The sequence below is a fragment of the Poromitra crassiceps genome (genome assembly GCF_964638095.1).
Source record: "Poromitra crassiceps genome assembly, chromosome: 10".
NCBI classification, from domain to species: Eukaryota; Metazoa; Chordata; class Actinopteri; order Beryciformes; family Melamphaidae; genus Poromitra; species Poromitra crassiceps.
In genome coordinates, this window is record NC_139631.1 from 38,352,821 (window position 1) to 38,474,716 (window position 121,896).

General features: G+C 44.1%; 2 protein-coding genes and 2 pseudogenes across 5 annotated transcripts; 3 read left to right on the forward strand and 1 right to left on the reverse strand.

Annotated features, from left to right (window-relative positions):
- The first annotated feature begins 76,159 nt into the window (after positions 1-76,159).
- On the forward strand, positions 76,160-76,717 carry LOC310784425 (clathrin light chain B pseudogene; annotated as a pseudogene). Its single transcript has one exon. The product of its transcript is annotated as a clathrin light chain B pseudogene (transcript).
- A 2,293-nt stretch (positions 76,718-79,010) lies between these two features.
- On the forward strand, positions 79,011-80,249 carry LOC310784426 (testis-expressed protein 9 pseudogene; annotated as a pseudogene). The gene has a single exon. The product of its transcript is annotated as a testis-expressed protein 9 pseudogene (transcript).
- Positions 80,250-84,159: 3,910 nt separating this feature from the next.
- On the reverse strand, positions 84,160-98,900 carry LOC310783421 (TNF receptor-associated factor 2-like; the record flags this gene model as incomplete). Its single annotated transcript, XM_083644282.1, has 11 exons — positions 84,160-84,378; positions 85,665-85,813; positions 86,536-86,713; positions 87,643-87,918; positions 88,338-88,547; positions 88,762-88,836; positions 88,987-89,061; positions 90,214-90,375; positions 92,149-92,247; positions 93,115-93,193; positions 98,713-98,900. 11 exons carry the CDS (start codon positions 98,898-98,900, stop codon positions 84,160-84,162), a joined length of 1,710 nt encoding a protein of 569 aa, XP_083500408.1.
- A 1,615-nt stretch (positions 98,901-100,515) lies between these two features.
- On the forward strand, positions 100,516-121,437 carry rabl6b (RAB, member RAS oncogene family-like 6b; the record flags this gene model as incomplete). Of its 2 annotated transcripts, XM_083644890.1 has the most annotated exons (17): positions 100,516-100,636; positions 101,136-101,572; positions 104,284-104,418; positions 105,405-105,452; positions 105,627-105,656; positions 106,104-106,156; positions 106,343-106,431; positions 109,855-109,995; positions 110,210-110,315; positions 111,699-111,802; positions 113,012-113,415; positions 114,953-115,112; positions 116,979-117,182; positions 117,713-117,965; positions 118,091-118,274; positions 121,088-121,146; positions 121,237-121,437. In XM_083644890.1, exons 2-17 carry the CDS (start codon positions 101,443-101,445, stop codon positions 121,435-121,437), a joined length of 2,301 nt encoding a protein of 766 aa, XP_083501016.1. In that variant the 5' UTR covers positions 100,516-100,636; positions 101,136-101,442. The 2 variants fall into 2 exon arrangements, with proteins under 2 accessions (XP_083501016.1, XP_083501017.1); XM_083644891.1 differs by lacking the exon at positions 105,627-105,656.
- Between the last annotated feature and the right edge of the window lie 459 nt (positions 121,438-121,896).

Consider the following 121,896-nt stretch of genomic DNA (forward strand, 5'->3'; position numbering starts at 1 on the left):
ATCTTCCGTATGTACGATCTTTTTGTGCAACACGCAACCATGCACGTGACATAGGAGAACACCAGGATTGGAGGGGGGGGGTTCCGTTTTCCCTCGTCTTGGGCGTGGCTTCTCAATGATGACGCGTTACGCAGTGTCTCTATGGCCTCTTTTCCCTCACAGCCCCCCCACCCCCACCACCACACATATCCCTCGAACCCCTCGAACCCTAACTCTCTATGACCTTCCTACCCTGAGCTACCATCATTTACCTACTAAAACTCACTAAACGTCCATGAGTGACTGGGTGACTGACTGACTGACTGACTGACTGACTGACTGACTGACTGAGTGAGTGACAGACTGAGTGACTGTACTGACTTTCCCATCTCATGATCCCCCCGCCGGGGCCGCTGCCCAGTGTTTCTCAACCTTTCTACACCAAGTACCACCTCCGAAATCGAAATGACACCCCGCGTACCACCAGTGGTACCCGCACCACAGGTTGAGAACCACACTGTTGTCGGCTATTCTTCATATATTCCACTATGAAGCCTGATAAGTTATTGAATCATTTCTAACAGAAACCAGAACAGTCTAAATGATGTGATTGTGAACGACAACACAATTCGCTATTGGAAATGACAGCGTGCGTCGACCTTCAAGTGATTTCAGTTACACTTTATTGTGGAACGAGAAGGAAAAAGAGTGTGACTTTGAAAACTTCAACCGGATCTATTTCCTTTTATCTATATACAGTGTCACAGCCTGTGGCTTTAACACAGTGTATCTGCACCATCTGTGAGAGCAGGTGTGCCCTGAATATAAAACTTCAGAGGAGCCGTACAAATCAACTCATCCTATCTGCACAGTAACAGTCCTTACACTTATCTCAAGAAGACAAGACAATCACCGCCACCATCAAATCAAAACCAAGCAGAACCAATTAAAGTTAAATTTGTAGCCTATGCGATTTTTAAGTTTTTTTTTTTTTTTTTTTTTTTTTTATAGATTGCAGACAGCGAATCTCTTTCCGTTGAATCCTAAGATGAATATAATACTAATAATAACATGGTCATACTTGTGTTGATTGCGATTTCAAATATGCCGCATTATAATCATTCAGTCTTAAGGGGCGTCCGATTCCTAATGATATACTGGTCTAACCCTGTATCACCATCATGCATATAGCCCCTATCATCATCATAATGCAGGGGAAGGATGCAAATATCTGAAGCACTCTCTCTGCTCTCATGTATTAGGAGCAATTACATGACACTGATACTTCTCTATAAACAGTCTTTTCAGCAATCCCATTTATATCTTGCCTAGCGTCAGCATTTTCTGCAAAAGACCCCTCTCCCCCATCGCTATAAGAACCTGTCGTTGAGCCCCCGGGGGGGTTGAGCCCCCGGGCGGGATTCTGCTAGCTAGAGGAGTCCAGCTTGTATTACCGCCAGAGGTTCTATTTCTCCTTCCACCATAAACTCAGCCTTTCTTCAACTTTTGCCATCTGAGATTGATAAAGCATCCCCTCCGATGGGAGGCTTATACTGACGTTCAAGACAACTCGGACGGCCGGAGAAAATGGGTTCCGACCTGTAAAAAGTGAATTGAACGGGTCGTCCAGGCCGGAATTACAGCTCGGAAATTCGGGTATCATCCTCCGCTTTGTCTGAGTTGACGTCACAGCCACAAAAAAATGGTGACTTGTATCGTTAATGGTAATCACAGAATTATTATAAAGACGTTTGTTAACGTTTTAACACACAATTTGATGTCTTAATTATGTTAACATTTAATATGTGTTTGTGTCATCTGTGTTTCGCTCTGTGTGAAATTCAGCATGTTCAGTTAGCATTGTTAGCTAGTAGGTAGCTACAATGCTAACACGGGTTGCTATAGCAACCGTTTGGTCCCCCCTTTTCCCCGAGCGGGGAGGTGCCAGCGTGAACGCAAATCTGTCCGGGCGGTCCGAGTTTTCTTGAATGCGATATTATTTTTGTAACAATCGTGAGATATTAAATATTACCAGGGGACCAGAGCCACCGCATCCGCTCCGTGCTCCGGAAAGGTGGAGAGGATGGTTTGCTTGTGGGATGTGACGGAGGAGCATCAAACTCACTTGCTCCCCACTTGTAATGGCGGCCCGGCCTATCAGAGCGGCAGACAGAAAACATGGCCGAACAAACCCGCCATGAATGCGATTGCTTTTCGCATCGCCTCCCAGATGAGACGAAATTGAACGGCGCTCACTGCCGAACAAGGAGGCTGTGCCGGAAAAGAGAAACGAGCGCTGACAGATGCTCGTAAGAGGAGTATCACTTCAGAAACTCATTAAAATGAATGAGGAGCACCAGATTGGGTCAAATGTGTTTTATCTGCAGCCAATGGGAGTTTCAAATGGATTGAACATGCTGAAAGAGTGGGGGAGTTCCAAATGGAAATGATTGGCGTTTTGGTGTCTTTGATAGACACCTCACGAAATTTCATTTCCATTCACAGATATTAAAGCCTTTGTTGTGCGCCTTATACACCTCAAGTGAACCCGAAAGGGCAGAATTGAATCATGGTCGAGTGAAAGACGCCTGATTTATAGAAGTTGTTCTATTCCTCCGCGCCCCAGAGGGCAAGTGGGCTAGAGAAGAGCCACATGAGGCTGATGACTAACAAAATAGGTTCCGCATTATCCCTCTATTGTCCACCTCTGTCGGACCACCTGGCCTTTACGAGCCGTGTCCTCGTTATTTATGGGCACGCGTGATCGTTCGAGTTAACTAATGCTCAGTGATCCCAGAACACAACGTATGTATCTGTCTGCTAAGTGGCTTCAATATGAATTTATAGCCTGTAGACTTGAATCACGCTGCTCCATACTGATGTCCTGCTTTTTCCTGGAGCCGAAAAGAGCGGTGGGCCTCAAACTCTTTGGACTTCAGTACCCCCTTTCCCTGATTTCTGAATCCAAGTACCCCCTTTCCCTGATTTCTGAATCCAAGTACCCCCTTTACCTGATTTCTGAATCCAAGTACCCCCTTTACCTGATTTCTGAATCCATTTTGCTGAGAAAACTGCAAGAGAAAACTACAGCATGATAACCCACATTCTGAAGAATGTGACATTACAAAATAAGAAATGGAGTGAACGAGTTACAATTATTGACTGAGCAGATTTGTTTTCATTTGTGTTAGTATACCCCAGGGGTGCCCACACTTTTTCAGCTTGGGAGCTACTTTTAAAATGACCAAGTCAAAGTGATCTACCAAACATTGAGTTGAAAACATATATGCCTTAACTAACAGTTCATAAACTTATTAACACGTTCACTGCCGTTGGCGAGTCAACTCGTCAAGCAGAAACCAACGGTTGACTGCCAATGGCGAGTCAACTCGTCAAAAAAAAAAAAAAAAAAATTGACGGTGGGACGTGGATCAAACCCTTTTACGTCTCCTATAAAAATATGGGAGCCACCGAACGTGTACAACCCATTCCACCGACCCACTAAGTGGCGACAGTGCTCTCCAGAGTAGAGAAAGCGAGCCAAAACTGCAGGGAAAAGCGTGAGGAAACCATTCTCATACTGTAGAATGGTTTGGCGAAAACGTTTTCGCGCTGGCGCACAACGGTGGCGCACAACGGTGGGGGGTTCCAAAAATAGACTGGGTGGAACACACTTTGAAACACGCAGCATAAAGCCCAGAATCGCAAAAGCTTCATCAAAGCTCTCAACCGAAACCCCAAGAAACGAGCGAGCCCATCCAGACTCGCCCGACGAGGGGCAGCCAGGCAGCACAGACAGCTTGTGACACGCCCGCTGCAGCCACGGAGGGAGGAGGAGAACACACACGGAGGGAGGAGTTTGAAGGAGAGGGGGGTTTCCTGCTGTTATGGAGGAAATTACTGTTCAAAACTATTGTTTAGATGTCTGACGTCTTACTGATGCCAAAAATAAATGGTTAAAGTGACTGTTCTATCGAATTTCACAAAAAGGCATTTTTCTCACCTTTCCTTTTCAGACGCTGAAACCATGCTGTATTCAACTGCTAATGCCTACATAACTACTAACTCTACAAACTAACTATTTTAGACAGAGAAAGCACACATTCTATTAGTTCTTTTGAGATATTTTGTGTTCACAAAATCCTAACAGAAAAGAATCCTCGGCTCTTGAAAGATGAGCCAGAATCCTCAAAAAAAAACTTGGCAGAAGCTACCTACAGTAAAAAAAAAACTGTTGGCAGTGAATGTGTTAAAGTGCTGAAAAACATTACTTATCCGTAATTAACCATTTATTAATGCTCTGTGTGACCCTTATTGTAAAGTTGAAAACATCCCTTGAATAAAAACAAGCGTAAGAGTGCTGAATAAGCATTACTTAACTGTAATAAACCATTTATTAATGTTCTTTGTGACCCTTGTAAAGTTCAAAACAACTGTAACTATCATCCATCCTCACTACGGCACTATGTAAAAAAAAAAAAAAATCCCCCCCCCCCCCCCCCTCAATGCCATGCGATCTACCACACTACCTCGATCGCGATCGACCGGTCGATCGCGATCGACGTATTGGGCACCCCTGGTATACCCCCTGTACCTCCACTTACCCCTATGTGTACGCATACCTCTACACTGCTGGAGAGGAATGTTTTGGCACCCCCCAAAGAGGTTTTAACCATCCTCAAAGGCCAAAAGAATCCTGACAATGACTGATATATTTGAGTTCAGGACAACCCCCTCCCCTTACCCTACTCTCTTCCTACCTCTCTCCCTCACCACCTCCTCCCTTACCCTACTCTCTTCCTACCTCTCCACCTCCTCCCTTTCCCTGCTCTCTCCTCCCCCACTTTCTCCCCTTCCCTCTGTCTCGCTGTAACATAACATTGTCCAACCATGTTATTATTACTATTACTGTTATTGTTGTACTCTGCTAGATTTAGCTAGACATATTCTCTGTGAAGCCCTCTGAAACATGCTTGTGAATTAGGGCTATACAAATGAACTTGACTCGACTGCATACTAAGTCAAAATCAAGCCTTTTTACTGTATCATTTTCAGAGAATTTCAAAGTTAAAGTCCCACATTTGTACATTGAAATAACTTTGGGGGCATATCTTCCGTATTGTGGTGCAGCAGTGACGCAATTAACGCCAGCCATGTGTCACGTACGTGTCCAAGTCGCTTCCTAATTTGACGGCACAGATTTGGCCTTTTGCGCCACGTGCAACTCTGAAATGGGCTGGCTTTAGTGGGAGAATTATTCAGAGGTGTGTTTTGGGCATAACACAAACTCAACCAATCAGAGTGTCCCCTCCCATTCCCTTTAACCAATCAGAGTGTCCCCTCCCATTCCCTTTAAGGAACTTGACACATTGTTATTAACGGTGGATCATCAGCAGACAAAGTGCTTTTTAGACAAATATAATTTTGTGTCTTGTGTATTTCTAGACCTCAGAAGAGCATTTGATACTGTTAACCATGAAGCCCTTCTAGCTAAACTTTCCCACGACATCTTGTGGATGAAATCCTATCTCTCAGATAGATAACAGTGTGTAATGGTAAAGGGTGTTAAATCTCCCTATATAGAATGTACTACAGGACTGCCTCAGGGTTCCATTTTTGCACCTATATTATTTTCACTTTATATTAATGATTTACCAGATGTATGCCCTAGTATGAACACCTTAATGTACGCAGATGACGCAGTAATCTTCACTCCATCCAAAACTATGGAAGAAGCCTCAAACACCCTCTCTGTAGCCATGACTCAGGTCTGGCTCGAAAAATCTTATCTTGCATTAAACACCAAGAAAACAGTGGCTATGGTTTTCTCGAACCCACATCTTAACATCCTTGTGGGAGGGGTGGAGATAGAAACTGTGGGTGAGTTTAAGTATCTAGGGCTCACTTTGGACTCCACACTCTTTCAAGAGTCATATAAAAAAGGTATCGAACACTCTAAAATTCAATCTCTGCAATTTTAGGCAGATTTGAGCATCTCTGACTGACAGTGCAGCTCTAACCTTTCTTCATTCAATGATTTTTGCACATATAGACTACTGCCTCACGAGCTGGTCCTTCACAGGAGTAACCACCTTGAAGTCCATCGAGTCTCTATATAAAAAGGCCCTGAAAATTTTACATCTTACCATCATTGCATTATACTTCTAAAGTACAAGCTCCTTAGCTTTGACAATTATAAAAAATTTAAAATAGCTTGTATGATTTATAAAATTCTTCATGGGCTAGCACCACCTCCTTTAGAATGCTTTATCAAACGGAGAGCTACCCAGAACATCACGCGAAGCTCGTCGAGAGGCGACTGTGAACTATCTCTGAGACGGTCCTCTATCGGACAAAATGTTTTGTCCTATAGGGGTAGCAAACTATGGAATAGCCTACCACTGTCAGTCAGAGAGAGTAGCAGTTTTCACACCTTTAAGGGGCTGTTAAAGTCATGGCTCAGATCAAATCAAATCTGCGACCACATTTAAACCCTTTTGTTTCATGTGTTGTTTTTGTATGTCCTTGAAAGTCCTATGTCCACCTTGGTCAATGTCCCTAATGTTTCCTGTTTTTGTTTCATTTGTGTTGCATACCGGAACTGAAGGTCTGTATGTGCCCACTTGAATTGCAAAGTTGAATGCCTCCTTCGTGTATATGTATGTCTCCTCTCCTTTCTACCTTATGTGTATGTATGTGTCACTTACATTGCTGTATGTATATGTATGCCCTATGTATGCACTAATTTTTGTATTTCTTCTTTTAAACTTTTTTGTACCTCACCTGTCGAGGGACTACGGATGGAAATTAGCTAAGGCTATAATCCGGCACATTTACATGCAAATGTTCATTAATGTTGCACTGTCCCTGAAATAAATAAATAAATAAATAAATAAATAAATAAGCTTTTGTCTGTACTAATTGTTTGCAACGAAGCGAAGAACAGACCGCATCAACCTAATATACAGCCTATATATATATATATATATATATATATATATATATATATGTACAGTATATGTATATGTATATATATATATATATATATATACATTATGGACAGCGCTCATTATAGATATCTACCCCAGGAAGACTAGTCTGTCCTCATTATAGATATCTACCCCAGGAAGACTAGTCTGTGTCCTCATTATAGATATCTACCCCAGGAAGACTAGTCTGTCCTCATTATAGATATCTACCCCAGGAAGACTAGTCTGTCCTCATTATAGAGATCTACCCCAGGAAGACTAGTCTGTCCTCATTATAGATATCTACCCCAGGAAGACTAGTCTGTCCTCATTATAGATATCTACCCCAGGAAGACTAGTCTGTCCTCATTATAGATATCTACCTCAGGAAGATCTGTCCTCAGATATCTACCCCAGGAAGACTAGTCTGTCCTCATTATAGATATCTACCACAGGAAGACTAGTCTGTCCTCATTATAGATATCTACCCCAGGAAGACTAGTCTGTCCTCATTATAGATATCTACCCCAGGAAGACTAGTCTGTGTCCTCATTATAGAGATCTACCCCAGGAAGACTAGTCTGTCCTCATTATAGATATCTACCTCAGGAAGATCTGTCCTCAGATATCTACCCCAGGAAGACTAGTCTGTCCTCATTATAGATATCTACCCCAGGAAGACTAGTCTGTCCTCATTATAGATATCTACCCCAGGAAGACTAGTCTGTCCTCATTATAGATATCTACCCCAGGAAGACTAGTCTGTGTCCTCATTATAGAGATCTACCCCAGGAAGACTAGTCTGTCCTCATTATAGATATCTACCTCAGGAAGATCTGTCCTCAGATATCTACCCCAGGAAGACTAGTCTGTCCTCATTATAGATATCTACCCCAGGAAGACTAGTCTGTCCTCATTATAGATATCTACCCCAGGAAGACTAGTCTGTCCTCATATCTACCCCAGGAAGACTAGTCTGTCCTCATTATACAGTAGATATCTACCCCAGGAAGATCTGTCCTCAGATATCTACCCCAGGAAGACCTGTCCTCAGATATCTACCCCAGGAAGACTAGTCTGTCCTCATTATAGATATCTACCCCAGGAAGACTAGTCTGTTAAACCAACAATAAACCAATAACACATTCAAAAAGTGTTAACATACTGCTTATTTCTACTCCGTATACCAGTTACATTCTACACAACACACACTGGTTTATTGAAATCATTGTATTCCCTTGAAGCCTCTATCCCCCTGGCCTGCACACAGAGACAACAGCACTCTATCCCCCTGGCCTGCACACAGAGACAACAGCACCACGAAAGCAGTGTTGTGGCTGTAGGTCAGTTCATTAATGATGCAAGTAAAAGTGAATAGTCTGTTGAAGTCGATTTGTCTCCAAATTGAAGTTACTGGGACACAGAAATTGTCTTGTCTTTATGTCTAGCCCCTTTGGTGATTTTTAACATCAAAGCACTGTAGTTAGAAGCTGAGAAGAATCAGCTCAGCGAAACAGCAGTTTTTTTTTGTTGCTAACTAGCCAGCAGGCTAATTTAGCAAAGCAGCCAATTAATATACAACTAGCTTCCAATTGATTGGTTAATTAGGGTGCAATTCAGATGTGTTTGTTTACAACAAGACAGTGATTGTTAGCTGACCAGACAATCAAATCAAATCAACATTTCTATAGCACCTTTCATAGCTACATAAAATGCATTGGTTGGCTAGCTAGAATGCTGACATGTTAACAAAACACAAAATCACTCAAATGTATCAGTGGTGAAAGGATCAGAACCACAGCGAAATTGTCTGTTGAAAACTCAACTCAACTCAACTCAACTCACTCATTCCAAATTTCACTTAGAAACACTGTCACCGTAAAGCCCGTCTCTAAAGACATGCTTTTAGATGTTTCACTGTACAAAGCTATGAAGATGAGGACTATTATTCGCAATGGAGAAAAAAAACTGACAGCTATGAATTGTCTTGTGAACAATAAAATATAAAGTACATCAAAACAGAGGAAAACAAAAGTGCCATTGTCAAGGAGACGATGTAGCACTGGGAATTAGTCCAACTTTGAAATGATGAATCCATCTGTTACCTCAGTCTTTCAACAGGTAACATGACGCTACAGCTTCCTGTGTTGCATGGTAAACCCCGCCCCCCCCCACCACCTCAACAGCTTTGGAGCGTTCCAGGTCTTCAGACCGCCTGATTCATGTATGATGACCGCATAGTCTGAGTCACACTCAGCAGACATGTCCAACCACAGCTCATATCTCAAAGTCCTCCGCTCTTATTCCAGCAGAGACCGTGGCGTGCACATTGACATCTTTCTCCTGGAAGAATAGCTATAGTACGCATAACAACGACGCTATAATACGCACAGCAGCGAGACCGATAAAACATATATTCATGCACTTGTGAAGGAGAGGTCGATTTTCTCCCACAGCAGCTAGAACAATAAAATATTTCCATCTTTCCATCAGAGGATTGTCCCCAGTAAAAACCTACCGGACACCGGCTGTTTAAAACAGCAAATGTATTATGCGTTCATGAAGTGAAAAGTTGAACCACTATTGCGTTATATTAATCCGTGATAGATTGTAGCAAATATTGATATGGGAATGATGTGGATCTGAAGTCATCTGATATAAAAGTGCTGCATCAGAATGAATTCAAGTTAGGGGCTTCCCAGAGAGCAGTGTAGTATTGATCATTGATCAATTATGTAATAAAACAAACTCAATCATCAGCCATAACAGCAGCTGGAGGCTCATATCTGACGTTCAATAAAGGGCCCAATAATGGCCAAATATATGAAACTAGCCTCACAGTATAGAGGCTATATAGAGCAGTGGTTCTCAACCTGGGGTCCGGGGACCACCAGGAGTCCTTGCGGGGGTTCAAGCAAATGGATGAATTTTCTGTTAAAATTCATTTGAATTGTTAAACTTCACAATTATTGAATTCACACTAAGTTAAGAAGAATGTAGAATAATGACGGTTTTGATTAAAGATTAAAGCCGAGCGGACAAACCGGTCTTTATTTCGTCACATGACACCACATGCATGCATGCAGCAACACACACACACATACACACACACACACACGCACGCAAACACACACACACACACGCGCGCACGCACACACACACACACACACACATGCACACACACGCTCACACACACACACGCACACACACATGCACACACACATGCACACACACGCGCACACGCACACACACACACACACACACACACACACACACACGCACGCACGCACGCATGCGCACACACACACACACACACACATGCTAATGTTGGCTGGTGAAATTCAGTCTGTGCTTGTTTAACCCAGACAAAGCACGTCCTTCCTCTGAGGGGCAGCCAGGAGCAGTGGGCAGCGTTGAGCTGTAATTACATCGCCCCGAGGACCATCATCTTCATCATCTTCATCATCACCGCGGTCAGGCGGCGCTCCTCTCGCATGTTTTTAGCGGGCGTTCACATTGGTCATGGTTTCACTGTTATCTTTCTACAATACAGATGATCAAGATCGAGGAATTCTGGATAGATTTAAATTTCAGATTTAGGTTTGAGATTTTTTTTTAAATCATTAAATGGGGGGTCTGTGGCCCCAATGTGGACTAAATTGGGGGTCCTTGATATGAAAAAGGTCGAGAAGCACTGATATAGAGCATCTGGTAAAAGTGTTATTTTGTCGAGCGCCGACATAATCTATTACCCTTTAAAAAAGAAAAAATCCCCTTGTTTGTTTTAGTTTTGCGCGATCACTCATTTTAAGTAGGTGTCACTTTTTTTCCAAATGCACTTCGGGAAGAAACTTCTGACTTTTCTCGATTGACCAGAGAAGCTGTGTGACCCCGCTGTCTCTCCCCCCTCTCTGTGCTTCAGTCCCTTGTCAGTGTTCTGGCTGCCCACCTATACTCCCTGTCTCCCACGTCAGCTGGCTTTCTCATTAACTGCCCACCTGCTAGAGAGAGTGCAAAAGGGAGGACTTCACCCGGCAAACCCTGAGCGGAAGCGCCTGAGGAAGGAGCAGCGAGGCCCCAGGGGAGGAGGCCGTCATCCTCAGGTTACCGGGCTGAACAGAACTCTTGGAGTTTGGACCCGCAGAGACTGATTAAAGCCAGAGGAGACACAGGAAGACGGAGACAGGCAGAGAGCGAGACAGAGACACACAAAACTGACAGGGACAAGAAAAAAGCTGCAGGTATACAACTGTGAATATAGCAGCAATGTTTGTCACTATACATGTCACCTGATATGGAAGAAACGGAAATGTTGAAGAAGAAAAAAAGAGTGCGATATTAACAAAATGTAGAAACGACGCTGGCAAAAGCAGGTTACGGTGGATCGAACATAGCTAGTACTAATACTAAGTACTAATAGGCGGTATAAGAAAAACGTCACCAGGAATTGAATTGTTAAGGAACACAGAAGTCCAGCTGTATTTAGTAAAGTAGATAAAAAGAAATATGTTTTTCTGGATTTAAGACGATTTCAATACGATTGGAGGCCTCAAATGTAGATAACTTAAGACTTTGCCAATAAGAAATACAAATTTGAATTGAACTGAAAGTGAGTGAAAGAGTTTTCTCAAGTTACTGAATGTCGTTTCATAGGACAAAGAGAGAGAGAGAGCACATTTGCATATGCCTCTCTCACGAAACAGAGAAATGTGCTGATCCACTGTTTGCTAGTGTTTTTTCCCCTCTCAAACGAAGCTTCTCCTCTGAGTCGACTCCTGCACTTTTCCTGGAGCGTGTGTGGAGAAGGCGTAAAGAGGGCTTTCCATTCATCCACAGCAGAAGCTCTGAGGCTGGTAATCCTGAGCCGCCATCTCCGGAGACACGGCATTTTTTACGCTTTGTGTCTCACCTGCCCCTCGCTATTCATCTAACACGTGTGACTGCACACATTTTCGCCCTTCAGACGTTTCCAAAATTGAGAGGGGATGTAGAGGAGTTAACTCCTGCCTGGAGAAGGTGTTTCTCCACGGTGTGATAAACGACGGGAGTCGTCTTAAAACATCTGGCGGGAGGACAAGGAAACCCGGGGGAGACCTGGGCAGGAAGTGGGTCAAATAGTAGCCGCAAATCACGCGTTGTGGTGGTCGTTCCAATCTGCGCTGACCACCAGATGGCCGGGGTTTACTGCAGTGCAGACCAGTGGTAGGTCAAGTTGTCAATCACGGGAAAGTGTACTCAACTGACTTCCAGGTACTTTCAAGCCATTCACTGACCATCCAGGCACTTACAGTACAGTATGTCCCACTGTGTGGCAAATGCCTCAACATACAGTACGTAGAAAATCAAATCAAAAGAAAGTCAAAGTACTCGCAAATGCTATTTTTTACAATGATGTGACTCTGGCATCTGCTGAAACATCTGATGTTGTCTCCTCAGCCATGATGGTGGAACAACTGTTTGGTCTAAGTCTATAGATCAGGGGTGCCCAAATTCTTTCCCATGAAGGGCCAAAACTCAATCTGGATGGAGGGCCGAGGGCCAAAAATAAACGTTGTGGAATTACATTAAAATGTATTGTGTTTTATAGAAAATTAACATTCTAAATCTAAAATAACATTTCAATATAATAACTTTTTATCTGTTTGGTAATTGTAATAATTTGCAATTGGTTATATATATTAAAAAAAACATCTGCATTTATGGGGAGCTTAAACATTTAATCAGTAAACACCCAGTTAAAAACAGTTGTATTTTCCACCTTTGTAATCAAGAGAGAAATTTGACTTAATTCACAACTTGAAAAATCCTCAAGGTACTTTGAAAATCAGTTTTGTAGTGGCGACGTATATTGTACTCTTTCAAAACAGCCACTCTGTCTGCAAATGAGACAAACCGCTGTTGAATTTACTTTGGTAAAAAAATACTCGTCTTGCCACTCCGTCCTAAACTTTCTTTTGTCAGTGTGCCACTGCCGTGATGATGATCTGTCCATCTTGCTGAGCTGGTGTAAAGCCAGTGACTGGGGAGGGATCAAATATCAGAGCTCACCCCCCAACCAGGTGATTCAGCCAACCAATCAGGAGCGATCAATCCTCAGACAGCAATGCCTCACACCCGTGTGATAGAGTTGGGGAGAGAGAATACCAGCTGCACAAAATTAACTCATTGAGTGCCATGGACGAACATGTTCGTCAATTGGTTTAGTAACGTAGAGTGCCAAGGATGAACATGTTCGTCAATTGCGTTTTGTGACGGTGGGACGTTGATCAAAGCCTTCTGTATCTCCTGTACAAATATTGTAGCTATTGGGTGTGTATAACCTATTTTACAGACCCATACTGTAGGTGGCGACAGTGCTCTCCAGATTAGAGAAATGTCCGAAATATAGCCTGAAAAAGCCCCCTGATCAAAGAGAAAGCGCTCATGCTGCAGCCCAGAGCCATGTAGATTGCTCTGGCTGCAACTGACGGTGCCTGGCAACAGCAGTCAATCCGCGCACACAACTGAGCTCCTCTGCCTCTGTCTGTCTGTCTGCATAGTTTCTTCACACGATTAGCCGCCAGAAAGGCAGCACCCGACGCCGAAGTGCCAACGCTTTCCCTGCAGTCCGGCTTGGCATTTCGTTGTCGCGCTGCCTGGGAGGCGGCGCACAAAAAGCACTCCGAAAATAGACGCTGGGTGCGTGAGGCTGTGTGTTACTAGTGTCGGGAGGAGTTTGTAGCTGAGGGGAGGAGAGGGGGGTGGGGCACCCAGGGCAGCACACAACTACACCACGTCACTACATCAGAAAATATTAGCTAGAGTCAGTGAATGTGCTTGAAATGCTGCATTTCACAAAAGGCTGAATATCTCAGCTTCTAGATAGAAATGCCTGTATTTGCTGTTTTTGACCTATCTTCTCCGGCTGATAACTAAAGAACGGAAAATGGTATCAATAAACTTTTTTTTGCTGATGATGATACAATAGAGTCTCCTTGTTCTTTTTGCGTGTTCGGTGTTTACATAGTAATATCACACAATATTCTGTGGGCCTCGAGAAATCACTGAAAACGCTCTGAAACTCTGGCACTGAAACTGAAACTCTGAAACTCTGAACTCTGAACTCTGAAACTCTGGTCCGTTCTCCAAAAGTGGCTGGCACTCAATGAGTTAACGGTAATATATATATATATTTTTTCCCCCAAATCCGTGGTGGGCCAAAAGGGCCCCAAATTGGTCAGCACTGCTATAGAGGATGGTGGCAGAAAGAGAGCTGGCTTTGTGGGATGTCTTACAATCATCATGTTCTTCAGTCAGACATTCTTCCAGTGGGGTTGACATAGTTCCACTTGATTCCAAGGCCAATATTCTTCACTTGACTTGTCTATAGAGGTGGATCACTGCACCAGCATCAAGACAATTAGTTGAAATAAGATGATTTGCTTCAGAAACAGGTGAAGTGACTGGAGTTGTTTTGTTTCCAGAGTATAGGCCATAATGAAATGTATCATGTCAAATGACATGGTCAACACCTAAGGTCTTGTACATGCACGAGGCATGTATGTACACCTTATAAGGCCTTGTACATACACAAAAAGAACCAGACATAAGAACAGTTTAGTCCCACAGGCCATCACTCTGATGAACACTTAAACCAGTCACTTGATCACGTCATTCGAACACTTTGCTGTACACTTGAATCACTTGACCTACTCGACCTCATGCACATAACCCCCACCCCCGACACACACACACACACACACACACACACACACACAGACACAGAGTGTAATAACGCTGTAATAACTGTAATACTGGCTCAAAGCTTTGCTTATATAGGTCTATAAACAACGCTGCAATATCTGACTTGTAGCCTTGTTTACAATGTAAACCACACTGAAATGTAAACAAGGCTACAAGGCTATGTAAGGCTATGTAAACTTTACACATACTTAGACTGTACATAGGCATACAATTGTTTTCCCTTATATACATATTTATAATGGTCACTCTACATCACACTTACTGTATATAATGTAAATAGCAGTTAACTTGCTTTATGTACCTTTGATCACTGTTTCTTTGTTTTAGCTTGGATGCATACCTTTTCTTGTTCCTGTCTAAGTACATTGAGAGCAACGTATACCAGAGTCAAAGTCCTTTGTATGTCTACATACTTAGCCAATAAAGCTGATTCTGATTCTACAGCAACAAAAAAACGTGCCTGGCAGTTGGATAAGATAGGAAAAACACCTTGAATGTCATTGCACACAGGCCTATTTTTAGTTGTGTGGGATTTGATCCAGCAGTGTGTAATCAGACTGTCTCGCAGAGGGAGAGGGGAAGGAACCACAATGTGATAACTGTGAGTTTGAGACAGAGCTAAACTTCTTCTTCTTCTGCATTTTCGGCACATTATGGGCATGTAGGAGATCCCCTGGGACAGCACTTCCAGTTTCCATGCTCTCTAGCGGGGGGAGGCAGGGGGAGCAAACTTAAACGCTCTCTCCGCGTCTCTCCACAGGTCTCGTCTCCTTCCGACTCCGGCTTTGACCACCATGGAAGTGCTGCTAGTCATTAAGAGGAAACCATCAGAGGGACTCTCTCTATGTACTGTATGTGCCGACAAAGTCATCAAAACAACACGTCCACCCCCACGTTCCCCCACCCCCCCCCCCCACACACCTTTCAACTTGTTCATTCATTTCCCCCCCGGCGTCTGTTTTTATATAATATTCCTTACGAGACGAAGATGATATCCACGTTGGTGGATACCGCACACCCCCCAACCCGCGCTCGAAACGTCGTTTTTTTCTCTCAAAGTCTTCTAATCCGTCAGATTTGTGAATTTCAAAGCTTTGTCGTCAAACTAAGCTTTCATTTCTCATTCTGATGACACTGTCGAAGGGATGGATTAACGTAACCCGATTAGCCACTTGTCCTGCATCTGTGGAGACGGGCTTCTTTTAAATGTGCATAAGACAAAGTTTCTAATTAGTATGCCTTTCCATAGAGGTCGTTATGCTTTTGGTTAACAGTGCTCTGCTGTCATCAGTACTGGAATGAGCTAATTAATATGCAATGGCCAAGTTCTTATCACATTCTCTCTACTGTTCATTCACTTGCAAAATGATCTTGAACCAACATGACAAAGAATCGTGATAAGTTTGTGGATCGGGATCCTGCCTGGAAGGAAAGAAATCGTGATTTGATATTTTCGCCATATCGCCAACCCCTACTTCGAGCATTATTACCTGGCAGATACAGATGCAAACGTAAGCCATGAACTACAGTGTACTAAGAAACTACCACACGATACAGACGCCCATAATACATAACACACTACATGCTGTGTATTGAAAGAAATTACAAGAATGCTTTGTGGCTTTTGGCCCAGGCTGCAGAATGTGCTTGCCATGCGTAATGTTTTTTATGAGGTTTCCATGGAAAATCCATCGCGGCACAAGGTCAGCGTGTGAAGAGGAGAGAGGGCCATGATCGTTCTGATCCTCAGACAGCATGGAGGGAGAGAGGGGGCCATGATCATTCTGATCCTCAGACAGCATGGAGGGAGAGAGGGGGCCATGATGTTCTGATCCTCACACAGCATGGAGGGAGAGAGAGGGCCATGATGTTCTGATCCTCACACAGCATGGAGGGAGAGAGAGGGCCATGATGTTCTGATCCTCACACAGCATGGAGGGAGAGAGAGGGCCATGATGTTCTGATCCTCACACAGTATGGAGGGAGAGAGAGGGCCATGATGTTCTGATCCTCACACAGCATGGAGGGAGAGAGGGGGCCATGATGTTCTGATCCTCAGACAGCATGGAGGGAGAGAGGGGGCCATGATGTTCTGATCCTCAGACAGCATGGAGGGAGAGAGGGGGCCATGATCATTCTGATCCTCACACAGCATAGAGGGAGAGAGAGGGCCATGATGTTCTGATCCTCAGACAGCATGGAGGGAGAGAGAGGGCCATGATGTTCTGATCCTCAGACAGCATGGAGGGAGAGAGGGGGCCATGATGTTCTGATCCTCAGACAGCATGGAGGGAGAGAGGGGGCCATGATGTTCTGATCCTCAGACAGCATGGAGGGAGAGAGGGGGCCATGATGTTCTGATCCTCACACAGCATGGAGGGAGAGAGGGGGCCATGATGTTCTGATCCTCAGACAGCATGGAGGGAGAGAGGGGGCCATGATGTTCTGATCCTCAGACAGCATGGAGGGAGAGAGGGGGCCATGATGTTCTGATCCTCACACAGCATGGAGGGAGAGAGGGGGCCATGATGTTCTGATCCTCAGACAGCATGGAGGGAGAGAGGGGGCCATGATGTTCTGATCCTCAGACAGCATGGAGGGAGAGAGGGGGCCATGATGTTCTGATCCTCACACAGCATGGAGGGAGAGAGGGGGCCATGATGTTCTGATCCTCAGACAGCATGGAGGGAGAGAGGGGGCCATGATGTTCTGATCCTCAGACAGCATGGAGGGAGAGAGGGGGCCATGATGTTCTGATCCTCACACAGCATGGAGGGAGAGAGGGGGCCATGATGTTCTGATCCTCAGACAGCATGGAGGGAGAGAGAGAGGGCCATGATGTTCTGATCCTCACACAGCATGGAGGGAGAGAGGGGGCCATGATGTTCTGATCCTCAGACAGCATGGAGGGAGAGAGAGAGGGCCATGATGTTCTGATCCTCAGACAGCATGGAGGGAGAGAGAGGGCCATGATGTTCTGATCCTCACACAGCATGGAGGGAGAGAGAGGGCCATGATGTTCTGATCCTCAGACAGCATGGAGGGAGAGAGAGGGCCATGATGTTCTGATCCTCAGACAGCATGGAGAGAGAGAGGGGGCCATGATGTTCTGATCCTCAGACAGCATGGAGGGAGAGAGGGGGCCATGATGTTCTGATCCTCACACAGCATGGAGGGAGAGAGGGGGCCATGATGTTCTGATCCTCAGACAGCATGGAGGGAGAGAGGGGGCCATGATGTTCTGATCCTCAGACAGCATGGAGGGAGAGAGAGAGGGCCATGATGTTCTGATCCTCACACAGCATGGAGGGAGAGAGGGGGCCATGATGTTCTGATCCTCAGACAGCATGGAGGGAGAGAGGGGGCCATGATCATTCTGATCCTCAGACAGCATGGAGGGAGAGAGAGGGCCATGATCGTTCTGATCCTCAGACAGCATGGAGGGAGAGAGGGGGCCATGATGTTCTGATCCTCAGACAGCATGGAGGGAGAGAGGGGGCCATGATGTTCTGATCCTCACACAGCATGGAGGGAGAGAGGGGGCCATGATCATTCTGATCCTCAGACAGCATGGAGGGAGAGAGGGGGCCATGCGCAGAATCGATCTGATCCTCAGACAGCATGGAGGGAGAGAGGGGGCCATGATCGTTCTGATCCTCAGACAGCATGGAGGGAGAGAGGGGGCCATGATCATTCTGATCATCAGACAGCATGGAGGGAGAGAGGGGGCCATGCGCAGAATCGATCTGATCCTCAGACAGCATGGAGGGAGAGAGGGGGCCATGCGCAGAATCGATCTGATCCTCAGACAGCATGGAGGGAGAGAGGGGGCCATGATCGTTCTGATCCTCAGACAGCATGGAGGGAGAGAGAGAGGGCCATGATCATTCGGATCCTCAGACAGCATGGAGGGAGAGAGGGGGCCATGCGCAGAATCGATCTGATCCTCAGACAGCATGGAGGGAGAGAGGGGGCCATGCGCAGAATCGATCTGATCCTCAGACAGCATGGAGGGAGAGAGGGGGCCATGCGCAGAATCGATCTGATCCTCAGACAGCATGGAGGGAGAGAGGGGGCCATGATCATTCTGATCCTCAGACAGCATGGAGGGAGAGAGAGGGCCATGATGTTCTGATCCTCAGACAGCATGGAGGGAGAGAGGGGGCCATGCGCAGTATCTTTCTGATCCTCAGACAGTAATGGAGGGAGAGAGAGGAAGCGCTTGGTATGCTGTGCTCCTTACGAGCAGCCTTCTCCTCACAGGGTCAAGAGATACATAGAGCAGATGTTGTGCAACACGGGGGCCATGTGGAGAATCAATCGGCGTGTCTTTCCACACTCAATTAACGGGGGCCAAGGCCGCGAGGACGAGGACTCATTCATCAGGGACGAGGACGAGGACGAGGACGAGGAGGACGGCATCGCGACACGGCTCTCGCTGCTCGTTAAGCGGCAGCACAGTGTGTCGATCTGGTGGGAAAAAAGGCGGCGGTCGATATATTCTCCCCACGGCTTAGCAAACCCACATAGTCAACTTCCCGGAATGACTGAATGAGAGAGACACTGTTGCTATGGCAACAAGCCCGCGGATGTGTTTTTTTTATCCCTTCTTCTTTTCTTTTCTTGACTCACGATGAGTTGAAGGAGTTCAGACTGAAAGTGAAGTGAAGGCCAGCCGTGATGTACGGAGCAAAGTGAAGTGAAGGCCAGCCGTGATGTACGGAGCAACCCAAGGTCTGTCGTTTCCTCTGGGGGCCTCTGACCAGGTATAGAGTCGTCTCAAAGAACAAAAGAAAATTATTCCAATGAAAATCGCTGAGTAGAATGTGGAGGAGAGCCTTTAACAATAAAGGAATCGGGAGTAATTGGCCCAAGGTAGCATGGGAAGCATTGTCTCCTGTGAGTTCACAGCAGTGGCGTCAGGAGACCGGGGGGGGCGGGGCCAGATTGTGGCGTTTCTTTCTAATCATTTATTGAACCGGCCCCAGGGAATGACCTAATTCCCATTGAGGGTCCCAGTGTGGCACTGTTGTGTTTGCATCTCCAGCCACTAGCCTCTCCTCCTTCCCTTCATCATCACGCCATTCACACAGCTCACAAAAGCCCGGCGTGGAGCACAGATGATGCGAGGGGACGGACGGATAGGAAACCCATCAGATCCATCAGCGTCATAAAAGGCAGCGTGACAAGACTCACGTGTGTGAGAGAGAGAGAGAGAGGGGTCAGTCCGCTCCTCAACCCTCACTCACGCATGGCCTCACCATCACAGATGTGCCTATGGGGCATCGGGGGGAAGGGGGGGGGGTGGGGGTGCTGAGGAAATCAAGTCCAGTAGGGCAAAAGGCATGACCCCTCCTCCTCTAGTGTCTAGCGGCAGTGGCTCGCAACCTTTTTAAACCGGCGCAAGCGGGGCCCTCTATCTGGCTTTGTCCGGTCCAATTTGCGTGCCGATTTGAGTGCCGATGCTTGTGAACGCTGGCCATATGCTAGGTTCCCAATCTAGCCTTGTTTGTCTTATGTACCCCCTTGGCTGTTGAACCTTTAGTTTAATATGTGGACATACAAGTAAATCCATACAAAAGATATGTTTCACTTAACCGCCGGTGTTTGGGCTTGTCCTCCTTTTGCTACCAACCTGAATCTGGAGCGACACCATGCGGGCATCTTTCAGCCATTTATCCATGTTTGCTCGCTACTAGCGAGCAAAGTAGTAGTATGCATGATAGTAGTACTAGTTACATGATACATGATAGTTACATGATAGTAGTACTAGTTACATGATACATGATAGTTACATGATAGTAGTACTAGTTACATGATAGTTACATGATAGTAGTATTAGTTACATGATACATGACAGTTGCATGATAGTAGTACTAGTTACATGATACATGATAGTTACATGATAGTAGTACTAGTTACATGATACATGATAGTTGCATGATAGTAGTACTAGTTACATGATACATGATAGTTGCATGATAGTAGTACTAGTTACATGATACATGATAGTTACATGATAGTAGTACTAGTTACATGATACATGATAGTTGCATGATAGTAGTACTAGTTACATGATAGTTACATGATAGTAGTACTAGTTACATGATACATGATAGTTGCATGATAGTAGTACTAGTTACATGATACATGATAGTTGCATGATAGTAGTACTAGTTACATGATAGTTGCATGATAGTAGTACTAGTTACATGATAGTTACATGATAGTAGTATTAGTTACATGATACATGACAGTTGCATGATAGTAGTACTAGTTACATGATAGTTACATGATAGTAGTATTAGTTACATGATACATGACAGTTGCATGATAGTAGTACTAGTTACATGATAGTTACATGATAGTAGTACTAGTTACATGATACATGATAGTTGCATGATAGTAGTACTAGTTACATGATACATGATAGTTGCATGATAGTACCGTAAATTCCGGACTATAAGCCGCACCGGTGTATAAGCCGCACCTTCAAAGTTGACTATTTTTTTCTTATATAAGCCGCACCGGACTATAAGCCGCGGGTGTTTTAATGGTATTTTTTGTTTTTTTTACAGTGCACACAGTGTCCGCGGTGTGGTGAAAAGAGGGCAAGAGAGGAAATTAAAACAGAAGTGGATTTATAGTTAGAAAGAGTGCTAAAGAAGAGAGAATTCCGTTTTTTATTTTAGTTACTCACAGTACTATTGACCAGTCCAACTCAAAAGATATTCGGCAGTTTCACTTTGAGCTCTTGTTCCGCCGCTGTCCATCAATGGTTATGACGAGTCTCGCTGGGTACAGTACGCCAAAGCGATATCCATTGACTTTAACCTTTTCGATGATGCTGTTGTATGTTGCGCGTTTCTGTTGCACCAACGCGGAGAGGTCCTGCCGGACGAAAAAGCGCGTACCCTCCCAGGTGAGGGGCTTCTTCCCCGCAGCCTGGAGGATGAGTTGACGGTCGGGCCAGCGGAGTAGGCAGATGAAGATGGCCCTCGGTGGCAGGCCGGGGTCTGGACGTGGCCGGGGTGTGCCCTGTCCACCTCTGGTGGTTTCTCGCCTTCCTTCAGGTCCAGGATGTAACACAGGATTTTGCCACGAAAGCGTCCATGTCACCAATCTCAGCTCCCTCTTTTACATTGATCAGGCGAATGTTATTTCTTTTACTCCTGCTGATTAAGTCATCAACCTGCGTGTGCAGCGTTTCGATGTTTTTGCATTTTATCCACTTTCGGACTCACTGTGTTGTTTTTGTCCTCCAGTGCGCTGATGCGCTTTTCCGCATTAGAAACTCTGTTCACGGTTGCATTATTTTCTTTAGTGAGTGAGTGGATGGACTTCTGCACGTTTTCAAACTTGTTTTCAAGCTGCTCAAACCTCTGAGCGATGTCGGACTTAATCGATAGTGTTTCACGGAGTAAAAGTTTAGCCCAAGCCGTGTATCTCCAGCCTCCAGCAGGTGAGTCATTTCCTCATTCATGGCGGTGATTGCTTCTTTCTTTCTTTCGTCTTTTTCTTTCTGCTTACCTGTGTTGTGTTATGTTATGTTATGTTATGTTGTTAAAAGAGGGCAAGAGAGGAAATTAAAACAGAAGTGGATTTATAGTTAGAAAGAGTGCTAAAAAAGAGAGATTTTTTTTTTTTGGGGAAAAAATCCATAGATAAGCCGCAGGGGCCAAAAAAGGCCAAAAAACGGGAAAAAAGCCGCGGCTTATAGTCCGGAATTTACGGTAGTACTAGTTACATGATACATGACAGTTGCATGATAGTAGTACTAGTTACATGATACATGATAGTTACATGATAGTAGTACTAGTTACATGATACATGATAGTTGCATGATAGTAGTACTAGTTACATGATACATGATAGTTGCATGATAGTAGTACTAGTTACATGATACATGATAGTTACATGATAGTAGTACTAGTTACATGATACATGATAGTTACATGATAGTAGTACTAGTTACATGATACATGATAGTTACATGATAGTAGTACTAGTTACATGATACATGATAGTTGCATGATAGTAGTACTAGTTACATGATAGTTACATGATAGTAGTATTAGTTACATGATACATGACAGTTGCATGATAGTAGTACTAGTTACATGATAGTTACATGATAGTAGTACTAGTTACATGATACATGATAGTTGCATGATAGTAGTACTAGTTACATGATACATGATAGTTGCATGATAGTAGTACTAGTTACATGATACATGATAGTTACATGATAGTAGTACTAGTTACATGATACATGATAGTTACATGACAGTAGTACTAGTTACATGATACATGATAGTTACATGATAGTAGTACTAGTTACATGATACATGATAGTTACATGATAGTAGTACTATCTAGTTAGTACTAGATACTTATAGACTATGAAACTGTAAGATCTACAGCATATTGGGAGCAACAATGCCATGCTACCTTGTCGGGAAGGAAGGGGGCGAAATAATTAATTTTGAAAAACCAGCATGGTCAAATTTCAAAGGGGACCCCTGACCGCTCTCACCTCAAGATATCTCAATGAGAATGGATTATATGAGTAGGCTACAAATGAGTCTCCCCTTTACAGACGTCACTGGCCAACCACTCAATCAGGAAGGTTGCGGGAGGCTTACGGGCAGTTAAAAGCATATAAAAGCATCACATGTCTATGTAGCCTGTTGATCCAGACATCCAACAAGCGCACATGCTGCTTCCTGCTGGTCCAGGAAATCTTGAACAATGAAAAAGCACTCAGGACGACACCGAAAATACCTTTTGAGATTTGAGGCTTTTCATAAAACATTCGGCACTGTAGGATCGGACAGTCACAGCCAGGCCTCATGCTGCTGGAGAACACTTTGACATTTTGTAAAGGGTCACAGTGAATGAAGTGTGTATGTGTGTGTGTGTGTGTGTGTGTGTGTGTGTGTGTGTGTGTGTGGGGGGGGGGGGGGGGGGGGAGGGGGGGGGGGGGCTGGGGCACCAGGGGCCTCTTTGTGAAGCCGACACTGTTTATTAATTTATTAATAAATGAAACGGGAATCATCCCCCTTTTCTATTTCATGGGTAATAACATCGGATATTTTAATGATATATTGATTGACTGTCCCCGATTTTCATTTGAGAAATCTGGTCACCTTAAGTTACATGATACATGACAGTTACATGATAGTAGTACTAGTTACATGATACATGATAGTTACATGATAGTAATACTAGTTACATGATACATGATAGTAGTAGTAGTACTACTACTACTACTACACCTGCCGGGGGCGAACTATAGTGCGGCACACACCCATACCATTTTAGCAATGGGCTTATGAAATTACTCTGAGTACATATATATACAGTCTTTTTTTCTTATAATTCAGGAAATAAATTGTAATCCCCAATCCTTCAACGTGCCCCTCGGTTGGGAATCACCGACTTACGGGATGCTGCGTGATGGAGCGGTTACTAATCTCCACACGAGTGCATCTTTGACACTCACGAATAGGCTCACATCTAACAGCAGCCTGTCAAGACCTGCAGTCACTCGTGGATGGAAATGACTCCGACGTACGTCCGAGTGAACCTCGAGAGCTCCTCTCCTCATTTGAGAGCATCGACGTGCAAACGCCGCCGCTAATGTTCATGATGAAGCAGCCCGCCGTTTCTCTTCCACCCCGAGACGCGATGTGGGTAATGGAGAAATAAATTGGCCAGACTCGTGGCACCCCTCTGTCGTGGCACCCCTCTGCCTCTTCCTACTATCGCTGCCGTTTGCACCAATCCCCCTGTCATCGTCGGGGGGGAAAGTGTAATGGATGACGATCCTCCCAAGCGTGTCTCAAAGTAATATTCTCGGCGACGAGACTATCTTCAAAGACGAGAAGAAACTCTCGACACCTCAAACCCCCCCCCCCCACTTTTCTCACCATTAATCATACACTCGCTCTGCTGTAGTTTGGATTTACAGGGAGGCGGTGTGTGTGTGTGTGTGTGTGTGTGTGTGCGTGTGTGTGTGTGACGCGTGTGTGTGTGGGGGCACAATTATGGAGTGCGGCTGACGAAGTGCGTGTCAAATTGATAAAGAATGTACGTATAATGGCAGAGCCCCGTGTACAAAGGGAGCCAGATCATCATAATCCTCTGATAGCTGGAATCCCATTAGCTATGGGTCTGTGACTTACAATAAGAGGGCTGAGGGTTATTGCTGCGATGCGACATTAGGAAGCCGTCGACGCCGCTCCGCTGCACGTCCTGCTGCCCTCTGCTGCACGGCGCGTGCAGTGGCAATCTCAAAATCACACCGCGCGTGCAATCATTCATGATGGAGGTAGTGAAGAATCACAGTGGAGACGGTGAAGACTCACAGCGCGCGGCCTTCATGCCTTGAGAAAACAATCGTTCCGCACGAGAAAGTCCACTAGGGGGCAATGCGGGTGCTGCAGTGCAGCGGTAGACTGAGCTGCACTACCAACACGACGAGGGTCGCAGGTTCGAGCCCCCCCGTGTCGCCTCCGGCTTGGTCGGGTCTCCAATACGGGCACAATTGGCCGTGTCTGCGGGTGGAAAAAACTGGAAGGGTATTGTGTCCTGTTCACTGCACTAGCGCCTCCTCTGGTCGGTTGGGGCGGGAGCGGGGAGGGGAATATAGCGTGATCCTCCCACGCGCTACGTCGTGCCGTGAAACTCCTCACTGTCAGGTGAAAAGAAGCGGCTGGCAACTGCACATGTATCAGAGGAAGCATGTGCTAAGTCTACAACTCTCCCCAGATCAGCAGGGGGGTGGGGGGGGGGGGGGGTGGAGCAACGACCAAGTACAATTGTGAGAAAATGGGGAGAAAAACCTTGAAAAAACTCTATAAAAGAAAGTAGAATAGAGACAAAAGCCAAAGCAAGACAATAAAGCCGTTTCCACGATGAACGTGAAAGGCAGAAACAACAATCCATCCTATTCCTCCATTGCTTTTCAAAGTAGTTGAGAAACATCGAGCAGCCAGGTAGTTAACAACTTTATAACATTTCTTTGTCACTTGCACTCTTAGACAAGAGCAGAAATCCCTCTGTGGAGCTCATAAATGGATGCAAAGATAGACCGCACACAGCTGCACAATTAAATGTCTGAAATGACATTTCTAATTGCATCATTGCGCTACACTTTGCCATCTGTTCCGCGCGGCTTCTCGCCAAGATTGTAGGTCCGAGGTGCGTACATGCCTGTTCCACTTGGATCCACAATTGTCTTGAAGTCAGCGCACTATAAGACTGCCTCTTACATAACAGGCTGTCACACTCTCACAAAGGAAGGCTTCTTATTCACGGGCGGCGAATTCCCTGGACGGCCGGCCCACGCGCTCGCTCTCTTCCGCACGCAGCCCAGACAGACAGACAGACATGACATGCAGGACTGTGTGTTCGGTAGCAGCAGAAGAAGAGAAGGCTGTCTGGAGGCGAGGCATGGAGAAGTGATTTACAGCTCTCTGTTCGCTCGGCTGGGATAATAACAGGAACAGACTTCGGGCGGGACACGAGCCAGCAAACTTCCCCCACTAGGAAGGACCCATGCCAGACCGGTGGAACCTCTGCCGCACACTGGTTATATAGCGAGCCAAAGTGAACGCCACTTCCTGCTTTCCCGCTTCAGCATGTGTACCAAGGGATTTCATCATGCCATTTGATTTTACATTGACTTTTCGTCAAATGCTTATAAAAAAAAATAGTTTTACTTGGTCAAACCAAGCGATTCAGCTAGATTTAGAATCCGGAGAGACCATAGAACATTTCACTCAGACAAAAAAAAAAAAACATTGAAAAAATATTTTCTTTAAATCCGTTTTTGTCCGAGTGAAATGTTCTGTGGTCTCTCCTGTTTCTAAGCTGAACTGTTTGGTTTGAACAAGTAAAACTATTTTTATAAGCATTTTACGAAATGTCTATGGGAAAATAAATGGCGGATGAAAATCTCTGGTACGTATGCTGAAGCAGGAAGTGACGTTCACTTTGGCTCTCTATGGCATCTACTGTAAGCAGTGTTGCTTCACCCATACTGATGCAGAGCTTAGGGCCCATTATCAGGCCGCAGCACTCCTATGGGATGGGTGAATTTCAACAGATTCCAAGACGAAGCGAGTAGTAATCCGTGCAATATATCATCTTTGGATGCTAAAATCAGGTTTAAAGCTGCAACATAGTAATTTTGCCCGTTCTGCGACTCCAACTGGAAATTTTGAATTTCAGCACTGTAAACGTGGCGTCAGTTAACGTTTGTGATCGCTTTGCACCAAAGGATAGCAAAGAGTTTTCATATTTTGTTCTTAAGTTTCGACCAACCACATATATTTCCCACCGGTGACCATACAGAAAGCGTAATTTAATTTGTTGAAATAATAGGGTAAATCTACGCGGTCTCAAGTAACGGGGAGGGGGCGCTCTTCTCTACAGACTGCTGTTTCACTTTGTGATTTAGGCTGATATTAGTTGGCACAAACTCTGGTGGTGAAACAAACTCTCAGTACTTTCCTTTGACCGAGTTCAATACAATGTGTATATTTACTGTCCATAGTATTTCATATAATATTTAACACAGTATCAAGATAATCTATTATCTCATAATCCCAAACCTCTGTGCTCTTCTGCAAATCCCCACACAATATACCTTTAATCCCATGCTGATTGGTCTCAAGAGGGACACAGGGACTATGGAGGAGGGTTGCTCACAAGTCTATTTTTTGCAAGTCCAAGTCAAGTCTCAAGTCTTTGAGGAGCAAATCAACTCTCAAATCTCTGACGAATGATCGTTCCATCATCTGCTAGATGCCATCCACTCTGCCAACGCTGCATAGTGCATAGCTAAAACGAAGGAATTCAAAGCATGTACTGTATTATCCTCACTCCTTTATCTAGTAGCATACAGTAACAGCTTTGATTGGTTGAAATGATTAGGAGACATTTCCTTAATGTTAATGCAGCAACAAAAAAAGTAAAAATAAAAATGATATGGGACCACATCTCATGGTGGCTGAGTGAATGTCTCTTGCTGGAGAGGGTTACAGAGGACACCGTGATGGTGGCCCTGGAAGCTCAGAGGCAGGCCGAGCGTGTGGTAATCCTGCTCAGTGCTGCTGAGATGAGGGGAGTTGAAACCAGGTCTCGGTACAGTGACACGGGGACAATAGTGGCTCTGTCAGGCAGACAGCTGGGCTTCCACCAACCCCCACCCCCCTCCCACCCACCCACCAGCATGGCTTTGTTCCACCAGCTTAGACTGCAGCAGACCCAGGGCAGCGAGGGCTTCCCCCGGTCCTCTGACATCACTGCCCAGCTGATAGGAAGGCACAAAGGGCCCCTGCTAAAAAAAAAAAAAAGAGTGCCTTCTATTTATAAACCATGAATGAGTGCTGCGACTCCGCTGCCTCCATCATTTGCACTAGACCTGCAGGCCAAAAAGTGTATTGCAAAAAAAAAAAAAAAAAGTGGGGAGAAAAATGCCAAAATGGGCTTAGCTGATTTTTCCAAGGGAGAGTGTCATGCCAGAAACAGCCTGAAGGAACACCATGCTTTGCAACAGAGACAAAGTCACTCACATGCACATCAGTCCATAAGTCCAAAGAGTACCAATTAAGTATTTTACTGAAGTAGAAGTACTGCTTTCTTCTTCTGCTTTGTACTCATAACAGACAAAAGTCGTTAAGAAGTTTTGCAGGAATCCTCCCTCAGAGAAGATCATAGTGGATTACAGATGTAACGAGAGGTGAAGACCATATCTCATGGTACTCAAATCACATGTCTAAAAAGGATGACGCTACTACTGTTAGTGGATGTGTGGGCACCCGGGACAGTCACCAGGGCCCAGTTGCACAAAGCACCTTAGGTTAAGATTTCCCCTCAGAGTTAAAGTGTCCATAAAATAGAATCGGCTGCACAAAACAAGGCCGTTGAGGAATCCTTCCTTAACCTCCATCTCCGTCTTAACACTAAAAAGACCAAGTGCATGCTCTTCACTCGGGAAGAATGACCCCCCTCAGCCCCCCCAAGATCAGCTGCGCCGATGGCGTGGCCTTGGAATTTGTAAACTCCTACAAATACTTGGGCATCTGTCGGTGGCAGGTAGGCCCCGCTTCAGCTCATTCAGAACGCTGCAGCCCGTCTGGTATTCAACCAACCCAAATTCTCTCATGTCACTCCCCTCTTCCGGGACCTCCACTGGCTTCCCATCTCGGCTCGCATCAAATTCAAGACACTGGTACTGGCCTACAGGGCAGTACACCAGTCAGCTCCCCTGTACCTGCAATCTATGGTCATCTATGGCAATCTCCTCCACCAGTGCAGGACACCTCGCCCCTCCTTCGCTACGGGGGCTCAAAAGTCGCTCATCCCTTCTTCTCGTCCCTGGCACCTCAATGGTGGAACGAGCTTCCACCTTCGGTCAGGACGGCCGAATCACTGCCGATCTTTCGGAAAAGACTAAAGACTCACCTTTTCAGGCTCCATCTGGGCCCTTCTTGATCTAACTTCTTTCTCTCTCTTTCTACAAAAAAACAAAAAAACAAAACTACTAACCTAAACTAAACTTGTACCACTGTTCCTTCAGAAGTTGTAGTTGTCATAGACTGTGTTGCATAGTTGATTGCTCTATTGTTGACAAAAATGTGTTATTGTAAGTCGCTTTGGATAAAAGCATCTGCCAAATGACGTAATGTAATGTAATGTAATGTAATGTAATGCATCTGGCTGGACGCATATCTTTCTTTCAACACACACATCAACAACCTTCAGAGCAAAATCAAAGCCAGAAGCCTTCCTCTTTCACTCACGCTGCCAAACACACCCTTGTCAAAATGACAGAACTCCCAATTCTTGACTACGGCGACGTCATCTACAGAACGGCTTCAGAAACGGCCCTCAAGAAACTGGACACTCTCCCATCATTCGGCCATCCGCTTTGCCACCAACGCACCCTTCCACACTCACCACTGTAAACTTTATGATCTGGTAGACTGGCCCTCCCTCAAAACCACTGGCATCACTTTATATACAGTACAAGACAAAAGTAGGCAAGACACCACACTACCTCACCTCTCTCCTCCATATAGCCTGCAATGCATACAACACTAGGTCAAGTGAGCACATCAAGCTCACCGTCCCCAGCTCAGTCAGATACAGATCTGATTTCGGCCGCACCTCCTTCCGCTTTGCAGCAGCAAACGATTGGAACGCACTCCAAAGCACCCTCAAACTCACAACCCTGACATCACTTTCCATCTTTAAACAGAAACTCAATCAACTCTTTGTTGACCGCTGTACCTGCTGATTAGCTCCGGATCTCTCTCTCTCTCTCTCTCTCTCTCTCACACACACACACACACAGACACACACACACACACACACACACACACACACACACACACACACAACCACCCCCCCTTCAGTTTAGTAGTAGTGTAGCACTTCAATTCTGTCTATATTTGTTCATATGCTGTTACTTGGCTATACTTTTACATGTTTATTTGTACACTCTGTCTATATTTGTACATATGCTGTTACTTGTCTATATGTTTATATATTTATTTGTCTTTCTGTTACTAGACTTTGACAATGTAGCTATTCCTACTGGGCCCTCTTGGCCAGGTCATGTTTGCAAATGAGAACTGGTTCTCAAACAATTCACCTGGTTAAATAAAGGTCAAATAAATAATAAAAAAAACACCCTTAAATGTTCTCCTTAAGGTTAAACATTTTAAGGAAAACATAAGCACAAGATTTAAGGGTGTTTTGTGCAGCCGATTCTATGTTATGGACACTTGAACTCTGACCCTAAGGGAAATCCAGCTCAGTGGCCTTGTGGTCTGAGTGTCCGCCCTGAGACTGGGAGGTTGTGAGTTCGATCCCCGGCCGAGTCATACCAAAGACTATAAAAATGGGACCCATTTGCCTCCCTGCTTGGCACTCAGCATCAAAGGGTTGGAATTGGGGGGTTAACTCACCATGTGATTCCCGAGCGCGGCGCTGCTGCCGCTCACCGCTCCCCCAGGGGATGGGTCAAATGCGGAGAACAAATTTCACACATTGTGTGACAATCAGTGGGACTTTACCTTTATCTTAACCTAAGGTGCTTTGTGCAACTGGGCCCCGGTGACTCAGCCACTTACTACAGACTTTTAAAAAAAGCAGAGAAATGTAACATTGCTCTAATAATCCAAGAACACCAAGTGACTTTCCCTCTCTGATGAAGCCCACATGACATCAGCTTGATCACAAGTATTCAAATTCATCTTGCTGAAGCAAAATAAGTATTTACTTGCACGGAGAAGCCGAGGACATTTTTCATCGTTTCCTCTCTGGGAAGTCAGGATGACAGCTCACCATCCGTGTGTCTGTATTTCCCATCACTCCACTCCAAGCAGTCTGCCTCCCTCCCCCCCCCCCCCCCCCCGCCCCCGGTGCTCCCTAACCTCAGGCAGGAACACGCTCATTCTTCTGCCCCCCCCCCCCCCCCCTAAAAAAAAGGCTCAATGTTTTACGGGCCATTTTTTTTGCGACTAGTACCGTCCGCACGGCTCATGTGACACAGTTTGGTGGTTTTTGACAGAGCCAAGATGACTACAATAAACGGAGGCAGCTGGAGAGCTGCATGCTCCAGATTTGAGCGCTTGTAAAAAAATAAAGAAAAAAAAAGTGAGCCCGGAGCTATCCACCATTCCATTCCCAAATATACAGCAGAGGAGGGGGGGGGGGGGGGGTGTTAAGTACAGGAGCGCGGCCTGTTCATCTTCAATCACCTCGCCACACAGAGAGAGGGGAGGTGAGGCTCAATCGATACGGCTCATATGTATATATATTATACCTGCACGGCGCGCAGGTCTAATGATCTATCCTGGGATTTCCACCAACTTAATTCAGTCAGACGAGTCAATAGTTTTTCCTCTTTGTTTCCCAACATTGACAGAATGCATATAGAAAGCAAATCCATAGATGTGCTCAATGCAAAACCGCCGCGAGGCTGGAAGATCCCACCCGACTTGAGGGCTTCTGAAGAGGCTGTCTTCACGCTCATCTTTTAGTGTTTGCTTCCACCGCAGGAGGGTGGTGGCTGCTGGAGGAGACACTGTGGAGCTGAGAACATGTGGCAGTGATTGTGCTTAAATGTCATCCATTTCAGGACAAGCCGGACAATCTTTTCCCAGCATCCTCCTCCACGCTAATTGGGCTCATTTGTCCAAAAGCAGGAATGGGAAATGAGATAAGGAATACGCATGTCATTTCCAGATGGACGTCCAAATGAGTCAACTATTTACCCAAACGAGGGGGAAAGAAAAAAATCGAAGGAAAATCTCTTTTGTCCAGTCTTGAAAAGCGTATGGCATTTGGAAAAGCATGATTTTACTTTATCTTAAGAATTTCTTGGAGACAAATGATTGAACTCAAATCACTGAATTGATCTGGTTGATTCAGAGTGTGGTTTTTGATGACTCATGCTTGTGTGACATGACCGCATTGTAAATGAGACATCAATCTTGTGTCTGATCATAATACATAATCACACGTCACATTATACAATCAACACAGTTCACACAAGCCTATATTTTGGTACAATATGCTTACTTCCACATTACACTGGAGACTAGACCTTTGAGAAAATAAATTCTATCCAACTGTACATAATTGTGTTAAAAACCTGTTTGTAGCGGGATGTGATGATCTTACGTTCAATCAATTGTAGTGGTCAGACAGCCTCCACTGTATCACTTTGTCTCAATTACTCTTTGAGAGAGAGACTTTCCATGGCGACCTCCATATAATTATTAAAGAAAACATTCATAAGCAGATGTGTCAGGTACCATACATCATATAACCTGGCCTGCGTCTGACACATTTCGCTAAGAGGCTCCGAGACGATAACCGACACACTTTTAACCGCTTATTCCAGTCTTGCCTCTCGGCATTATTACTTTTCAAGAGTTTCGAGCGTTCCCAGCGGACTTTGAAGAAAATCCACTTTGTGCTCGTGAGCAGCCGGCTGTAAATTTATCTCAATTTCACAAGACTCTAAAATTCAATGGCGGGACGGGGACGGGGACGGGGACGGGGGGGGAGGGAGACAGAAGGGCAGGCGGATTGGATTGCAGAGCCCAGACGGGACAGGCTTGACCTCTGGAGAGCCGAGCAAACACATGACTTCATCCTCCGCGGGGCGCTACCGCAGCCACGTTCACGCACTTATCTGATCATTAGCCACTCCTGCTCAATCCGATGGGGAACAATTATGGGCCAAAGTCGAGTAGAAAAGGGAAGGGTCGGCCGCTGTAGGTGTGGTTGTACAGTGGATGTTAAGAGATCACCGCTACAGCCGTGGAGGAGGGAGTGGGGGAAGGGGGGAGGGAGTGGGGGAAGGGGGGGGTGTTTTAATTTTGATTAATGGTGGCAATTAAACAGATGAAAAGAAGGGGACGCGTAATGAATCTATCAGCCTTTGGGTTTAGACTGTAGAGGGCGGCGCTGAGGCCGGTCCCAGTGCCTGACGCTCCTAATTTGATAGCATAAATCAGCGCAAAGGCTAAAGTGAGGCTTTAGCCCTGTTAAAGCCCCATTCAGCACTAATGGTCAGTGCAGCATGCCATCAAACCTCCCCAATTAGCCCCTCTAACCGGGAGATAGTGCTCCATAATGATTGGCATATGCTCGCTTAATTGTGGCTGAGAACTCAATTTGTACACGCCAATTTAATAGGAGTATGTAAAGGGGAAAAAACCCATTCAACGGGGTAATGACAGAATCTATTATCATTCATATCAGGGTGAGCACACAATAGATTCATACAATGTAGTAGGGGCTGCGTGAGCAGAAATCAAATCTTGGTATTTTTAGGATGTATGTGTGTGTGGGCTAAAATCTGTTCAGCTGTAACTTGGTGCTTTCACAAATTATTTACAAAATCACATTTTTGATAAATAATCATCAGTATTACACATATATTATATGTAATGACTAAGTGGGTAAAGGCAAATAATAAAACAGCTAGAACAGTCTGTTCTGTTCAGAAAATGACATCTCTCTACTGTAATGCAGGCTTTAAAAGCAGGAAACACGTATGCCACATCACGACACCATATCCAAAATCTAAGGCGATATAGTCTCACATCACGAATATCGATATAATATCGATATATTGCCCAGCACCGATACAAATAGTCAACGGAAGGGCACTGACAATATGACCCGCTGGCTCTCTGATTCAAACAGCAGAGGGAACAGGAGGATCTAAGGGATCTTTAGAGAAAACTTGGTCATATTAATCTTCAAACCAGGATGATTAATCTCTGCGGGGGCTTTTGATGTCATGGGAAAAGCATCCTGAACGTGAAGAGAAAGAAGCGCATGGCAGATAGAGATCAATCATGTTGGCTCTGCATGTCTGCTTTTACAGCATGATGTGCTCCCTCCTGAAGCAGACCGTGGTGGCGGCTACAGGTCACTGCACACAGGCCTCTGTTGGAAGAAGCGAGGGTGCCCGGAAGCTACCTCAGCTGAGCTCCTTCTGGACGAGCCCGTCGGGACCGGCCTCGTCTCAACCATCTGCATAGTCAGACGGTGATGTCGGCCGGCCGCACGGGAATTGAACTACACAGCGATGAGATACAGTCTGAAACAACCGACCGACAGCACATTTTCACACCTCAGCACAGCAGCCGTATCAAAATGCAGTGTTCTCATCACTGGGATGTATGAATTAACGTTGCATTCTGCAGCCGTTTCATGCCTAAATAAGTTGTGCTGCTCTCTATCACCGAAACCGATATGACACAGTAAGTAGTGATTCAACCATTACTCAGTTCATGAGCGCTTTCTACATTTTGCTGTTGGGAATACCCGCTCGCTGTCTGGTAGCTCTTTCCTGTGACGATGATCACCAGAACGGTGAAGTCGTCAACGGTGAAGCCGCTTCTATAACTGACTGTGTCCGTCCTTCCACTCGATGATTGTGGGGCATGACATCATCAGTGGGTATGACATCATCAGTCGGGCCGTTTTGCATTTGCAGTTGATGGATTGTGTTTATTTTGCTAATGACATCGTCAGTCACCAACTGGCCACCACTCGACAATGAGGACAATAACATCATCGCTCTGGAGGACACACACAGTCACTTATAGAAGCACTGCTTTAAGCTGCACTGCTTCAAAACCCTGTGGAGTCTAATAACGCCGTGGCTTCGACACCGTCAAGTTTTGAGGACGTGGCCACTAGGGACCGATGACATCATCGCCGCTGACATCTCAATTGCTCGAGTGACATCTCTGATGACATCATCACTGATGACATCATCACCGATGAGATCGCAATTGATCGAGTGACATGCTGCGTTCAATGGAGCTCGTGTTTACCGTGAATACGACATAAATCCACTTGAACGGCCCGGCCCCCTCATGTGGTGTTGAGTATGTGGAATCTTTCTGAACGCTTCAAAGCTCACAACTTGTGACGTGTCTGTGACGTTTTCACAAAATGGCGGACGCCAGGACGTGGATGGAAAGTAAATATATTGACATTTTAGCTGTATAGAGCTTTTCATCTTATGATATGTTATGAGGAACATGTTGATATTCTCAACAGTCTCATCTTGTTTCCTCTGTCATTATGCATCTGCATTTCCTGCAGTAGTTAGCCACTCACTAGCTAGTGTTAGCTACATTGTTATCCTCGGTGGCTTCTAGTCAACTGCGCATGTTCGCGACGTGAGCAGTTGAATTAGCCTGGGTAAACCCATCCCCCACGTGACCTGCTCTCAGACCTGTTCTCAGTCACTATGGTCTGGATTCCCACCATTGTTAAACGATTTCCTGCGGTTGTTGCCCCCCCCCCGATAGACCGCTCCATTACGCAACCATCATCCAACCAGTTTAGTGCACAGAGCACATGCGCAGTGCAGCAGATGGCGTCATCACTCTGCGACCTTTGTTGTTAGCGCATTAGCTAACACTTTTCATTTCAGTACTGCTAACACGCAAATGGTTACAACCAGCTACAACCAACCAAGCCCCCCTCCGCCCGAAATGTAAACAGACTCAGAGCTGGCCTACGGATCGATGTGTGATTTCCAGGTAAGAATATGTTATTCACAGGTATATGCCACACTATATATTATCTCAGAAACTAGCGTAATTGTGTTTGGTAAGAAAGACATTCGATAAATGACTGACTTTTCCTCATCGGCTGTGTGGGGGTTAGCTAGATTACGGGAGCATTTAACGATCTAATGAATTCTAGAAAAACATGTCAGAAGCTAGCTAACGTTAGCCACGTGTAACATACAGTAACTGCTACGTTTGATATTATTAGAGCTTCCAAGAAGAGAGAACATCGCCTCTGCCAATGACTCCTGTGACGGTGGTCAGGGAATGAACAGGACAACTGTCTACACGGACCCAAACCTCGATCCCTGCTGCAGATGGCCGCAGATCTGGAGAGATATTTGTGGCTGTGAAGAACAGTCATCATCTATACAGTTATCAGGGACACGCTGTCTTATCTGCATAAATCATATTGAATAGTACCAGACAAAACCTTCAAAACAAATCAAGCTCATGCAGGGTGTCGGGCAGCAGCAGTGCATCGCGCACCCCTCTGGAGCTCGCAGAGCTCCAGGCTGCCTCCGGGGCTCGACTCTGCTGCAGCCCGAGGTCGGGTGCAGGGATGTCGGGCAGGCAGCAGTGTATCGCGCACCCCCTCTGGAGCTCACAGAGCTCCAGGCTGCCTCCGGGGCTCGACTCTGCTGCAGCCCGGAAATGATCGTGGACTTAATGTTAATCAAAAACGGCCACACTCATAACGGTAAGGTGTGTTTGACCTAGCTAGAAATAACGTTAATGCACTCGCATTTCAGCGTGGTTACAGATGTAGCTGACGCTAGCTAGCTACAGTAGATTTTTGGAGGCTATAGCGTTAACGTGAATGTCATGATAGTGAGCGTAGTGTTATACTGTATATTATACATAATCCAGATCATATTCCAGATGCAACCTAGCTAGATGTTAAGCTCCACACTGCTGTATGAGTACAATCAAATCTATCAAGCCTTGATATCATATTCCAACGTGAATTCAGCTGAGGGGTTCGCTCCAGAACGAGACTGTTGCATTCAATATTTGTACACGTGTTTCTGACTTGGATTGATTAATCAAAATTTTCAAAATCTTTACTACTGTACTGTCCATTAATAATGACATCAGGTGACAAGCTGAAATGTCAATTCGTATAGCAAATCTAGGTAAATTTCAGACTTTAACGTAGTGTCTTGTCTGAAGTGAATACAAGTGACCTATATTTTTCAATCCTGTCTTTGAATAAAAGTTGTACATTGTTATACTTGAAAACCATGTCTTTGCTCCCTTTGTGTTCACAATTACAACAAATCTGTATGGTTTATCTGTTGGCATTAAACCGTGGTATTTCCTTGGGTGATATTCCATATTTGTCATTAAACCTAGCTGTTCACATCTGCATTTTATACAAATTGGGCTAAATTTGCAATGATGAATCAAAGCCACGTGAGATATTAAGTAGCCTACTTTTATTAAAAAACAAAATAAAATGCAAAGAGAGGTTTCCTTCTCTAACTATTGGTGCGTTCACAAAATATTTACACAATGAGATTTTTTTATAAATAATCTTTAATAACGTGGATAATGATGACATCTGCAGCTGCTGGACGAGAGACAGAAGAAACTACGAAACCGAAGATTGGAGCAGAGGACATGACTACAGAGAAACTTAACCGACCAGCACTCTGCTTCAATCAATGAATGCTTATAAATAAACCATACACATGAGAATTACCGTTAACGTTACAGCATTTAATAACATAAATATGGTGATATCTGGTGGTCTGAAATTACTCTATCTACAGTAGGGTAACTGGCTCCTATTGTGTCTTATTATTGTAACGTTTGAATCAGCGTTTCATAGCTATAATAGCCTAATGTTACAGTAGCCTGGATGACGTTAGATAATGCTACCCAGCCTTCCAGCATTTATCTTCCATAATGCATTAAATCATAATCACAATGCTATGAAGACATTAGCTGATCACCACAGAGCTGCACAGACAAGTTTATCAGATAATTTCGCCGTAAAATGTGTCCAGGTGATCAGCTCTGAAGCCCCGGCTTGTATGGTCCGCTAAAATCCGATTTCGATATAGGTGTTATTTTGATCAACAGACCTAGCATCACATTCAGTTTAAGGATCCTTATGTGGAAACATTTTGAGAACCACTGTTTTGAAGTACTATTACTATAGCTGTTTTCATTCTCACATGACAATACAACAGAAGAGTATCAAACAAAAACATTTTTATTCAGTTCCATTCAAAAAAGTACAATTTGAGTATGAACAGTACAACATGCAGTACAACATGCAGTACAGTATGGAAAGAATATGAAGTTCTGTTGGCTGCCATTAACCTCACAAATCAACCATTGCAGCCGGACTGGTCATTTGGTTCAGCATCAACATGGGCTGAGAGATTGAGTAGGCTAAATAAACAATACACATGAGAATTACAGTTAACGTTACAGCATTTAATAACGTTAATTTTCGTGTACCCGATGCCAGGATATTTTGTCACTTTGTTTTCATCAAGTTCTCTGGACTTATATACACAAGCTCACAGCGTCCTAACAGGTTAACGTTATAATCTCAGAAGAGATTGAGTAGGCTAAATAAACCATACACATGAGAATTACCGTTAACGTTACAGCATTTAATAACGTTAATTTTCGTGTAGCCGGTGCCAGCATATTTCGCCACTTTTTCTTCATCAAGGCCTCTGGACTTGCATACACAAGCTTGCAGCGTCCATGTCCTTGTCTTTATCATTCACCCCACCGATCTGCAACGCCTTGATTCCCAGATTAGAAGCCTCGCGTATCTGGTCCTCCATTAGCGCATTTAACGGCGACACAACAATACAGTAGCTGTAGCTGTTCATAGCCATAGCTAGTAGCTAGCTCGGGAGCTATGCTTTGGAAAGACCAAAAGCTAATGGCTAGCCGCTGCAGCTGTTATACGTCATTGACAAAGACGCACTCTCTGATTGGCCGATCACGGCAGGACTGATGTTGGCAGTCACGCCGTCACTCATTGGCTGCGGGGTGGCTGCGGGTCTGCGCGAGTCTTTCAATCGCCGCAGAAATCGATTTGAATGGCCCGTTCGCTAGACGATAGTGACTGGGAACTGAGAGAGCAGGTCACGTGGTGGCTGGGTTTACCTAGGCTACAGTTGAATGCCAAGCATATTGTGTACACAACCTCCGCTCTCGTATTCACGGTAAACACCAGCCCAATTGAACGCAGCAAAACATTACTGATGACATCATCACTGACATCACAATTGCTCGAGTGACATCACTGATGATCATCATCGCTGATGACATCACAATCGTTCGGTGTCATCGGTGTGACATTCAGCGACCTGGCCACTTTCTTTCTGTCCTCTGTGGAGACATGCAGTAGAACTGTATGGCATCTGGGACCTGGACGGGGGTTAAGTGCCTTGCTCAAGGGCGACTCACCAGTAGTCGCTTAGGAAATGAGACCATGCCCCCACATTTTCCAACCGATGACTGCTAAGCTGCTATACCCTAACCTCTAGGCTGCTTGTTCATGCCTCCCCACTGAGCTGTGGTGCGTGCCTCTGTCATGATTTTCCCCAATTAATTATGATGACTACCTCCAGGACTTCATTTCTCCCAGTGATCTCAAAAGACTCATTGTGTTGGGAAGGCAAAGGGAGGGTGGGAGGTTACTCGCCGTGGTGTCATAGTTCACGGTTACAGGCTCCAGTAGCCAATGTGACCTCGCGAGAAAATGCCTAACTATTGGGCTTGTTTATGTGAGGGGCAGCAGATGCAAAGGTGAAACGACGAGGCCCTCCTGAGTAGCGGGCAGTTAAGAGTTTAGGGCCTGTAGAGAGGTCACTCCTGGTTGAATGTAGAGAGGTCACTCCTGGTTGACTGGCTTGGACAGGAGGTCCTGGAGAACAGAGCGCCTTTGTGCTGAAGCCACAGGGTGACCTCTGGGCCCTGTGGTGTATACCGCACTCCTGAGGGAGATGACAGCAGTAACATGAGGCCAGTTCAGCCACGCTGTCTCTTACTGTACGTTTACTGAGAGCAACATGCCCACGCTGCCACTTACTGTATGTTTACAGAGAGCAACATGCCCACGCTGCCACTTACTGTACGTTTACAGAGAGCAACATGCCCACGCTGTCTCTTACTGTATGTTTACAGAGAGCAACATGCCCACGCTGCCACTTACTGTATGTTTACAGAGCAACATGCCCATGCTGCCACTTACTGTACGTTTACAGAGAGCAACATGCCCACGCTGCCACTTACTGTATGTTTACAGAGAGCAACATGCCCACGCTGCCACTTACTGTATGTTTACAGAGCAACATGCCCACGCTGCCACTTACTGTACGTTTACAGAGCAACATGCCCACGCTGCCACTTACTGTATGTTTACAGAGAGCAACATGCCCACGCTGCCACTTACTGTACGTTTACAGAGAGCAACATGCCCACGCTGCCACTTACTGTATGTTTACAGAGCAACATGCCCACGCTGCCACTTACTGTATGTTTACAGAGCAACATGCCCACGCTGCCACTTACTGTACGTTTACAGAGCAACATGCCCACGCTGCCACTTACTGTACGTTTACAGAGAGCAACATGCCCACGCTGCCACTTACTGTACGTTTACAGAGAGCAACATGCCCACGCTGCCACTTACTGTATGTTTACAGAGCAACATGCCCACGCTGCCACTTACTGTATGTTTACAGAGCAACATGCCCACGCTGCCACTTACTGTACGTTTACAGAGCAACATGCCCACGCTGCCACTTACTGTACGTTTACAGAGAGCAACATGCCCACGCTGCCACTTACTGTATGTTTACAGAGCAACATGCCCACGCTGCCACTTACTGTATGTTTACAGAGAGCAACATGCCCACGCTGCCACTTACTGTATGTTTACAGAGCAACATGCCCACGCTGCCACTTACTGTACGTTTACAGAGAGCAACATGCCCACGCTGCCACTTACTGTATGTTTACTGAGAGCAACATGCCCACGCTGCCACTTACTGTATGTTTACAGAGAGCAACATGCCCACGCTGCCACTTACTGTATGTTTACTGAGAGCAACATGCCCACGCTGCCACTTACTGTACGTTTACTGAGAGCAACATGCCCACGCTGCCACTTACTGTATGTTTACAGAGCAACATGCCCACGCTGCCACTTACTGTATGTTTACAGAGAGCAACATGCCCATGCTGCCACTTACTGTATGTTTACAGAGAGCAACATGCCCACGCTGCCACTTACTGTATGTTTACAGAGCAACATGCCCACGCTGCCACTTACTGTATGTTTACTGAGAGCAACATGCCCACGCTGCCACTTACTGTATGTTTACAGAGCAACATGCCCACGCTGCCACTTACTGTATGTTTACAGAGAGCAACATGCCCATGCTGCCACTTACTGTATGTTTACAGAGAGCAACATGCCCACGCTGCCACTTACTGTATGTTTACAGAGAGCAACATGCCCACGCTGCCACTTACTGTACGTTTACAGAGAGCAACATGCCCACGCTGCCACTTACTGTATGTTTACTGAGAGCAACATGCCCACGCTGCCACTTACTGTATGTTTACAGAGAGCAACATGCCCACGCTGCCACTTACTGTATGTTTACTGAGAGCAACATGCCCACGCTGCCACTTACTGTATGTTTACAGAGAGCAACATGCCATGCCACCACTTTTTACTTGCTTTGAGCATGATTCATCCCTCATACAATACAATATGACTCTTTCAAAGTTCATACTGACATTTCTCAACTGCCAATAGGTAATATTTTTTGTTGATATCTTAAAATCTCCCATTTTCCATTTTAGAGCTGTTTTCATTAGAATTAGAAGTATGCAGTGTGTTTTCCCAACATTTTGACTCTTAGAAGTGTGGAAAAGGCTCTGAGACAGAATAAGCCCCGCTCTATTCAATGGTAATGAAACTCTGGGGTGGATTGCGACATTTAAATGAAGAATTAATTTACAAAAACAAAATGTGCAAGGAAAATACTATTTCATGTCAGCTTTTCCAGGTATTATGCAGCTATGGTATCAGCAGTCTGACTGGCTGATGTCTGATATCTAATAAAAAGGCCAATATTAGTCGGATGTAGCAGAAAACTGATCTATCATCAGTCTGAGCCTAATGTGGAATAATCTCATTTCCACATGGCGATCATTAAAGTTTCATCTCCATCTAATCTCAAGGAGAAACCATTGGACTGGCTAGTTTTTTTGAATATATCTGAGATGAAGGCTAACCTTGACTTTGACTCTGAAGAAGACGCTGCATGCGTCAAAACATTTTTGCACCTTATTCAATTTTGTTTGCCAGTGATTTCGTGTGCGCCAGTCACTGCTACTGTTTCTAGTATTCTGTCCTCCTCTGAGAGCACCAACCTCCCTTTGTGGAGGGGCCGTAGCGCAAGAGATCCCTTCTACAAAGGCTAACCTTGATTCTGATGTATGTAACCTGGATTTCCATTGGTATGTAGCTGAACTTGAAGCCCTTATAGCTTTACAGTGGCAATAAAAAAAACATCCCGAGGGAGCGCTCTGACCAAACTGAAACGAAAGCAAAGTTACATCGAGAGAGGTAGAAACGGAAGCTCGTCGTAAATGAGATTCCAACTGTTGTCCAACCATTCCCAGAATCTCTGCCAGTAATTCATTCAGCACAGCTTCAAATTCATCAAACGTGCAGCAAAAGCTCTGCCAAGTCGGAGAGGTTTTACCATTAAAATAACACGGGGAAAGGCTAGCCAAGATAGCGCTGCTGGAGCTGCTGCCGTTTGTTTAGTCAGGTGAGTTGCCGTAGTCAGTGAACTCCTAAATTAATTTCTGTCGGGATCCAGAAGTATTCAAAGGAAAATGCAATCTGCCCTGACAGACTTTGTCAATAGCGGTCGGTCTGAAGGCGGCGGAGGCACTGCGGTAAGGCGCTGCTTTGAAAAAAAACCTTCTGTTGATGCCGAATGCAGTGCAGATAAGTGGACTCGTCAGCTTATAGGCTGGCTTCGCATCACCTTCTCCTCTGCTGGGTGCCCTTCACCAGTCACCTTCCCCTATACCCGCCTTCTCTCTTATGTAACTTAATGGTGCATGTGTGCAGATGTCCCCATTCCATGTTAAAAGCCACCTTTCAAACGGCGCTGGACGGAAATAATAACCGTTATTACCACTTCTGCCACATAGCTGTGGCTTGTATTTATTACCACTTCTGCCACATAGCTGTGGCTTGTATTTATTACCACTTCTGCCACATAGCTGTGGCTTGTAAAGCGCGAGGAGGATCCAGGTGCTCGGCGTGCAGCGGGCTTTTGAAAGTGAACGATCAAAGATGAGGGGAAGGGCTGAAAACACACCGACACCGTCTGCTGACCTGTGTGAGGCAGCACAACCGCAACTGAGTAATTGGTCTTCGACATGATCAGAAATGCTACCTGTTACATAGAACTGTCAGCGTGACCTTTACTTAAGTAGTGCAGGCATGTCTAAATGAATGGCCGGGGCACGGGTAACTTTACTGGAGGTGTTAATGTCACCACGGTGATTTAGAGACAGGGCGTTGAATGTGCGTCTCTCAACTCTCTCATTCTCCTTTTCCCACCATCTACATCTACATTACACCCAAACAGGCTACTGTAGCTGTCATCTACATCTACATTACACCCAAACAGGCTACTGTAGCTGTCATCTACATATACATTACACCCACACAGGCTACTGTAGCTGTCATCTACATCTACATTACACCCAAACAGGCTACTGTAGCTGTCATCTACATATACATTACACCCACACAGGCTACTGTAGCTGTCATCTACATCTACATTACACCCACACAGGCTACTGTAGCTGTCATCTACATCTACATTACACCCAAACAGGCTACTGTAGCTGTCATCTACATATACATTACACCCAAACAGGCTACTGTAGCTGTCATCTACATATACATTACACCCACACAGGCTACTGTAGCTGTCATCTACATCTACATTACACCCACACAGGCTACTGTAGCTGTCATCTACATCTACATTACACCTAAACAGGCTACTGTAGCTGTCATCTACATCTACATTACACCCAAACAGGCTACTGTAGCTGTCATCTACATATACATTACACCCACACAGGCTACTGTAGCTGTCATCTACATCTACATTACACCCACACAGGCTACTGTAGCTGTCATCTACATCTACATTACACCTAAACAGGCTACTGTAGCTGTCATCTACATCTACATTACACCCAAACAGGTTACTGTAGCTGTCATCTACATCTACATTACACCCAAACAGGCTACTGTAGCTGTCATCTACATCTACATTACACCCAAACAGGCTACTGTAGCTGTCATCTACATCTACATTACACCCAAACAGGCTACTGTAGCTGTCATCTACATCTACATTACACCCAAACAGGCTACTGTAGCTGTCATCTACATCTACATTACACCCAAACAGGCTACTGTAGCTGTCATCTACATCTACATTACACCCAAACAGGCTACTGTAGCTGTCATCTACATCTACATTACACCCAAACAGGCTACTGTAGCTGTCATCTACATATACAGTACACCCAAACAGGCTACTGTAGCTGTCATCTACATCTACATTACACCCAAACAGGCTACTGTAGCTGTCATCTACATATACATTACACCCACACAGGCTACTGTAGCTGTCATCTACATCTACATTACACCCACACAGGCTACTGTAGCTGTCATCTACATCTACATTACACCCAAACAGGCTACTGTAGCTGTCATCTACATCTACATTACACCCAAACAGGCTACTGTAGCTGTCATCTACATCTACATTACACCCAAACAGGCTACTGTAGCTGTCATCTACATCTACATTACACCCAAACAGGCTACTGTAGCTGTCATCTACATCTACATTACACCTAAACAGGCTACTGTAGCTGTCATCTACATCTACATTACACCCAAACAGGCTACTGTAGCTGTCATCTACATCTACATTACATCCAAACAGGCTACTGTAGCTGTCATCTACATCTACATTACACCCAAACAGGCTACTGTAGCTGTCATCTACATGTACATTACACCTAAACAGGCTACTGTAGCTGTCATCTACATGTACATTACACCCAAACAGGCTACTGTAGCTGTCATCTACATCTACATTACACCTAAACAGGCTACTGTAGCTGTCATCTACATCTACATTACATCCAAACAGGCTACTGTAGCTGTCATCTACATGTACATTACACCCAAACAGGCTACTGTAGCTGTCATCTACATGTACATTACACCTAAACAGGCTACTGTAGCTGTCATCTACATATACATTACACCTAAACAGGCTACTGTAGCTGTCATCTACATGTACATTACACCCAAACAGGCTACTGTAGCTGTCATCTACATCTACATTACACCCAAACAGGCTACTGTAGCTGTCATCTACATCTACATTACATCCAAACAGGCTACTGTAGCTGTCATCTACATATACATTACACCCAAACAGGCTACTGTAGCTGTCATCTACATATACATTACACCTAAACAGGCTACTGTAGCTGTCATCTACATCTACATTACACCCAAACAGGCTACTGTAGCTGTCATCTACATCTACATTACACTCAAACAGGCTACTGTAGCTGTCATCTACATATACATTACACCCAAACAGGCTACTGTAGCTGTCATCTACATATACATTACACCTAAACAGGCTACTGTAGCTGTCATCTACATATACATTACACCTAAACAGGCTACTGTAGCTGTCATCTACATCTACATTACACCCAAACAGGCTACTGTAGCTGTCATCTACATCTACATTACACTCAAACAGGCTACTGTAGCTGTCATCTACATCTACATTACACCCAAACAGGCTACTGTAGCTGTCATCTACATCTACATTACACCCAAACAGGCTACTGTAGCTGTCATCTACATCTACATTACATCCAAACAGGCTACTGTAGCTGTCATCTACATATACATTACACTCAAACAGGCTACTGTAGCTGTCATCTACATATACATTACACCTAAACAGGCTACTGTAGCTGTCATCTACATCTACATTACACCCAAACAGGCTACTGTAGCTGTCATCTACATCTACATTACACTCAAACAGGCTACTGTAGCTGTCATCTACATATACATTACACCCAAACAGGCTACTGTAGCTGTCATCTACATCTACATTACACCCAAACAGGCTACTGTAGCTGTCATCTACATCTACATTACATCCAAACAGGCTACTGTAGCTGTCATCTACATATACATTACACTCAAACAGGCTACTGTAGCTGTCATCTACATCTACATTACACTCAAACAGGCTACTGTAGCTGTCATCTACATCTACATTACACCCAAACAGGCTACTGTAGCTGTCATCTACATCTACATTACACCCAAACAGGATACTGTAGCTGTCATCTACATATACATTACACTCAAACAGGCTACTGTAGCTGTCATCTACATCTACATTACACCCAAACAGGCTACTGTAGCTGTCATCTACATCTACATTACACCCAAACAGGATACTGTAGCTGTCATCTACATATACATTACACTCAAACAGGCTACTGTAGCTGTCATCTACATCTACATTACACCCAAACAGGCTACTGTAGCTGTCATCTACATCTACATTACACCCAAACAGGCTACTGTAGCTGTCATCTACATATACATTACACCTAAACAGGCAACTGTAGCTGTCATCTACATATACATTACACCTAAACAGGCAACTGTAGCTGTCATCTACATCTACATTACACCCAAACAGGCTACTGTAGCTGTCATCTACATATACATTACACCCAAACAGGCTACTGTAGCTGTCATCTACATCTACATTACACCCAAACAGGCTACTGTAGCTGTCATCTACATATACATTACACCTAAACAGGCTACTGTAGCTGTCATCTACATATACATTACACCTAAACAGGCAACTGTAGCTGTCATCTACATCTACATTACACCCAAACAGGCTACTGTAGCTGTCATCTACATATACATTACACCCAAACAGGCTACTGTAGCTGTCATCTACATCTACATTACACCCAAACAGGCTACTGTAGCTGTCATCTACATCTACATTACACCTAAACAGGCTACTGTAGCTGTCATCTACATCTACATTACACCTAAACAGGCTACTGTAGCTGTCATCTACATATACATTACACCTAAACAGGCTACTGTAGCTGTCATCTACATCTACATTACACCCAAACAGGCTACTGTAGCTGTCATCTACATATACATTACACCCAAACAGGCTACTGTAGCTGTCATCTACATCTACATTACACCCAAACAGGCTACTGTAGCTGTCATCTACATATACATTACACCTAAACAGGCTACTGTAGCTGTCATCTACATCTACATTACACCCAAACAGGCTACTGTAGCTGTCATCTACATATACATTACATCCAAACAGGCTACTGTAGCTGTCATCTACATCTACATTACACCCAAACAGGCTACTGTAGCTGTCATCTACATCTACATTACACCCAAACAGGCTACTGTAGCTGTCATCTACATCTACATTACACCCAAACAGGCTACTGTAGCTGTCATCTACATCTACATTACACCCAAACAGGCTACTGTAGCTGTCATCTACATCTACATTACACCCAAACAGGCTACTGTAGCTGTCATCTACATCTACATTACACCCAAACAGGCTACTGTAGCTGTCATCTACATCTACATTACACCCAAACAGGCTACTGTAGCTGTCATCTACATGTACAGTACACCCAAACAGGCTACTGTAGCTGTCATCTACATATACATTACACCTAAACAGGCTACTGTAGCTGTCATCTACATATACATTACACCCAAACAGGCTACTGTAGCTGTCATCTACATCTACAGTACACCCAAACAGGCTACTGTAGCTGTCATCTACATATACATTACACCCAAACAGGCTACTGTAGCTGTCATCTACATCTACATTACACCCAAACAGGCTACTGTAGCTGTCATCTACATCTACATTACACCCAAACAGGCTACTGTAGCTGTCATCTACATCTACATTACACCCAAACAGGCTACTGTAGCTGTCATCTACATCTACATTACACCCAAACAGGCTACTGTAGCTGTCATCTACATCTACATTACACCCAAACAGGCTACTGTAGCTGTCATCTACATCTACATTACACCTAAACAGGCTACTGTAGCTGTCATCTACATCTACATTACACCCAAACAGGCTACTGTAGCTGTCATCTACATGTACAGTACACCCAAACAGGCTACTGTAGCTGTCATCTACATGTACAGTACACCTAAACAGGCTACTGTAGCTGTCATCTACATGTACAGTACACCCAAACAGGCTACTGTAGCTGTCATCTACATCTACATTACATCCAAACAGGCTACTGTAGCTGTCATCTACATATACATTACATCCAAACAGGCTACTGTAGCTGTCATCTACATCTACATTACACCTAAACAGGCTACTGTAGCTGTCATCTACATATACATTACACCCAAACAGGCTACTGTAGCTGTCATCTACATATACATTACACCCAAACAGGCTACTGTAGCTGTCATCTACATCTACATTACACCTAAACAGGCTACTGTAGCTGTCATCTACATATACATTACACCCAAACAGGCTACTGTAGCTGTCATCTACATCTACATTACATCCAAACAGGCTACTGTAGCTGTCATCTACATCTACATTACACCCAAACAGGCTACTGTAGCTGTCATCTACATCTACATTACACCTAAACAGGCTACTGTAGCTGTCATCTACATCTACATTACACCCAAACAGGCTACTGTAGCTGTCATCTACATCTACATTACATCCAAACAGGCTACTGTAGCTGTCATCTACATCTACATTACACCCAAACAGGCTACTGTAGCTGTCATCTACATCTACATTACACCCAAACAGGCTACTGTAGCTGTCATCTACATCTACATTACACCTAAACAGGCTACTGTAGCTGTCATCTACATATACATTACACCTAAACAGGCTACTGTAGCTGTCATCTACATCTACATTACACCTAAACAGGCTACTGTAGCTGTCATCTACATCTACATTACACCCAAACAGGCTACTGTAGCTGTCATCTACATCTACATTACACCCAAACAGGCTACTGTAGCTGTCATCTACATCTACATTACACCCAAACAGGCTACTGTAGCTGTCATCTACATCTACATTACACCTAAACAGGCTACTGTAGCTATCATCTACATCTACATTACACCCAAACAGGTTACTGTAGCTGTCATCTACATCTACATTACACCCAAACAGGCTACTGTAGCTGTCATCTACATCTACATTACACCTAAACAGGCTACTGTAGCTGTCATCTACATCTACATTACACCCAAACAGGCTACTGTAGCTGTCATCTACATCTACATTACACCCAAACAGGCTACTGTAGCTGTCATCTACATCTACATTACACCCAAACAGGCTACTGTAGCTGTCATCTACATATACATTACACCCAAACAGGCTACTGTAGCTGTCATCTACATCTACATTACACCTAAACAGGCTACTGTAGCTGTCATCTACATCTACATTACACCCAAACAGGTTACTGTAGCTGTCATCTACATCTACATTACACCCAAACAGGCTACTGTAGCTGTCATCTACATCTACATTACACCCAAACAGGCTACTGTAGCTGTCATCTACATATACATTACACCTAAACAGGCTACTGTAGCTGTCATCTACATATACATTACACCTAAACAGGCTACTGTAGCTGTCATCTACATATACATTACACCTAAACAGGCTACTGTAGCTGTCATCTACATCTACATTACACCCAAACAGGCTACTGTAGCTGTCATCTACATATACATTACACCCACACAGGCTACTGTAGCTGTCATCTACATCTACATTACACCCACACAGGCTACTGTAGCTGTCATCTACATCTACATTACACCTAAACAGGCTACTGTAGCTGTCATCTACATATACATTACACCCAAACAGGCTACTGTAGCTGTCATCTACATCTACATTACACCCAAACAGGCTACTGTAGCTGTCATCTACATCTACATTACACCTAAACAGGCTACTGTAGCTGTCATCTACATCTACAGTACACCCAAACAGGCTACTGTAGCTGTCATCTACATCTACATTACACCCAAACAGGCTACTGTAGCTGTCATCTACATCTACATTACATCCAAACAGGCTACTGTAGCTGTCATCTACATCTACATTACACCCAAACAGGCTACTGTAGCTGTCATCTACATCTACATTACACCCAAACAGGCTACTGTAGCTGTCATCTACATCTACATTACACCTAAACAGGCTACTGTAGCTGTCATCTACATATACATTACACCTAAACAGGCTACTGTAGCTGTCATCTACATCTACATTACACCTAAACAGGCTACTGTAGCTGTCATCTACATCTACATTACACCCAAACAGGCTACTGTAGCTGTCATCTACATCTACATTACACCCAAACAGGCTACTGTAGCTGTCATCTACATCTACATTACACCCAAACAGGCTACTGTAGCTGTCATCTACATCTACATTACACCTAAACAGGCTACTGTAGCTGTCATCTACATCTACATTACACCCAAACAGGTTACTGTAGCTGTCATCTACATCTACATTACACCCAAACAGGCTACTGTAGCTGTCATCTACATCTACATTACACCTAAACAGGCTACTGTAGCTGTCATCTACATCTACATTACACCCAAACAGGCTACTGTAGCTGTCATCTACATCTACATTACACCCAAACAGGCTACTGTAGCTGTCATCTACATCTACATTACACCCAAACAGGCTACTGTAGCTGTCATCTACATATACATTACACCCAAACAGGCTACTGTAGCTGTCATCTACATCTACATTACACCTAAACAGGCTACTGTAGCTGTCATCTACATCTACATTACACCCAAACAGGTTACTGTAGCTGTCATCTACATCTACATTACACCCAAACAGGCTACTGTAGCTGTCATCTACATCTACATTACACCCAAACAGGCTACTGTAGCTGTCATCTACATATACATTACACCTAAACAGGCTACTGTAGCTGTCATCTACATATACATTACACCTAAACAGGCTACTGTAGCTGTCATCTACATATACATTACACCTAAACAGGCTACTGTAGCTGTCATCTACATCTACATTACACCCAAACAGGCTACTGTAGCTGTCATCTACATATACATTACACCCACACAGGCTACTGTAGCTGTCATCTACATCTACATTACACCCACACAGGCTACTGTAGCTGTCATCTACATCTACATTACACCTAAACAGGCTACTGTAGCTGTCATCTACATCTACATTACACCTAAACAGGCTACTGTAGCTGTCATCTACATATACATTACACCCAAACAGGCTACTGTAGCTGTCATCTACATCTACATTACACCCAAACAGGCTACTGTAGCTGTCATCTACATCTACATTACACCTAAACAGGCTACTGTAGCTGTCATCTACATCTACAGTACACCCAAACAGGCTACTGTAGCTGTCATCTACATCTACATTACACCTAAACAGGCTACTGTAGCTGTCATCTACATATACAGTACACCCAAACAGGCTACTGTAGCTGTCATCTACATCTACATTACACCCAAACAGGCTACTGTAGCTGTCATCTACATCTACATTACACCCAAACAGGCTACTGTAGCTGTCATCTACATATACATTACACCCACACAGGCTACTGTAGCTGTCATCTACATATACATTACACCCACACAGGCTACTGTAGCTGTCATCTACATCTACATTACACCTAAACAGGCTACTGTAGCTGTCATCTACATCTACATTACACCCAAACAGGTTACTGTAGCTGTCATCTACATCTACATTACACCCAAACAGGTTACTGTAGCTGTCATCTACATATACATTACACCCACACAGGCTACTGTAGCTGTCATCTACATATACATTACACCTAAACAGGCTACTGTAGCTGTCATCTACATCTACATTACACCCACACAGGCTACTGTAGCTGTCATCTACATCTACATTACACCTAAACAGGCTACTGTAGCTGTCATCTACATCTACATTACACCTAAACAGGCTACTGTAGCTGTCATCTACATATACATTACACCCAAACAGGCTACTGTAGCTGTCATCTACATCTACAGTACACCCAAACAGGCTACTGTAGCTGTCATCTACATCTACATTACACCTAAACAGGCTACTGTAGCTGTCATCTACATCTACAGTACACCCAAACAGGCTACTGTAGCTGTCATCTACATCTACATTACACCCAAACAGGCTACTGTAGCTGTCATCTACATCTACATTACACCCAAACAGGCTACTGTAGCTGTCATCTACATCTACATTACACCTAAACAGGCTACTGTAGCTGTCATCTACATCTACATTACACCCAAACAGGCTACTGTAGCTGTCATCTACATCTACATTACACCTAAACAGGCTACTGTAGCTGTCATCTACATCTACATTACACCTAAACAGGCTACTGTAGCTGTCATCTACATCTACATTACACCTAAACAGGCTACTGTAGCTGTCATCTACATCTACATTACACCTAAACAGGCTACTGTAGCTGTCATCTACATCTACATTACACCTAAACAGGCTACTGTAGCTGTCATCTACATCTACATTACACCCAAACAGGCTACTGTAGCTGTCATCTACATCTACATTACACCTAAACAGGCTACTGTAGCTGTCATCTACATGTACAGTACACCCAAACAGGCTACTGTAGCTGTCATCTACATATACATTACATCCAAACAGGCTACTGTAGCTGTCGCCATGCGGCCTCTGATCATGTGAACACACATTATCTTTTGTTCTGTGCCTCAGTATTAGTAACTCATCAATATTAGTAGTTCTGTGCATCAGTATTAGTAACTCATCAGTATTAGTAACTCATCAGTATTAGTAACTCATCAGTATTAGTAACTCATCAGTATTAGTAACCCAGCAATTTTCCAAAATGACAAAGTCCACGGGCCACTCAGGCACCTGCCTGGTATTTGACAACATAACCGGTCAATCAGGGACGCCGCCGGCAACACAGTATAGACCAGAACTGCGCGGCGTCTTCAAGCGTCCAGCGCCAAGGCCGCGCCCCCTTTTAGGGGACACCCGCCATAGTAAAAGACGGTACAAGAAGCCGAAACCACTTCAAACAAACTATTTAAAACGGTTTAATTTGATAGAGATATGCCGAAGAGTTGCTGTGTTGTTATAGTTTATAACAAAACAAAAAAAGTTAAAAAACAAAACAAAAACAAAAAAAACAGGTCTGCGATAGAGTAGGGGTGACACCGTCAATGTGGACGATGCATGTAACCTGGTGGAAAATGTATCTTGCGTATTCTATGGCCCGGCCGAGTTGAAAATTTGAAATATATTGTCATGTCATAGTCTCTTTGGGTCATTTATAAACTAAATTAATTCGGTTATTTTTGTATAGATTTTACTTCTTTTTTTTTACATTGAAGTCAACGCGAGTGGCTTGTGTTGTCCCCTAAAAAGGGGGCGCGGCCTTCATGTTTCGCAAATTACCCGGATGCGGCGGTCTGGTCTATGGCGGCTCCCGAAGCTCCCGAGCGGCAACATCAACGTTCGTAAACACGGCCATAAGTGCAGTTGTTGCAGAAACAGACCCAATAACGACAATTAAACATGAACAAAGAGGATGCACCAGCGGACGTTTCTCCGCAGAAAAGACGTTTTCGCCGTTCTTTCCGAGTGGATTTGGATCGGGGGTTTGTCGACGCCGATTGGCTGAAAAAGCGTGTCTGTCAAGCCAGGCGAGTACTCCCGCCCCCTGAAATCACTGTGGTCGGATTGGGAGCCCAGACTGATATGTCGAGCGGAACAGGATGTGACATCACGTTATCATCAGGATGCTTGTAACCAGGGCAGCTCTGAGGCACGCCACTATCTCAAGAGCCTTTCCAATGGCCTCATGTGCCAGAGGGCATAACCGTGAAAAAAGTCAGCTCTGGCCTGAATGGGAAGTGGTGGGGAAGAGGGGGGGCGGGAGGGGATATCATAGTAATGTAGCTGCCTCAGTGACCCATTTTTATTCTTCCATGAGGACACGCATCTTAATTCTTTTTTGAAATGGGTTACGCACACACATCTGCAGGATGTTAAACGTGCGGGCCGTGTCACCGGAGGGCCCGAGTGTAAGAGAGGCCAAGTCTAAATGAGATGACTTAAGCCAGTAGAACATGATTTGCGTCCCCGGCTACATCACATGCAACAGGCATTCAATCCGGCAAAAAACGGCAACATCTGTGTAGCAGTAGTAGTCCCTTGATGAGCCCGGGGGGAGAACGGGTCATAAATTTGAACGTTCGGGGGTAAGTGTGCGCGCGATAATGAGAACCATGCGGGGGTTTCTGCTTCGGCGGGGGGGGGGGGGGCGTCTACCTACGCCCCCTCCGCTTTTTTGGCGCGATCGCGGCTCGAGTCGGCGGGCGCCGCGAGGCCCTCGAAAGAAAACAGTAGCCGTTGACAAGGAAAACATGGCCCCCGTGAGAGAGGCCCCGGCGCTTCACAGGAACACCGCTGCCAGCAATGAAAATAAAGTCTCCTCCGAGTCCGACAGACAGAGACAAGAGAGACAGGCACACGGCCCGGGCCCCATGTGAAAGAGACGAATGTTCTTCACGGTTATGAAACCTGCCGAAGAAGAATAGAGGCATTGTAAGAGCCGGCTCACCGGCGGCACAAAGAGAATGTACATGATGGTTTTACCTACATATCTGTGGGAGAGAGTATATAACTAGGTGCAGAGTGAAAGGCTCTATGTGTTTCAGACCACACGGGAACACCTGGGTTGCATTCATCCACGTTATTGATTGTGAGGTCTGGAGAAAGGTGCTTATCTCATTTCTCTGCAGAGCTGAACTGAATCTGTACATTCACTGTGCACCTCTTTAGGCACACCAACATGGCTCAGCTGGTACTCTGACTGGGATTCATAGTTCTTACACTTTACTCTTAGACAAACTACTGTAGACCAAGACTAGTGCACTAGACTTTAGAACGCTGTGCCCGAGGAACCGTTTAAAACCCACTTTATAGCCCACTTTAGTCGTGTGTTGTTTTCTTTCATCCGATTTCATTTAATGCATCTGTTTATTCTTCTTGTAATGTATTTTCTCGTGGTTGTGCTTCGCGCTTTTTTGGGGCGATACATATTTTATTATTTTTATACCTCCCTGTAAAGGACTTTGCAAACTCAGCTTTTAGATAAGTGCTATATAAAGTTTCTTCTTCTTCTTATTATTATTAGCGGTGGTAGTAGCAGTAGTAGTCATAGTAGTATTATTATTATTAATTATCATGGTTGGGACATAAATAAATATTTGAATGCTGTACTATTGACCCACTTATTATACCATATTAAGCTTGTCAAAATAAATTAGGAACACTGGTCTGTAAGGTTTATTATGTAAGAAGCCTGCTCCTTCCCATTTCATTTAGCGGCTACAGATGTTGACAGTCCAGACTCTAGAACGGGGGCTAGAACCCCCCCCTCCTCTGATGTGAGAAGCTCACTAGAACACTAGAACCCCCCTCCTCTGATGTGAGAAGCACACTTGAACTCTAGAACCCCCCCTCCTCTGATGTGAGAAGCTCACTAGAACACTAGAACCCCCCTCCTCTGATGTGAGAAGCTCACTAGAACTCTAGAACCCCCCCTCCTCTGATGTGAGAAGCTCACTAGAACTCTAGAACCCCCCCTCCTCTGATGTGAGAAGCTCACTAGAACTCTAGAACGCCCCCTCCTCTGATGTGAGAAGCTCACTAGAACTCTGGAACCCCCCTCCTCTGATGTGAGAAGCTCACTAGAACACTAGAACCCCCCTCCTCTGACGTGAGAAGCACACTTGAACTCTAGAACCCCCCTCCTCTGACGTGAGAAGCTCACTAGAACTCTAGAACCCCCCCTCCTCTGACGTGAGAAGCTCACTAGAACACTAGAACCCCCCTCCTCTGATGTGAGAAGCACACTTGAACTCTAGAACCCCCCTCCTCTGACGTGAGAAGCTCACTAGAACTCTAGAACCCCCCTCCTCTGATGTGAGAAGCTCACTAGAACTCTAGAACCCCCCCTCCTCTGATGTGAGAAGCTCACTAGAACTCTAGAACCCCCCCTCCTCTGATGTGAGAAGCTCACTAGAACTCTAGAACCCCCCCTCCTCTGATGTGAGAAGCTCACTAGAACCCTAGAACCCCCCCTCCTCTGATGTGAGAAGCTCACTAGAACCCTAGAACCCCCCCTCCTCTGATGTGAGAAGCTCACTAGAACTCTGGAACCCCCCCTCCTCTGATGTGAGAAGCTCACTAGAACTCTAGAACCCCCCTCCTCTGATGTGAGAAGCTCACTAGAACTCTAGAACCCCCCCCCCCCCCCCCCCTTCCTCTGATGTGAGAAGCTCACTAGCTCTTTTGCATGCCTATACATTCTAGGGTTCCTTGCATGGAAAAGTGACTTTACAAAAGCCTCATTCTTGTTTCTTTTTTTGGGTCAAAGTGTTGCAAAGCAAACTTGAGTCACTGAAACAAGTCTTTGTCCAAGCAGAGCAAAGTTGGTCTCCATTTGCCACATTCAATCAAGTGCTCACTGTCAGTTACAAGGCCATAATCAAATGTGAGCATGAAGTGTGCAGTGGGGCTGTTTTATTATGGGAAACTTTGAATGCTTGATTCTTAAGTTTATGATAATAAGCTGTAGGAATTTGGGCGTCTGGGTAGTGTAGAGGTAAAAGCACTCGCCTACAATTCCTGGCAGCTGTACTTCAGTTCCGGCTTGGTCACATGTTCCTACAGACACAATTGGCCGTGTCTGCGGGTGGGAAGCCGATGGGGTATGAGTCCTGGTCACACTAGTCTTGGTGTAGTCTTAATTGTCCTTTGCCAATTCTCCCTGCCAAGCTGTCCCGGTCATTGCTCCACCCCCTCTGCCAATCTGGGCAGAGTTGCAGACTAGCACATGCTTCCTCCGATACATGTGCAATCAGCAGCCGCTTCTTTTCACCTGACAGCGAGAGGCAGCCCCGCCTCCAGGAGGAAGTGACTGAGGGGGCAGTTAAAAATTGTGAGTGGGCCCATCCCGGGCTAGCATGACATAAATTGGTACCAATGACCTTTGCTCTTCTAGTTTCATATCATCCCAGTATTTACACTTTAGCTACGCTGCACGCGTGCTGCAGCGATAGTTTCAGCTTCTGTTCTGGCTGCACCAGAGCAGCCGGGCATGGAGTCAATGCAAGTTGTGAGCGGGGGAAGGGCAGCGCGAGCGAGGCGCTGAGGAAGACAGGCAATGTACACCAGATGCGTTACGCCTGCGTTGCGGATCCGGTAATACTGCCGGATCAACTCTCGTCCATGTTAACACGTTCACTGCCAATGACGAGTTGAGTCGTCAAAAAAAATCCAACGGTTGACTGCCAATGACGAGTTGAGTCGTCAAAAAAAATAATAATAATAATTTGACGGTGGGACGTGGATCAACGCCCCCCACGTCTCCTATAAAAATATTGGAGCCACCGAACGTGTACAACCCATTCCACCGACCCACTAAGTGGCGACAGTGCTCTCCAGACTAGAAAAAGTCGAGCCAAAACTGCAGGGGAACGCGCGATGAAACCATTCTCATACTGTAAAATGGATTGGCGAAAACGCTTTCGCTTTCGCGCTGATTGCTGGCGGTGGGGGATTGCAAATTTGCATAATAGATTATGGGTGCAACACACTTTGAAACACGCAGCATAAATAAGACCAGAATCGCAAAAGAAACCCCGTTTCTTGGGGTTTCTCAACCGAAACCCCAAGAAACGAGCGAGCCCATCCTCGCCCAGCGGCCGCCAGCAGACAGGAGCAGCAGCAGCAGCAGCAGCAGAAACGAGCTTGTGACACGCCCGCTGCAGCCAAGAAGAACACACACGGAGGGAGGAGTTTGAAGTAGAGGGGGGTTTCCTGCTGTTATGGAGGAAATTACTGTTCAAAACTATTGTTTAGATGTCTGATGTCTTACTGATGCCAAAAATGAATGGTTAAAGTGACTGTTCTATCGAATTTCACAAAAAGCTATTTATCTCAGCTTAAATTTTCAGACGCTGAAACCATGCTGTATTCAAGTGCTAATGCCTACATAACTACTAACTCTACAAACTAACTCTTTTAGACAGAGAAAGCACACATTCTATTAGTTCTTTTGAGATATTTTGTGTTCACAAAATCTTAGCAGAAAAGAATCCTCGGGTCTTGAAAGATGAGCCAGAATCCTCAAAAAAACCCTCTGGCAGAAGCTACCTACAGTAAAAAAAAAAAGGCTGGCAGTGAATGTGTTAATTGATGGGCAATACATGCGGGACGGAAAAATTACGCTGTTCTGTTTTTGTTGAATCCCGCATATGTCTGACAGATTACATGACTGTGGGTCTGTTTGCAGCCTCACCGGAGCCGTACCGCATCTGTTCCGGAGGCGGTGTACATTAGCCTAGAGAGGGCTTCTGGTGTGAATGGCGAGGCTCCTGCTCGAAGCTTCCGTGAAGCGCTGCTGCAGCGCTGCTTCTGAGATGCCTATGATGTGAACCAGGGCGTAATCCGGCTTCTCACCCGCAAACACAGATAATAACTGCCTGTATGAACGCCCCGACCAAGCCGGAGGAAACACGGGGGGCTCAAACCTGCAACCCTCGTGTTGGTAGGCAGGGAATCTACCGCTGCGGTACCCGGACGCCATGTTTCAAGAATATTCATTTCGTCAAAAGTAGGTGTGGCTAACATTCTGCATGCAGACTCTGGAGAATGTTCCTTGTTATAAATGAAAAATTGCCCCTAGCCAATGTCTTCAGACAGCTGCTTCATCATCCCAAACCCCAAGAGATGGGGTGCCCATATTCAACGCTTAACAAACCGCCATCTACCAACACCGTCCTTCTCCCCGCCGTGACGCCGCCCTCAGTGACCCGGGCCGAGCAGAAGCCGAGGACCCGCCCCCGCCTCTGTGCAGCAACATGGCCGAGGCCGTCATTCGATAGCCGTGTTCTCCGGGGGGGGAGTCGCCAAGGCCCTGTCGAGAGACGTCTCACCGCCTCTCCTCCAACCCTGGGGTCCAGAGAGGTGAACCCGAACACACCGGGCCTAACTTTCCACCGTCTGGCTCCACCAAGTCGGGGACGGTCTCGCGCTGACATGGGGCGTGACACAGGCCATCAACATCCGCCATTTGCTGGACGCTTTTATCTGAAGTGGCTTACAGTCACCACCATGAGCGCATTTTCAGCACGTGTGGCCCCGGCAGGAACCCGAACTCCCAACTCTGGCGTGAGTCACACGAGACCACATGAATAACCGGGGGGGGGGGGGGGGGGGGGGGAGGGCAAAAGTGGAGGACGATCTGATAGGTCTTGCAATGTATGCATGTTATGGAGGTATGAGGAAAGCCTAAATAAATACAGTGCGTTTGAAAAGCCTACATCCAGATGTTTGAGACGCGGGCCGTCCACATTGTGTTTATGGAAAAAAGACGTTGAAAAGGCAAACTAGGGACGCTTTCGCACAACTGCTGATGGTGTTGCCATGGCACCCGGGGAACAGAAAGCCAAGCAGACCTTCAAGGTGTGGAAGGGAGTCAGACCTCCCATCATCTCCAGTTTGTTCCATTGCCATCATCAGCCACTGACTGCGTACATCTGTTTCAAAGTGTGTGTGCGGCGGAGCATTTGTCAGGGGTAATGAAGGACATTAGGGAGAATGTGTGTATTCACCACATCAGCAGGGGAAGCAGAACCATGCGATGAGGTCTGGAAGTGAGCTCAGGCCAGCAGAATGCGCCTTACACCGTTAAGCACCACATGAAAGGGACTCCTCTGGGTTTTGTGGGGAATCCGTGAGTTCTCCCACTGCAGCAGTTTTCCGTCCGCGGGCCCCATGTTAATCACGGGTTCGAGCGTGTTGTCGCTGAGTGACGCATGATAAGACGTCCCGCTCAGCTACTGTTTCGTCTCGCCGTATGTGCGTCTGTAGACCTTAACGATGAACGCACTCAAAACTGGCTGTGGTTCCATATAGAGAGGCAAAGTGACCGCCTACTTCCTGCTTCAGCACTGCACCAGAGATTTTCATCCGCCATTTATTTTCCCATAGACATTTCGTAAAATGCTTATAGAAACAGTTGTACTTGTTCAAACCAAACGGTTCAGCTACTGTATATGTAGAATCGGGAGAGACCATAGAACATTCCATTTGGACCCAAACTTTAAAAAACAACATTGAAAAAATATTTTCTTTAAACCCATTTTTTTTTTAACGTTTTGGTCCAAGTGAAATGTTATGCGATCTCTCCTGTTTCTAAATATATCTGTGCCATTTGGTTTGAACAAGTAAAACTATTTTTTATAAACATTTTAGGAAATGTCTATGGGAAAATAAATGGCGGATGAAAATCTCTGGTACAGTGCTGAAGCAGGAAGTGACGTTTCACTTTGGCTCTCTATCGAAGTTAAACTCCGCCAAGTGCTAGCATGCTCAAAGAGGAATCAATGGAGGGAGAAAAGGCCGCACTCACAACGTCCCTTTTGTCTTCTAATCAAAATGGGGCAGCTACAGAACACAAAACTAACGCATTTCAGCAAACAAGCCATCGCGTCAGCGTTTTCCTCCTCCATATAACATTAACAGGCAACGCCCTGAGGTGAAGAAGAATTTTGATTGGCTCATTAGCGGGAAACTTACAATGTGTGCCTACTTGACATGCCAACCCAGATGAACTTTGAAAGCGCGTTGACCCCGGAGTTAAGTCGTATGTATTATTACCCCGAGCCCCTTGGGTGAGTCACAACTGAACGGGGGCAAACTCGACATTTTTCCAACTTGGCTGGAAAAATTTAGCTACTGCTTAACAGGCATATCAAGGCCCAGTTCAAAGACAGGGCCGATGGGGGGGGGGGTGGCTCTGCCTCTCTCTCTCTCTCTCTCTCTCTCTCTCTCTCTCTCTCTACCGTAATGATGAACAACACAGCAGGTAGAAACCCTGAGAGCCCAGCGGCATCTCCTCCTGAATGCCATTCACTATTTCCACTGAGTAGTAAAACAGCCGCTCGCCCCAAAACACAAATAGGCAGAACACACAGAGTGGTGTGTCTTCTCTTCTCCAGCACCCCTCAAAGCAATAACAATAACTGATCGCCTGGCGCCGAGTGATCTAAGGCAAACATAGGAACTGAGGCTATAGTCCAGTATATCTCTTGCAAGATAGATACCAGGGGGAACGAGATACTAAAACTCAATATATATAGACTATAAAAAGAACTGCTCTCCTTCCCCCCCCCAAAAAAGTCGTAGAATGACTTTTCCAAGAAAAGAAGTGATAGCAGAACTCAGATGTATTCTTCTTACATATATTATTTCTTAGTATCATTATTGATTATTGTTTGGTCGTTGTGCAGTAAGAGTGCCCTATCTCGTTTCCCCCCTCGTGGAAGTCACTTTATTGATTTTTCTGTTTAGGAAGGTGCTTTTCAGGAAAGTGCAACAAAAAACATCCTACTCCAGTATAAGTTCCGTAAAACTTCAAATAAACACAGAGTCCCCAATAGACGCCAGGTCTGGCTACATGTTTTGGTAAATAAACGCCGGTCCCAAATAGACGGTAGTTACGGTATGTTTTTGTGTTGCGCTCAGACTGAATTCACGGTCACTTGCGGTATTGACGTGTGTGTTTTTGGCAGAAGTCAAGTCGTCTTGTTGGCAAGACGAGAGATTGTACTTTCTCCCGCCTGTCAGACAGTTTGATGCTTTGTTTATACATAACTGACATGTTTCAAGTATGCATACCGCATTGTTTGATGCTACGGACTGTACGGACAGAGTCAACGTGTTAGACTGGAGACGCTGTATGGTTTCCATAAGGACATGGGAGCCGCGGAGAAGTTACCACTAACGTTAGTGTTGGGCGTTGTAAACATGCAATTCTGTCAGCAAAATAATGATCATAAATGCAGTATGGATTATATACCTGACATGTATTGGAAACATTCGGTAAGTCTGCTTGTTGCACAACACTGTATTGTTTGATAGTGCGGCTTGGTTAGCTAACGTTGGCTGCTGCCTGCAAATGCTAACGTTAACGGTATAACGTTGCTATAATCAAACTGCTTCTGTTCAATGAAACACAAACAACTGAATGTGAGTGGTAGGCTAATGTTACTTGTTTGAAATACAGTATGGCTGTTTGGCAGAGGGAGAAGAGGAGAGCAGTGAACTGGTAGTGTACCGGTAGTTGGACGACAATGATGATGATGATGATGGACATCTCAGTTGTTTTTCTTTGTTCCAATCTGTACTCTACAATACTGTGCATGTTCAAAACTGCCTGTACTTACCTTCTTGTGAGTACTAAGTACTAGCATACTGGTTTAAATAAGCAATTTGATACTTTCCAATCTTTGCGGAGCAAGAATTCTGTGCAAAAAGAATTAAACCGTCCCAAATAGATGCCGGTCCCTTATAGACGCCGGGTCTGAAAACAATTTTTGGTAAATAAACGCCCGGGCGTTTATTTGAAGTTTTTCAGTACACTTTGCTGAAAAAAAGTATTGATGTAAAAATGCAGAAGTAAAAAAGTAGCATTTTTCTTAAAATCCCTCTCGGACTACAACTTACTTTGAAGAAACATATTGACAGATGCAATTCTATGCAATTCAACAAGAGGACAGATATGTCACATTGGTTCTGTTGAGCATTGCAAAAGTCAGTTTCTCAAATCCATGTCATTTGATCTGCGGCAAAAAAAAAAAGACCACCAGCATTTTTTAACAGCATTACTACTTTGTTGTTGTTGTTTTTTGCTACTAGCTTACCAACTAAACTAGCAAGTAGCAAGGCTACCGTGCTAGCAAGACAACAAACCAGGCTAACACAAACCGAAACCAATACTACTGTAGATGGATGGCTTCTTGCCTTTACAGATGCATGATAAAAGCAATCAAGCAATCAAACAAGGAAAAATAAAAAAATAAAAATAGCTACTAAAAGGATAAAAGGATAAAAACATGAAAACATAACACGTGTAAAGAGAGAGGGAGGACCCTAGGGGAAAGCTAAAATAAATAAGTGGGTTTTAAGTTTTGATTTAAAAACGTCAAAAGAGTCTGTAGCCCTGAGTGGTCCTGGGAGCTGATTCCACAGCCGGGGGCCCAGTGAGGAGAAGGCACGGTCACCCATGCTTGCCAGTTTGGTCCTAGGGACAGAAAGGAGGTTGGAGCTGCATGATCGGAGTGTCCGGAGTGAGGATTGAGGGGTGACTAGATCTTGGAGGTAAGTTGGAGCAGTATGATGAATGGCCTTGTATGTTAACAGGAGAAGTTTGTAGGTGATGCCTATCTATACGCCATTTTACAGCAAAGTAAAACAATTGTGTAAAAGTAAAATGACTGCCTTCAAAAGTACACCAAAAAGCTACAGGAACGGGAGTAATTGTAATCCATTACTACGACCCATGGTCTGTTAAAACAACAACAACACGGGACTGTATTTCTACCCCCGCACGGATGATGGAGTCACATCCCCGGCTTCGAGTGTCAATCAGCTCAGCAGGAGGGCTCCTCGGTAGCCGCTCACTGTTTACCTTTGAGACGGACAAGAGCTGCTTGTGTATCTAGAGTGAAACCCAAGAGGCCTCCTTGAAGGCCTCCTCACCCACACCAGCCTGAGAGAGAAATCAGACCGTGCCTGGGAAACTAGAGAGCCAGATCAAGAAGGGGGGAAGTGGTTAGAGTGAGATCATTGAGGGGAAATGGGATGAAGGCTGCTACCCAGTACCCACAATGCCTACAGTAATCATGGAGGCACGGCGACCGCGCCAGGGAGGTGACATGAGGGATGGACGCATGACTGAATGACTGAATGAATGAATGAATGAATGAATGAATGAATGAATGAATGAATGAATGAATGAATGGGACAAGATGTTTGACAGCCTGGATGAATCATCCTCTTCAGCCGTCACTGTGTCTACGAGGCTTCGCCGCTGCCCTCAACATTTCTGAGACAGAACTGGACTGATATTGTGACAGTATTGTATGTTTCAATGACTAAACAACACTCTGTGATTTAGCATATGAGAGGCAGGATATAGGCACAAAGAAGCAAGAGGAAGGACTCAGTGGTGTATTCAAATCACACTCGATTCACATTGGTGTTTCAGCAAAATTGGAACAAGCCTGCCCTCTACTGAGACACATGGACAGATCTCTACCTAAGACCGGCGCAGAGAGTACAGAGGTACAGCACACACTGTATACGTACGGACAAGGGTTGGGGTCATCAATCAATAAAAAAAAATGGCTATAGATAACAATAGGGCACTCATTCTGAAATATTTAATTCAATAGGATATGTGATTTTTTTGTTTTGTTTATTTAACACTTTAAGTGCCATAGCCGAAATAATTCGTCTTACATAATCCAACGCTTAAGTGCCAGAGCCGAGTTTACTCGTCTTACATAAACATTTTTTTTTTTTGACGGTGGGACATCAATCAACAACTTTTACATCTTCGAGATCACTATTGGAGCAAGATAATGTGTATAATCTATTTTACCGACCCACTAAGTGTTGACAGTGCTCCCCCAGACGACCGAAATCAAAGAAAAAACTGCCGCGGGACCAAGCCGTTCAAGGAAATGCCGTGGCGATTTTACAGTAATCCATTCAAGACTTGTCTTGCCTGAGAGCGGCCGCGCACCGGCAGCAGCACACAGAGAGCGGAGAGCGATTTGCAAAATAGATCATAGGTGAAACACACTTTGAAACACCTCAGAAAGGCCAGAATCAACATCTGCCCATCGCCCACGCATTCCCCGGCCCATCTTGACTCGCACAAGGAGCGTCCTCACGCAGGCAAGCAGGCAGGCAGGCACACAGGCAGGCAGCAGCAAAAGCGCTTCTGACACGCCCGCTGTACAGCCAGGAGGAAGGAGGAGAAGACACACGGAGGGAGGAGTTTGAATGAGAGGGGTGTTTCCTGTTGTTATGGAGGAAATTACTGTTCAAAACTATTGTTTAGAATGTCTGACGGTCTTACTGATGCCAAAAATGAATGGTTAAAGTGACTGTTTCACAAAAAGCCATTTATCTCTGAATAAATTTCCAGACGCTGAAACCATGCTGTACTCAACGGCTAATATCTACATAACTACTAACTCTGCAAACTAACTCTTTTAGACAGAGAAAGCACACATTCTATTAGTTATTTTTAGATGATTGGTGTTCATGAATTCTTAACAGAAAAGAATCCTCGGCTGTTGTAAAATGAGCCAGAATCGTCAAAAACACCCCTGGCACAACTTACCTACAGGAATGAAAACATGGCTGGCATTCAATGTGTTAAATGAATGAATGAATGCACTTAATGAATGGATTGAACTAATCACTGAATGAACTGTTGCGGTATTTAAAGGAACTTCTGGTCATCGTATACAATTGCCTGTTCCAACAAGATCATTACGATCGCCTCATTATCACTTATGGTAAAACTATCAATCATGTTATCATCAGTTCATGTCTTCACACACAGAGATGAATAGTAACCAGGATGTAATACATGTACAGGAAGAAGATTAAGTTCAAATGAACTAGTACCAACGCATTTTCATTGTACGGGAAGTTCCATTTACCGTGTCGTCGCTCTCCGCCATTTCCATAAATCGACGCCGCCGAGGGATTTAAGTTGACATAAAAGCCTTTGCCTTTGAAGAATGTTTCATATCAGAATACACTATAATGGGCCATTTGATCATTTCCTCCCGACAGTGATGAAGTGCAGAGAGCTGTACGTTTTGATCAGCTCATTTCCCCACTGTATTTTTCTACAGGTATGTCTTGCCCTTGTGCAGTCGTTTCCCGATGGCGTTGATGAATTGACAATAAGTGCTCTTGCGCTGCCCTCTGACTGGTATAATGATTTAGAGTAAGCATCCGCTGTGCATGTCCGTAAAGCCGACCTCATTTTCAGTGTGTCGCACAACGTCCTCCGGGTATCTTTCCTCCGGGATGTTCCTTGTGCTAATCCACGTTAGACCATATCTCCCAGCTCAGCTCAGCTCACTGCCTGCAGTGCAGGAGGCCTTATTAAGAGATCCTAATCCTAGCCCCTCTACACTGACACTGCTAATACTGTAGCAACTGCAGTTCCAACCCGGCACTCACCACACTGACACTTCTGAGGTTACTATGTGTCAAACTCGAAAGCCTTCATGGTACAGTCAGGGCGTGCAGTCAAGACCAAGTCCATGACCAAGTCCAGAGGCCTGTTTGAGTCAGGACCAGGTCCAAAGGGGGTCGAGAGACCACGTCAAGACCAACAGCAGAGTAAATGAAGTACTATTCGTATTCAAGACCAACAGCAGAGTAAATGAAGTACTATTCAAGACCAACAGCAGAGTAAATTAAGTACTATTCGTATTCAAGACCAACAGCAGAGTAACATGAAGTACTAGTCAAGACCAACAGCACAGCTGACAGTAAACGGTGTACTAGATGTCTTTCCAAATGTAAAGATGATGATAAAGGAGTTTCTGAAGGATCAACAGAAATAGAGATGTATCTGCTGGAGTGCTAGATGTATCATTCTGAGCCAGAATGGTGAAGCCACTTTGAGACGTGACATGCGTGCGTGTCTGTTCTGGCACACGTCACACGTGTGTGTGTGTGTGTGTGTGTGTGTGTGTGTGTGTGTGTGTGTGTGTGTGTGTGTGTGTGTGCGTGTGTGTGTGTGTGTGAGTGTGTGTGTGAGTGTGTGTGCGTGTGTCTGTGTGTGTGTGTGTGTGTGTGTGTGTGTGCGTGGCGTGCATCTGGTTGTTGTGAGTGTGTGTGTGTGAGTGTGTGTGTGTGTGTGTGTGTGTGTGTGTGTGTGTGTGTGTGTGTGCATCTGGTTGTCTGAAGGTATGTATTAGTTTCTGACTGGAAATCGATATCTTTTCACTTTTATTTAGTGAGCCTCCCCTGAAACTGTTTGAAGCCCCCCTGGGGAGGCCCACCTCCCACTTTGAAAACATCTGCAGTGTAGTATATCTTTCAAAATCCAACTAAGCAATGCATATAAACTTAGCAGTATCTATAGTAGTTCATATGACATAAAATGTATATACATATTCCCTTCAATGGTTTGTGCTGGGGAGACAATAAACAAAGGTGGACCAGGTGGAGAAAAATTAATCTTTGAAAATATATCACGATAGGTGGAGGAAAAAGAAATCAAGTCAACATCTGAGACCAAGACAAGTCCCAGTAAAAACTAGCATCAACAACAGACAAGTCCACCGTACTGACCTGGGCACAGACCTAGATACGTCCGAGACTCCAAAAGGTTTTCTCAATGAATCAGAAGCCAGACTCAGAATCGCGTTAAACTGCCAAGTTCAATAAGTGCACAAGAATATGTCTTGGTGACATTGGTGTAGCTCTGTGCCCTGGAAAGGTCTTTCTCAATATACGTCCCAGCTTGTGTTCCTCACCAAGTTGAGGCATCATATTAACCTGGATCAGGGTACACCTCACAAAGATCTGCCTGTATGGACAAACATGGCCTTATTCATACAAATGGGAGGTTATGTTTCCTCATCCTTAAGTGGAACTCACCCTATTCCTGAGTGCCTGTCAGTGGTCATTTCCTCACTTCCCAATGCTTCTGGCTACTCCACACGAACTCTGGCTTTGAAGCTACGCATTCAATACAGTTTCCAACCTGCCCGAGAAAGACACCAGAAGAAACAGTTCTTTGTGAAGGCTGCTGCATGTACGGCTAATGCATACAATTGAGAAAACTTAGGATTAACACATTAATAATTCATACCATATCACACTCGGCACAGAATGGATAGAATAGAATGGCTACAACTGTTACAACTATATGATAGTTGTAGTGTATATAGGTGTAGCCATTCTATTTTATATCAATATTATCTTAAAGATTATCTTCTTTATAGTTAATTGTTTTATATAGTAGTGTGAAAAGGCCTTAACTTATCTTTATAGTTAATTGTTTCATATAGAAGTGTGAAAAGGACAACTTATCCTTATAGTTAATTGTTTTATATAGAAGTGTGAAAAGGCATTAACTTATCTTTATAGTTAATTGTTTTATATAGTAGTGTTAAAGGGCCTTAACTTATCTTTATAGTTAATTGTTTTATATAGAAGTGTGAAAAGGCCTTAACTTATCTTTATAGTTAATGTTTTATATAGAAGTGTGAAAGGGCATTAACTTATCTTTATGGTTAATTGTTTTATATACTGTAGTAGTGTTAAAGGGCCTTAACTTATCTTTATAGTTAATTGTTTTATATATAAGTGTGAAAAGGCCTTAACTTATCCTTATAGTTAATGTTTTATATAGAAGTGTGAAAAGGCCTTAACTTATCTTTATAGTTAATTGTTTTATATATAAGTGTGAAAAGGCCTTAACTTATCCTTATAGTTAATGTTTTATATAGAAGTGTGAAAAGGCCTTAACTTATCTTTATAGTTAATTGTTTTATATAGAAGTGTGAAAAGGCCTTAACTTATCTTTATAGTTAATTGTTTTATATAGTAGTGTGAAAGGGCCTTAACTTATCTTTATAGTTAATTGTTTTATATAGTAGTGTGAAAGGGCCTTAACTTATCTTTATAGTTAATTGTTTTATATAGTAGTGTGAAAAGGCCTTAACTTATCTTTATAGTTAATTGTTTTATATAGAAGTGTGAAGGGGCCCCAACTCCATTTTAAGCTCAAAGGTTTGCGTAGTCCTTTATTCATAGAGAACAAGCCTTATGATGCAAAATCTGCCTTCCTCAATTGCTGAAAAGTTGTCTTTTTTCAAGGATACAGCGGCAACAAGTGGTTTTATTACAGTATCTTCAGCATAGAGACAAGATCCAAACACATGAAGCACTCAACACATCATCCGTGAGTGGATGTCATTCCCATTCCCATCCATCCAGACGGCCCCAGAAGATAAATGAAAGCCCCATATTAAATCATACACACAGGAGGAAGTCTATCAGGAGGGCAAACAGGAGATCTGTCCCAGATGTTTGGAAGACATAGGAGCTCGTAGGGATTGAATGGGAGCCACTGTTGGCAGCTTGCTGTAATGAGGAGACAGTGATGTAGATCCATTACAGTAGCACTGAAGAGAGCCGGCACAAGTCTTAGGTCATCTTGGATTAGTTCAACAAGAGCTTCTTTGTGTGTGGATGGATAAGCAGACGCTCGGTCACGGTGTGGCCATTTTGACATTTCCACTCAGCGGTCTAGTGATATAGATGGCATTTAGATACATCAAAACTACCTACAGGGGAGGCTATAAAGAACATTATTTGCAGATATGTCAGATTTTATTTGATTTTGAATCAACCATTTATTCATGCGGCTTAATTTAATACCAGCCGCAATCAATGCACTATACTGTACAGTATACCTTGATTTGATATGATTTTAAGGATTATACAAGCTTTAAAAGGTGGGGGGAAATTAATTTAGGTGAGTTGACACTCCACTGCCCCAGCATGAAACTACCCTGTGCTGTGCTCTGGAAAAAGCCATCTGCACAGAGGGAGACCTTCACATTCATTCATTCTTCCAGACTTTGTCCTGGTCTTACCTAAAAGGAGTGAGTGTGTGTAACGGTGCCTTCAGGGTCTCCTCTTAAGCTCGGACGTCCGATGGAAGTCGTAAATACAACTGTGCTGCAGTGGCTAAAGGAAGAGGCGGAAACATGCACCAAGGATTTAGTTGACGTTTAAATGAGCAGAGAAAAAAGCTGTTGCATACATACAGTTGTTCGTTCCTCAGACACACTTCCATAGTCTCCAACCACTAAACATCTCATCCTAGAAACAGGAAGTTCTGTCAACTTATTATACTATTATTTCCAAATGGAAGCACAAAGACATGAGGCTGTCTGGTGAAGGAGTAGCGTCACGGTGTCCTGCATCGCACACCTCTTCGCCTGTTTCGTCACGTCCGGGTCAGAGGTCTCTCGACGTGGTTTCCGGTACTTTAGCGGGCATTTCAGATGGTGGATCGCCGCTTTGTGAAAGTGGAACTAATTTATACATCTATATGTGTCAATATGTGGAATTTCATATGAATATGTGCATGGTAACATGTAAAATTACTTTAGGAAAGTGACTTTGATGACAGAAACCCATAAGACGTGCTTGGGCGACGAGAGTTACTGATCTTTAAAGTTGCTAGCTTGCTAGCTAGCTAACGCTAGCTTTGGCTAAAACACAACAAGGCCAGCACGGCCCAGCAGGTGGCAATAATGCAGCAAAATGGGACTCAGCGACCACTACAAGCCACTCTTTGTTGACTATTACTGGCTTGCTAACCACTGGCTTGCTAACCAGCAGAGCCGCAGAGTAAGCTGTGCGTAACAGGACAAGAGCAGCTTCCAGTTGAGACGCCAGCGGTAGCGTCCGTTCCCCAACTCTGGTAAATCAAAGACACAACTAAAATAAATTATTTCAACGGTATGTTGCTAGAAAGAAGTTCGACTTAACGTTTTCGCCGTTAAACTACACGGAAACATGACATGATCATTGTAGCAGTGTTTGAAGCACAATTTTAACAGAAGTTTTGTAAAAATATTGTGCGATGCAGGACACGCTTCCGTTAAGTCCCTGCTTTCCAATCTCAAATGATGTTCTAAAATGTTCCATAGCCCATTCTCTAAAAGATGCAAGGAATGTGAATCTCTGCTGCTGATGCTGCTGCCCCCTTGCTGGTATTTTGTGCCTATGTTTGTTTGTATAATGCGCCCCCATGTGGCCAAACCAAGTTTATCAAAGCTCAAATGTCAAAAGGTTTAGGTGATGAAATTGAGGTAGAAAGATTCAAGTGCTTTGCATAGAGGACATCTTCAAACCTTTAATAAAACAAAAGGAATACAAGTATGGAACAAATATCCTGCAGTACAAAGAGCAATTACTAATACACACAGGTTATTATCCACACAATGCAGTGACAATGTAGTAGACTGTCATTTTAAGTCATTTCTACAGATCAAAGCTTAATCTCAATATGGACTTTAGAGAATCAATAAATAGATAAATAAATAAGTACACAAACGAAACGCCAAACTGACCTGTTCCGTTTAGAAGGAAAACTGAAGGCCTCAATATATCACATTGACATATTGTTGTTATTCTGTTGCAACAGCAGGGAGGCATGTCAATTGCTTGTCAATATTGCTGATACAGCACAGCGTGAAATGGCTAAAATTTTGATGTTCTTCCTAACCGGAGGCCAAATCTGCCAAACAGGTCAAGAGATTGTAGTATAGGCTAAACAGACAAAGGCAACTACATGTGATGTTGAGCAGAGGGAAATGACAAGCAAAGCCGCCTCTTCTGCTTTTGTTTTTTTAGAAATTTCACCAAATCTCGTCATAATATATCCTATTGTTCGGACAAAGCGCACCACCTACAGGATGCTGAAATCACGCACCACATCAGGTAGCATCATGTTTTTCCCTTTTACAAGACAAGAGCAAAAGAAATACATCCACACAGTGCTGCTAGGCAACAATCAGCACATAGGGTCAAGCAAATGTAGCAGCGTATTTATTTGAGGCCACAATCATACATGCAAAGATATGGTCAACATTATGTGCAACAGTATCAACAATATTTTTGAAGAGAAGAAAAAAATATAGAGGGAATATTTGTCTCGTAAAAAAAGAGGCAGAATCAATTATTTCTATACTGCAGAAACAACCAACTCCAGATACATGAAATTATGGAGGTCAGATTGTTAACCCTGGAAAGATTGCAGATACATCAGTCACTTCTCTTTATTGCTGATGATCATCACAGTCTGGCAAACCTAACCAAGCATCCTTTTAAACTGTCTCAACACACAGTATAACATTTGTTCTTTTTAATAAATAGAATCTATATATATTATTTAGATATGTTTAAACTTTCTTGCAGCATACACATCATCAAAACTTGAGCGCGCCGTCAAAGCAATGTAAAAAATAATAACACGCGCACATGACACGCACTCGTAATCATAGCGTCTATATACTGTATTATATATTGATAATGAGATTATTTAAAAATAAATGCTTAATATGTATTCGTTACCTATTGAAACATCTCATGCACAGAGAGGCTTCAATATCCGTTGAGACAGGTTTAAAAACATGCTTGATATGTTAGCAATAGCATGTGGATGCAAAGCCGATAGTTGGGTATCTAGTCCTCGCTTTGATATACAATATATACCTCATTGACTCTGTGTTTAAAGGTCCCATATTCTCCACTTTCCAGTGTAAGCCCGCGCCATATGCGCTGAGGGTTGCGCCGCGGCTGGCGAGCCTGCCGGCACAGCTGCCGTGCAGCTCCCCGAAAATGTGACTCGTCGCAAGATGACGCGAGCAGCGCAAGTATAATATAGTGACGATGGGGAGATAACAGGAGAGAGTGATATGCACTATATTCGCTCCTTGGGCTAACTTCTAGTCACTGAAATCCTAGTGAAATCATTTTGCTGGGGACTCCTCTGAGACCCGCTCGTCAAGCTGACGTTCGAGTATATGGTTCTAGTTGCCGTCGGGCAAGAGCCTGTTTTTCCGCATTACCTAGAACAGGCTGTTTCTGTCACTGTGTCTTTAAGGCTCATTTATATGAATGACCCCTCTGTTCTGATTGGCTAAGCGTTTCAAGAGTGAACCACGACGAGACATTGCAGCCTGGCAGCTACAGGTAGGGAAAACTCTCCAGTAATAAATGATGACAGCCACGTTACAAAGTTACAGAAGTCTAAATGGCTCGTTTAGCCGCTCGCTTTTCAAACATGGATTGTGTGGACTTAGGTTTCCCGACCGTGCGTTTTGATCCATTCTCCATGTTCGCACATCCAGCTGCTTAGAATCACAGAGGCAATGGAAATCCAGTTTTACACAATATGGGACCTTTAAGTAATAAGACGCTGTATAACATTCATTGGTTGCGTACAATGTAAAGTGACAGAGAGAAACATAGTATTACAATCACTTGGAATTTTGCCACGTAATATAGTCCAATAAAGGGGGGACCATAAAGGACGCTAATTTGAGAAAACAGACAAAATCAAAAGTCTCACATTTTGGCTACACCAAAATCACAGGAAAGCACATCCACAATTTGCGAGGGCTCAAGAAACATAACCAAAACGTAACTGGTACAGAGGCACTTCTTTTTCTGTCAAAAGTAGGTCAGCTCAAAGCTGTGAGCAAAAGGCAAAAATAAGAAAAGATTACAATAACAATGACCGTTTCCCCTCTTTCATCCTAAGGCCCTCCAATCTGAATCTCCTCCACTTAGCACAGGTTTTGATGTCAGTGTGTCTAAGCAGGACCAAGGGTTGCACCCATATGGAAATATAATCCAGAACCTTCAGGACATAATTCAGCCTCCTTGATGTTCTCTGCACTTTGCAATGATACAGCATGAAGGAGCAGGGGCCAGAAGAAAGCCACTCCTGAAAAGGCACATGACAGCCGCCTGGAGTTTGTGACAAAGTGGTGAAAGACCCAGAGCATGCGGGGGAAATATTTGGTGTTCTTGAGGAGAATCAGCTTCAGATACTAAAGACTTTAGATCGGTATGAAGATGTATGTCGCAATAACAGGACCCTCAACATAGTCAAATCAATAGTGGAATGGCTTCAAACACAAAGGTGAAAATCCTCGAGTGGCCCAGCCAAAGACCAGAGACAAAATACTTGAATGCCATTGGAATACTGTGGAATGGCTTGAAGATGTTGTTCCGAGACACTAGTCCACACAACAACTCCGCACAGACTTGGCAAAAATGGCAAAATGCTAATAATGCTAATAATGCTTAAATTATATTAAATAAATGCTTAAATTTGGGAAAATGGAAAAATCCCCATGCAATGTATTTGCAGTTTCAGATTGATTGGCCAACCAGCTGGAGCTGTGTGAAGTGTATGTTGGACGTTTGTTTAGTGTGTGTTGGACTTTTATTGTGAAGGACTGCGTGAAGTGTGTGTTGGACTTTTATTGTGAAGGGCTGCGTGAAGGGTATTGGACCTTTATTGTGAAGGACTGCGTGAAGTGTGTGTTGGACTTTTATTGTGAAGGGCTGCGTGAAGTGTGTGTTGGACTTTTATTGTGAAGGGCAGCGTGAAGTGTGTGTTGGACTTTTATTGTGAAGGACTGCCTGCCAACCTGCTGGAGCTGTGTGAAGTGTATGTTGGACGTTTGTTTAGCGTGTGTTGGCTTTTTATTGTGAAGGGCTGTGTGAAGTGTGTGTTGGACTTTTATTGTGAAGGGCTGCGTGAAGTGTATGTTGGACTTTTATTGTGAAGGGCTGCGTGAAGTGTATTGGACCTTTATTGTGAAGGACTGCGTGAAGTGTGTGTTGGACTTTTATTGTGAAGGGCAGCGTGAAGTGTGTGTTGGACTTTTATTGTGAAGGACTGCGTGAAGTGTGTGTTGGACTTTTATTGTGAAGGGCTGCGTGAAGTGTGTGTTGGACTTTTATTGTGAAGGGCAGCGTGAAGTGTGTGTTGGACTTTTATTGTAAAGGGCGGCGTGAAGTGTGTGTTGGACTTTTTTTGAGAAGGACTGTGCCTTGAAGTGTGTGTTGGACTTTTTTCCGACTTTTCTCCGGCCAGAGATAAATGGATTTGGGAGAGGCAAGACCGTTTTCTTAATTTTATAGTAAGATTTCCCATTCAACTTGATCGACCAAGCTGATCCAGACATAACCAAGAAGCCTCGACAGAACTCGCTGCAGGCGTTTCTACAGTATTGACTAAGGCAGTGGTTCCCAACCTTAGGGTTGCAACTTTAAGTGGGGTCACCTGGAATTCAAATAGGATCACCTGACATTTCTAAAATAAAAAAAAATAAAAAAAATACACCACACACAATTTAATACTACCGAAGATGATTAGGGTCACTTGCGATTTTTTTCTTTCTTTCTGAGTTTAAAGTGATCATCTCTAAGATTTCAGCTTTGGTCTCTTGGGTGACACCTATGGCGATGAGTAGTAATTGCAGGTGACATGCAAACAGTGTTGCATTATGTGACATTACTAATGTCACATAATGTCACTATATACTGCAAAGGCTTCCATCAATGGACCATAGATAGCCTCAATCAACAGTGAGTGACTCTTAATTTATTTATTTTTATTTTTAAATGAAAATCTTTGAGATTCTAACTTTAAATCAGGATTCTGAGAATAAAGTGAGAATTCTGAGATTAAAGTCAGAATTCTCAGATTAAAGTCAGAATTCTGCGGGGGAAAAGAAGCATACTATGTGACATCACTGATGATGTCACTGATGATATTATCGATGATGTACCGGAATTTGAATGTCTTGGGTCCCTAGATTTCTGTGACATCAAAGTAGGGTCACGAGGGTCAACCATTCCAGGCACTTTTTTGCGTCAACAGATGTTCTGCCTGAGGGCGGCTGTTCAAACTACAGATTGTTAATTTTTTCTGTATGCACACATCCACGGAGAATTGCATCGACAGCCTTAGCGAGCATTAATGACCCATACCAGCTGGCAGGGGCCGAGTTTCTGCAGGCAGATGAACAGGATTTTCTCGATGCAGAAAACATATAGAGAAGGTAAACACTGTGCATCTTATATTACTGAGATTATAATGATATAAAGCGGGTTGAGAATTCCTTTAGTGAAACTGCAGGAATTTTGAAACATTTTCATTATGGATTAACTTTGTGTATATTCACTTTGAATTCAGGCCACAACATACAGCCACTAGGGGCAGAGGTGTCTAAGACCTTGTCCGTATGTCTGTCTGTCTGTATGTCTGTCCCCCACAAAAGAGAGAAAGGCTCAGCCTGGTGGGTCACTACTATTAGTGATGTCCTATATCTCCGATGATCATCGTCATTAATTACCGATGATGATGTCACAAAAAGTGATGAACTGATGAGGTCATAAAGTTATAGATGGCTCAGCCATCAGAGATGTCACAGAAAATCTCATCAGTGATATCACTCGAGCAATTGTGATGTCATCGGTGTCGCAGTGATGATAGGCTCAGCCGAGAAGCACTTCACTTTTGAAGTGAAACATGGCTGACAATGGAGCACCCCCAGCTGGAGAGGACCCAGCCGCAGCTTTCCTGGCTCAACAACACAGAGAGATAGCAGTTATTGAACATTACAAACATTACAAACATGACGATTTTGAAGAGGAACCTGCCACTGTGAACGGGGATCTGTTCCAGGAGTCCAATGGCCCAACAGACCGCAATGCAGCCATTGCCCAGGTGGATCAGCTGAGGCAAGAGCCAGAGAGTCTTCGCAAGTGGAGGGAGGAGCAAAAGACACGCCTGGAGGAGCTAGACAGAGCATCCAAGGCCGCAGAGGCACAGTGGAAAGAGAAGGCCAGGAAGGAGCTGGAGGACTGGCACGAGCAGCAGAACGAGCGGGTGGAGAAGAACAAGGCCAACAACAGAGTGTCAGAAGATGCGTTCCTGGCAGAGTGTGATGGTGACAGCCCAGGGTCAGAGTCGGAGAGAGTAGCCCACCTCTGTGACTTCAAGCCCAAAATCAACAAGCAGGTAAAGGAGGTCCCTCTGATGCGTTCTGTCCTCATATCCCTCAAGCAGATGGCTCTATTTCACTAGAGCACAATGCAGGTAGAATCTGTCCTAGAAACACTGAAATACATTCTATTCAAGTAGATGAAACTGGTCCAAACTAACAGTTCTTTCTAAAAAGTTTTTAAGGGACATTTTATACAAGATTGCTGCATTTGAAATGAATAGATGTCGACGATGCTGTTTGACGATGGGATTGTTGGATGTAAATTATGTTTTTATTGTAAGCCGTATGGGCATGAACAAACACGTCAATTCTGGATTTGAAATGAACTTTAGGGGGGCCCCGGAGGCTGGTTGGGGGGAGCAGGAAGAGGAGCCGAGCCAGCACCATCCATGCAATCAGAACCATGGGGAGGGTCAGGTCCCCTCCTTCCCCAACCGGCCCATTTGGACCTGGTATTTCCTAAAGGCACTCTGTGTCTGTGCAGTGCAGTAGGGCTGCCCCCTCCTGATTGATTGGTCGATTGTTTGGTCAATGTGCTCATGGTCGACCAGACTCATGTTGGTCGGACAATCGCTGGTGTTATTATTATATAAAAAAAAAAAGATTATTTTTCGGGGCATTTTTCCCCCTTTATTTAGATAGGACAGTAGGCAGACAGGAAAGGTGGGGAGAGAGAGCGATGACATGTGGCAAAGGACCTCGGGTCGGATTCGAACCCGCGTCTGCAGCGCGAAGGACCGAGGCTCCGTCGTACGTGTGCTACCAGGTGAGCCACCAGGATGCACGCTGGTGTTAATAATTAATAGGAGAAATTCAATTTCATAACAAGAAAAGCGATCCAGAACGAACGTGCCACGGACCTTTTCTAGAAGCGCACATAGGAGCAGAGCCACAGTTGGCAGGCTATCTAGACTGAAAGGAGAGCAACCAGCAGAGCGATGGAATTAACAATTCAATTGCTCAGCTATCGAGCACAAACAATGGACACGTTTCAGCACGCAGCCACCATCAGCTGTTAACAAGCTGTTAACGAGCGGCTAACGTTACGTTACTGTATATTACGCACCTTATGAGATGAGAATACAGTCATCAATGAGACTGGACGTCCTCCGAGATACACTCCAACTCCGGTAATGTTAGACAGTTATAAGATGTTACTGGAATAAATCGCAAAAGCTGTCTAGCTCTCCTTTCTGCCAACTAATTAACCATGCCACCACGTGTGCTAACGTTACATAACCATATCCATGACACACGCTTTCTGAAAGCTGTTTCCCATCGTAGCATTAGCTGACCAGGTGGTGCACGACACCTCCATTCCGGGAACGGTACAATGCTGCAAATAGCTTTTATATTGATCATTATCAGCTATCAGGTATAGTGCACTCAGTAGTCAGTAAAACTGCAAAATATTTGAAAAAAGTACACTGCAAAAAATATAAATAAAAAAGTACACTGCAATTTATTTATTTTTTTTAGACCCCGTTTCGACCAATCGATTGGTCGGAGCTGCTGTGGTCGATTCCTGGTCGACCGGGATAAGGTCGAGGGCAGCCCTACCGTGCAGTAGGACTGAGATGGTGCACTGCTGTTGTAACATCTTGTTGGACACCTTGAAAAGCAGTAGACTACATGTCAGCCGCACCGCAAATTCCAGCCATCTCTGTGTTTAGCCGCTGATGTCGCAATGTCTATCGATAAGTTCTTCTGTGGTGTTTTATGGCAGTTGGCATCCTTTATGTTGCATTACCGCCTCCTTCTGGATTTATCCATCCACTGTTTCCCCTACATTCCGTCCCTTCCTCTCTCTTCTCCTCTCCTATGCATACGTGACATCATCTGTGATTTCTGATATCACTGATGATGTCACAAGGTTGCGCTTGCACATTTGGGGAGGAGGAAGAGGTGGAGAGGAAGAGGTGGAGAGGAAGAGGTGGGGACTACCTGGAGGGAATCCCAGCAGAGATGTTTGGGGATGATGAGCATATTTTGAGCTCTTTGCAAGTGGAGAGTCTGCTCCAAAATGTAATGGGTTCCTTGTTGGCCCCTGTTACACCCTTCCACAAAATTGATGAAAATTGGCCCCGTAGTTTTACCATAATCCTACTAACAAGCAGAGAAATGACAGAAAACACAGTCCTGGCGGTCATTGTGAACTGATTGTGGACAGTTTCTGCTGGCTGGGTCTTCCTAACAGGATGTGTGGCAGGTACCCGAGGTCCTTGGTGCTGTCATGGACAATGACATCATAAAGCACTGACAATGTCATAGACCTGCTAATGATGTCATAGACATTGTGACATCATCGGAGATGTCATAACACCTTCTTGGCTGAGGCTACATAAATTAGCATAGTTGGACTTGACTTACCTAATGGCTGAAACACGTTTCCAGGAGAACTCTCGACCCAGAGTTTCGGAGCCCAAGAGACCTCTATCCTCTAGCAGCATGGACTCTAAGGAGGACCGGTCCAAGAGTTCAGAGGTCGGACTGATGGAAAGTCGTGCCTCCGGTCCCCCAAAGAAAGCTGCTGTAGACATTTTTGCTAAGGAGGAGCAATACAAACTCATGAACGCAGAGCTGGATGCCAGAACAGCTGATCTACTAAGAGAGGCAGAACAAGTTATGAGAGAACAGAACGAATTCTTGTCAGAATCAACATCCACCAACCTGCTTGACAGTTGCACGTGCAACCTGTCTGACATTGAAGATGAACTCCAGGACTCCAGGATCATCACGCCTCAACAAACTACACAGGATCCTGGAATAAAGGTAGTGACCCAAACAAAGGTCACACCAACACCTGCGTCACGATACGCACGTACTGCAAAACAAAGAAAAGAGCAGCACGTTTCTTGTAAAACAGCAACACCAGAGTTACATCATGAAGACCCGTCAGATTTTTCCCTGGCAAAGACAATACGCAGCTTGCAGGAGGAGCTGAACAATCCCAGCAGTTTTGAAAACGTGTATGACGCGTCCAGCGCCGGAGACGCCGCGACATCAGATGCTCAGACGCACGTTCTGAAGGCAAAACTACGGGTGATGCAAGAGGAACTGGACCGACTGACATATGAAGGTTGTAAGAAGGACGATGAAAATGCTAAGCTTAGCACAAAGATAAAGGTCATCGAGGAGGAGCGAGCAAGACTGCAGAAGACCACAAACGCTCAGCAAGCACAGCTGGAGAAGCACAGAAGTTTAAGGGAGGAGTCGGGCAGTAAATGTGATGGTCTCAAACTCCAAGTGGTCGGTTTACAAAAGGATCTAGAAGGTTTGAACAGATCCCTCAAACAGGCAGCAGGCAACCACAACACTGTGGAGCTCCGTCTGCACAGAGCCTCGGAGGAGGTGGAGAGGTTCAAGGCTGAGCTGAATAAGATGAAGCAGATGAATAAGGACAAGACAGATGAGGAGAATCACAACAAAGAAAATCTACTTGCAGAGAACAAAATGCTGAAAAAGCAGAAATCAGAACTCATTGTGGGCATTAAGAAACAGCTCAAGCTGATAGACATTCTCAAAAGACAAAAAATGCACTTTGAAGCTGCCAAGCTGTTGTCGTTCACAGAAGAGAAATTCATGACAGCTCTCGACTGGGGGAAGTCATAGAACAGTGGAAGATTGTGAATGGCTTTTATAGATTGTGTGAGGTGGAGTACAGGAGGGCAGAACAAACTTGCCGTTTTCAGCGTGTAGCAATGAGCCGGCGTGTAGGTTTCTGCTAGCTCCGTTAGCTTGCTAGCTAGTTAGCATTGTTGTTTTCACTGAGGCGGTAGGGCACTATTTACAGCGACAGACAGGGAGGAGGGAGCGGAAGCCGCTCTGATTGACATGGTCGGAGCCAATGACGAGTTTGTAATAAGCCGGGAGCGGACATCCGGCTGCCACCGAAACAGTCGCTCCAATGGGAGAGCAGCTGTAGAGCAGGGGAGGGTTTATCCCAGTTATGGAGACCTGCGGCGCCAGACTCCTCGGACGGAAGGGAGAGGAGGCTGGCCAGCGAGACTAGTGGGTCGGTAAATGAGAGCCACTATGTATCGTATGTTGGCTGTTTGTTTATGTTGCATTGTACCGTTTTGTGTTGGACCCCCTTGAAAATGAGATGGTTCATCTCAAGGGGCTATTAAATAAAAGATTCAAACCAAAAAAAATATCACCAGTGACATCACAATGTGACATCAGTGACTGCATAAGTGCATACGTTCTCCACAACGGGTTGGCCGATCGATCTGAAACTGCACATGGCCATCGCATTGGAGTAGACAGGAATATGAAGCATGTTTTTCCATTTTCCCAAAATGAAGCCGTTTATTAGCATTTTGCTATATATATATTTATACAACAGTTAGTTCCGGCCGGGCAATTTGATTGGACAAGAGGGATCCTAGCAGTGCCGATATTTCATGATAATGCACTGGCGCTTCACTGTGTGTAGATCACTCCGCTTCACAGCTGCCCTAATCAACAAAACGCTTCACAGCTGTAGAGTAGACAGTAGTAAAGTAGACAGCCTGCAGTTAATTAGGCTCATTAGGCTACATTTTCTGCAAAGCAGAAAGCTGAGGGAAGTATTTTTTTTGGCGGAGGAATAAATAGAGAAATCATATATTTTCTCAGCTTTTTGTCATTTTTTTAATCAGCTTTGTTTTAATAGAACTGTTGTATAAAAGCAATATCACACTCGAGGTCGTGCTGTTGTTGGCTAATATCGTCACTGCTGTGATTATCTTCGGCACTCGGCCTGCGGCCTCGTGCCTGCGACCGAATCACAGCAGTGACGATATTAGCCAACAACAGCACTCCCTCTCGTGTGATATTGCGCTTATATATATATATATATATATATATATGTGTGTGTGTGATCATGGGTCGCAGCCACCCCGGAAGGCCACCCTATTTTAGTATGGCCACACTATTTTAGTATATATATATATATACACACACGCACACACACACAAACATAATTACGTGTTACTGTGGATAAGAAGTTTGACTCAAAATGTAAGTTGAATCAAGCTATAGAGTCCTCTACACTCACTCCATAACATTTTGGTCCTTCAAGCCGGATAGCAGCGGAGAAGGCGTTCATCCAAAGTGTCGGACACGTCCACCACGCCATTTAGACGACCACGAGGTGGATGCCGTATCACCCACAGGCATGGCACACTATAGGCATGGGCAGGAAGAAGAGGTATGGGAGTCTCACACGAGGGAGTTGTCGAGATGACACCCCCAATTATCCACGTGCTTCACTCCACAGCCACCAATCCTGCCGGGATGCTGCTTTTACTGAGCGGGACACGTACCATGAGGAAACCCATAGCTCTTACTGAGCGGGACACGTACCATGAGGAAACCCATAGCTCTTACTGAGCGGGACACGTACCATGAGGAAACCCATAGCTCTTACTGAGCGGGACACGTACCATGAGGAAACCCATAGCTCTTACTGAGCGGGACACGTACCATGAGGAAACCCATAGCAGCAGCAAAAGGTAAGGTCCCCGACCCCCCAGGTAGTCCACACGGTCCTTACAGAAACAGCACGAGGAGACCGACAGAGAATCCCCCTCATCTCACTATAGGTTCCAGGAGTGAAAAGAGCCACCTGTGAGATTCCAACATGAGCTTCTAGAGATCAGAAAGGAAAACGGGAGACTGTGACAGTCTTGGCAAGACGTGCACGCTGATCTAGCAGAGCTCCGAAGGAAACAGCTCGTGGAGACAGTAAGCACTGTATGCCTACACTGACCTGAAGACCTTCTCCCCATCTTGTGTCCTGACCGGCACCCGGGGATGAGCGCCAGCTACATAACAAAGAATCAACCGATACAGTCCTTCACAGTCCCTCCATGTAACATGTAGAAATAAAAAAATATTGGAAAAATAGCCTAAATCTAATATTGAAAGAACATTTTAGGCAAATTATGTTTTTGTTTTTGTTTTTGTATATAAAATATGTCCTATTTCCATTTGGGCTCACCAACGCTACTACCATCGCTTTTCTAGGCCCACAACCCAGAAACATTTGCAAGCTACGGTGCATCTTCCACAGATCCAACATGCAAACTGACACTGCAACTAACCGCAAAGAAATGTGACGGTACACACACGCGATGACATTCGCAACTCAGATACTACACTCAGAATTCATGGAATTCAAGCAATGTCCACCACTACAAATGATTACCAATGAACAGAGGACTCGAGATTTGGAGGCACGGATGTCGAGAGATAACCGACTTCTTTGAAAACTCCTACTTCAATGCAAAAACAGGGTGTGCAAAGCTGATCATCTGAAGGCTACACGGGCGTCATGTTTGTTGTTATTAGAACTCCACATCTGTATTATGCAAAACCTGCAAAACCTGCAAAAAAAAAAATATATATATATATATATATATATAGGTACAGTAGGTGCTTTTGAATGGGAAACCAAATAGAGCACTACACCCCGACAACTTTTAACTTTCAACTTTTATCCATTTTTATGACTTGTTTTACTGCACTTTGTACTGCACCTTGCTTATGATTAGTGCATTTATACCTGCTTTATGTTTGTGTTTTTACTTGTAAAGCACTTTGATCGGCCTGTGTCGTTGTAAATGTGCTCTATAAATAAAGTTGACTTGACTTGACAGTGAGCACAGCTTGATCTATCACTCTGTTAGTAGACTAATCAATCATAGCTATGGTTGACAGTGGTTCATGGGCAGTGTTTTTCAATCTTTTGCGCCAAGGCACACTTCTGACATTGAAAAAAAAAAACACAGCACACCACCATCCCAAATGTGCCAAAATGAAACATAGTAGCATCATACGCCGCGAGCTTTTTGACCCCTGGCTTGTAGGGGGATCTTCATCTGGGTTACATCTGGAAGGACTTTGATCAGGAGGATCATGTCCAGAGTCTGTATTTTTCCTCTTCAAAAAGTGAACCATCCTTGTTCTTAGCGTTGTCACTTGTTCTAGTCCACACCAGTGTGCTGTGGCACAGTGGTTGAAAAACTGGTCCATGGAACAAGCAGCCATAGTATGATCACTGCAGATTTGACACAATACTGTATCTTAGTTGTTTACTTATCTGAAAGATATTCACAAGTGTGATAATCTAGGAATGGGAACGCTTTATATCCGTTCAAATGCTGTGCAAGGGTCTTACGCAGGGTGGGAAATGAACACTGGTCACCAGCTGATTGCTGGTATGTTTTGGCTGTGCGACTGTTAAATGTCCATTCATCCAGCCACTGTGGCAGGTAATAATCCATCATTTGCCCATTTTGGTCAATTACAAAAAAATCTATTTGAGTGGTAAAATACTGAAAGTGACTGCAAAGGTTTTTGGCACTGCAAAGGTTTTTGGAAAAAGCTAGTTTCCTGCCCTGGTCCTACGTATGGCCACCAACAATCCACACCAAAACCAAAAGAAGCACACACCCAAAAGAGAAAAGCCAGTCAGATTCAAATGGGTTAGTAGCGACAAGAGGGCGCGGTCGGATCGGCGCCTTCACCTTCTCACCTAGAGCCCGGTGAGGTCTACGATAGCCTTGATGAAGATGGTGTCGTCGCGTATGTAGGAGTTTTTAGAGTCCAGCTTGCAGAGCGGACAGAAGACCGGACAGCCGCTGGCGATGTTCATGTCGCTGACGGGCCTATGGAAGGACGAGGAGGAGATGTCGGGCCGGAAGGCGTCGATGAAGTGGTCCCGGTTGTTCTGGTCAAGCAGCATGAGGGTGACCTGGGCACACATGTTAGGATCTAGGCCTTACATCCAACCTGGAGCTGACCCGCTAATGCATTTCCAGGCTATGGCTTGGTATTCACAACGTAGTTACAGCAAGACTGGGTGATACAGAGACGTCAATTCAGTGTATTTCAAAAATGAAAAACAAATTGATAACAGCAAATCAAAAAGGGAAAAAAAGGGAGGTTATGTTCAATGACCAAAAAGAAATTCACGGTCATATAAAACCAAAAAAGTAAAAATAAAAATAAATAAACAAATTAATAATAATAATAATAATAATAATAATAATAATAATAATAATAATAGTAATAATAATAAAAGTAAAAAAAAGGATTCCAAAGTCATCTATCATGTATGATCTATGATAAAGCTGCCCAAAGAGTGGCCTGCAGGCCAAATTTAGTTGCCAGCAAAAAGATTTTGGACATCCACAGTGTCCCAGAGATAACTAGAATGACCGCACCATGGATATAAGGAGGATATATGCCTCCGCCAACAAGTGAGCAGTTGACATCTATGTCTGTCCAGACTTTGACCTTTGAGCCAAATGTGAAGAAAATCCGTCAAAGCATTACTGAGATATTGCGTTAATGAGCTTGAAAATGGCGTTCGTGAGGTCACAGTGACCTTGACCTTTGACCACTAAAATCGAATCAGTTCATCCTTGAGTCCAAGTCGACGTTTGAGCCAAATTGGAAGAAATTCCGTCAAGGCATTCCTGAGATATCACATAACGAGCTTGGAAATGGTGTTCGTGAGGTCACAGTGATCTTGACCTTTGACCACCAAAATCTAATCAGTTTATCCTTGAGTCCAAGTCGACGTTTGAGCCAAATTGGAAGAGATTCCGTCAAAGAGTTTCTCAGATATTGTGTTAACAAGCTTGGAAATGGCATTCGTGAGGTCACAGTGACCTTGAACTTTGACCACCAAAATGTAATCAGTTCGTCCTTGAGTCCAGGTGGACGTTTGCCGCAAATTTGATGAAATTCCGTTAAGGTGTTCCTCAGATATCGCGCGAACGAACATCGGACGTACGGACAACCAGAAACCATAATGCCTCCGGCCTGGCTATCGCCGGCGGAGGCATAATTTCATCAATTTTGACTCAAATGATTAACATGTGAGAGAGGGGTAAGATTAACATTAAGGAGTTATTAAAGAGCATATACATTATGTATAACCTATGGAGACTTTTTGACATGTTACATTTCAAAATAATCGTCAGTGTCCAATGGGATTATTCTTGGCTTGGACCGCTGGTCACCGAGTTTTACCTTCTGATTGAAAGGCCACCTGAGGAGCGCGTCGCTGTGCCCTCTCATGACCACGAAGAACAGAGACAGGTGGGTGCCATGGCCCGTCCCGTCGCCGTTCAGGTAGATCCGTAAACACATCTTGTAGCCGTATTTACTGGTGTAGAAGGCTGGAAAAGATAAGACATTGTGATATTTATTTATATTATTTATTTATCTACTAGTGGTGGGAGAGTAAATAATAATAATAATAATAATAACAATATCATCATCATAGTTGGAGTTAAAAAAATATATTTTTAATTTGAGCGAGTTCCCTTTTGCACAATCAGTTCTTCTGGAAATAGCAGGAAAGAACAAATTACACCAAATGGCCATTGTTTCCTCAAATGCTTGAATAGTAAGATCAAGGCTGTTTATAATTAATTATAAACAGCCTAATAATAAATAATTATTATTATTATTACTAGAAATGTGATGTAATTTGTAAGAAGTTCAAAAAAATACCCGCCTCAAAAAATCCAGTCATAAAAAAAGTATTGCGATAATATTGTGTATCGGCGATACACAATATTATCGCAATACTTTTTGGGGGAAATATCCAAAATTGTATTTAATATCACGATACTGTCCTGCCAAAATATTGCGATACAGTATCGCAATATTTTGGCAGGACAGTATCGTGATATTAAATACAATTTTGGATATTTCCCAAGCCTATTGCCATGCAAGAGGGGATATCCTTAATCGAAAAGGCAATCATGGGCAATTGTGTACCACAGAACGCCGAGTCTCCAGATTTTCATTGCATTCCATGCTCTCGGCCCCCCATGGCACTTGACTGCCCAGCCGTCTGTAGATGAGCTGCGTATTATTCATATCAAGTTGTTACCAGGTGAGAACATAGCAGGGGCCCGGCCAACCACGGCATCCTGCCTCTTCTTAGTGAAGTCTGAGATCTTCCAGACAAATACGCCGTCCAACGTGGCCGCTGACATCTCCCTCAGCTTCCCCTCCATCTCCACGATGGACAGGTCCCTCAGGCCCACCGTCCTCTCCAGCTGGCGAACCTGCAGCGACGGAAGCACACAGGCTCAACACTGGTACTGGTTTGTGGCTGACGTCCAAAAACCGGTGATGGTTATCAAAGCTATTCAAGACCTAAAGTGTTACATTTAACTTTATTGAATAGCTTTCAAGGCCTTGAGTTTAGATATTGTGAGGCAATGATAAAGACTTTCTGTGTATGGTCAGTGACACAACAATGCACACATGGCTTCAAGCAAGAGTGTCAGTGAGCCAAATATTGAAGACATAGAAGAGTAGTTCTGATACCCATTGGAACATGCAAACACTGTGTGTGTGTGCCTGCCACCTGTTGGATGCTGTGGGTAGTGCTATCACTAATTGCTGATACCCCTTGGAGCATGCAATCACTCTGTGTGTATGTGAGAGAGAGAGAGAGAGAGAGAGAGAGAGAGAGTGTGCCTGTCACCTGTTGGATGCTGTGGGTAGTGCTATCACTAATTGTCCGTGTTTGGCCATTTAATCAGCCATAATCACCTCATAAAATGTTTTGGCCCTGTCACCGTCTGCTCGGGACCTCTGCCGGTACCCGTGCCAAATATGAATGCTCTCAGGCCGACGGTGTCCAAGGAAAATTAAACAGAGAGGATACATACATACATACATACATACATACATACATACGTTTGCCCTTTTATGTGTTAGATAATGGGGTAAAGATAGGCGTTTGGATACATTTAGGCAATAATTTGGAGACAAAACATTGGGATTATGTGGCACTAGCCATTGATGGTCACTTCGTCCCCTTTTAGGAACTCTCGAGACAACCAGGTCATTTAAAAACAGTTTGGGAGAAAGTTGAGATGGAACTTCTGGTGCTGCAACAACCCAATTTCCCCACTGGGATCATTCAAGTTTCATCTCATCTAATCAGTAAACCACAGATGGACTGTCTGAAGAGATATCTCTCCACCTTGTTGTGGAGGATCTCCATCTTGTCCTGGTCCAGGCGGTGCTGGCGGTTGTAGGCCTCCGTGGTGGTGCAGGAGCGCTCCATGTCGCGGTTGAGGACGCACACAATGTTCTCGAACGTGCCCACCTTGAGCTCCAGCTCCTGGCAGCGCCGGCTCAGCTCGGCCACCTTGGTCTTCTCACGGTGCAGCTGCAGCTGCAGGTCCAGCGTGGCCCCCGCCGTGCTGGGCAGCGGCATGATGAAGGAGGGGGCGAGTGGGGCCAGGGCGCAGGCACCCTGTACGTAGAGGTGGGCCATATGGCAAAAATATAATGAGGCTGGATTCCGATCCATGATCATCACAATTATTTTTCATGCTGCTTAAGCCACATGTGAGATGTTGCCAGCACTTTTATTAAAACAATATTGATCAAAATAAAATGCAAAGACGGGTTCCTTCCCCGACTGTTGGTGCCTTCACAACATATTTACACAATGAAGTTTTGGATAAATAATCATCAGTAATGTGGATATAATGACAAGGTTAGAGGATAAAGGAAAATAATAGAACAGCTAGAACAGCCAGTTCAGAAAATTACATCACTTTACTGCAATACAACTTATGCCATGTCACGATATCCAAAATCTAAGATGATATCTAGTCTCATATCACAATATCTTCTCGATATCAATATCGCTATATTACCCAGCCCTACCTGCACAGCAGCTACGGTGGCCCCGCCGTTGCCCAGCTGGCTGAGCTTGAGCTCCAGGTTGCTGAGCGACTGGTGCAGCTCCAGCAGCTTGTGGCTGTGGGGCTGCAGGCTGTCCAGGCTCAGCTTGATGCCCAGGATGAAGTGCAGCAGCAGGTTCAGGTGCTCGGAGGAGCACGCTCGCTCGTGCTCCTGGAGCCTCTCTTTCTCCACCTGGGGGCGACAAGGAGACAGAGGCAGAAGAGAAAGGTGAGAAACTTTCAAATGATTTGCATTGGGAAACTGTGTCGTCGAGGCAGGAAATACTAATAACACACAAATGAAAATGTAATAGAAATAGGAATTTAGTAAATGAGGGTTATCAATGGAGGTTAGTCTAAACACACTTAATCATGTATAGCTCCTTATGACAAAAATGTCTACTTACAGACATATCGCAGCCAACAACATGAAATCTGCATGGCGCTTTACATTTACTGCAGAACTTAATATGGTCCACATACTGAAAAAAGAAAAGGAAAGGAAAGGAAAAAAAATGTAATGATCTATGACAAAATAGGCTGCAACATTTGATCCCAAGCAAGTGAATGGTAAACGAGCTAAATCCGTGATATTACACAAATCACACAGAATTTTGAGATGTGGGCCATACCTTTTCTCTGGGAATCTTTTTCTTTGCACAACCTTCACAAATCATTGGGTACTTTGGACAAATTTCATCGTGAGCCTAAAAAACAGAAAGTAAGATCATCCTAACAGTTTGAAATACCTCATGCCAGGGCAAATAAATACAAAACACAAAGGACACAAACATTCAATCAACATTCAAGTATTCGTCTCCCTTGACTATGTTTCCACATTTTCTTGTGCTACAACACTTTTTTTTTTTTTTTTTAAATCTATCCAAGGAAACACTGTCTATCCATGTGGGATGGTAAAGAAATGTATGTCAATGATTCTTTTTTAATATATATATAGAATATCAATATATCCCTATATATCATGTGACCTGTATGTACTTATGTTAGACGTGTGAAACGAAATCAGTGGTGTATATGAATGCGCTAAAAAAGCGGCGTTCATTGAACGTGCTCATATTTTGGTGAACGGGTGAGCTGAGCGCACCTTCTGCAACTAAATAAACGTACAGTGAGCGACATTCACTTCTGCGAGAGTTAACTGTGCTCTTTTCGCTGTTTTATGACGTCGATAATGGCATATTGTGTTTACATGCGTGTGGTAATTTACATCAGAAAAAAGAAAAAGAAAAAACATTTTGCTGTCATTTCGCCATGCTGCTTCTCTCTCTTCTCGGCTTACCGTGGACGGCCCTCCGACACACAAGCAGACACACACAGCGGTGTGGACTTGAGCCTGTTTTTGGGCTGTGCTGGGCAAAGTCCACAGCTCCGGGAGAGAGGAGAGCAATTCACCTGAATGAGCCGCGACTTTATTTAAACATAAAGAAATATAAAAAATTTAATGAACGTGAATTGTTCATTTTTTCAGACTGTGAACTTAATTCTAAATTCTAAATTGTGAACATAAACTACTTCATTTTAATCTGTGTGAGTAAGATGAACTTTGAGCTAGCTCTTGTGAAGTGTGAACTTGTACAACACTGAATGAAATAAAGTCTGCACACTGATGATTAAGCTCCCGGTCAGTTTATTGATCTCACGATCTTCATCAGAAACGAAAAGATCGAAACCTCAAACTGCCCGGGTGCGAAAACTGTGCGGACTTTATCCTATTTCTCAAGTTCATAGTTTTGTCCTGCACCTGACCTACCGAGCGGTTGTGCGCACTCTTACCTCCTTCTTTACTACGTTAAGACGTGTCCCTGCATCAGCCAGACAGAGAGAGAGGCCTCTCTTACCTTGATGTTCTTTAAGAGGAAGGGTTCTTTGCAGTATTTGCAGTTGAGCGTCCTCTCGGGACATTCCCGCTCGTTGTGGCGTTCCTGCTCGTTGGCCCTCATCAGCTCTTTACAGGAGGGACAGAGGATGATCATGAAGTCACACTTTCCCTCGTGGCTGGCCTGCAGGAGATAGACGGCAGATAGCAATCAAATCAAATGTGCCCCAACATCTCCGCACCGCTCCAATAGAGATCCCTTACCACACATCTCACGTCTGATATGCTGATTTAGGAATGATTTTTTGATGAATGAAAGTACAATGCAATATCAATAACCATACGTTTTCCTTAGTCCTTGAATCATGTGGCAAGTAAGCGGGGAGAAAATCAAAGTACTGCTTGAGTCCTTTAGACGCATTTTACCAAATATCTGTTGATTCAGATTCAGATTCAGATTCAGAAAACTTTATTTATCCCCAAGGGGCAATTCAGTTTCTGCAGTTCATCACCGTTGCGGGTAAACACATTGTGTCTCAGTCCTAAATCACAAGATACAAAAATACATACATACAAAAAGAAAATAAACAAGACCGAGGGGAAGTGCGTTTTGGTTCCTCGTGTCCCTCAGCACACATGGATCTGAGCCGCATAGATGCATGGCGCAACATTGTTTGTACACATGTAAAGTGCATAAGGTGCATGTGTAAACAATTGGTTTTAAGAGACATAAATTAAAAAAGAAAGAAAAAGTTGCATACACAAAAAAAAGTGCAAATGCTACGATGCAGTGTTGAAGCTTGAGAATGCTCTACAGTAGAAATTGATTTATTCCATTGGCCAGATTGTATATTGAAGCAGGGCAGAACATGTCCACCTGTTGTTGTAGGCTGGGTGCCAAGACGGTAGGTCAAACAAATGCAGGGAATTCGAAATGATGCAAAATCCAATACGATGTACATTGATGGTCCTCAAGGGAGAGAAAGAAAATCACACCCAGGTGTTGAAGTAAGCAGGTGCTCCTCCACCCACCCTCTCCCCTCTCTCTGACACTGTGTGTGCATGTGTGTGTTAGGGTTGTCAATGTCATCAAAATACCCATCGTGATTGTTTTACAGTGAAACATGGTTTTGGACGATGGCATCGTCATTGACGGGTGGGGGTTGGGGGAATAATTAATGATTTATTAAGTCGCTGCGTTGCTGTAATGCCATTTGGCTAGCCGCTGCAATGCGTTCACGTTAACAACAGGACAGCTGAGCTCTACATAATACCAGTGGGCTTGGATAGGCTATTAGCCTCTGGTCTGTGCTACAGCACAGAGCCAGGTGACTGAAGTGGGCAGTGGCTGTCACTACCAGCAATTTGAACGGCGCAAAACAAATAACGTTAACGTTACAGATCCTCACCAACAACGTGTGTGTGTTGAATTTAACTAGCTGGCAGAAAACTGACTGAATTACTGGCTGATATAACGTTAGATTCGCGTGGGCTTTTGAACCTAATGTAATGAGAGTTTAGGAGGAATGCCTAGAGAAACGCAGCCGCTGTATCTGAGCGACTCCAACTTTCACTTTGGAAACAAATTCATAGTTGAAGACTTGTACTCACTTTGGGTTGAAAACAGGAAAGAACGTGAAGTTTCTTCTTTGTCTTAAAAGGTTTTCACAACAACACAGCCAACATCTCACGTGCGGGGGATGCCCCGGCGGCATTAAACAAGCGCACCCAGTTCAGAGAGGCAGTGGAGCGGAGGAGGAGGGGGAGGGGAGGCTTCCTTGAACTGAACTGGGCGCGCTTGTTTAATGCCGCCCCGCGTCACTACAAAGAGGCACTACAAATGCGAAGCGTGCGATATTTCTAGGAATTATTATAATTGAATGCTCCAGAAAATATCACAATATGGATATTCAATATGATCAAATAGCATGGGGGGCTGGTGACTGGTGTTCTGCACCTCATATTCTTTGATAGTCCCCGTCCACGTGCAGCCTTCATTGGGACACACGGCTGCCAGGGCCTCCACTTCTCGTCGGGCTGCGTTGTCTGGAAAAGCCTGGGTGGAAAACAGAGGTTATTTGAGGTGCCTCAGTGGTTCAGGTTAGCGTTAGCTGCTGTCACCCTGTCTTTAGTTACAGTCCCAAGGCTAGTGTTACACGCGGCGTGGGCTTCAAGCTCTGCATGGCTTTACTCAGGATCAGGATAGTTCTACCTGCTCTTATTTCTTTTCCAAAACACTTCTCCATCATATGCAGTCATTTTAGGGACACAGGACTAGTATTTGTCCCATATATTGTTTGGTCTATTGTCTAGCCTGCCAAGTCAGGGAAAAACTCAATAGTGACTTTCACCCCCCGCCGTGACAATGGTCCAATTTCAAGCTGTTGAAACCATAGACTGTATAAATATATGGGCGTAGCTAGGTACCGTGACATCACACATTGGTTTTTGGACTCCAGTTTTGAAGCCTTGATTTTGGCATTTTCACCGTCGCCATCTTGGTTAGCCAGAAGCGATGTGAGTTTGGGTAGTCTAGCGTGGCCTGCTATTGGTCCGTGATCGGCGAGCTGCGCGATCACTGGACAGGCGACCTCAAGTAATTTCTTTTTTGTCGAGTCAAGTCACACGAGTAATCAAAACAGGGACTCGAGTAGACTCGAGTCCAAGTCACCAAGTCTCAAGTCCCCGTCTCTGCTTTTTACCATCTATTTTGCTCTAAATGGGGCCATCATTTACAAAATGAACATCATGCATGTGTTTATGAGTTCATGGTCTCCATCGCCAGTTTCAGGTCTTCTTCATTCAGCTGAAGCCTCCTCTTTACCACAGGTTGTTTGTGATCTAGTAGGAACCGTATTCTATTGATGCACTCACTGGAAAAGGTGTCGACAAAATACCTAAAATAAAATTAAAATGTACTCACACCGCCTTGTTTGAGAATGGAAGTGGGCTCCTCAAACAAGTCTTCTTTAATGCAAGCGCCGCATTCTTGTGGTCCAGAACTTGAAAGAAAAAACAATAACAGTCACACAAATAACATATTGTATTAACACATTGAGTGCCAGCCATTTTTTCAATCCTGTGGGTAAGTTGTGCCAGGTTTTTTTTTGAGGATTCTGGCTCATTTTACAACAGCCGAGGATCTGTTTTCTGTTAAGACTTTGTGAACACCAATCATCTAAAAATAACTAATAGAATGTGTGCTTTCTCTGTCTAAAAGAGTTAGTTTGCAGAGTTAGTAGTTATGTAGATATTAGCCGTTGAGTACAGCATGGTTTTAGCGTATGAGACAGCAAGCTGAGATAATCGCAGTTTTGTGAAACTCAGCAGAACAGTCACCTGCCTGTGATTGTGGCTGCCTTTGGGCGAGTCTGTATACTGTATTGTAGGGGTGGGGGAAAAAATCGATTCACCTAAGTATCGCGATTTTTAATGTCACGATTTTTTGGATCGATCTTTTATTCCAGAATCGATAATCGCAAATTAAAAAAAAAAAAAAAAAAAAAAAATTTTTTTTTTTTTTTTTGGGTGCTTGCAGTCAGGCCACTCACTGAACAGCAGGCCAGGCGCCGCCTACTGGTTTACTAGTGGTTTTATTACTTTATTAGTTAGTCTGAAGTAATAATTACACTTCAGGGTTAAAGTGGGTGCATCTCATTGTAAAATTGGACCCAAATCTGGCTTCAAACGGCCCAAATTTCACGCGCGTTGGCCCATATCGGCCTGGCCTGCTTGGTATCTAATGCCCGGCCTGAATTATGATCCCAGTCCGCCCCTGTTTTTAACTATATCGCCCAGCCCTACTCATGATATATAATATACAGTCTCTAGTGTATGATTCAACTTTTCCCATGTTCTAATCTAGTGTAAAAAAGCAAACAAACTGAAAAAATAAAAGAAAAAAATAAACAAAAATCGCAATAAATCGTAATATCGAATCGCAATAATCGTAGAATCGCAATAATCGTGAATCGCAATATATATCGAATCGGCACCAAAGTATCGTGATAGTATCGAATCGGGAGATAAGTGAATCGGCACAGCCCTACTGTATTGTGTGTGTGTGTGTGTGTGTGTGTGTGTGTGTGTGTGTGTGTGTTCGCGCGTTGCTCCGCGGCTCTGGGGGGAGGGGATCTCTGTCCGTTCTGTGTGTGTGTCTCCGGGCTCCTCCCTCCGTCTGTGCTGCTGGGAGTTTGAGCAGCGAGTTAGAGCAGCCTCTCTCCCTGGCAGCGAGTGTGGATAGGTCTCACTGTCTCTTGGGTTTGATAGCCCCGATGAAGCCCCGTGCGACTCTAGGCTTTATGCTGACACACAGTCCATTTCTGGAAACCCCCACCGCAGCAGCGCGAAGCGTCCCCGCCTACAGTATGAGAATGAGGCTCCTTCTTTTCTGACTGTAAAATCGCCAAGCCATTTCCGCGGGAGGCGGCTGCTTTTGGTCCACGGGTCCCGTGGCTGTGGCTTCTCTCTGTCTCTGTCGCCACTTAGTGGTCGGTAAAATAGATTACACACATTCTCTTGCTCCAATAGTTATCTCGAAGATGTAAAAGGGGTTGATTGATGTCCCACCGTCAAAAAAAAAAAATGTTTATGTAAGACGAGTTAGCTCGTCCTTGGCACTCAAGCGCTGGATTATGTAAGACGAGTTAGGTCGTCTATGGCACTTAATGTGTTAATGTACAGTAATTCAGCTACCGTCTACTCTGTGATTAGACAATAGAGACTTGACGTGATGTGGCAAATTACCGTGTGACGTCACCATCCAAATCCTGGTCAACTATGGCTGTGGTTGGTAAAGCTGTCTAGTAAAAAAATGTAAACGATCAAATAGGGCTGTCACTTTTTATTCAAAATTCGAATTTAACTTCGAATGTGGGGGAGGAGGCCATGTTCGAATGTATAATTGACCTGTTAGATTTTTTTTTTTTTTTTTTAATTAACCAAAATTAACCAACTGCTGCTTGCTGGTGATGTTAATCCCATGTCAGAAAAAGTCTCCAGATTTGTCACCTTAGTCTCTTCTGAGAAAGATTGTCTCCAGGGTCTGAAAAGTTGTCTCGAGTTGGATGCAGCCAAAAAAAAAAAAAAAAGTAACCAAAAAACTTTGAATATATTCGAACATTTTGCGGGCAATTAAAGTTTGTTCGAACTTTATTTTGGGAAAAAGTGACAGCCCTACGACCAAACTGTGTCATCTAGCTCAAAACATTGTTTCCTAACCTGGGCAAGATCATGCATCACCTCAGTGGTTCCTAAAGCGGGTGCTGCTGACTGAGGACATCCAGGTGTGCCGAGAAGTTTTGCCAAACTCCATTCAAGGATTTAGCCATTTAATGTTGCTTTGCTTATCAGCAACAATAGATACCTGATTGAACATGACTTTATACCATTTGTGAATGTCATATCGTGCATCCCTATTGAAAAAACAACAACCACAACAACTCGTGAGTTTAGGATTAGAAATTTAGAAGGTTCTATCTGCCTTCAGGATAGTTCTTCTGAGATATTGAGCTTCAACGTTTTCAGCAGTTAAATTGAGATGGGTCCTAATATTGCTTTTGAAATTACAGACTGAAAAATCATTATAAAAAAAAAAGAGCACACAAATGTCAACAGGCACCAGTGTTGTGCAAGTTCACACTTCACAAGAGCTAGTTCAAAGTTCAGCTCACACAGATTAAAACGGACGAGTTCACGTTCATAGTCCACAATTTTAAACTTTGAACTAAGTTCACAGTCCCAAAAAATAACCATCTCACATTAATTCCTTAATTTTCCACCCCCCCCCCCCCCCCTTCCTCACTGTACGTTCAAAAGGCAGCGCTCAGTTCATGCGTTCACCAAAATATGAGCTTGTTCAATGAACGCACTCTTTTAGCGCGTTCATGCTCAACACTGACAGGCACTCATAGAATAGGTTCATGTGACTAACAGCTAACAGGTTTGACAAAAAGATCAGATAGAACCGTATAATACCAAGGTCACGATTCTCACAAACTGTTGAATCCCAAAGTAATTCGCAATTTGCGACTTATGCTGGTTTTCTCTACTTGCTCGTCTAATCCAGAGAGTTACAGTGCTTCCCACACACGGCATCCCTGCTGAGAGCAGATGTATGACTAGGAGAAAAACTTGGGACAGTGCTGAGCTGCATATCAAATGAAAGAGCTACTAGACACTTTCTACTTTTTTCTGCTGAAAATCAATGTATATGGGAATTTAGTAGTGTTGTTGATGAATGCAGGTCAAAATGCTGACATTTAGTGGAAATCTGAGGAATTCTTCAAAAGAGTAATTAAACCCCGCCTAAATGTTTGGTGAAGTCTGACACCCACTGGTGAAAAGCAGCGCTCTGAACTGGACGCCCTGGTTCTCCTGGACCTCCCTCCATTGGCTGGTCTCGGGAGTCTGCAACGTCACCCTCTCTATAGAGAGGCAAAGTGACCGACTGCTTCAGCACTGTACCAGAGATTTTCATCCGCCATTTATTTTCCCATAGACATTTTGTAAAATGCTTATAAAAATAGTTTTACTTCGTCAAACCAAACGCTTCAGCTATATTTAGAATCAGGAGAGACCAAAGAACATTTCACTCGGACCAAAATAAAAAAAAAACTACATCGAAAAAAGATTTTCTTTAAATCCGCAATTTTTTTTTAAACGTTTTGGTCCGAGTGAAATGTTCTATAGTCTCTCCCGATTCTAAATTATCTGAACCACTTAGTTTGAACAAGTAAAACTATTTTTATAAGAATTTTACCAAATGTCTATGGGAAAATAAATGGCGGATGAAAATCTCTGGTACAGTGCTGAAGCAGGAAATAGGCGGTCACTTTGCCTCTCCATAGAGTACAACAGGTGGTGACATCACAACCCCCCCTGGATCATCTCTTCATGCACCATGAGGGTTCAGAGAGTCAGCTTTCCAACATTTAGGTTTGGGGTTTAGTATCACTTGAATCTTCAGGTTCCCAGCATTCAGATGATGTGTACCACTTCTATGTGGCATGTACTGTTGACCTAGCCTGGTAAACCGCCCGTCACGTGAACTCACATTTCATTTGGTTCTCCGTGACGGTCTGGACCCGCACAGGCAGTTAAGATGATTGGTCGAGCCATGCCGGCCATTGCCGGGCCGACGAATCAGCGGCGGCCGTAGGCGGGCAGGCTCGTCTGGGCAAGTAGTGGGTACATGGTCTTTGTAGTTCTTTTCACTCGTCAACATCGCGGAAGTGACAGGCAGTCTGAATGAAATTGAATGTAATGTTCCCAATTCTATGTATTAAATTCTAAAAAACGACCCTCAACATTTGGGAAGGCTAAGCCACACAACTAGTTCGTTATAATCTAACTAAATGCTTCGAAGGTGACTTTACGACCGCGAGGACTCAATCAATGAATACCACGGAGATCATCCACAGGCACCTTCCGCGATCTGATTGGTTGAAGTTAACACCCACCAGCGGTGATAGACAGATGGGTCATCCAATCACCTGCCAAGTAGCTTGGACAAAGTGCCCGCCTCCGTCAGCGGGTCTGGTGACTTCAAACCCAGATCGACTGGTTTAGTGAAACCTATGTGGAGCTATACCGTCCATCTGGCAGCGTCAGGTTACTGTTGACCTGCTATCTCAGCTTAAATATCCCATCCCACCTAAAAAGATAGACAAAAATGGGGTGGGTGGGTTAAATGCTGGCATGTAAACACTCCAATCACTTTCTTTGACTGGACTCTCTCGCATCTTTCTACACACGCTCGTGCATTTGAGGTAAGTAACGTCAATTACGTCAATTTGAGGTAAGTAACGTCAATTATGGAATAAATTGTGTGGTGGCCCATCCACTTTTATTCAGGCCCACCTGCAATTTCATTTCTGGCTACGCCACTGGATCAAAAAGGTGACAGTGTCACCTAAAGGTGACTAGTTTTCATGCCAGTTATTTGCTGAGCACTACTTGGCGCTTAAAGGCGGTTCAAGATTCCCTTGAGCAGTCACATCAATTGTAGAAGACAGAACAATACAGAAAAAGTCTAAAAATTATAAATTGCAAAGTAAAAAATAATTTAAAGTGGCATATGGGGGGGGGGTGTAGTGTCCAAGGGGTAATGTCCATGGGGGGGCGGGGCTCAGTCCCTTTGCCAACCATGCTACATTTAACACACATCAGCTAACAAACTGTATTAAACCAAGGAATTTTGAGATGTTGCACTTCCATTGACAATAGCCTGCTGTAGTGTAAGATTGTGCGGGGGAAACAGGTGCATCCATCATGCAAGTTGAGATTTTATATTGAAATGAATTTATAACGTTAACTGGTCAATCACTATATGCCGAATTTCATAGTGGTTCCTTGCCTTTCATTACGGTCTCAAGTCATGTTCTAAAATGTTATATAACTTTTCCGATAAGCAAGGCAGCGTTACATTGACAGATTTTTGAACAAGTTTGGGGTAACGTTCCCCTGCTGCTTATAGGGGCTATTATATAGCTAGCTAGCTAGCAACCATGACACTACTCACCTCACAATTTTGTTGAAACAGAAGGAACAAAAGCGGTGACCGCATTGGGCTTGCAAGGGCCTCCTCAGTATTTTCTGGCACGAATTGCACAAGTGTTTATCTTCCAGGTTGTTCGCCAAAATCTTCTTGGGGAAGCCCGGTTTGTTGCCTTCCAGTGAAGACGGTGGAGAAGGCTCCTGGGCAGCCATTATCCCCCCGAACGACAATATCGGGGTACTCGGCGGGGTGTGTTCAAGACGGCCAACACAGCTGATGTGGTTTTATTTGCCTGCTACGATTCATTGCTCTTTGACTGTAGCCCACACCACTGGCAGCATGCTTGACTGTCTCTGTCTGTGTTGAACTCCGTCTGCAAGGCCAGCTGCTTTGACAGTTGACAGTTGAGGTGGTCTGTGTTGAGTTGTAGATTAATATGTCTACCACTAGAGGGTGCAAGTGAAAGAGGAAAGCATCAGGAAGCAGGCTCCAAGATTAACGTGATTTTGCCTTCAAAGTAAAAGCATTGAATTTGACATTTGGCATAGAATTTTATTTGGCATAGAATTGTATTATTATTATCATCATCATCATCATCGTCATCATCATCATCATCATCATCACTATTATTATTATTATTATTATTATTATTATTATTATTATTATTATATTTTATTTTATATACATATGCCATATTTTTGACTACCCTGGCCCCTGCCCTGTATGTATTGCACTTTGCACCTTGGTTTGTATGTGTGTGGAACTATTTGAATGTAAAGCAGTGCGATTCTTGAACAGAGCATTCAACTTTAGCCAGATATTAATTAAAATGGCAAAAAGTACAACAGTGTTTTCATTTGTCGTACAGATCTCTACATCAATACATTTCTGTTTTCACGTACTTTATGTACTTTAATACCATTGACTGTAAATAAAATGGACCTAGCCAGCCATTGTTTTGTTTTTTTACTCACGTTTGGAAACCTAGTGCTGTCTGTCGCCATCTTGGGGTCCTTGTGCAGCTCGCGCGGGACGACACGAGACGACACGAGACGAGGGGTTTCCAGAGCCGCAGCTCTGCCTGCTATTTAGTCTCTTAAAACAGACGGTTGGCTCTTGCAATTTTCAAATGCTTCCGCCTAAATGTCTGCACTTTGAGCTGGGAAAACTTGGTCAAAACGGAAATGGAAACTCAGGGAAAATAATGAGCGATGATAGGGCAATATTCCCTGGATGTCCAGGGACATCCGCTCGTGTTTCTCCAATCACCTGCATTGGTTTGAACTTCCTCCGGTCAGAAGCGTTTTCTTTCCCAACTTCCTTTGACCAGGCTCTGTGTGTGTGAAGTAGTCTACCTACTGTTTATGGTGCATTCGCAGAATGTAGAAGAGACAGTCTGGCTTGAGAGACTACCTGCTCAGCAAGCTGCGCGATCACTGGACAGGACCAGCGATCTGTCAATCACCCCCAAAACATAGTCTTTTCTAGCGTCTATTTTACTCTAAATGGGCGATTTATATAAAAAATTCATCCCCCCTACAGTTGTTATGAAAGGTGAAATTAAATAGGAACTATGTAGACCAAAACTGTGTTTTGGTCCAGGCTGTAAAAACATGCGTAATCCTGTTGCAAAGTGGAGCATTTTAACATGGGGTGAACGGGGAACGACAATGGGAACGACTCCCTTTTGGGTCCAGCCTCAAGTGGCCATTTGAGGAACTACAGCTTTCAGGATCACTTCCACAGCTTCCTCTGTACAACGTTTTATTTTGAAAGTTCGAACCGGATGCCATTCATTATTGCGTCTAGCTTGACGCTGGTTCGGTAGCTGACTGTTGTCTTTGCAAAGGAATGTCGCTGCTACATCTCTGTCTGTCGGGATGGTGGACTGTCAGATGTTCTGAGAGAAATATGTCAGCACTGCACTTGTTTATCTCATGAACTAACCGTGAGTATTTGTGCCTGATATTACCTGATGGAAAAGACCCAGACTAGCTGCCGTTTAACGCTAATGTTATTGAACGCAGAGTGGGTGAAGCTAGGCTAATAGTGGCTAGCTAGCCAAAACAGAGCCTGTGACAGAGCCAACGGATAACGTTACCTTTTAGTCACGCTAGGTAACTAACCTGGCTGTCTCCTCTTTTAGCAGCCCCTGGTGACCTTGATATATCATTTAGAGTGGTCTGCCTTAGCCTTTTCAAGTATAATTGATTTGAGGAAATGCTATAACGTAGCTGTTAGCCCTGAGCTAACAGTCCCCAGGGAAGCTAACGTGAGCTAGATAACGAGGCGACCAAATGAATAGACCAGCTCTGTCTGCATCCCCTCTAGTCTGAATGCGTGATCATGTATGCTACATTAGCTGTGTGCTATCTTTTTAGTTGTACCTACATCTGCAAAGTGAATGACCGTTAATTCCCCAACTGTAATTTATTGTATTTCTACAGCTGATGCTCAAGACAACATGGTAGTACCCTCCACCATTGACTGGCGATCAAGAGCATCTGGTCAGTTATAAGAGACTAGCTGTACAACCCAGTAACTAGTCAATAGCAGCTGTCAAATGTTCAATCACTAATTGGCATGATCTGAAGTGCATCATATTATATCTGTCTGACAGCATGGGCCTTTAACTTCCTCCGCCATTAGTATTCCTGTACTCTGTTACACTTGACATCAGTTGTGTGACAACATTTTGGAGGGGAGTTTCACCATTTTATTGAGTGCTGCCCAGTTAGTTGAAGCTTCGTCAAGATGTTTTCCGCTCTGAAGAAGCTGGTGGGATCTGAGCCAGGGCAGCTCAGGGACAAGAACATTCCCGCTGGCATGCAGTCTATGAACCAAAGTTTACAGAGACGCTTCGCCAAAGGGGTCCAGTATAACAGTAAGTGTTTTTATCTTTTACACAACGGCAGTGTTGTAGTCGAGGTCGGGTCAGAGTCCTGGACACTCATTTCAGGACTCATGACTCGACTTGGACTTGAGCACTGATGACTCGGACTTGGACTCGTGCATTCGGACTCTGAAGTTGGAGACGAGGACTTGGACTTATTTTTTCTACAGTTTTTTGTAATAGTCCCTAATAATTTGCCATAAGCTATTGATAGCTATATTAATATTAATATATGACATTGTTCAATTTTCTTCAAAGGGCAGGCACGCGTGTTCCACTTTAGGGATCGACCGATATCAGTTTTTCAGGGCCGATACGATATCGATTATCGGGTAATCAAAATGACCGATAGCCGATATTTGGAACCGATATACATTTGCAGTAAAAATAAAAATCTTGGTGTCAAAATTTTAAATAACACAACTCGTTGTGGAAATGCATTTTCCTCAGTTTATCCAACTGCAATATTAATTGAAAATATTCACATTAAAGTGTTGATCTGTGTGTGTGTGTGTGTCACAACCTATAACCTGTTCCCATTTCCATGTGTATGCTCACTCTAGTGGAGACTTGGGAACATCAACTGTGGAGACAAGGGTGTATTCACACCTCTAGGTCGTTTGGCTTTGGTTGGATTCAGGGGCTTAATTTATACAATTGTTGCATTTGTGCCTTGGTTCGTTTGTGTTCACACAGCCACAAATCAAACCGGTAAATACAGTAAGAAAGCAACACATCTGACTACAGTGTGTAGGCTCCAATAAAACAGGACAGGTTGCTGATATGGGATGGGATTCATGGCTTCTGTTCAGATATGAAAGACAACATGTTTCCAACCATATAAAGTTAGTCAGACTTTTCTAGTAGAACAATGTAGCCTACTATATCTTATACTGAAGTAGAACCATACTGTAACTGTAGTAGCCTAGGCTACATTACAGGTTCATTTGAACAAAACATTAATTAGAGCAGCTTATGGAATTTATAAATGTCCTTTGTAGCAGTGTAGAGACTAAATATCTGCAAATGACATCTCAAAGACAGGATGCTGTTGAGAAATATTTGAGGCTGTCTTCAATTCTGCTAAAACAGCATTGCAGAGCTTTATGCTGTTGGTATCCTATTTTATGGTTAAGTAGCCTATATTTGCATGCCTACTCATGGCTGCAGACAGTAGTGTCACGAGCAGAGCCGTGATCCCAGTCTCATCTCTCTCTCTCACACAGCTGCAGATGGTTAAGTGACGTTAACGAGCAGGCCACTTTGTGCAAGCCGTGTGCCGTGTGCTCTCTCGTCTCTCTCTCTCTCCCTCTCTTTATCTATCTCTCCCTCTCTCTCTGCCTCGCGCAAATGCGGGACATCGTCTCAATTTGCGGGACGCGTGAAAAGTGTTGAAAATGCGGCGCAGTCCTGCACAAAGCGGGACAGATGGTCACTTATCACTGCAAGAAAGTGCATTCGGCGGATTTCAACTCACGCTTCTATCAAACCTACCATATCTCCACGCTTAATTTGCACTGCATGCCATGCAGCCAGGGAGCGCTTCATACGAATCATCTACTAATAAGAATGATAGATCAGACGATTGTGGTGTTTATGCAATGTCAGCCTAGATAACTATGATGTTTATTCACTTTATTGCAAGCTTGGCAGCCTGCTGCGGACTGCGGACTGTCAGTCAGTCCGCTGCGCTGCACAGACCCACACGGCACGCTGTTGAATGAAGGCACAAGGCAGCTCGGATTTCATCTGAGAAGCCCTCTGATAGGCTAATACTCACCAATCAGATAGCGCTGTGGGCAGGACATTTGCACAGCAGCAACACAGAGCAGCAACACAGAGAAACACACAGGCTGGTTAGAGCTGCATTCTGAGCCAATAGCGCATTTTTTAATTAATTTATTATATCGGCAAACAGCCAATGAAAATGCCGATACAGATAATCGGCAAAATGCTGAATATCGGCCATAATAATCGGCCAAACCGATAATCGGTCGACCCCTATTCCACTTACATGCGGAGTCACGCAGCAGGATAAAGCTAGCAACAATTTTAGCCAGCAACGATTTTTGGGTTAGGTTGTTTCAAGTTCTTTTAGGGTTAGGGTTAGGGGTTAGGTTTAAAATCCCTAAACTGGAAGTCAAATTGAGGGAGATTGTTGCTCACTTCACAGAGATGAGTCATGCTCATGTTCAGTAGGCTTACTCTGGACATGGACTCAGGTATTGGGGACTTGACTCGACTCGGACTGTTCTTTGGTGACTTGGACTCGAACACTGGGGACTCAAGACTCGACTTGGACTTGAGATATCGTGACTTGACTACAACACTGCACAACAGGTTGTCCAAAACCTCTGGAGACATAGGGAAAGCTACAGTTAAACGAATGGAAAGCCACTTGTCAGAAGTGAGATTCGAACCCGCGCTTATATAATCTCTCCATTCAGAAACCAGAAACCCTGGAAACCACTGAGCCGTCCTGACAGTTGTGGGGAAAGCAAGTGCAATAAGACACTATATATATATATAATTGTACATACTTGTTTTTAAATAATTGTCAGCCATAGAGTGTAATTCCCTAGATAACAGCCATATTACTCAGCCAAATGAAGGTCTGCAAATCACAAATTTTACTTAAGCAGCCAGTTGGTCTGTTTTATGATTAAGTTAATAAACATTGGTTGTTGTTTCCCCCCCTCAAGTGAAAATTGTCATCCGGGGAGACAGAAATACTGGCAAGAGTACCCTATGGCATCGACTGCAGGGCAAGAAATTCATGGAGGATTACGCTCCCACTCAGGAGATCCAGGCTACCAGTATCCACTGGAACTACAAAAGTAAGACTCCACTCCTGTCTCACCTCAGTCATCGCCCTTGAACAGCACAAGTTCTTTTGTTTTCTCCTCATTGCATTGTGTTGATCAGCTGTATTTCACTTTTGGCCATGTACATGTTTGACGTCTACTGTACTTTGTGCCTCGACTGTTTATTTCCAGTGGCTCCATATCAAGGTAAACGAGACTGTGAATTTAGAATTAGCTTCAGCTAACCTATTTTTAGTCGACTACAGTAAGTGTCCTGTATTTGTGTAACTAGCGGAGTAGCTCCATTCATACCTAGCAAGCCTTTTCACACCACTACTTTCCTGGCTTCAAACATCCCGCTAATTTTGTTACCGTCATTGCACGTAGATTGTCCAATCACATAATTACTACGTCCATATAGTGGCTCAAGACTCGGAGCTTGTGAATGTGAGTTGTTTGCTTCTGTAGTATTACTCTGTAGTACTTTTTGTAGTACTTTTTTATTATTATTGATCATTTTTCATTATTGTTTAGACAGCTCTGGTCCAGTCAAGCAGCACTTTTGTGCACTAATATTGTCAATTTGGGACGTTTTGTTTTGAATAAAATTGTTGAAATAAAATCCATGCATTTGTTTTTATCTGATTAATTGAAGAAACAATCGTCCAATTAATCGATTATCAAAATAATTGTTAATTGCAGCCCTACTTTTGAGCCATCTGCCTCCGGCTCTGTTTATTCTGGACACTTTTATTATTTGTCTTACAGATTGGGAAGTAACAAGTATATCAGCCTATACACAATTTCAATCACTACATTTGTGGCAGTCTGGAGCAGCAGTCATTAAGTTGTCTATTTTCTATAGGCTAATAGAAATTGTTTCCAGTTTCGACATTTTTGGAGTCTTAAATTCTATTTGTTGAGGTCTTAAAAAGCATTACATTTGACTTTAAAAATGGTGCAAGAGCCCTGTAGTGCGGAAATGTTAATAATGAAAACAACCTTCCTGTCTCTCCCAGCTACTGATGACGTGGTCAAGGTAGAGGTGTGGGACGTGGTCGACAAAGGTGAGTGTTGACACATTATCCCAGTGCAAGAATTTGTCAGTCTACTGTCGATGATGTCATAGACCTGCCGCCGTTTTTTCTTTTTTTTATAACATGGAATACTCGCATGGTTGGTGTTTACTTAGAGCCGACATGTCCTCAGTGTTGACGCTGTCTTTCTCGCACTTGTCTCAGGCCAAAAACACTCTCTTCCTGAAGGTGTAGGTGAGCGCCGCTGTTAGTGTGCCGTTAGTGTGTCTCGCTTGTTTGCTGTGGGTTTTGCCCCCCCCCCCCCCCTTCCTATTTTTGTCTTATCTGAATGCAAATATTCTCAAGGTTTGGCTGCCACCCGGCCCGGGTTTTGCAGCAGTGTGGCAAAAAAAACCTCGACGTTTGGCTGATGTGCTGCTGTAAATCGATAAAGTCTGATTGCTTGCACTGTGTGAGCCGTGGACCGACGCCAGCAGCTTGTCTTAAGTACCGTAAATGATGATGTCTGCTGAAAGTCATGCTGCAATTATGCTTTTCCATCAGGAAACGGGGCTGTGTGCTCCTCTGCTTGCTTTACTCATGATGGCCGAACGTAAAGCAAGAAAGTGACCGGTCGATTGTCGTGGTTTCTCGGTGGTTTTCACCGAGACGTAACGCTCGCCTTCTCCCTCTTCCTTGCAGGCAAAGGCAAAAAGCGTGGAGAGAATTTGAAACTGGAAAATGAGCCTCAAGAGGTGATTATGATCACATGACCATCATGTGTTTAAAGAACACACAACACACACAAAAAACACTGGTTCCTTTATGTGGGTCAGTGGCTTTAAATGGTCTGAAGGCTGTAAATTATAAACATAAGTTATCCACCTCAAAGTATTTTGTGTCATCTACTTTATTGTGATTGAGCCAATGTTTGTCTGTAGTCAGATGATGTGGCCTTGGATGCAGAGTTCCTGGATGTGTACAAGAACTGTAACGGGGTCATCATCATGTTTGACATCACCAAGCAATGGTAAGAGTCCTCTGCCTGAGCCTTTAGCTTAACACGCTGTAATCAATGTCTCTAATGCTACAATATGAAGAGTCCTCTGCCTGAGCCTTTAGCTTAACATGCTCTAATCAATGTCTCTAATGCTACAATATGAAGAGTCCTGTGCCTGAGCCTTTAGCTTAACACGCTCTAATCAATGTCTCTAATGCTACAATATGAAGAGTCCTCTGCCTGAGCCTTTAGCTTAACATGCTCTAATCAATGTCTCTAATGCTACAATATGAAGAGTCCTCTGCCTGAGCCTTTAGCTTAACACGCTCTAATCAATGTCTCTAATGCTACAATATGAAGAGTCCTCTGCCTGAGCCTTTAGCTTAACACACTCTAATCATTGTCTCTAATGCTACAATATGAAGAGTCCTCTGCCTGAGCCTTTAGCTTAACACACTGTAATCAATGTCTCTAATGCTACAATATGAAGAGTCCTCTGCCTGAGCCTTTAGCTTAACACGCTGTAATCAATGTCTCTAATGCTACAATATGAAGAGTCCTCTGCCTGAGCCTTTAGCTTAACATGCTCTAATCAATGTCTCTAATGCTACAATATGAAGAGTCCTCTGCCTGAGCCTTTAGCTGAGCCTTTAGCTTAACATGCTGTAATCAATGTCTCTAATGCTACAATATGAAGAGTCCTCTGCCTGAGCCTTTAGCTTAACACACTGTAATCAATGTCTCTAATGCTACAATATGAAGAGTCCTCTGCCTGAGCCTTTAGCTGAGCCTTTAGCTTAACATGCTGTAATCAATGTCTCTAATGCTACAATATGAAGAGTCCTCTGCCTGAGCCTTTAGCTTAACACACTGTAATCAATGTCTCTAATGCTACAATATGAAGAGTCCTCTGCCTGAGCCTTTAGCTTAACACGTTCTAATCAATGTCTCTAATGCTACAATATGAAGAGTCCTCTGCCTGAGCCTTTAGCTTAACACACTGTAATCAATGTCTCTAATGCTACAATATGAAGAGTCCTCTGCCTGAGCCTTTAGCTGAGCCTTTAGCTTAACATGCTGTAATCAATGTCTCTAATGCTACAATATGAAGAGTCCTCTGCCTGAGCCTTTAGCTGAGCCTTTAGCTTAACATGCTGTAATCAATGTCTCTAATGCTACAATATGAAGAGTCCTCTGCCTGAGCCTTTAGCTTAACACACTGTAATCAATGTCTCTAATGCTACAATATGAAGAGTCCTCTGCCTGAGCCTTTAGCTTAACACGCTGTAATCAATGTCTCTAATGCTACAATATGAAGAATCCTCTGCCTGAGCCTTTAGCTTAACACACTGTAATCAATGTCTCTAATGCTACAATATGAAGAGTCCTCTGACTGAGCCTTTAGCTTAACACACTGTAATCAATGTCTCTAATGCTACAATATGAAGAGTCCTCTGCCTGAGCCTTTAGCTTAACACGTTCTAATCAATGTCTCTAATGCTACAATATGAAGAGTCCTCTGCCTGAGCCTTTAGCTTAACACACTCTAATCAATGTCTCTAATGCTACAATATGAAGAGTCCTCTGCCTGAGCCTTTAGCTTAACACACTCTAATCAATGTCTCTAATGCTACAATATGAAGAGTCCTCTGACTGAGCCTTTAGCTTAACACGCTGTAATCAATGTCTCTAATGCTACAATATGAAGAGTCCTCTGCCTGAGCCTTTAGCTTAACACGTTCTAATCAATGTCTCTAATGCTACAATATGAAGAGTCCTCTGCCTGAGCCTTTAGCTTAACACACTCTAATCAATGTCTCTAATGCTACAATATGAAGAGTCCTCTGACTGAGCCTTTAGCTTAACACGCTGTAATCAATGTCTCTAATGCTACAATATGAAGAGTCCTCTGCCTGAGCCTTTAGCTTAACACACTCTAATCAATGTCTCTAATGCTACAATATGAAGAGTCCTCTGCCTGAGCCTTTAGCTTAACACACTCTAATCAATGCCTCTAATGCTACAATATGAAGAGTCCTCTGCCTGAGCCTTTAGCTTAACACACTCTAATCAATGTCTCTAATGCTACAATATGAAGAGTCCTCTGAATGAGCCTTTAGCTTAACACGCTGTAATCAATGTCTCTAATGCTACAATATGAAGAGTCCTCTGCCTGAGCCTTTAGCTTAACACACTCTAATCAATGCCTCTAATGCTACAATATGAAGAGTCCTCTGCCAGAGCCTTTAGCTTAACACACTGTAATCAATGTCTCTAATGCTACAATATGAAGAGTCCTCTGCCTGAGCCTTTAGCTTAACATGCTGTAATCAATGTCTCTAATGCTACAATATGAAGAGTCCTCTGCCTGAGCCTTTAGCTTAACATGCTGTAATCAATGTCTCTAATGCTACAATATGAAGAGTCCTCTGCCTGAGCCTTTAGCTTAACACACTCTAATCAATGTCTCTAATGCTACAATATGAAGAGTCCTCTGCCTGAGCCTTTAGCTTAACACACTCTAATCAATGTCTCTAATGCTACAATATGAAGAATCCTCTGCCTGAGCCTTTAGCTTAACACACTCTAATCAATGTCTCTAATGCTACAATATGAAGAGTCCTCTGACTGAGCCTTTAGCTTAACACGCTGTAATCAATGTCTCTAATGCTACAATATGAAGAGTCCTCTGCCTGAGCCTTTAGCTTAACACTCTGTAATCAATGTCTCTAATGCTACAATATGAAGAGTCCTCTGACTGAGCCTTTAGCTTAACACGCTGTAATCAATGTCTCTAATGCTACAATATGAAGAGTCCTCTGCCTGAGCCTTTAGCTTAACACGCTGTAATCAATGTCTCTAATGCTACAATATGCATGGAGGGATTAGGTTGCAGTCGGTCTGCATGTAGTCAAGAAGCTCACTGCTCTCTGGTGGAATTTGTTGAGCTTCAAAGGCGAAATAATTGAAATTTCAGCGTGCCATTTTGGCCGTCCTGCCTGAGGGAATAAATAGTATATTACAATCTTAAATTGCTGTCCAAATTGAAAGAAGTGTTTGTTTGTTTATTTGTTTGTTTGTTCGTTCATTCATTCATTCATTTCTATTCATTCATACACTTATTTTTACACTATATTTAGTTAGTTAGTTATGAGCTAAATAAAGCCCACAGCTTGAAAAATACTTTTCCAAATGGGATCCCCCCCCCCCTCTTTTTTGTTTTTAATTCTGTTGCCTTCATCTCACCCTTTTGATGTATTTGTACCTGTTAATGGCATGCTTTGAATGTAAGTGTGTACCCTGACCATCTTCAATAATGAAGTTGTCAGAAACACAAACATGTGAAGCACGTTATTTAGCACTGAGATCTATTTAAGCCTCACCAGTGAATGAATCAAACACCCGCGGAGGATTGATACCAGCGATGTTCTGTTGTGATTTGATGGTTGGCAGGACGTTCGACTACATCCTGAGGGAACTGCCCAAAGTCCCCACTCACGTGCCGGTGTGCGTGCTGGGAAACCACAGGGACATGGGCGAGCATCGCGTCATCCTCCCAGATGATATAAGAGACCTGATTGCCGGACTCAACAGGTAGGGGGCTGTGGTAAAATTACTATTTCTAGTAGCGCCCTCTAGGCATAGGAGGATGTATTACAACTTCTAATTTCTCACTACAGGGCTCAGCACTCACAAAATGGTCAAATCTCAGATGGAGACCAAAACTCGCAGTGTTTTTGTGCAAATTATGTAAAAATGTATACAAACCCTGACCTTGATTTGATTAGTAATAACTAATGTTTTGCAGACCAATGGGATCGTCCTATATCCACTATGCTGAGTCCTCCATGAAAAATGGGTTTGGCTTGAAATATCTGCACAGATTTTTCAACATCCCCTTCCTGCAACTTCAGGTTATTATTTTTTAACTTCCTCATTAATTGTCATTAGTATCATTGTTGTTTTATTATGGTTTTGTGTTCTCGGGCAATACTGGCTTGCTCTAAATTAAAATATATTTTCAGTATGCTTTTGTGATTATTGCCGCACAGCTATTTGCTTAGGAGAAAACAGGTTTCCTACGTGTCCTGGAAAACCTGGGAAACAGTTGACCAATTTTCCAGTCATGGAAAACGCATGGAAAATGAGAGAAACTAGAAGTGTCGCGCGCTTAGCGGGCTCATTTCTAGCTTCGCTTGGTCATTTGTAGATCAACTACAAAATGAACTCTTTAGAGTAGTAGCCAAACGTTGGTACCATTTTAGTGTTTCCACACGGACTCCCCTGTTTTTTGTTGTTGTTGTTTGGGAGTACCCGGTTCCTCGTTCATAACAGAAGACTACTTGAATATTGAAATGACTTAAAATGCCCATCCCGAGGTTATACTGTATACTATAAGCCCTTGTTTACACCATATGCCAATCCCATGCTGAAGCTACGCAGCGCTCTGGCAATTTACATGTCGGCGTCCTTGTTAACAGACGAGACCGTTCACACCAGCCACACGCCACGCCACGCTGAAGCGATAGTTTCGGCTTCTGTTCTATTTTTCAAGCGTGCAGCGCGCTCCACCCGAGCTGCCGGGCATGAAGTCAATGCAAGTTGTGGGCCGGGGGGGAAGGCAGCGCTGAGCGAGGCGCTGAGGAAAAGAGTGCTTCTCATGTGACAGGTTTAGCGTGACAGCTCAGCTTCTGTTCAGCGCAGCTTCAGTGCTACTTCTGAATAGCGCCCGGTGTGAACCAAGGCTTAAAGCGCCCTGCATGGTTCTGCTCAACCTCGACTTGGCGCCCTGTCGCCGAACAGCGGCGACAGCGAGACTGTGCATATTCGAACGTAACTCGACGCGTTGGCTGCGGTACACGTCCAAAACATTATCGTGTCGTTTACCAAGAACTTGCAATCATGTCGGTGGATGGACATTTTATTGTCCCTCCATTTCAAAACTCATTCCGGTGAGCCTGCAGAAGGCTTTGCTAGATGAGGGACAAGCACTGTTAAATGAGGAAATGGCATTTCCTCATTCCTCACAACAAGGAGTTGACGCCGCAGAGTCACATTTTCGAGGAGCTGCACGCCCCCTCCGTTGAGCTGTGCTGCGATAGGACGCCCAGCTGCGCCGACCCCCTCGGCGCAGTCAGCGCCGCCGATTTCGCTCGAGCATAATTTGCGCTTCAGCCTGCATGCATATAGCAGAATGTGAACGCTACATCTCAGCTCGTGCCCAGTCATTCATGCCTGTGTGTGTGTGTGTGTGTGTGTGTGTGTGTGTGTCTGTCTGTCTGTCTGTCTGTCTACAGAGGGAGACCCTCCTCAGGCAGCTGGAGACCAGCCAGCTGGACATGGATGCTACCCTGGAGGAACTGTGTGTGCAGCAGGAGACCGAGGATCAGAACTATGAGATGTACTCTCTCTTCTCTCTGCCAATGGAGCGTTTAGGCTGTAGCAGACTGTCCAACTGCCAAGCCAATTTCATGCAAACGCTTTAAATGCCACGAAAAATAACATAATAGCATAAATAGTCTTTCAGGAATTAATTGGTGTTGGGCAAGTTGTTATTGTCCTTTACTGTCAGCTAATTCTGGCCATGCTTCCATCAGAAGACGAAAACAAAGAAATGTACTTGGCCGTCATAATTAGCAAAGCATACTTAAATGGAACCCCAGCTTATGAAAAGATTGCACATCACATATTTAACACCTGTCATTTGCGGTTGAGATCAACACCCCCCTTCCTTAGTGTGTTTGAAACAATCCTGATGGTCCCCACTGGATCAGGAGGAACCCTCATTTGTACGACTACCTCAAACTAGAGCCAACTCTAGTCTAGATCTTTTAACTCAGTTGGGACGGCCAAAATCAGCCTAGGAGTCTTGCAGTGTAGCCCTAGCCTTACTAGTAGGGCTGGGTATTGGTTCAAATTTCAAGAATCGATTTGATTCCGATTCACAAGGTTCCGAATCGATTAATCCCGATTCGATTCCGATTCGATTAATTTCAATATCGATTTGGTTAGTGATACTAAAACATGTTTTTTGAGCTGTAACCTGAATTACATGATTGTCCAGTTATGTAACACAGGGGTTCCCAACCTTTTTTGCGCCAAGGACGGTAGATACATGGGAAAAAAAAGTTGCAGACCGGTTGTCAATTTTAATGGTTTTAGTTACACATATACTGTATTTACTCACCAGCTGGTGACAAAGGGTAAATAACAGCCTTTTCATCTGTCAATAAAGACACTTTCACAATTATGCACAGTGATTTGATTTCAGCCTATATAATTTCTAAAAGTAGATATTAATGATTAAACATTTCCATTTATGTAGCCTACAGTATTTATGTTTTTGTTTCAATTACAAACATAAATAAACGTCAACTTGAAACTATGTTTCAACTACCACACAGCCTATAATATTATAGCCTATGTTTATTAAAAAATAATAATAATAATAATAAAAAAAATCGTTCTCTGGACATATTAATCGATATCAAAGGATTAAAATAAAAATCGATAAAAAATCGGAGAATCGTTTTTTTTAACCCAGCCCTAGATGCATGTATTGTAGTTGAAGTGCATCGTTTGCTAACCTTTACATTTGTGGATCCTGCAGTTTCCTGGAGAACCTGGAGTCTCGCAGCAAAGGCTACGGCTCGCCCGGTCCAGCCAACGGCCAGAGTCCCTCGTCGGGCTCCCAGTCCCCCATCGTCCCTCCCAGCGGGGCATCCACCGGCAGCAACAGCCCCAGCACCCCTCAGCCCCCTGTCCCCTTCCAGACGGTCCCACAGCCACAGGCCCTCTCCACCACCACCTCTCCCCCTCCTCCTCCTCCCCCTCCCCCGCCGGCCGTGGTCAGCGGGAGGGCGTCGCCCGCCGCTGAGCCCAAGCCCTCGGCCCAGTCGCCTGAGCACCTGGACCCGTCTCAGGCCTCAGGAGGCTCGGGCCCCCAGAAGCGCGGCTTCATGTCCCGCTGGTTTGGCTCGTCCCCCGCCACCGACGCTCCTGCTGCTGGGGCAGGTCAGTTTCTTCTTCTACAGCTTGTTTAAGCAATAAGCTATGAGATGCAGTGCTTTACATGTTAAAGTGGTTGTTAAGTAATACACAACAACTAGTGGTATAAATGGTCCGTTTTGGTCAGCGCATTCATATAGAATATCCTATCATTAATATTTAAAGGATGACTTTACCGATAATCAACCCACTTTGTATCATTAGTAATCTTGGTAATATTTAAGCACATGGCCAGTGTTTACCTGCTCTCTCTGTTGTCCTCACGGATAGCTGCCATTTCCTCCTCTGGCAAAGCGCTCCGTTGTCACGTGTTTTACGTCACAACGGAACTGCGGAAGTTCTGCTCAAGACGCGGAATCTGCTCAGAGGGCGGCTGTTATTGTTTATTTTGTTCATTTTTTTTCAAGTATGCGCACATCCACAGAGCCTTAACGAACCTTAATGACTTGCTGCTGGTGGGGGCGGAGTTTCATAGAAAGGGAGCATTTTTCTCTGTCAGGAAAACAGAGAGGTAAGGTAAACACTGCCCATGTGCTTAATGCTTATATTACAGAGATTATTAATAATGCATGATTATCGGTAAAGCCATTCTTTAATGACCTGTTATGCCAGAGGTATTTGAGTCCGGCTTCCAACCTGACTCACCCCCCCTCCCCTTCCCCCCTGTTGTTATGATGATAGGATTTAGAGCAGTGGTTCTCAATTGGGGGTCCGTGGCACTTTGCAAGGGAGTCCACGAAAGGTTTTCAGGAAAATAAAAATAAAAACTTTTTTGTTGTTGCTTCATAGTTCAACGAAAATATTTCATGCTTTAAATCTAAAATGGTTCATGGATTACATTCTAATGTAACAAACCTATCAATTTAAAAGTCAAGCACGTTACCGTGGAAACAATTAAGCTTAGCCCAAAATCACAAATCAGAATGAGGGGGTCCCCGGTAGATTTTCTATCTTCTAAGGGGTCCTTGGCTGAAAAACATTTGAGAACCTCTGATTTAGAGGACAAGGCAGCTTTTTCTACAATATTTCCAGTGATTAAAACAAATTGTTGTTGAGGAGGGTGAGATTGTAATGGTTAAGATTTGAAAGTTTGAATTGAATAAAGTTAAGCATTTTCACTGTAACTTGGTTTGTATGCCAGCAGCTCTGTACAGCAACAGAGAGTATCTCGTTTTGGAAGCTTACCAGAATCATGCTTAAGACAAAAAAGTAGCAGCCTGTGATTTAGGAATTGGAATAGTCAATATTGCAATTTTTAAATGTATTATTCAGTCCTACTTGAAACTGGCCAAGTACATAGGAAGTTAGTCACAAGATTGAAAGCTTAGCAGTTGAGAAATGCAGGGCGTTATACCAGGCACTGCCTGGTATTGGAATATCATGTGACTTCACTGTTTCGTATGCATTAGTCCTTAATAAACAAGACACATTGTGCTGGTAGACTATGAAAGCTCTTTAACAGTGACAATTTATTTGAAATTAAGTTTGCTTTATTTGATCATTATAATAGTGATTTGCTTTTGTGGCTCTATGTTTTCCTCAGATGGACCTCCTGTACCCGGCTGTCCTGCTAATGTCCATAGTGTGGATGATTTTATACCAGATGAGAGACTGGACAGAAGCTTCCTGGAGGACAGCCTGCCCTCTAAGTCCAAGTCTAAGGTGCCTCAGCCAGCACCAGCTCATGCTGTGGACAGTGACAGGTACCATGTTTATTCAGATTAGATCATGCTGTGAACAGTGACAGGTACCATGTTTACTCAGATCATGCTGTGGTGGACAGTGACCGGTACTAGGGATGGGCGCGAGTACTCGGGTACTCGAGCACTCGTTCATAACGTCAGTATTCGAGTAACGTTTCTGCTGTTCGGGTACTCGCCCCACTCCCCACCCCTTTAAAAATGGTAGAAGATCTACGCACGCATCGTCATGTGGATCTGGCAGCAACCAGCAGCAACTGCACGGCCGGTCTCGCTGTGTTTCCCTCCCATTCAACGAACACGCCTGGGTTTCTTGTGACTAAACTCTATCAGGCGTCAAGTCAGCCAGAATGTACCAAGTACGTCATCCGCTTTGTTGCTTTCAAAATAAAATGCTTATTGTAACCTTATTTAATTTGAGTAATGCGTTACAGCCACAGTTTCACGCCATATAACATCACCACGAGTATTTTGATACAAGGATGCTGCTTCATTCATTGAAATACCTTTTCTCCTCCAACGTGCATCAATAAGCTATTTACTTTTGTTTAAGTAACATTATTTTGAAAGTTTTAACCGGAAGTTTTCCAGCTCTTCCCGAAAATGGTGGCTGGACATATTCTCCCGAATGAGAAGCACGCTTCTTCATAGCGCACGCCCGATAAAACTCATTCAAAACATTGCACTAGTTTACTGACTACACTGTCGTTTCCCATAACGTTAGTCACAAGAAATGTGGAGAAAGAATCACTTTTTGGGAGACAATCGCATCATGGTGATCACTATTCAGCAACAATGGACATGTATTGGAAATCAAATGCCTTTGCTTGTTTCACAACTTGTCTGCTCCAAAGCGCTAATCCAACCATCGGAGATACTGTCTAAAGGTAGGCTTTAGTTTAGATGTTAGCTTAGCGTCACCTAATATCACAGTCAGTCCCTCTCCTGACAAAAATGCTCCAGGTAGCGCTTTTTCCATGCAAAAATGCAAACGTTATGTGTGAACAGCCCGATACACAGCAGATTACCCCTGCTCAGTCATTACCATAGTAATCACACAGCCCGCGCGAGTACTCGAGCACTCGTTCATAATAGAAGGAGAGTACGCGACTATTTAAATTGCTTAAAATGCCCATCCCTAACCGGTACCACGTTTACTCAGATCTCTGTGATGCTCTGTTGATCCTCATGAGGTGGGGGGGGGGGGTACTCTTTCCCCCACCTTAGAAAAATCAGATCAACTGGATCTGCTGCAGAACAGCAAAACGATGCTGGTTGGGATTCAGTCATTCCTCTTATGCTTTTGCTTCAGAATTATGTCTAGATATGATTGATCTGGAATGACATTTATACCTCTAGCATGCATCTTCAGTATTAGAATTGGACTAGCTGTGTTCTTGGAGATGCATTGCATTTACACTTTGTTGTTAATGTGTCCACTGGCCAGATCTGTCCCCAACCTCTTCCAGGGATGGTTTGGTTGAGCAGATCTTGACTGCATTTACACCTGCGTTGAATGTGTTTTTCATCTATTTGATTGAAATCCAAACATCTAGGTTACTTACATGATGATACTTGTTTATTCTGGCCGTGGTCTGACCCTCTCCTGTGTTTTTGTAGTCAAGTGATGTCGCTTTACATCCCTGTCCTAATTCACCTTCTGCACGGTGAAACTCATTGAACCTCACTTTAAAGGAGACTTTTAACTTAAGGTCTCCGACGTTAAAGGTTAGAGAAACGGGCTTAGAATCCCTATGGCTGTGTGCACAAGGAATCTGTAGATCTGTCTGAGTGTAAAGCCGCATATGGCACTCCTGTGACCTTCCCCAGACAAATAGTAAATGCAGTCTTGTTCTGTCTCTGTCCCAGCGATGGTGAAGGCAGAGGAAACCCCATGGTAGCCGGTTTCCAGGACGAGCTGGACCCAGATGACTCTGAGCCCCCCCTCCCCCAGCGTAAGCCCCTCCCTCACAGGAAAGAGATCACTCTGACCAGTGACGAGGAGGACGGCCAACCAGCAGTCTCTGCCATCACACTGGACCAAGACCTGGACAGTGAGCCTGAGCTCAAAAAGTGAGTCTCGTACCGCAGTTCATGTTTCTGCCCCCACAATGCGTCTTGTCACATTTATTATATTGCCATATATTGAATTGTCCTGCTCTTGCTCTCCATCTCTTTACAGTAGCTTTTGTGCCTTTTGATTGGACTAGAAATATTGCACGCTCATCTCTAACGTCGCATGATGGCGCGCTTTGCTTCTCGGTCTGCCAATCAATGTGTTCTGGCACAAATGGATGAAAGAAAATGTTATCGAGTGACATTCAGTTCACGAGTCTTCTTGTGGTTTTTGTGATTTGAATAAGATTAGACAAAGTGAAACTTGAATGATCCCCACTGTCAACAAAATAAAATCTAGATAACAATGTAGTAAATGGATAGTTTTATTAAACAAAAATTCCCACACATTAAGAAAGATGAAGTAGGAATGTTTTTTTTGGGGGGGCGGGGATGCATGAAGAGATGTATGCTGTAAGTAACAAATAATAAAAAAAATATGAGAATATGAAGAAAACAAACTCAAGTTCCTTATCACCTTATTTCAGGCCTATGGTCAATATAACCAAACCAAAGGTGGCGTCTAAAGCTCCAGAGCTCAAAGGTCCTGCCCTGCAGCCCATCTCCCTCACTCTAACCCCGGCCTCGGCAGAGCAGCAGCCGGCCCGACACCAAGGCAAGAAGAAAGCAGAGGACTCCGACTCGGACCCAGAGGCCCCCGTGGCCCAGCAGATGCTCTCCTTCATCATGGACGACCCCGACTTTGATTCGGAAGCGTCGGACGCACCGAAAGTGACAAAGGTAAAGTAGAACCGACCCGTCGTCTTCGACGCAAAAGACGATTCGCTAGAATTTGAACTCGTTTATCGAATCAAAGCGGTTCCCCTCAAGCAATCGCTCACTTTTTGTCACCTCCGCTCCACCAGGACACGTTGCCGCTCAGGGACGAGCTGCTGTCTGACCTTTCAGATGACGACGTCCAGCTAGCCAAGGTGCCGGAGCTTCTGAAACCCACCGTCATCTCCTTCAAACACAAGAACGACACCGACCTGTTTGGCCTCGGATTCCAGGAGGCTCCCGCAGCCAAGGACAGCAGCGAGGAGCAAGAAGGCAAGTCCTGCTGTCGTGCTCTCATGTTCTTCAATTCAAGACCAATCACCCAATTCAGAGTGTCACATTCAGACATAGTCCCTGTGTTTAGAATTCAGAGTGTCACATTCAGACATAGTCCCTGTGTTTAGAATTCAGAGTGTCACATTCAGACATAGTCCCTGTGTTTAGAATTCAGAGTGTCACATTCAGACATAGTCCCTGTGTTTAGAATTCAGAGTGTCACATTCAGACGTAGTCCCTGTGTTTAGAATTCAGAGTGTCACATTCAGACATAGTCCCTGTGTTTAGAATTCAGAGTGTCACATTCAGACATAGTCCCTGTGTTTAGAATTCAGAGTGTCACATTCAGACATAGTCCCTGTGTTTAGAATTCAGAGTGTCACATTCAGACGTAGTCCCTGTGTTTAGAATTCAGAGTGTCACATTCAGACATAGTCCCTGTGTTTAGAATTCAGAGTGTCACATTCAGACATAGTCCCTGTATTTAGAATTCAGAGTGTCACATTCAGACATAGTCCCTGTGTTTAGAATTCAGAGTGTCACATTCAGACGTAATCCCTGTGTTTAGAATTCAGAGTGTCACATTCAGACGTAGTCCCTGTGTTTAGAATTCAGAGTGTCACATTCAGACATAGTCCCTGTGTTTAGAATTCAGAGTGTCACATTCAGACATAGTCCCTGTGTTTAGAATTCAGAGTGTCACATTCAGACATAGTCCCTGTGTTTAGAATTCAGAGTGTCACATTCAGACATAGTCCCTGTGTTTAGAATTCAGAGTGTCACATTCAGACATAGTCCCTGTGTTTAGAATTCAGAGTGTCACATTCAGACATAGTCCCTGTGTTTAGAATTCAGAGTGTCACATTCAGACGTAGTCCCTGTGTTTAGAATTCAGAGTGTCACATTCAGACATAGTCCCTGTGTTTAGAATTCAGAGTGTCACATTCAGACATAGTCCCTGTGTTTAGAATTCAGAGTGTCACATCCAGACGTAGTCCCTGTGTTTAGAATTCAGAGTGTCACATTCAGACATAGTCCCTGTATTTAGAATTCAGAGTGTCACATTCAGACATAGTCCCTGTATTTAGAATTCAGAGTGTCACATTCAGACGTAGTCCCTGTATTTAGAATTCAGAGTGTCACATTCAGACATAGTCCCTGTGTTTAGAATTCAGAGTGTCACATTCAGACATAGTCCCTGTGTTTAGAATTCAGAGTGTCACATTCAGACATAGTCCCTGTGTTTAGAATTCAGAGTGTCACATTCAGACATAGTCCCTGTGTTTAGAATTCAGAGTGTCACATTCAGACATAGTCCCTGTGTTTAGAATTCAGAGTGTCACATTCAGACATAGTCCCTGTGTTTAGAATTCAGAGTGTCACATTCAGACATAGTCCCTGTGTTTAGAATTCAGAGTGTCACATTCAGACGTAATCCCTGTGTTTAGAATTCAGAGTGTCACATTCAGACATAGTCCCTGTGTTTAGAATTCAGAGTGTCACATTCAGACATAGTCCCTGTATTTAGAATTCAGAGTGTCACATTCAGACATAGTCCCTGTGTTTAGAATTCAGAGTGTCACATTCAGACATAGTCCCTGTGTTTAGAATTCAGAGTGTCACATCCAGACGTAGTCCCTGTGTTTAGAATTCAGAGTGTCACATTCAGACGTAGTCCCTGTATTTAGAATTCAGAGTGTCACATTCAGACATAGTCCCTGTATTTAGAATTCAGAGTGTCACATTCAGACGTAGTCCCTGTATTTAGAATTCAGAGTGTCACATTCAGACATAGTCCCTGTGTTTAGAATTCAGAGTGTCACATTCAGACATAGTCCCTGTGTTTAGAATTCAGAGTGTCACATTCAGACATAGTCCCTGTGTTTAGAATTCAGAGTGTCACATTCAGACATAGTCCCTGTGTTTAGAATTCAGAGTGTCACATTCAGACATAGTCCCTGTGTTTAGAATTCAGAGTGTCACATTCAGACATAGTCCCTGTGTTTAGAATTCAGAGTGTCACATCCAGACGTAGTCCCTGTGTTTAGAATTCAGAGTGTCACATCCAGACATAGTCCCTGTGTTTAGAATTCAGAGTGTCACATTCAGACATAGTCCCTGTATTTAGAATTCAGAGTGTCACATCCAGACATAGTCCCTGTGTTTAGAATTCAGAGTGTCACATTCAGACATAGTCCCTGTATTTAGAATTCAGAGTGTCACATTCAGACATAGTCCTTGTATTTAGAATTCAGAGTGTCACATTCAGACATAGTCCCTGTATTTAGAATTCAGAGTGTCACATTCAGACGTAGTCCCTGTATTTAGAATTCAGAGTGTCACATTCAGACATAGTCCCTGTATTTAGAATTCAGAGTGTCACATTCAGACATAGTCCCTGTATTTAGAATTCAGAGTGTCACATTCAGACATAGTCCTTGTATTTAGAATTCAGAGTGTCACATTCAGACATAGTCCCTGTATTTAGAACCAATCAGCGTAACAGAACATGTGACGCCATCACAGTGCGCTGTTCAGTGGATACACAGGATAAACACAGTGTTAGCAAGGATTACACACGCTGTCTTCCACAGAAGTGAAAAGAATAATAAAAGGCACTTTGTGTCTCTCTACTAACGTTGAAAATTGTTCATTTTAAAGATGATGGCACAACATATCTGATTGCAGCTTCAATTAACAATATCGGCATCCCTTAAAATCCCATATCAGTCGAACCCGAGCTAGATCATCCTTTTCAAGGACGGAGAACACGTGCCGTCCTTTAAGAAATGTGTCTGATCGTGTTTCAGAGAAAGAAAGCAAACCTTCCTCCAAAGACAAGAAGAAAAAGAAGAAGAAAAGCAAGGAGGTAATATACTTGGACATATCATCTCATCATATATTCATACATGTCTGTAACGAAGCGGCTACAAAATATGTCTCCTTCCGTCCTTCTCAGGAGGATGAAAAGAGCAAGAAGAAGCACAAACACAAGAAGAAGGAGAAAGAGGAGGCGGCGCCAGCAGCAGCTGTGGACGACAAAGACAAGAAGAAGAAGAAATCGCGGACCAAGAAAACTGACGTGGACGAGCTGGAGGACTTCCTGGGCGGAGGGGCAGGATTGTCCAACAGAGAGGGGGGAGATTACGAAGAACTCTAAAGGAAAGGGGGGGGGGGGGTGGAGACGCGCTTTCGTTTAGAAACCGAGCCGCAGAACAGCAGCGACCCCGCGCGGTCGTAAAAAAAAAAAAAAAAAAAAAAAAAAACTCTTGGTCCCTTGACTGGTTTGTGCATAAGCATCTGCATCAAGCCATACATACGCAAGGTTACCGACGACACCCAGGTAATAACCAAGGCCTCTCGGTATTTACGCTTTTCCATCGATTCACTTTCCACATCTGCACTACTGCTGTCACTTTTCATTCTGACCAAACGGCAAGGAGACTGACCTGTACTGTAGTCGCATCAAAGTGGCTCATGGGCGGAGCCTCTTTGTACTTTGAGACTGTTGAATATATTTGCTTAATCGTTTCTTTTAATTGATACACTCTCCGTTGGGCCAGTGTAAATACGGTTACCGTTTCTGTCCGAGTGTTTGGTGTGATATTTGAGAGCATGC